This window comes from Lycorma delicatula, chromosome 7 (genome assembly GCF_047948215.1).
Source record: "Lycorma delicatula isolate Av1 chromosome 7, ASM4794821v1, whole genome shotgun sequence".
Classification (NCBI taxonomy): domain Eukaryota; kingdom Metazoa; phylum Arthropoda; class Insecta; order Hemiptera; family Fulgoridae; genus Lycorma; species Lycorma delicatula.
In genome coordinates, this window is record NC_134461.1 from 41,482,713 (window position 1) to 41,586,010 (window position 103,298).

Sequence of the window (103,298 nt, forward strand, 5' to 3'; positions counted from 1 at the left end):
TATTTTGGCTAAATATAATGATTGTATAGTATGTATCACCTTAAGGCTTAAAAATTATTTCTGGATATGACTTTAGGTTTTGTATGAAGAGGCAAGTAAATGTAGTTTAATAAATGTTTTGAAATATGCTGAAACTATAGCAGAGAGAGAATGTAGAACACAATAAATATAGCATTAGTATGATTATAATGAACAACACAAAGTTTAACATACACATGATCATTTTACAATATTTACCGAAGTAAATATTTAATTTTTTGAGTAGTTAAAACTGCGTACTTATTTATATGAGTTAAGTGTTATTTATAGTTTTAATATTTTGCAAATGATATGATTTAGAAATGCTCATTTTTAATTCTTTGAGTAATTAACATTTGAATAACAGTTCAGTAACAATAAAATTTTTCCATGTACTCGGTTATTCAAAGTGCAATATATTTATGATACAATTAATGACAATGAGGAATGAATGTAAATTTTAATTTTTTTATGATAAACTGAACTAAATTTAAACTTAATTAATTTCTTTTTTTTAAAAAAGCTAGATGTTTTAGATATTTATAAATAAAGACCATATGTACAGTTCGAACAGTAGTGTTGTATATTTGTGTTATGATATTGTAATACAAATATACAGCATTGCTGTTCAAACTTTGCAGGCAGAAAATTCAGGTTTAATACAATTCTTAACCACATCTTTAGTATTATGTTTTACATGACTGGAGCGTAATGTTATTTGCATTTATTGTGAACAATTTTTTTCATACACTACATGCAAACTTACCTGCATTTTAAATAAAAATAAAATTCAAAATTTAACTTAAGCTTTTAAAATTAAGCTTTAAAAATTAATAATAAAACTGATTTCAACAATTAAAAATTAAACAATTGTCAGTAAATTAAATATATGTCAGTTTTTAAACAGCAATGATGAAATTCTATTATTAAAAATTGTTAACAATTTGCCGTCAGATTAATGGAATTTCCATTATCTCTGTATTAATCAGTATATTCCTCAGCAGAAACTTCAAAATTCAATTTCAACTGCCATTGTTATTAAAACTATTATGAAACCCTTTAAGAATATAATCAGATAATATCTATGTTGTATTATTTGTTTAATTAATGTATGTAACAACATAAATTGATGTGTGTATTTGTAAATTTCATGTTGTAGTTAGTATCTTTGTAGGTTTCTTTGGTATATATGAAGTGATTTGCAACAGTTGATTTCATTATGTATAATGGTCGTAAACATTCCGTGTAACTGTGAGTGAATCCATTCTGATTTTGTATTACTGCAATCAGTATAGATTAATTTTTATACCCAAAAATAATTTTTATCCCAAAATGCTTGCGTTTATTTGTCTATATTTTATTAGCAGTTTGATTTTTTTGTTCTTTGTTTGTTGTTTTTAAAGGGAAACAGGAGCATCCTTCTTTCCTGAAATGTCTACAGTTAAGAATAAATGTATATAAATTACTCCATTTATTTATTACTTCTGGTTGTTGTATGTTAGCATTATTTATTTCTTCTCTGATTGTTTCTCGTCTTTAATTATTCATCAGCTTAACAATTTTTTAATTTGAAAACAATTTTTTATTTGTAAAAAAACTTTTTGTACCTTTTAATGCATTAAAAAAATTTTTTTTCTATAGTTTTTTTAGATTATCATAATTATTTTATTTATTATTGTTAAGCTTTTCAAAGTAACTTTGTTTCGTTATTGAAGGCAACTCAACATAATTTTTCTAAGCTTAATCCAGAAATTGACAAGCTTTTAATACATCATCAACTGTTCAGTTTTACCATATAAAAATAATTTTTCATATTCATTCTTTTTACTATTGTTTTATTTTAATGTAATCAAGTAATTCTTTTATAATAATTTATAACTCAATAGTGTGAAATCAAACGCTCAGGATTTTTTTTTGATTTCAACAGTCTATAAAAATTGGTTTATTAAATTTGATTTCAGCTACTAGTATTTTTCTTACTTAACATTCTGATTTTCAAATTACTTTTCTTATTTTTGAGATGGACATCATTACTTTGGCCATTTTGCCCTATGAGAATGGAAATCTGTAGCGTATGAAAAATGTCATGCCTGACCAGATTTTGAACCCAGGACCTCCAGATGAAAGACTGAAACACTAAAATTACTACAACATTTTAGATTTTCCTCCATGATTGAGGTTTGCAAAAAAATTCAGTTTAGTAAAAGGATAATATTTAAAAAATCATCTTTCTGTCAGGAAAAAAATGTTGGTTAAAACGAATTATCAATTCAATGTATAACATAATTTCAAAATTTAGACCAGGAGCATTAGACATTCATTGATTATGGAAAAATTTGTGGTACTTTTTTTGTATCTCCCTCTTTAAAAGTTTGCACATTTTTTGCCCGGAAATAACTCAAAGTAGCAGGAAACATTGATATTAACAATAACCAGGTTGGAGAAATAACCTAGTAACCCTAGTAAATAGTAACATAACTATTTATGTTTATTTATTTTATAAATTTATTTTTATAAACTAACCAAACTTAACCTGTACTTGCTTCGCTTGCTAACCTTGACTAATTAACAGTAATGTTTTCAGTGTTTAAATAATAAATTCAGTAATTATTGCAATTATTTATTATTTAAATAATCAAAATATTACTGTTAATTAGTTGAGGTTAGCAAGTGTACGTTAAGTTTGATTAGAATATATCTATAATTATAAGCAATAATGCTTATATTATTAATATGTTAATATAGAGAATGTTTAAAATGTCTGGTATAAAACAGCATGTTAGTGTGTTATTCCATTACTGGGTTATTTCTGCAAACTGGTTATTGTTAACATAAAAATTTCCTGCTATTTTTAGTTATTTCTAGGTGAAAAACTTGAAAACATTTGGGAGGGGAGAGAAAAAAGTACTAAGTACTTTTTCGTTTTATGCCATCCAAAAATTCTTGCCCAAATCTACTCAAAAATAATTATGTTGAATAAAACAATTATTAGGTGAGAAAACAGGAAAAAAATTTATTTTCAATTTTTGAAAAATCTTTTTTTTGTCAAAAACCTTATTGATAAAAAATTTAATAAACATTATTGCTTATAATTATAGATATAAATTAACAAAACTTTATGTATGTTGTCCTGCTTTGTTTTACCTCCCTGTTATCTCTAGACTGAATAGACCAATTTGGATGAAATTTTTCAGTAATTTTTATATATATAAGATATTGATTTCGTTTAATTTTTATCACAATTTATCAAGGGGAAAGGGATACAAATCAAATAACTATCATAACCCAAAATTTTACTCAAACAGTAGATAAATTTTGTCATATAATTAAATGCTTCTTCAATAGCTAAGATAGTTTCTGATTATGTTGGTTGGGTCTTATTCAAATTCCAATAAAGGCGTAGGGGCAGAAAACAGTTTTTGGTTTTTTCTTTTACTTGCTCAAAGTCAAATTTTTGTATTTAGGTTATTCCATTACATTAGTATGTCACTTTGGTTATGTATTATGGCAATGTAATTTATGGATGTGATAGCCTAATTTTTTGCTTTGTTTCATCAGTTATGTTTTGCTTTATCTTCAGACAGGATTCACTGATTTTTATGAAATTTTATTACTTACATAGCATAGTGTTGTACGTTCAAGTGTGGATGTGTAGACATTAACAAATCAGATACCATTTAATTTTGGTTACTACAAGTTAAGGGATGGGGAGATACAGTCCCATATCACAAAATTTTACTTAAAGAGTAGAATAACTTTTATGTATAATTCTTTACTTATACTTTAATGTTCAACCTCATTTGGACAAAACTTCAAATAATTTTCCTGGTGAAGTTGAGTAAGTTATGCAACTCCTTGCCAGCTTTAAATTATTTTATTAATTATCATTTGACAAGGTAATATTTTTTCTGTAAAAGAAATTGCTTTTAATTCTATTTTATAAAAGTTAGCTAGAAGACCTTTTAAATGAATCTGTAATCTAATAAAAATTGTAGTTAGTTTCTGTGCTCAGATTGCTTTAGATTTGATAGAGATGTATATTATTATTTTTTTAAAGAGAGTGACTATTGTTTTTAGCAAAAATAACCAGGTAATTTTACATATTCCTCACATCTATCAATAAATTACAGCCCGGTTTACTTTGCACTGCAAAAGTTGAGCCTGTATTAACGTTTTAATAAATGCCTTGTATATAAAAATAGTTGGTTCAAACCAAAAGAGACACATATTTTGAAAATATGATAAAAAAAGTAACACGTTAGAATTTTAAAATCTATTGAATTATTATGTAATTAAATTAATACAATTCAAAGTATAAAAAATAAGTTAAAAACTTTTTCTTTCATCTGTTGTTTGGCTGGGTTGTTTCTATTCTTAAAACCTTTCTGTTGTGTGCTAATTTTTTAACCTTATTATATTTACTGCATTCTACATTTTCTGATATCTCTTTCAAATATTGCCCTTTTATCTTACTCTACAATTTTAATCTCAATTTATCTTTTATTTATTGAACATTCTTTCCTTTCCTTTCCTATTAATTTTATGTCCTCTTCATTTAAAATTTGAAACATTGTGTAACATAATGTTTCAAAGGTTTCTATCTTTTCTTTATTTCACTCTATACAGTGCTATGATTCATACAAATATTTTAGAGAATTTCTTTCTGATTCATAGATCTCTATTTGATACGAACAGATTTAACTACATTTATAAACTCAAGAAAAATTTTGAACCCAATCACCAGCAGGAAAAATCACGTTGACATTCTTTTGGAATGTAAAAGACCCATTTATTTTTTATACTCCACCATATAGTTCTCATTTGGCCCCATCTGATTTCACTTTAGTCCACTTAAATGATTTAGTTTAGTCCACTTAAGGAGGCAGTCATAAAAAGTTTAATGGCAATGACAATGTCAAGGAAAAATTGGCTCTGACATCAAAACAAAAACTTCTACATGCAGGCATAAATAAGCTGATTTAGAGATGCTTAAAAGTGAAAAAAGTCACATTTTAGCTGCAGAGCAATTTTTATTTATTAAATAACCCTTGTAAAACGACATGAATAATTGAAAACTGTAGAAAAATGGAAAATGAAACAAAATCTTTTTTTTCAGATGTATGAGTTATCATTTATACTATCTATTTTTGTAAAATTTTCTCACTTTAAAAACTTTTGGACTATTGGTAATGTATCATGTACATTATTAATTACATAGTCGTAACGTACAGTTTTTTCAGCATCGTCTGGTGTTCTAACAGTTTATAGTATGATTACTATATACAGTTTATATATGATTACTAGATTTTATTGGATAATAGCCCTACAGTTAAATTAAGTTCAAAAAATTTTCAAATAACCTAAAGGAGTGGAGAATACTGTCAGGCCAATTAAATAAGAAAAAAAAAACTATTGTAAATACTACTTTTATGGCAGTATAAATACTTTCATAAATAGCTCATTTTATCAGTGCACAATTGAAATCTGCAGATAGTACATTTTTAAGTGAATTCTGCATTCATAGATTTTCAACAATACAGTGTAATTGTTGCTTATATATTTAATAGTTCTGGAATATTTATTTTGGAAAAATAATAATTTTCTTTTTATTTGATTAATAAATAGATTTTTGTATTTTTACTCATGATTATAATTTGTAGTAATTGATTATACTTCATTATTTATTATGTTGTGAATGGTGCTGCAGATCTGTCCTTTTTATTAAACTATTAAAAAAATTACAACATATATTTTTTTTAATATCATTCTTTTGTTTTTTGTTACAGGTCCGATACTGGTAATTTACTACATAGGTTAAAGATTGTGGATCATTTGAACAGCATTAACGTGACTTAAATATTTATTTCCGTTAATGTAATACTAACGATTGGAAGGAGGAATACTTACTTTGTAGCTGGTGCTCCTTTTTCCAGTATATTAAACTAATTTTTTTACAGTTTCATCAGCTTTCTTGTTTATATTTATTTTGTTAATATTTGAATATTCAGATAAGTATATGAATGGTATTTTAACAAAAATATCGTGTTCGCCCTGGTAAGTTCCTCTGTAGGTTGTGTTTATTTTTTAGTTATGTGTGTTTTTTCTGGTTTTGTATGCATTTAATTCATTTGGTTAAGTTTAGTTTTAAGTCGGGTTCGTATCCCTCCCAATACACTTATTACTCATGATCATTTCATTCACGGTTTCCGATTTACCCATCGTGTTGTCAGTTTAGTGATGCCCAAAAGAGTTAAATTGGGATGAAACTTAGCACCGTGTAAGTCGATTATAACATTTTTATTGTTTTTATTTTTATGTTATTAGCCAGTAATTGTCACTAAAGTTTTCAATGAAAGACTAAATGTAAAAGATGTAGGAAAGTCTGGGTTCTGTAATCACACAAGTATTTGGTAAGGGTGGTCCTAGCACATCCCTGGGGATGTGCTAGGAAAAGAGAAAAATATTAACATTAAAAATGTTTGCTACTATTTTGAATAGTAACTCAGTGCTTCTATAGTGTGTCTACGCAAACCAGAGAAATTGAATAGTTTTTTCTCTGATCAAACCTAGGCTGCATTAATTGTATTTGAGCAGTTGTGTTGTTTAAAATTAAACTGTACCCGTTAGAGAACTTACATGTTTATAGTTGTTATTGGTAATTGTAGTAGTAAACATCCCATCTATCAATGGACTGCGAGAGCTGCACGGTGTTGCAACCTCGCCCAAGTCTTGAAATTCTTCGGAAACAAAAGGTCAATTGTTGTAAAATGAAGATAAGTGTAAATTTAACCAAGATATGGGACATGCAGTTGTACAACCTTATATGCGGGGTCGATTTTAGGATAACGATAGTAGTAAGCACAATGATAAGATCTTTGTCAATGTGATTTGTATTGGTGAAAATTAACCTGGCAATATGCTTGCAAAGCGTGTGGCAATTGTTGTAAGACAAACTGATAATTTTTTACCTGTTTTTATTTCCTCCATTAAATGTAATAGAAATTATTAATAATAATAGTAAATTAATAAAAATTATCAGTTTGCATTACGGTGTGCAAGTGTACTTCTGGGTTAATTGTCTGTAACTTGATTGTTTGTCAATGGAGTTTTATAAATGAGGCATCATTTTGTTCAAAATAAAATGCTTAATAATTTTATAATAAGAAAAAAATTTGATTTAAAAATAATTACAAAGATATTGAAGATTAAAAAGTAAGATGCTGCCATTTTGACATTTTTTAAGGTGACTTCAAATTATTTTATTTTTTAGAGTAAAGTGTCATAGATTTGCCAAATTTAATTGAAGTAGGTTTATCCATTCCTGAGAAATAATTTCTTTGTTGAAAATCAAAAAATGGTTACCCGATTGGATTGGCAATTTATATGACCTATCAGAAATACTTTTGAAACTTTCATTGGGTAGTAAGAATAATGGAATGTGATACTAATGCTACAGTTGATATGGTTGCTAACTTGATAATTGCTTCAGAATTGCATTTATATAACAGGTGAATTAACATTTGTGTTGTTAACGAAATCAGTTTTTAATTTTAAACTAAACTAGAGGTAAACTTATTGAAATTATGGCCTGGTAATAGACAGGCTACACCAGTATAGCCTGTCTATTACCCTGGTACCTATGTTTTATGGCATAACCCACTATCCTACTATATGGTTTTTTCAGGCAGTATTATAGAAATACCCAAGAAAACTAGTTTATTATTTTCCAGTAAGTTTCATCTTCAGGAGATTTTAAATCTATTCCAGTAGATCCAGTTGTCACTTCAAAAGTATTATATCATCAGAATAAAGTGTTTTGTAGATCAACATAACTATTGTATGCACATCTAGAAATATCAAACATATTTTTAATTAAATACTGTAAAAATTAGATCATTGGGACTGCCTTACTTTATAATTTTGTTTTAAAAAGTTGCACATTATAAAATCAGCACTGCCTATGGAGTCTTTTGCAACCAATCCAATGACAAAGAAACACTATTAAGGTACTAGTAAACATCCGTAATAATTAAATGGTATCCTGAATCAGATATCAAAATAACCCAAATAACAAATAACCTTTAAAACTCTTGATTGGTACTTTCATTTTCTGTATTCTGAGGTAATAATGATTAATAAATTCAAAAATAATCTACTTTAAATCTATGGATCATATTGAATTATACACTTATAATCTGTTCATTTTTTCTGTTGATTTTATCACCCCAAATCTATAAACAGGAATGGTTTATTTTAAAAAGTAGTAGCAGTAGTGTTGAGTACTGCTTACCTTTTTTAGCTTTATTCTTTTATCACTTGTTGATGTGTTTGGAACCATTCCATTAACAAAACTTACTGTATTGGTACTGTTAAATTTCTGTTAATCTTTATATAGCATTTAGTCAATGCCCCTCCTTATATTTGATGTTATGCCTTATCTGGCCTTCTTTTTATTTTTTTGTTATTAATGGTTATACTTATCTTTTATTTTTATTTATCTATTTCCTGTTTCCAATAAATTGAGGTTCTTGAAAAGGACTTCCACTTGTTTGTTGATCTGCTTGTTTATGATAGTTTTATTGTTGTTATTTAATTTAAAGATTTCTAGATTTTGTAAAATGTTCATTCTTCTTTCTTTAATAAGTTGAGAATTAATTTCATTGATTCTTCCATTTTCATTGGAGTATGTCCTTTTATTAAATGAGTTGCATAATTAGAATCTTGTTTTTGATTTTTAAAAGATCTTAAGTGTTTGTTAAAATATAATTTTAATTTTCTTCATGTTTGTCCAATGTATGTTGCACTGAAGAAGTGATAAAAGAATGAAGATAAGAAAGGTAAGCAGTACACAACATAGAAACTATTGTGAGGTTAGCAGAAAAGATAATAGTAATTATTATCTTAATAACAATTATAGTAGCAATAGTTTTACTTAAAAATAGTATTTGTTATTTTTTGAAAGTAAAATTAAAATATGACGTGTGTGATTTTTTTGTACTCATAATGCATCCTTTTCCAGGTAGAAGCCATGAAACATAATGCTTGGAATCTCCAAAACGTTAACAAGCAAGTAGCCACATTGAATCACGATGTATGGACTATTGTGGAGAGCTCACACTAAGGAATAACCGTTGAAAAGGACTAACAGCTCTTCTGTTGTTAGGATCAATAAAATTAACAATTGTTATGACCTTAACAAAATAATTTAAAAGCTAAACTATAACTAATAATTTAACAAAACTATAAGCTAATAACTTAGCAAAACTATAAACTAAAAATCATGATCTTGATAGTGCTGGTTTCACATAAATTCAACAAGATATGACTCAAACAGTTTACTACTGGTGCTCCAGCTAATTTTATTCTGTTGTTTGGCAGACCTCTACATACTTTCTATCATTTGAGTGTGCACTCCTGTTCATGGGTTAACAAAAGTTTTGCTGAGCGATTGACCATTTGATGTTAATATCCATTAAGTTTTGAATGTCACGATTCACACATAACCTTTTTGTTATGATTAATCTCCAGCTCCTCCTGGCAAAACTTAACAGGTTAGCTTCTTTGCCTACCAATAAATGAAAAACATAATTTTGTTGAATGGTAATCTAGACCAGTAAGAAAAGTTTTTGAGATAACTGTTTGTATTTGTACAATCATCACAAGAACACATCCCTTGATCATGTGCAGCCATACACAAAATTGTCTCAAGACCATGTTGATAAATGCAAGGTTTGTGAATATACCATGTTTTTGTAAAATCATGCCACCATTGTTTTCATTTGCAATTTGTTCCACGAGACAAATAACACTCATGACAACTATGAAATAAACATGTGACTGACAATATGTACTTATAAAATTGTTTATAGCCGACATCGATAATTGCATGTTCGAACACACAAAACATCATATGTCATCAAAACATAATGCATGATAAAGAATGTTTATAATATACAATTGGTACATGACTTGTCATGTCTTGTCTGTTTTTTTTAAATCTTTGTATACAATGAAATAAAAAAGAAAAAGATTTGTATATTTTATATTCAAAATAAAATGACAAATAAATCAAAAGAATATAATGAAAAATAATTTCTTTACCTTAACTGAAAAGATCAAACCTTAGGCTAGGATTTAAGCTAGAAGATAATTACAGAATAAAAAGAAACTAAGAGTAGAATCCAACTTACAAACTATGAATTCCCCCCTAAAAAAAAATACAGAAACACAAATGAATTCTTATTCAATATGTTTTACTTAGTACATTAGTATTTTATTAAACAACATTGTTAAATACATTACAGTAATCAAATTTTTTCACTATTATTCATTTCTTTTCATTAGACTTTATAAAATAGTATCTCACATGAAAAAGTTTTAATTGAAATGGTTTGTAAGTTAGCATTTCTTTAGATCAGACATCTGCTGAATCTTACAGAAAGATAATTAAAATAGCAACTACTTATAAAGTCTGATTACTGTATTTCAAGTAGATACGCTGTACATTAAAATCATGCTACGTACATTCAAGTATTTATTAATAAAAATTTGGGTAGAAAAACTAGAATATTCATATTGTTTCATCATGTACTATAAACTGTCCTCCTAAAACAGAAATTATCCATGTTTTTTTTATCTTTGTTATGTATCTTTAAGCATTTTTTAGTGACATACGTTATTAAAACAAGAAATATAATCAGCATAACTATTTTCAGTTTTATTTCATGTTCATTTCTTGAAATTTTGTTGTAGATTATTGAGGTGTTGATGTTGAACCATACTTTATTGTAAATCCAGCAATAAACCATGTTAAGCATCCAATTAAAAGAGCTATAATTGTTAGTGCAGCACAGTATAACCAGAATAACCTAAAAAAGGAAAAGTTTTGAAAATTATTCCATCATTTTTTTATTTAAATTTATGTCATTTATTATTACTATTAATTTCTCCATCAGGAATTCATCATATTTTGATAGTGAATAATAAAAATCTAACTGGCAAGTTTGACTATGTGTAGTTTAGTAGTTTTACATGTATCAAGTTTCAGTATCATATGAATGGAATGAATGATCGATAGAATTTTAAATTCATTCATAGGCTTAGTTGTATAATAAAATTGAAAAATGATTGTATAATAAAATTATACAAAATGATTTTTGTATAATAAAACTGATGGATAACATAGAATGAATATGCACACTTTGTGTTACTCTTATTTCATTTCCGTTACTTCTTTTTTTCCGTCTTTTTTCTTTCCGTTACTCTTTATTTCATTTAAAAAGAAGAGTATTCTGCAATCTTCTCTTTGTATTTTGTTATGATTATATAATCTGAGGTAAATATTTTCAGATAACAAAGTACACATATCAATAGTATCGCAAGAATTGTCAAAAAAAAATCATGATTGCACTAGTGGAAAAGCAAAGAATATAGCTGCACAAATAAATGATTATTATGTTTTATTTATAATAATTTCTTACTAAAGTTTCTCTAGTCCATCTCAAGAATACATTTTAATCTATATAAAACTGCAGTGACTTCAGATTTGAAATTAAAATTTCAAAAGTAAAATTGTTATATTCTGCAATTTCTGTTTCTGTAAGTAATGAGCTACTGAATACCTTTTAACTTATTCTTTAGCTGGAAAGCCAAAGAATGAGGCAAAGTTTTGAATATTGCAAATTCAAAAAATAAATATATTATATGTACTGTATATACTGCAAAATAACCTTTGAACACTTTTCATTCCTTCAGGAATTGTTGACAAATAATCTTTTAACAGATATTGTCTAATTCCATACTTATAAATATTAATATATTCTTCCCATTTAAGGTCTTCTAAATTATTGTAAATGTAATTTATATGTATTGCAAAACTAACCTCTGAAACCTTTTTATTCCTTCTGGAATTGTTGACAAATCATATTTTATTAGATATTGTCTGATTCCACGCATATAAATATTAATATATTTTTCCCATTTAAGATCTTTTGAATTAAATGGACAAATTTCGTTGTCTCTCTCATCTAATGAGTGCCATAAACCTGTGTATTTTTATCAGAAAATTCCCATTGCCTTAAAGAGAAATATGAGATTACATCCATAAATTTGTCAATTTTTCTGAAATTTTTAATAACCTGAAATCAAATAAATAAAAACAAGTTAATCAATTAATTTAGGTATCAGGTTTTTAAATCATATTGTAGCAGAACCAGTATAATAGACCTGGCAATGTCCTGCCAATTAAAAAGAAAGTAGTAGAAAATATAATAATGTGAGGAATCCAGAAAGGGGCTAAAAGAAACCTTTTAGTAAAGCTGACAGGTCCATTTAACAATCGTCCTTTGTAATAACTGCCTGCTGACACACCTAAATAGATGTTGTTCTGTGAGAAGAGCTACTGGACCAGGGTAGGAATTTCATGGGAAAATGTGAGGGCAGTCATTCCCATGCTTCAAGTTGGGTCCTGTCGTGCAGATAAAGAGGATAGGAATATAAATACACCAGGGAAGACCAGTTGACTATCAGTCTGTGAGAGAGTAATACGGTAGAGTTCTGTGATAGAGTTCTAAGCAAGGAGTTATTATGCAAGTCAGTGAAGGAGCGAATTTCTACTGAAATTTTGACACAATTAAGGTGATGTTACAAATAATTCCAGTGTGGACAGTACATGAAAACCAGAAATGGTTCAGTGAGTTACTGTTAGACTAAGTGAAAGAGATAATGTACTAAATTTCATTTTTAAATTGTTGGGGTAGTTTTATTTGTGAACAGCAAAGGTATTTGTAGTGAAAGGACTTTATACTTGTTTCATCTATTGTACTATTGTTAATACAAGACTAGTTGTTAAAAGTGTTAAGATTAGTTGTCATGCTAATGTCTTTGTCAATGGGACTGAATTCTGGCTTTTGATATTTAACTACCTGTAAATAAATCCTGACAATTATTTTAAATTCTGTTTTGTGTGTGATCACTGTTTATTATTATTATTTTTGACATTTAGTATTATTATTAATACTGTTGTGATTACTATTATTTGTTTATTATTACTGTTGCCACTATTATTGTTATTGATTTGTCTTATTTTATTTATGTTCTTAAATTAATAACTTATAATTATAGAATCATTTAAAATTTTTAATCTCTCAATATCTTGATCAAGCTGGGAACATGCAACAATATGTTCATTAGCCCAACGGGCTGGTCTAATGGTTAAATCATTGTCAGAGATCAGCTGTTTAATAGTTGATTTTTGAAGTCGAAGGTTCTGAGGTTCTAATCCTTGTAATAGTTAATCCCTTTTATATTGATTTGAATGCTAGACAGTGAATATGGTATACTTTCGTGGTTGGGGTTCAATTAACCACACGAGTCAGGAAAAGTCAGCCAGATTCTGTACAAGACTAGACCTTATTTACATGATGTCATACATATCACCCTTATTTTAATGGGCCATGAGGGGGGTTGTTTGTTGAAATCCAATAAATTAAAAGTAAAGACCCTGTTTTTTATGTGGAATATACAATAACTTTGTTAAATGGGTAATAAACATAGAAAACTTTTAAACAAAACGTGTAGAGAATTTAATTCTGTATGAAATAGTGTAAGATAAGTTGAAAAAAAGTTAGAACAATTTGAATTTTATTTAGAAACAGTACACTAGATCAAGTTTACTATTGCATTATAAATACCAATATGTAATAAATGTTCAAAAATGAGCCCACCATTTTCAACACATTTTTCAGCATGCTTCTTTCTATACTGTTTTTGTTGCTCTTTTTGTTCTTCAGTTGTCCTTAAGCAACTCAGCTGCATCCATAATGTGGACAATTTATCCCTCATAGAATGTATTTTTGTTTCATACAAAATCTTTTTTAACCATCCCCAGATGCAAAATTCTAAAGGTGTTAGATCAGATGATCTTGATCACCAGGAATGTGGATCTCCACAACCAATCCATTTTTCAGAGAAATGATGATTTAAGTGAGTTGAAACAGCACTAGAAAAGTGGGGAGGTGCGCCATCGTGCTGGAAGTACACTTTGTGTCTCATTGGTAGAGTAACATCTTCGTAGGTACACCTGAGGATGTAAATAGACCTCAGCATTAAGCGGCCAGGTTATATGAACAGTCAAAACAGCTGGTTATGAAAATGGTTGTACCATACACTGATGCTAATTCTGTGTTTGAACATTGTTTTTCATCGTTCCATGAAGATTTACTTTTGCCCATGTAAGCTCATTGCATAAGTTGTTGACACCATCTCAAGTGAAATTTGCCTCGTCAGTAAATAAATCATACTTGTAGAGTTGTCAATTTGTATTCCATCAGTTGTAGAACTGTATGTGAAGCAGACCATCTCCTGGCTGTAGATGTTGAACTGGTTGTTTATTATAAGGATAAAACTTGTTTTTTAAGTGTCCTCCAAACCATCAAATGTGAAGCTCTGATCCGCTTAGAAAGGTGCCATACATGATGCCTGGACTGCACTGAACTGCTTCAATAATAATTTTATCAATAACAGTAATGTGTTGGACAGATCATTTGTAGCTGATACAAATAATAGGTAGTGAACCAGTTTCCTGAAGATTGCAAAAATTCACGCTAATTGTTTTGATATTGCAATCCTGCGATTCAGAAAACGTATTTCATATTCTACAACAGCAGTTGTAGCATTACCATTACATTCACCCCATATCAGCGTATTTCTCTATTGTAAATAAGTATGGCATTACTTCAATGACAGACCAATTACATTCAAAGTGAAATTCATAGAAAGATTTTGATAACGATAGCACAGTTTGCTGTACCCGATATACTTAATGTACCTCAAGAATGATTTAAAATCCAGTGTTGCATAATGTTGAACAGTTATTTTATTGGAAACTTTGAAATAATCTTTTAAATTTATTTTATTTCAACTTTTAATAGTTGTGTAACATCCACTTTTTTTTTAAATTTTTTAACAGCAAATTTTATTTTTACAAATGTTTCACATCCCCAAAAAATAATTTTTCTCTTTTGTTTATATTAAGTAAAAACTTTTCTAAGAAATATAGTAATCTATTATTTATAAATAAAATTAGAACTTTCCGTTGTTTTATTCAACTTATCTTCATCATTTTGTTCAGAATTAAGTTCTTTACAAATTTTTTTTGAAAGTTTTATGTGTTATTACCCATTGAACAAAGTTATTGTATGTCAAATGTAAAAAGCAGGGTGTTTTGCACCAATTTATTAGTTTTCAACAGATCTCTCAAAACCTACCATAGATATGATTCTGGGACCTATTTTATTCAATTTTTCAGGCCTAAAACTTATCATTTAGGAACAGGTCTAAAACTTAACTCTAAGGAGATCATTAATTCTGCTCCTTAATTAACGTCCTAAAATTTTAGTACAACCTCATTTCACTGGGTTAGCTAATCTGCAAGTGAAATCTTTCACTAGCTGTAACTCGCAAATGAAGAATTTTAAGACATATGTTGTTTATATGAACTTTTTCCATTATTTTTATGAGTAAAATAAGTTATGGGAAAGTCACGTAACTTTGTGATGACACTCTGTATTTATATATATATATATATATATATTTATTCTTACCCTGATTGTTTTCGAAAAACATTTGCTATAGCATCAATAATTAATGCTGGTAGTAAAGATAAATAGTGGCAGATAAATTTCAGTATTCTAACTTTTGATTTATTCTTTTCTAATAAGATAAATTACCTCAGCACCATTGTTGAATTTAATTGGACGAATCATCTTAATTAAGTGCAACTGATTGTATAATTTACATCATTGAGGTAACATCATTGTGGGTAATCTATCATCCCAATTAATTTAAGTTGCGTTAAAGATAGCATAAAACATTTATGATAGAAAACAATAGGACCAATAAGACCTAATGGGTCAAATATTCCTGCAATAATAGTGAGAATAATTCTTTTAGTATCAATAGATTGAGTAAATGTGTCTGTAGAATTGTTCCATAAAATGCCTAAGATATGTAACTCATGTTCATGGGCTAAAGGAATAGAACAGTTGTGCTCAGTAGTAGCAATATTATGATTACACTGATAGGCAAAAAAAAACTTTTTAATGTTTCTCCAAGTGTGATACCATTTCTTGAATTTCTTTTTTGCATACATTACAGATCTGTAAATAGAATTTTTCTATCACCCTTAGTTTTAAGTAAATTACGCTTCAAAAAAAAATGAAGGGAAAATATAGTTAAAATCTGTAAAATTTTATAATGCAAAATTTATAATTTTGCATGGCCATGCAAAATTATAAATACCTGTGTTAGAATGATTTCACTGATGTTTTTCTGTTATAAATAGCCTCAGGCACATCCCAAATTAATATCCAACATTAATCGACTACCATGTTAGTATTCCATTTCCCTTTATAGGCGGCTTTCCATCACCAAAATGTCTGTAGAAACATTCACTGTGTTCATCACTTATCTCCAAGGTTGTCCGGGAAAAACTTCAAATATTAGTGGAGGAAATGTATTTTCAGACATATTATATACCATAGCTCTTATGAAGTAAAAGTTGATTAACAATATCATGGTAATTGTTGGATTTTTGTTTGCCGAGAAAAATTTTGCAAATGTCTTTAAATGAAGCCCAAGTTACACGTTCTACGTTATTTAACATTGTGTTAAATACATAATCTTTGACCTCTCTCTTGTTTGAGGACCAACAAATATTCCTTCTTTAAGTTTTCCTTCACTTGCATTCAGAAATTTCTGCCTGATGTACAAAATTCCAGGACTGTCCTTCTTCATTGCTTTTACAAAAGTTTTCATTAGTCCTAGCTTGATATGGGTAGGAGGTAAAAATATTTTTTTGGGTTCAACTAAGGGCTCATGAATAATATTTTTCCCTTTTGGAGTTAAGTTGTCTCATTTCTTCTACTCTTTGGTAACGTAATGTTTATCCCTTGGTTGTCCCAATCGCAAAGAAAACTAGAGTAATAATTAACATTGTTATTTATGAATCTTGTTAACGTTTAAAAGTAGGATGTTTGCGATGAGATTTAAATGCATTGTTGTAATATTGTCCTTCAACATTTCCAATACTGAATTGTGAATTTATAGTACTCAAACTAAGATTTTCCAGGTTGTATCATCTGGTTTCAAGAAATTCTAAGAACTCTTGAAAGTTTGGAGACCACCCTTATTTGATAATCTTTCCTTCCATAATCCAGCCGTGTTGTTAGAAATTGAATTACAACGAATTTGAATATGTTAACTGGAAGTTGTATTGCTTCAAGTGAGTTGAAAAATAAAGAAATATCATTAATGAATTTATACTGAAGAGCTAATGATTCTCTTTTTAAAAAATGTATTTTTAAAATACAATCTGTATTAAAATATACAGTCATAAATTTTTTATCAAATTGTTTTATTAATAAATTTAATGTGATTTTATAATTTTCATTGGTTAATGGAAGCTTTTTAATAATGGCTAAGGCTTCATTTCTTAGTGGCGAATGTAAATAATGTAATTTTTGAACATTTGTTAAATCTTTTCAAGTGTGGATTGAATCATTAAATGTATTAAAAACTTGAGGCTATTCAAGAATGTCACCATTAAACAACGGTAAATTGAAAAGTTGTAATTGTAATTTAGTAGCTGTGTCTACAGAATGTTCTTGATTATTTACTCTATGCTGACTATTTAAAAAATGTTGCAGCTTACATTCTATGTTGCATAAATTTTTCTTGATTTGTTCTTGACCTAAAGACAAACTATCATTATCAACATCCATTTCTAATTGTATCTGAATGAAATCATATTTGCGGTGCAAATCAAGCAGATTTCGTAATTTGAGTACCCAGTAAACAAAATTTTAATGCTAAATATTTATCAGCAGTTTTTGTATTGTTGAAAAAATTTGTACATCCATCACAACACATTGTCAATAAACAATTAAAGCCTTTACTGGAGAGCGAGTGCCTGCAGTTTTACTAATGGTAGCCATTTTGAAAATGTGTTATATAATTGATATTAAAATTCTGTTGCAATTTTTCCTTCTCATAAATAAAAATAAAACCACACTTTTCAAGGTAAAAGTCTTTTAATGTTACCTTTACTTAATTTTCCAATTAACTTAATTTTTGAAATTTGAAAACCAGACACGAATACATTAGGGTTCCATTTCGCAAATGGCCACTACATTTAGTTTTACAATAGTCATACGGGCTGACAATGGCCATCAAAGGTGTAGGATTCGCTCTTCTGAAAACGTCATTAACAGCTTTCAACCATGTGTTTAATGGATGTTGTGCAAAATTTTTAACAATGTAAAAAACAGCTGATAATTATTTAGCATTAAAATTTTATATATCGTTTTTGTGAATTTAAAATTATCAACCCGTAACTCCGTAATGGCCGTGTTTGGAGAAAAATATCTTAAATTACTTTGTACCCAAAAATACAATAATTTCTATTAAAATGCAGTGAGGTTTCTATTTGAAATAATGAAGTTGACCACCACATTAGAAAAAGAGTGAGATTACAAAAATGGTAGTACTATATTTTTAATGTATGGAAATCTAGGGAATGTTTTCTATATAAAGTTTCTTAAAAACTTGTAGTTTCTGAGATCCCAATGGTAGCCAACTTGCATTGATTATTCTATGCATGTATATATATATATATATATATACATAACAGTCTTAAATTTACTAACAGTCTTATAAATGTCGTATTGTAAGTAGTAACTTCCATTAAACGTATAATCACGCTATACACTGCGAATGAATTTTTAAAATTAAAAACGACATTTTGAAAAATTCAAATTGTCGATCATAAAAGAAAAAGGAGAACATTTGTCAGCTAGATATTAATGAAAATGTCCAAAGGTCAGGGCTGTAAGGAATAATGAGGAGGAGCTCCTAATCTGTTTTGCCAATAGTTTTCAGCATCAGTTGTGCCGTATGATGTCGAGTGTTGTCTTGAAGAAGAAGCACGTCTTTTCTCTGCTATCCCGGACATTTCCTCTTCAATATGGGCTTGACTTTGTTCTCAGTCATGGCTGAGTAGTACAGGCTGTTGATAGTGCATTGCTCCTCCAAATAATCACAGAAAATCAGACCATGGGCACTCCAGAAGACAGTTAACATGACCTCACCAGCCAATGGTTGCATTTTGAATTTCTTATGGACAGGTGATTCAGGGTGTTTCCACTGCATGGTTTGATGCTTGGACTCCAGTTCAAAGTGATGTATCCAAGTTTCATCACAGTTTAAAATCCTGTCCAAAAATGCATCACCACCACATTATTGAAACAATTTTTGAGTTTGGTGAAACTCTAGTAATACTGATATTCTGCATTATTTCATTACATTTATCATAAAGTAATAGCCATGTGACACCAGTGTGGACTCCCTATTAACAGGCCAATAACAGTTTCATGACATACTGGCCATGCTCTTTCACTTGCCATGTGTTTTAATAGGAACTGTGAATCCAGAGCGAAGTTACACGGACATACAACTAAACCTAACATGTGGTGACACATTCGACTCACGCGGCCATTAGATCTGTAACTGTGAATTCACGTTGGACTCACGTGGCACTTAAAGTGTAACGAAGAAATGTTAATTAATGTTTGGAGAGAAGTTGAGTATCGTTTGGACATTTGTCGAGCGACTAAGGGCGCACATATTGAAATTGATTAATTATGTAAAAAAATGTTTGAGACGACAAATTTGAAAAATAAAAAACATTAACTCTAAGTAATTCTGTTTTAATTTAAACCATGTTCAAAACCGCACCATTCTTTTTATGATAACCCTGTATTAAACAAGAATTGACAAGACTTGCGGTTGATTGGAAAAAAAAAATGTTTGTTCGTGTAACAAATAATGCAAGGAATATGAAAGCCGCAATACGATTAACTCAATGGGAACATTTCCCTTGTATTGCTTACACTTATAATTTAATTGTTCGTACTAGTTTGGATACAATTTATAGTATTACTCAGAAAGTAAAAATTATTGCGGAACATTTCCATAGAAGTTATCTAGCCACCAACAAACTGATCGCCATGCAGGAACAACTCAGAACCGGAATATAACCAGTAAAACTTAGAATAGATGCTATAACTCGTTGGAATAGAACGGTAGATATATAGAAAGGATTTTAAATTTGCAAGAACCGTTAGAAGCAGCACTTGATTTATTACACAAGCCCGTCGAATATCTGTCAGAAGATGAATGGCTTATAATTCCAGAAATTTCAAAGATTTTAAAGAATTATAAAGCCTTTCAAATTATTAACAGAAGAAATGTCTTAAAATGAAGACACAATATCAAAAGTTTTGAAAGCGGCTCTAGCCGTTTTCGACAAGAATTTGGATCGCTTTGGATTCTAGATTCAAAAGGTAAGCGTTAAGTGATGTGTCTTCATATGAATTTGCCAAAGGCTCTATTAAAGGTCATTTAGAAAAAATGTCACTGACACGAATGATGCTGGAAGACCAGAGAGAAGAGCTAAATCATTCAGATGCAATAGATGAAGATTCCATCTGGATGGAATTCGATATGAGAACAACGATACACTTCTCTGTGTCAACAGTTGCTGCCAGTATTATATCAATGAGGCAATATATTGAAAATAAGCTACTCAGTAGGAAAGAAGATCCACTTCGTTGGTGGCGTACACGGGCGATTTTATCCCGGAACTCGCTAATTTAGCAAAACAAATTTGTCTATTATGGCTACATCTGTGCCAACGGAATGAGTTTTCTCCAAATCAGGACAAATATTATCCGAAAGATGTGCATCATTAAAACCAAAAGAATGGAAATGATATTTAAAAGGTCATCGGAAGATTACTTGATTAAGATAAAAATATCATATTTAAAATTAAAACAAACTAATTAAAAAAAACTCAGTAAGATAAATAAATAAAAAGTTATGTTCTATTAAGTGAAATTTTATTTTTGTATTGTGATCCTGATGTATCAATTCAGTAGTTTCGTGTAGTTGTAATTTTTTTTTAGTGTGTATTCATATTTTTTCTGTAATATTTGTAGTTATAAACAATTTTTTATGAAAATTTTACTGGATTCAAGATTAAAAAATTATCAATTAATCACATAAAATGAGTCAATATCTTTTTTAAATATTTTTCTGCAGAATATAAGTAATAATTAAAAAAATCCCTTTCGGCACGCCGGAAGGGGGAGGTAGATTTCACCGATGCTAAGTAGGGGATAAAAAAGATTTCCACCTTAAAGTTAAGAAAAACGTCAAATTTACTCAATACGACAATACTTGCATGTGAAAAAAAGTTTCACATGTTTACCATTCAACAAGCCCCATTTTCTTACAATTCCAGCAACATTTTGGTCATCCCTTGCCGTAAGGGTTGGTCATATCAAAAATTGTTTCAGACAAAAGTTTTAGATAATGTTTAGAGGACTATCGACTACCTCAAAACCGATTCGATGCTGTGCCTATTGAGGGAGGTATGAATTTTTTGTCTTCAAAAATCTATTTTTTCCACCCCCTGGGACAATGGTTGGTGATATCAAAAAACATTACTCACATAAGTTTTAGGCCCTTATCCAGGGAATAGTAGGAACTTTAAACGAATTTGATATTTTACTTAATAAGAAAGTTATTTTATTTTTTTCGAAAAAGCCCCACCATTTCCACCCCCATGGTCCGATTTTGGCCTTTAACGAACTCAACCGAGATTTTGGGACGAGTTATTTTTAACAAAAAATTTGAATGAGACTGGCGCAAAATTACGGCAGTTATCGTGTTTAAAAGAAAGTGAAATATATATATATATATATATAAAAACTTTTGAGCTGACGGTGGTTTTGGGATCTGGGGGATATGAAACGCAAAAATATGTCGAAATTTTCCGAAAGTCGAATAATGGTATCCATTACAATAGGTAGTTTCTTATGAAATCGACTAAAAATAAAGATATTAAAAAAACAATTGGTGGAGTGAATGAGTCGAGTATCTACTACAATGTAATTTAATTTTTGTTAGAGTAGTCAAAATTGTTTTAAAATGCTGTACGATATAAGTTTTACCGAACGTTATTTGTATAACGGATTGTATAACGTAGTATGATACGGATAAATTGTCATGCAGTATCGAGTACCTTAGTAACGAGTATAAAGTAACTGGTATCCAACTGGAAAATACCGAATACATTTGTGTACTAAATTTATCGTTACTTTTACAGCACTAGTTATGTGTAGGCAGCTCGGCGCCTACACAGCGTACGTGTGTGCTTGTGCCTGCGTGGGCCACTACTTCGAGCCTCATCGCATACAATCGACAAGCCGAGCGTCTCAACCAACCAAATGCTTACGCCGGCCGTCTCGAGAGCCTAATGCTGTTGTCTGTTGAAGTTGACTGTCTGGTATCTTTTGCGCCATTACGATTTTCCCACTATTCTGCTGTTTCAGTGAAAGTTTTTGTTGTGTAGAAAGTTTACAGTATTTTTTTAAAGTATAACTTGCTTCAGTTCAAATCGTATTCCTAATATATAATTGTGCATTTATTTTGTAAGTACTCGTTTCACTTTATTTAGTATAGTTTTGCTTTAAAGTTAAGTTTGGTTATGTTAACAAAAAAAATGGTTGGACGCAAAAGGCTTAGCGTGAAAAATACCGAAAAGTAGTGGGCGAGAGAACAAATAAGGTGAATTAAATAATAAATAAAACTGTAAATTTAGATTATCTTTTAAAAAGCAATTCTAGTATAAAGGAAATTTCATCCCTTTCTTATTCAACACCTTCACAAAGTTCAAGGGTCAATGAAGAAACGCATGAAGTCGAAATGACTTTTGTTGATCCTGTTATGCTTACTGCCGAACAAGAGGCCCAAGTTAACAAGTTAAAGAGACCTAGTCTCGGATCTTTGTTAACTCAGGCAGATAGGGGTCTAAATAAAGTTACATCTGATACTAAAGAAAACAGATACGTTCTTTAAAACCTGATACTTCTACTATTACTTTACTGGTAACTTGAAGCCAATTGAAGATCCAGTATTGTGGAAAATTAAAGGCACTATGAGAAACTATTTTGTTTAAAATGATTTCAATCAAAATAAAGATTGTAACTTGGAACAATCTAAAAGAGTGTACCCTGATAAAAACAGATCATTGAACAAAGTGTTATTTGACAGAAAATTTGCTAATGGAATTGCAGTGAATAGGGATTACCTAGTTTATTCTCCCAGCCAGGGATCTTTTATTTGTGACCCCTGCAAACTGTTTTGTTCAACTTCAGTGACAGTAGATTTAGTTATTGGAAACATGGTTATCAGCAGGGTAAAAAACATGAGAACTCATCAGCTCACCTAGATAGTGTGTTAACCTACAAATGGAGAGCTCTGTAAAATGTAAAATTTGATCCTTTTTTAAAAGTTCACATTGATAAGCATGGAAATCCTGGTCAAGGTAATTCATCTTACCTTTCATCTACAATTTGTGATGATTTGTTTGAGATAATGGGTAGAAGTGTTACTTACAGATAGTATCTCAAAAGAAGTGAAAACCTCAAAATACTTTTCAGTAATCATTGATTCAACTTCTGATGTTATACATAATGACCAGTTATCATTTTTCATCCTAAGGTATGTGAATGTTTCCAGATGTCTTGAAGATTACTTGTTGATTTTTTTAAAAACGAAGGTCATATAGGAAAGGAACTTGTTGATTCAGTTTTTATATTTCTTAAGGCTCATGGCTTATACATTCACAATTGCCCAATAATGCTTCAAATATGTCTGGGTACTCTGATTACAAACTAGACTAAAAGAATCAAATCCATTGATATTTTATGTGCCTTGCTCTGCCCATTCCCATAATTTGGTGGAATCTAGTGTGATTGAATGTTGTATTCTTTCTACTTTGACTTGTTACAACACTTCTATAGTTTTTATCTTCATCGACCTATCAATGGAATGCTCTAGAATCATTTTTCAAGCCTGGTGGTAAGAACCTGAGCATAACAAGATGGTTAGCTAGGGAAGAGGCATGCAAAAGCCTTAGCAGAGATTTTCAGACAACTGCAAAGGCTCTCAAAGGTATGACTAACAGCCAAGATGAAAATGAAAAACAAAGGTAAAGAGGCTTTTAAGGAAACTTGTTTGCATTGAAACTTCATTTATGGCAGGCAGCCTTGTGGGGTAATGTTCTTAATAAATTTAACTCTTTTAGTGAAAAGATTCAATCAGCCATATGAGTGTAGTTAAAAATGGGATTCTACACAAATCTCTGATTGCATTTGCATGTGAATGAACTGAAAGGTTTATTTAACTTCTATAAGATAGCTGGTGAAAAAACTAAAGACTATCTAAACTGTACTTGAAACTGAATTTAATGGTTACTGTGTAGAAGAAATCCCTAAAAGATCAAGAAAAAGAAAGAAGTTCTTTGATGAATTCCTCATCTGAACCAGGAGATGAGGAAGAAAACAGACCATAGTTTCCAAGAAAACTCTGATATGATCCATAATAGTCTTTTTTCTGACTTGAACAAGAGAAGTGCTGTCTAAATTGAGTTTCTGAACAAATTCTCCTTAACAAATTTATGCAGCTTGAATACCAAGATCACCACAACTCTTAGCAGGAAATTTATGCAACTGACATTGAAAAATAATCATTTATTGTTGATTGTCTTCATTTAAAAAAGCATTTAGCTCAAGACAAATTAAACAATACCAATGCTGAAGAAATGTCACTATTGCAACTTAACAGATTTCTAATATCAAGAAATCATCAAGACTTATATCCTAACATAAGTATTTGCCTTAAAGTGTATTTATGTGCACCAGCAAAAATCTGTGCAGCTGGAAGATCAGTTTCCACACTGTCAAGAATCAAAAAGTATTTGAGATCTACTCTTATTCAGAAGAGATTGGTTGATCTAATTGTTCTACTAATCGAAAAAGACGACTGAAACTTGATTTTCAGATGTTATTAATAATTTAATTTTGCTCATATCAAAGCAAGACATAAGCAGTTTTGATTTACTACAGTTTCGCTTGTTTTAGAAATTTCTCATATGTAAGTTAGCTTTTTAGGTAATATATAACCTCTGTATTGAACTTGAAAATTGCCCTTATCTGTTAATACTTTTTCACCATGTTTTGAAAGGTTGATTTTCACCTTTATAATTTTGGTAATGAAGTATAAAAGCTAAAATAGTAAGTTTATAGTAGGCTATAACTGTGTATATATTGTCTGTGTTGTTTCAAAATGTTGAAAGGTAGTGATTACAAACTTTTATCATTTATGAAGGTGATTTAGGAGAATACTTGGAATAGTTTTGGTTAAAAATTGGAGTCATAGAGGATTGATGGGCTAGGTTGTGGGGGGAATGTAGGGATGGCAATTTTACCTGGGCCCATGGACACAAAATATGTAAATCTGGCTTTGTCTACAGGAGTGTATAGTTTAGGTGATGTTTCCAACCGAATATTTACTGCAATAAGCAGACACAACGTAGATCAGTACTATTTGATCAGTCACTAAACAGGTTTTTTAACCAGTTTCAGACAAGCACCATTTATAGGAATACTTATAAATAACACCTAAGAGGGAGGAACTTTTTTTTTAATCTCATATTAATTTATTCTGTACGTATGTTTGAATAAAAAAATAAATAACCTGCTATTTTATTCCAAGATTGTGGTCTTGTGGTCATGAAAAATATCATGTGGATGAATATTTTGTAGGGGTGTAGATGTCATGTAGAATGTAGAAACCCTAGAAAATATGTATGCATAAGACAGACAATTGAGGATGTAGAATGTAATAAATACAGTACAGAAAGGAATGAAAAGAAAAAAACATCAGATCAGTCAATTGCCTAACTGTGACAACAAAAAATATATTTTATTATTTTATAAAAGAGTATCATTTCTATTAGGTCTATTAATAGGCCATAAAAGCCATAAAAACCTCCCAAAAAATCAGAACAGGAAGAAATTTTGCATAGTCGTCTTCTTTCCACAGCCTAGAACCATAAAATAATTAGCTGAACTAAACTGAAAAGGGTTTGCCGTTGTTACTAACAAATTAAAAAAAAGATTTGGTTTTTTCTTATATATTTTTGTTAATTTTGCTCATAGCTTAATTAAGAAACTGGATTATGAAAGCTGAGAAAATTTTACATAAATTTCATACTAAGTATATTTTTTTTTTTTTTTTTTTTTGCAAACATAAGTGCGCTAGCAAATTTTGCAATACAAACACTTTTTAGATCAATTTTCAATCATTAATAACCTACAAGAGGGGGAATAGCACACATCTGCTATTTCCTATCTCTCTACTATCTTTTATCTAAACACATCAATTATTCATGTTCAAATGAGATCAGACTATTATATGACATTTTACCTTGAAATAACTTATTAAATTTCACATTAATTTTAAGTAGGTTTTACAAAAAATTAGCTAAATTTTTATAATTTATTAGATAATTATAAAAAATTGCAATAATAATGTCTGAAAAATGTGTTTTGTAAAACAACTCACTTTACAATCCCTATGTGTGTCTACATAATAAAATTTATTGCTTGATTGATATCATGGTTTGGTAATCAGAATCTAAAGTAGCTAACAATTATTGCAAATTATAGCAAGAAACCCTAATATTTTCAAAAAAATGTATTATACCATTTAAAGTGCTTGATTTAAGCTTTCAAATAAGTCTAAATTGAAGTGTTCCCCATATTGCTAATATAACAATATTCACATTAAAATTAAGTGATTTTTAGCGAGACAATTTTTCCAAAAAATTAATTTTCAAATATTTGGCATTTACAGACTAAATGTCTCACATTATTTATGTTTCTTGCAATAATTAAAAGTAACTAGAAAACGAAATTACACGAAAAAGTCCATTAAAATTATATTTTTTTATTTTATTGCATATTGTTTAAAAAGAAACTTCATTCGTGTATGCAATATGTATGTATTAAAATAATAAAAAAAAATTTGTGACTGTTGGGTGCACAAAAATATTATCTTTTGATTCGTTATTTATTCGGTTCAATTTGTTTAATTTAACCATGAGATATACATGTTTAATGAAACGCGCGCCTGTCGGTGCGGGCTGGCCACGCAGCACTCCCCCCAAATTACAGTCAATATTGTTTTTTGCATTAGCGCGCTTATTTCTGCTCGTAGAATAATGTGCTCAGTAAAATTTCCATAGCTTTCTAATGTCGTTTTTTTAATTGAGCTGTAAGCAAAATTAACAAAGATATGCAAAAACCTAATCTTTTTTCGAATGTGTTAATAACAATGGCCAACCCTTTTCGATTTAATTCAGACGGTTAATTTATGGTTCTAAACTATGAAAAGAATGACTGCAAAATTTCATCCTGATCTGATCTTTTGGAATTAAATCGGTCTACGAATATTACTATTTGTTTACTTATAGGAAGATAAAATGTTAATATCGATCGAAAAGGCAACAACTCATTCGATACTAGTCGTTCAAATAAAAACCGTCACTCGATATGTATTGTTCGATAAAAAAAACAATCGAAATACCGAACGATTTCTTTCGAACTTACCTACCACTCGATTGTTTACCATAAGCACAAATGCATAATGAAGAAAAGTTTGATTGTTCCGTGCCCTTTTAAACCGCCATTAAATTACGTTTGATAGTTGTACTGACTAGTCGTAACCGCTTAGGTTATTACGCGGCTATTAATTTATCATTTAAAAAATGGATAACATAAACGTCGGTATTTTAACTGGTGAGTAAGCTGTCTAACCTGAATCTACTGCACTATTTTTATTGTTACTTAACCCGTAGTGCGTACGTTATATTATTATATGTTTCGTAACTTATGGTAGAATTTGTTAGTATTAAGTTAAGATTTTTTTTTTTAACATTAATGGTGGTTCATCTTGATTATATAACTCTTTGTGATGCTTTTTTACAGAAGGCATATTTAAAAACGGGAGTTTCAGTTTTTTCAAAATTTTGAACCATTTATTGTTGCCCTTTTCGTAACGACACAGCTGTAACAGTTTACGAAGAAAGTTAGTAGTTAGACAAATAGTAGTTTAAGTAATATATTACAATTTTTGACATTCTACTCCTTTATTGCAGTGTTATAGTTAATGTGTTGAATAATTAAATGATGGCAAATGACACAATGAAAAGAAAATTTAAGCTTTTATTATTTTCTTTGTAAGTGTGAAGGGATTTTTTGTGTAAACTTATAAATTGTTCATCATGTTTTAATAGTGAACTAGCGACTTATTTGGTTTGAAGTGATTTTACATTTTTTAACATTTATTAATGTTAAAAATTTATTAATGTAATTTATAATATTCAACTAAAACTGTAATGTAATCAGAATAATTTTCCGGTGTCCAACAAGTATCCAGAAAGTAAGGTTTGCAGAACGAAATTTGGTCTAGTTTATATATGGTAATGATTTCCGTCGCAAATTTTTAAACTATAATCAGTTCTTAACTTTTATTACAATAAAATTTATTTCATTAATGTTTTAATTTCAGTAAGTGACAGTTGTTCGGAAGGTAAAGCTGAAGATGGTAGTGGTGATAATCTTGAGCAGATTATAAATTCAACTGACAAAATGCATGTTGAAAAACGGGAATGTGTGCCTGATGATTGTAGTAGAATAAAGGTATACTCATTAAGTTTTTTTTGTTTATTTAAAAATTATTCGGTAATATTTATTAAGCTGGTGATTGTTGTAAAGATTTAGGATATAAATACAAAAACTCACTTTCTGATCCATAGGTTTCAGGTTTGAATCTATTTCATACTATTACTATAAGCCCACCAGCCTGGGAGTGGATAATTTGTAGCAAATCAGATGTTTTGCTATTTTCAAAGTTCAGAGGTTCAAATCCTAGTAAAAGTTAGTTGCTTTTGTATGGATTTAAATATTAAAAAGTCGATATTGATGGTTGGGGATCAATTAGCTGTACGTCTCAGGAATGGTTGGGCTGAGCTTGTGCAAATCTTACCTCATTTACATGTCATGCCTAACATCCTCATCTCATTGGGCCTGTGTGGGGGGTTGCTTATTGTTCATTAGTTGAACAGATTGCAATGTACACAGGAAAATAAAACAAAAAATTTGTTACTACTAATAATAATAATGATGAAAAACCTATTAGTGGATTACTTCTTAACCCTTTCAGTTTTAATTTAATTTTTTTATGATAAATATTGATGTTGCTTTTTAAGTTTTTCTCAAAAAATAATATTTGTTAAGAAATATCTTTTTCTTTATTATATTTCTGAGGTATATTGGATATAATATTTTACAGATTTAATTATAGTTTTTATAGATTTAGTTATAGTTGTGTTCCCAACTACAGATTTATTTTAAAATGCCTTACACACTTTCTTCAAGGTATCTTTCCATTGATGGAAAAATTTTTTATATTCGCCTTTTGGAATAGCTTTATAGCTTCCATCTGTGCTGTCAAGTTTGTTATTATTATCCTCCCGACTATAAAATTGGGACCTTTCAGCAGCATCTTCAGCTTTAGAAACAATCAGAAATCAATAGGACCCCATGTCTAATGCGTAAGGAGCCTAGTGAACCTGAGGAATTCTGTTTTTGACCAAGAAATCCAGGATTAGGTGTGATAAATGGGCAGGTGCATTATGTTGGCTGTAACTGTCATTTTCCTGATTCCCACAGGTTTGGTTTTTTACACTGAAGTGCACCATGAAGACAACACAAAACCTCCAGTTAGTACAGTTAAGTTGACAGTTTGACATTCTGATGCTTATTCTTGATGAACAACTCTGCAGTAGCCAAAAATCAGCTAGCATCACTCTCTACTCCTTATTTGTTTCGCTTTCTTTGGCTTTGAGGCTGATGTGATTTCCATTTTGACAACTGAAATCTGGCTTCTGGGTGTACCTGCAGACCTAAGATTCATCACAGTTACAACAGCCTTAAGGAAGCTAGGATCATCATTACCACATTCTAGTCATAAAATAAATATTTTTGCTATTTTTTGTATGCCCAAATTGTCCATTAAAATTATGTATATGTAACCAAAGCTAATCCCAATATCATTTGCAATTTCTTGGATGATTTAATGATTTTTTTTTTTTTATCGAACTGAGAATTTTGTTAATGACATTTGGATTTTGGTTTAATGACTGCTTACTAGTACACTGAAGTTCAGCCATTTTGAAAATGGTTCTATTGCTTAATTTGTGTCTCGTACTTAAACTTAGTTGTTTAGTTTTAAACATCACCGAGCTGTTGTATGATAGAAATCATATATTAAAAACAATCATTCCTTCCTGCTAAACAACTTCAAACTCATAACATTGTAAGATTACTGAATGATCCTCTTAGTTGTCTCTGTCTTTTACGCAACACATATATGTCTTAGGTATCAGTTATTAAATCTACCTCATATATGAATAGACTATATGAGTTTCATTCGTACCTCAGATCTAATTATGTTACAATTGAAGGCACGGAAATTATAAATTTGACAGATATGTTTTATGTGTGTTACATAGTGAAATTCATCTTAGTTGTATAGGTTTTTAAATTTAAATTGTTAAAATAGTGTTTTTAGCATATACATTTATATTATTCCTGTTTTTTTTTTTTTAAATGTACTGGTTGTTAAACTAATTCAGCCAGTAGGAATTTTGACTGACGATATTTTTAATCTAGCTCTAATATTAATTAGAAATAAAAATATGAAGTTGAAACCTCTTAAAAATGTATAGGTGTAAAAGCTTATTGATTGGATACAAGTGTGGGTGTAAAATATAATATGTTAAGTTTAAAAAGAGTTTTAAGTAGATTGTAATACAATATGACTTGGGGTTGGTAATTTTAATTTACTGGCAATTTGCTTGTAGGATTATACTTCCTTAGATAACCACGGTTCAATTTCAAAAAATCATGTTGAATTTTTTTCTTTTTTGTAACATAAGAGTTTAAAGAAGGTGGCTTCATCAGAAATCTGACAAATTTACTAAACTATTACATGTAACAATAATTTTTTTTCATTAACGTTAAGAAAATCATTTTGAACATAGCTTTGGCTGCAGTACATTTTAAATCATTTTTATATTAAAGGAAACTTATAAAACATTACATAAATATTTACTTCCTTATATGAAGAACAAGGGGAAGTATTGTAATGGCAAAATATTTTGGTTTTCAGATTTCAATGAAAAAATCCATTTGGACCATCAATGAATCCATTTTGACTAGTTTCAGCGTCTTGCTAAAACTAGTCAAAATGTGTTTTTGGCGTGAAGCCCAAAATCCAAAAAAATTGGATTTTGGGCTTCACTGCAGTAATAAGCCCGAGAGAGCTTTTTAAAGATACATCTTAAGTGGTACTTATTTTCATTGGTTCCAGAGTTATAGCCAAATAAGATTTTAATTAATGAAATATTTGGAACTTAGAAGGGGAAGGCACATCTGTAAGAATCAGACTTCTTTTTTTTTCAGAAATTATTAGTGAGATAAAATTTTATGTACTTTTCATTTTAAAAAAAATTGTGTATATGTGTAATTTAATAGGCGAACAAGGAAGTCATGTATGTGGTGTCCACATCAGATTTTTTATTTAAGATTTTTTCTGTTGTTTTACCACTTGCTTTTTTATTATTGAAGTGGTCTTCTCACTCATTTACCAAAGTGTTATCAAAATAAAGGCTGAACTTACTTTATAATATAAAAATAAATTCATTTGGATTCAGTGTGTGTAGGAGATCTACATTTTAAAGAATTCAGAGATACATGATTAGTTACAACAATTAGTAACAATTTTTTTTTCTTCATTTTAAATATCTAAAGGATATTTTTTTAAAAATTAAAACTTCAGTTTAATTTGCTTTCAAGTGATCATTTAGATAAAGAATTAGAGTTTTTGTTCTTGTACAAGGTTATTGAAAACTGTTTACCTTTAAGTAAATCTTAATTGTCATAACTTAATTAGCAATTTTTAGCTCTAATTTCTTCACAAATCTTTTGCTTTTTTTCTTGTAGTAAATATAATACTTAGTATAGCAAAAATAAAATTATTATGAAAACATAATGTGTGTTTCAAGGTTCTTTAATTATAATGCAAATATATAAATAGCCTTCACGTTATTTTGAGAGTTGAAGATAATGATGAATCTAGTAAGTAGGCGTATTGCAGTCATCTATATCAAAATTAATGTAACCTAATTTATATCATTACCATTTATATCAGATTAGTGTAACCTTGAAATAGGTTAAATCGTAGATTATACTGTAATTTTTTATCATTTATTGTGTGCTATAACTTGTTATAAGTTTTTTTTTTTAATGTTTTTTTTATTTGTTTTTTATTTTATATTTTCTTCTTTATAACTGGTGTGCACAAAAGTTGTTGCTTCTTCTTTATACCATTTTTTGTAGAATCTTGAAGTATTTTCATGAAATTTCAAGATAGAAGCATCCAAAGTGATATGAGAATCAAAAACTTAAAAAAGAATTTTATTAGAAAAGATAATGCAAGCCTTTAATGATAAGTATAAAGTCAAACACCAGATAGTTTTAAAATTCTATTGTTTTTCTGCTAAATGAAAAAGGTGCTATATATGATGTGAATTATAGGAATTAAAATTACAGCTATTATTAACATTAATCTAGCAGATAACTGGAGAAAGATTTACCCTTATTTTGTTATGGCATTTAACACAATAGATAGAAATGTATTATTTGCTTTATCATCTAAAATGCTGAACATTTTAAGAAATCTGAACATAGGCATAACTCCAAGTGTTTGGTGGGAAGAGGGACTAATTAGGTCCTTTTAAACTGCAATCAGTTCACTGTGTTTTTTGAATGATTTATACAATAGGATTGGAGACTGTATGTAATAGGTGGAATAAGAATAGAAGTCCTCCACTTGCTGACAATTTAGTGTTAATTACTGATTTCCTGTAGCATTACGGTGGTTTGGAAAAATGTAGTGCAGTTATAAATGGAACGTAGGATTAATTTGATAAAGTTGAAAATCATTGTCTTTATAAGGGTGGTGTGGTGGGGAAAAAGAAAGATGTTTGGACTTAAAAGATAAATTTTTACCTGGTTTAAGTATGGAAAGCCATATCAGGAATAAGTTATACTGAATCAATCTGGCTTTAAGTGCAGGCTGGGTACCTCTATTCAGAATAAGAATAAAATTTGGACAGCTAAAAAAATATTTAGGTTACATAGTTGAGCGATTGCTTTATTATGCTGCTCAATTTTGGGGCTACAAATCTTTTGATAAGGTGGAACATTTATAACTTTTTATTTAATTATATTATAAAAATACTTTTTTGCTGTCAGAATATATACCTATTATATGCTGAAACTGGTTTAGTTCAATTATATTTTTCTGTGTTAAAATTACATTTTTATTATATTAATAATGTATTAAAAGTGAATTATGGTTGCCAAAGGTTCTTGCTGTGAAATTATCTTTTGTAAATGCTTTTTTTATAAAGAATTGTTAAACATTGGGACACAGTTAGGTTTTATTAGAAATTATTGATTTGTTGAGAGAAAATTAAAGGAAAGTATATCACTGTTTTAAAGTATTAGTAAGTCTGGGAAACCAGTATAAAGAGAAGTATTTAGTGGAGATATGAGGCAGGTTCTTAAAAAGTAAGGTCCATTTTGATATAAAAACAACTCATAATAGTATGAGGTGGAGGGCCACTGCTATAAAATCTGTAATTAAATATAGGGTTATAAGTTGTTTGCTTAATTAATTTTTTTTTGTAATATTGTAATTGATTATTGATTTTATTAATTGTTGATTTTTTGTTTTTGTAATGTGATCCAAAAACAAGTTTTTTATAGTTATTGTTGTATGGCTAATATCATCAAAAGATTTTTTTTTTTTTAAAGTAAAAGATTTTTTACTCATAAGAATTAAAATTTATTAATATTTTTAAAAGTTTAATAATATTAAATTTGTCTTCTCTTTTAATACATTACCTTTGATATATTATTGCTTCATGCTGATATTGAACTAAGGAACAGTTTTTAGGATAAGGTTGCAATTATATCAAGAGTGTTTTCAAGGTCTTTTGTTAGCACAGTAATAATTATAATCTTTTAAACAGACAAGGATATATATATATATTCATTTGTTATATTATTCACTACTATGAAATTGTATTGGCATTTACATCTTAGTATTTTGGAATACTTCGATTTTCTGGCTATCAATAGGATATCAAATTGTATAATCTTTGTTCTTTGTATTACTGTATTTTATGGAAAAAATAAGCAATTTTATTATTTATGTTAGTATCTTTTGAAAAGAAAATTTATTTATACAGTGCAAAGCAGTTTGTATTTCCAAGTTTAATTTAAACTGTTAAATGTACTGTTTTATTACGGTTGAAGTTGTATTCTTATGTAGGTAATTTTTTTCTGGAGTCTTTCTTTACAGTTTAGTTCTTAAACTACTGTACTTTCTCAAAAATGTTTCTTATAAAGATGTAGATGTGATAATTTATAATATTTTAGCAAGTGTAGAATAATAATTTTCAGCTATAAAAAATGCAGAATTTTGATTATTTTCAAATGTACATTAAAAAAAAAAAGAAAAAAAGGCTATTTAAAAAATATTAAAATTTTTTTGTTTATTGTAGTTAATATAACATTACTCGAAATTATACTTTAAAAAAAGTTATGCTTGTTTTCAGTTAACTTAAAAAAATTCCAATCAAGATTGTGAACTGTTTGTTTTTTTATAAAAATAATTATGTGCAATTTTTGTTAAAATAATTTTTCTTATGCGATAATGTATAGCTTCTAAAGTGCTCTAATTGTTTCGTAATTTTCAGGCAGAAAATTCTTGAGAGGCATTTTGGCATTTGGTAACACTTTGGGAGCCAGTGACCATAACCTGTGGTCATAGATGTAGTTCCCCAGTTAGTGCTGTTGACTACACATTAATCCTGGTAGACTCATATCTGTCTTTATTTCCTCTTACTGTTTTGTCTTAAAATTATGAATGTAGTATGTTTTAACATCCTTATAAATCAAAATTTTCAAAAACACAAGGTACTAAATAATAAAAAATTAAACCAGTTAACAGTACAGATTTATGGGTAGAACAGTCTGTTTTGTAGAACAAACTTCTCTCTTCATTCCCGTTGTATCTCCTAAAAAATACATTTAATATAGGGTTTTATAATCTAAGAGGAGCTATGTTCTTTTCTTATATCAATGAATAATAAAAGTTGTGGAGAGTCACAGCAGTTAGATAAGTTTTTTGTTTTTTCAATTAATGAATAGTACAAAAGATTAAATTTTGTTTTTACGTTATTAGATTATTGCTTACTAATTTCATCAGAGTATTATGTAATTCTATTGATAGATAATTTTTTTCTTAGAAAAAAAATAGCATAGTCATTACATACTTAGTTTTTATCAGAGTTAATTCAATGATTTTTGAACATAGTTTACTTTGTATAAATTTATACTGATAAGTGAAATTATCTCCTAATATTTTATCTTTTTCTTAATTTCTATTTTAACATTTTATTTTATTTTTCAATATTACGATTGGTGGTGCACAAAATATGTACAGACAGGATTTGAAAATGTTTTAATTATTTAAAAAAAAGCAATTAGAAAATTAAAAATAATAAGTTACAAGTTTTGGAAGTAGTTAAATAAAATTTAACAAAGTATTCTTGTATATAAAACTTGATTTTTTTTAATATATAATAAAATGGTTTTAAAATCATTATTGTACAAGTATATTTAATAGATAATAATTATTTTGTAAAGTTTAATCTTTTAAAATTTTAAAATAAAACATTGAATTGGAATTTTTCTTTATTCTTCTTAAAAAAAAAAAATCTTACATATAAATACAATGGTTTTTTTAATTTTTTGATGGGCACTGTTGAAATACAAACAGTGGGAACAAAGTAATGTTGAAAAAGAAAACTATGCTTTGGATTTGTGATGTGAGTAGGTTTGGTGTAGTCTGCTGACATTAAAAGGGTTAAGCATGTAGTGTTATTAATTACACAAATCCTAATTAGTACTTGACTTGTACATAGAAGTCAATTTGTGTTAATATGGATGACGGAGGGTTCAATCAGAATAAGTTAATTGTGAAGGTAACATTTCATTTACTTTTGTAAATGTATGAGAAAAAAAATTGATTTCATAGTTTCCATGTTTTTCTCCTAGTGTATTATTAAAAATTTATATTAATTTCTTTTTATGACTGGCTACTTGGTTTGTTAGTGTTGCTGTCTCCCAGCAACAATACCTGAATGTCTGTCTTATCTGTAAGTAGAAGGGTGTGAAAAAAAAAAATTAGTGTAATGCTTATTTATAATGTTTTTGATTAGGATGCATTAATTAAATGGTGTGATGTCACTGATCTGGATATTATACTGACAACTGGTGGGACAGGATTTGCAGACCGTGATGTAACACCTGAAGCCACACGTCAGGTTTTGGATAAAGAAGCTCCTGGAATTATAAATGCCATGCTCATTAAGAGTTTAGATGTCACACCATTTGCTATGTTATCGAGGTAATCTATTATCTTGATAAAATTAATATTGTCTATATAATAACTCTTGACTAATGAAAAAAAAAATCATGACTAATATATGGAGTTTTATATGATTGGAGATTGTAGGATAACTAACTGGAGCTGCATGTTTAGAAACACGACTGGCAGGTTCAGATTAGGATTAAAATTCATCCAAGGAATGGGTGTATGTACCATTACTTTTAAGCCTAGATAATATGTTAAGTGTTTGTTGTTTTTTTAAATAGTTATTTGACAATTATTGTCTTTAGAAAATTTATGTTTGTAGTATTTTGGAAGCACACAAGTTCACAATTAGTTTGAGATACTTTAAAGCATTTAATTAATAAATTTGTATGTTTTCCAGCTGACTGGCTTTGATAAGTACTTTTGAAAATGATGCATCATAACTTATGAGGTAAAGGCAACATTTGTGGTGTGTAAGTCCTTAAGAGTGAGGAAAAAACTGTATTACATGTATTGTTAAAATGTAGTATATTCATCTCTTTTAAACAACAGAAATTTAGATTGAGATAAAATGCTTAATCCAAGGGGTAAAGTCAAATTTTGAATTGCTACAATCCAGTTAAATTACACCTAATGATTGTAAAAGAAAGAAAAGTTTGATTTGTAGTCTTGTTAATTAGTATGACGTATTTAAAATTGTAATATTATATGTATTACACGGCAATATGCTTGCTTTTATCCAGGGGTTCTTAAATCACCGAATGTTTTGTGTTCGTGTGGACGATTCGCTTTCAGACAGTGTCGTCTCGGAAAATGGTGTACCTCAAGGTAGGTGTATTAAGTGTCACCTTGTTTTTTGTGGCCATAAACAGCATTACCAATTGTGTACAGGCTCCTGTCTCTTGTTCTCTTTTCGTTGATGATTTTGTTATTTACGTTGCGAGCCACTCTACACCCATTGCGGAGAGACTGATACAGAACACTATATTTTGCCTTGAGGCTTGGTCAAGAACTACTGGTTTCACATTTTCGCCCAACAAGACGAAATGTGTAGTCTTTTCTCGGCTACAGAACCTTTCTAATCCGCGGGTTTTTCTGGACAGAGAACTTATTGTTGTCTCTCCTTACGTTAAGTTTCTAGGTTTGCTTTTTGATAGCCGTCTTACCTGGATCGAACATATAAAGGAATTGAGGACAAAATGTTTCAAACTTTTAGATATGATGCGGGTCCTTAGTAACACCAACTGGGGGGCCGATCGGTCATATATGTTACGTTTTTACTACTCCCTTGTTCGTTCTCGTTTGGATTATGGTTGTGTCGCTTATTCTTCAGCTCATCAAACCGTACTTAAAATGCTGGACGGTGTGCATCATGCTTTTCTTCGGCATGCCACAGGTGCGTTTAGATCGAGCCCTATCGCAAGCTTACTTGTAGACAGTGGTGAGCCATCAATTTGGGATAGACGAGACCAGCTTTTGTTGTCTTATTTTGCCGAAAATAACTCAACGGGCAGCCGAATCACCCAGCTTTCGACCCAGTTCTTAAGAATCCTAATTTGAGGACGTGTGAGGACCGTCCACGTTGTACTGCGCCTGTGGGTGTCTGTACACAACATCTGCTGCAGCGTATGAGTGTTGACACCCTCTCGTTCTTTCCATCACGTCCGTACCCGAACCCCCATGGAGAATAAACCATTCAGATTTTATGTTTGATCTTTCAACGTATGATAAACGTTCCAAGCCACCTATTGTTTTCTGGCAGATGTCGAACCCAGGCGTGGTGATAATACACTGATGGGTTGAAGCATGACTAACGTTGGTTGTGCTTTTGTTGTCAATGAACAGACTTATGTGTTTGGCCTACCCGGTATTACGAGTGTGTTCACCGCAGAACTACTCGCTGTGGATAGGGCTCTTAAGTATCGTTGGCTCTAAATGTAGGAGCATTCTTATTTGCAGTGACTCGTACAGTGCTCTCCAGGCGTTGGAGAGGCCTTTATTCCAGACATCCTGTCGTCATTGACATTTATGATAAAATCCCTGAGTTAGGTAAACGCAACAGGGAGGTAGGTTTTTGCTGGATCCCTAGCCACGTTGGAGTTCTAGGTAACGAAACAGCAGATCCTGCTGCCAAGGAAGCGTGTATTCAGCCTCCCTTCACCACCCGAGTTGCTACCTTTGATTTTATCAATCATATAAAACAATCACTGCGAGCGAGGTGGCAAAGTGACTGGACGACTACCGTCGATAATAAACTCCGACGGATTAAGGATTCAGTGTTGCCATGGGGCTCCTCTTGCAGGAACTCTCGTCGTGAGGAAGTGGTCCACTGTCGGTTACGGTTGGGACATACGAGGGTCACACACGAATACCTAATGTTGGGAGAAGACCCACCCCTGTGCACACGATGCAACTGCCCCATGACTGTGCTCCACATTCTCGTGGACTGCGTATGTTATGCGGCGTTGCATCGTTAGTTTAATATACCCAGAAACATCCGTGATATCTTGTGCAACGATAGCAGGATTTTGGAACGGGTGTTTCTCATTTTGCATAGTACCGGGTTACTGCAAAGGATTTAATATGCTCATATATGTTTTTCTGTAGAGGGTTTTTTTTTAATTTTAACCTTTATTTTCAATTTGGTTTTTGGTTCTATGTATTTAATTTTACTATCTGGGGAGGGGATTTTTGCACAACCCATCGGAGATATGTAAGTTTTATATACTTTCTTTAATCTATTATTTTAACTTTTATATTTTATCAACTTTGTCTATGGTATTGGTTTTGAGTTTTATTTTGCCTTCTTGGTTTGTTTTTGTAAATTTTTATTATATGATTACTATTACGTTTACACCTTTTATAGTTTATTGTTTCAGAGTTATTTTACCCTTTTACTAATATTTACCGGGCGATGATAACGCCCCAGGTGTTTTTCACCCACAAACAAAAAAAAAAAAAAAATTATATGTGTAGGTAATGATCCCACTGGACAAAAAAGAAAAGATATCCTTATCTATTTTTTGACGTTGCATGCACTTCAAGTAGTCCCAACTTCAGTCTTCCTAACTATAGTAATCTGTGGAATTAGTTTATTGAATGTAGTTTTGGTTTAGAAGTTTGAATTTTGCTTATTGTTCTGCTAATTTCAGTGGTTTCACTGAAACGATCATAATTAGTGTATGGTAAACAGTAAACAAAAAGTTTATAGAAGACAATAAAACAGTTTTATGTGGCAGTAAAAGGCAAGAAGGATCACGTAAAGGATGGACAAAAAATTTGCATATTGACCTCCAGAGAGGAACAAGACAGCAATGTTATAAATATAAAAAATGTGATGTTTTGTTATTTGTCTTGATAGTTAGCTTCTGCCCTTAGAAACAAAGTAAACTAAACTCATTGAAAAATAAGCATCTACAAGGTTGATTTGCTAAGACTATGACTGCAATTTAAGATGCATAGGACAAATGAAAAGATGATTTAAATTATAAAAAAAGAGCACTTGTCAATATAGATTAGACAACTTATTTTATTAACAAGAACTAAGCTTAATTAGGAATTGTTGTGAGTAATTTGATTAATATAATAAATGTTCAGTTCTGGTGACGTAAGTGACATCGATTAGCTTTTTATCTCTTATGTTGATGCCGCAATATAATTAATTCAGTTGTAGCATTTTGTTTTCGACTGTCTAATCTTGTTAGGCTTTCAGTTGTGATTTAATGTATGTTGATGGTATGTGACTTGCAGTATATGATGTTGAATCAGTTATGTTTAGATTAATATTGTGACTGTGATTGTAAATCTAGACCCTTAAATAAATAAATAAATAGAGAGTTAAATGTAAAGAAAACAAAATCAAATAAGAAATAAAATAAATTTTTGTGTTTGAAAGGAACTATTGAACTACATTATGAAAAATGAGGTCACTGTATGGTCAAGAAGATTAGTTACAGCGAGTTGCACTGTGAAAGTGACAATGGAGAGAATGAAAATATTCCTAAAACCTTGAACAGTTAATAATAAATGATGTCCCATTTAAGGAATGTGGGTAAATACATGTTTGTGTGGATCACCGTACTTGAAAACTTGAAAAAATTGAGTCGACGGCAATCTGGCTTTATTATTGGTGATCTCTTTGATTTTTACATGATGCTATATACTAGTAGTGTAGAAAATTGTGTTGCAGCAGCAGATTATAGTTATTTACAAAAAATTAAATTGCTTACTGCTTAATATTCTTATTTTTCTACAAGTAAAATGCTTTCACAGAAGTCTTTCAATCAGAATGTAAAATATATTTTGAAAAAATAAAATATATAAAGGTATTGTTACCAACTGTCACTCATATAAAATGAAGAGTTCACAAACAGTTGATAATTAGCTATTGTAAATAATTATGTACAAATTTTGTTTTGTAATTTGTGGATTTTTGAATTAATTTAAATTCTTATGGACTGTAGGATTTTTGTGCTTGTTATTTTAGTAGTGTAATTTGTGCTTTTAAAACATTTAGTTAATTGGAAAAAGATTCTTTACCTTTTTATACAGTGCAATGCAGTGTTATGTTTTTATTCTGTTATTAGGGCGGTGAGTGGTATCAGAAAAAATACTGTTATAATAAACTTGCCTGGAAGTAAAAATGGCTCAGCTGAATGTCTTGATGTCGTTATAGGATGTTTACCGCATGCTGTATCATTATTAAGGGATAAAACTGATGAAATTAAAGAAACACATTCTTCAATTCATGAAATTTCTGGTGATAGCACTTACGATTGTGAACATACTTTCCATAAACAACATAGCCACCACCACCATCACCACCAGCCCAATCGCCATTCTTTTGTAGGCAAAAGCCAGGTAAGTTAATTTCGGTTAAATTTTTTGCAGCAAACTTTAACTTAAATAAATATTTTAATATTATAGCAAATAACCTTACATTGTGATAATAGTTTGTGGTATTTCTTTTACGCACAGAAATTATACAAGATATTCAGTTTAGTGAATTGTTTTATTCTTTGGAAATGCATTATTCTACGGGAAGTGTAGTTCTCCCACTATATGCTGTTCTCAATATGGTTAATAAACTGGAAAGTGATAAATTGATTTGTTTGTTGTAGATGTTCATATAGTATATTTTATATCATTTAATTTGTATTTTTGTATATTATTTCACAAATAATTTGATGTATTGTTTGATTATTGATATTCCTAAAGCCCTCAGTTTAGCTATTATAGCTTTGTTGATTTAGGGCCCAAAGATAGCTATGGCCCTCTGTTTGTATTGTGAATGCACATCTAACTTATCATGTTCCTAGATTTCCTAAATCTAGGAAGTGGTTTAATTAGAATCCATCTATAAAATGACCAAAATAAAGTATTGAGGGGGAATTAGTGTTGGTGCAGGAGTGTCCACCTCCTGCATAGAAGGGCAAACATCTCTTATATCTTAACTGTTATGCCACTGACACACAGTGTGATTAGATACAAAAATATAAATTGTACAATTCATTCATAAAATTACCCAAAACATATATGTCTAGTATAGTTCATGTTTATATTTATTCTGCATATTTCAGATTAACTGGAAATGAATGGGTGGTTAGTGTTGAGATTAACAAAGGCAGTATGGTAGTAATAAGGGTAAAAATATATTTAAAAATTGTTCTGCCCTAACAGCAATAGCTTTGAAAACTCATTACAGGTTCACTGTTTTAATTAAATAATTGTGCAACTTTGAAAATTCTCATACTGATATTTACTTTATAATTTCTGTATTTTTTCTACCATAACATAATTTTTTCATCTATTCCAAATATGCAGGTGTGGTAACCCTTGGGGTATACATTAGGACATTCAGTGGTTGGGTCTTGTTGTACACATTACGTTGTAAAGGCTGAGTAAGGTTTTGAGTGATTATAGTAATTAAATTAAGTTTTTATAGATACACTTTTTGGCTGAATAAATTTATTTTCAAGCCATATTTTAATTTTATTTTGAGATTGTACAGCCTCACAACATGCTGTAAGTGCAACAATGTGGTTTTCTGTTATGTCCAGGAAAAAAAGATTTTGTTGAATTTTGTTTCTGGAAAGTTGTGTAAAATTTATTTTCAAGCCATATTTTAATTTTATTTTGAGATTGTACAGCCTCACAACATGCTGTAAGTGCAACAATGTGGTTTTCTGTTATGTCCAGGAAAAAAAGATTTTGTTGAATTTTGTTTCTGGAAAGTTGTGTATGTCTGTTTGTATGTCTGCTCCTAAGATGTAACTAATTCCTGGAATGCATCTGTAAAAATATATTGAGATGTTCATCGGTGTCCCTTGAAATACTTTCCTTGTGCATCTTTGTATGCTGATTTAAATGGTTTTCCTATCTATGCAGACAGCCCTGAAATTCTTTTCCTGAAATCATTTTGAGATTAATAATTTTTAGATCACATTATGTGCTGTGATCCGCAATGTCAGAAATTCTTTATCCATTTCTCATTCTTTAATTTTAGGAACAGCCTGAAATTGCAGAAAACTATGTTAGTAAATAAACAGGATAGTCTTAATTCAGAAATCAGTTTTTTGGCCACAAACTGTCATGATCATATCAAGGCTTTGTACATTGTCACGATGGATTATTTGTCACTTTTCAGGCCACAATTTAAATCTTAGACTCTAACCAGAATATCATCTCTTTAGTACCTGTCAGGAGCATTGTTGGTTGACCAACATTGCTCTTTATCAAAAAATTAATTTGTGATTGTCTTCTTTTATTTGAAGAAACACAAACATAATCCAAAACAATGATATGACATCCATTTTTTTGGTATTGATGAATTTGGGACTTTCACTGCATGCTCTTGAATTTTGTTTCAAGATTGGACTGAAAGCATCAGATTTGATCATCTGTAATTTTTCTCAAAAACAAATGCTTTTTTGCTGAAAAGTCTGTTGCAACTTGAAGCCATCATTGTTTCTGTTAGCAGAAAGATCTGAGATACATATTTACAGAAATAATTCTAATTGCCAATTCTTCGAAAATAAGTCTGACTATTCTTAGTACATTTGGAATTAGTCACATTCTTGTCTTTCAGACAAAAATAAATCTTTCATTTTGTTAATATTACATGCCATTTTTGCTTTAGGTACTAATTTTTTTTAGGTCATCATCATTTATTTCTCACCATCTTTGAATCTCTTATGCTATTTAAAAACATTTTAACTTTCTCAGAGCATCTGCATCATATGCTGTTTTCAGCAGTTGTAATGTTTCAGGTGTAGTTAAGCCAATCTTCACATAAAATTTGATGTTAAATTAACCAGTTGAATTAAATTTTGAAAAAGTTTATATGATTTTTATTGCTTTTGCAATAATAAACCAACAGATGGCTCTGTTGATTTGAGGTTTACAAATTCATTAATTTAAACATATACAGACACACTTAATTAAATGATCCCAAACAAATTACCTTGCAAGATTCACTAAATACCTATTTCAGGAATAAAATGTCCCATCTCATTAAGCTAAATTGTGTTTGTTTGTTTGTATAAAGCTTAATAAATCTAGTGTAATCTAGGCCTTCACCCCAGTTTGGGCTTTTTGTAAAGTTATCATTCTTTCTTTTTCCTGTTTAGCCTGTGGGAATTATCGGTTGGGTATTACTTAACAGGATGAATGAGTATGTTATGTATGAATGTAGTCTTGTACAGTCTCAGTTCGACCATTCCTGAGATGCGTGGTTAATTGGAACCCAACCACCAAAGAATGCCGGTATCCACAATCTAGTATTCAAATCCGTATAAAAGTAACTGGGCTTTACTAGGAATTGAACGCTGGCACTCTCAACTTCCAAATCAGCTGATTTGGGAAGACGTGTTTACCGCTAGACCAAACCGGTGGGTTGTAGAGTTATCTGAAATAAGATTACTTTGATAAGTCTATATAAATAGCCACCTTCACAAACCAATCAAATACCCAGAGTGCATTGAATAGACCTTCATGTTGTGAGATACAGTTTGACAAGGATATTGAGAAATTACACATGTAAAAATTTATTATAAATACAATTTATTACTCTCATTATATATTTGAGAGTTGGTCCCCGGCAGCAGTAATTTAAATCTTCTGGCCTGCTGAACCAGTAACGGACCTGTCCTTTAGATTGTTCAGACATAATAAATTTTTTTTTGTTTTTTCTTCTAGGTTCTCTTTCTTTTTTTGAGAAGCTTCTCTATGATATCTACCTGTGTAAATGATATTACAGATGTAATGGGTGTCTATCAAATAAACCTTAGAAAACCACCAGGAAGGAAAGGATTAAAGTTAAAGAGAAGTGGTTGAGAGTATAAATGAATAACTTACCCACAGAGGGACCATGGTATGAGACAGACACACTTAAATGAGTTTTAGGTCCTTTATAGGAAAAGGGCATCTATTGCCCCACAATACCTCAGGAAATTTTGATATCCTAAGTGGTACATTGTTAGTAAATGATTTCACAAAACCAATGAAATGATTTAAAAAGAAATCCAAGGTCTTAGGAAGAAAATCTTACCCACCTTTAGAATTGTGTAGCATCTAAAGTATCAAAGTATATCACGTAACTATTCAACCAAACCTGGACTTGAAGGATTTTGTAGAGGGTAATCCATAATACATTTTTTTTTACATAGATCAGAATGTGGGTCATGAGGTGAGAAGAAAACTCATGTCTGAAGGAAAGGAAGGTGAATGTTGAAAAGAGGACATCCGTGACTAGTTTTTTAGCAAATATATATTATTTCAACCAAGTATATTAATTTATTTTTCTGTTTAATTGTTGAGTGAAACTATAATTTTCCTGGCATTATAGCTCTTGAGTTATGCTAAAAGAAAGAAAGTATGGTAGTAAGTTAAAAAATGAGATATGGGATTTTTTTACATTACTCAATTTTTCATGACCCAGGGACCCCAAGAAAAAAAAAAAAGTGTGGGGTAATGTATTACATAAGTATGTAGTAGTATTGGTGTATTTGAAATTTATGACTGTATAAACAGATTTTGATGAAATTTTGTATAGAAACTGAGTGTATTGAACAACTTTTACGTAAAATTTTAGGGGTCAATATTTCTAGGGGATGTGGTAGATAGTTTTATTTTTTTTAGTTTTCTCAAAATGTTGGCTAACAGCTCCACAATATACGAGGGCTATTATTCAGTAAGTAAGGAACATTTTGGAATTTAAAAAAACCAAATACAAGAAAAACTTTTTATTATATACATGTGAAAGAGGGACTAAAATACTACTTTTCAACATAATCACCATACAAATTCAGGCACTTATCATAGCGGTGGACAAGCTTTGAAATTCCTGTGTCATAGAATTCTGCCGCCTGTGATCTCAACCACTCAGTGACACGTACTTGGAGCTTTGTGATGGTAGCCTAGCTTCTGTGAAACAATTTCAAACAATAAAGTCCGTTAAACTTGTGGGAAACATAGAGAAAGCTCAGTTATTGTGAAACGGCGGTTTTCACGAATCTTTTCGTCAACTTTGGAGACCAAATCGTCAGTAACAATGCTCGGACATCCACTCTTCTCTTTATCGGAACGTTTGTTCGGCCATTTTTAAACTGAATGCACCACTTCCTGACAGAACTTTCACTCATTACGTTGTTCCCGTACACTTCACACAGTTCCCGATGAATTTCTATTGGTTTTAAGTTTTTTGCCAACAAAAAATGAATCGCAGACCGCACCTCACAACTGGCGGGATTTTCGATTGCAGCACACATTTCAAATTTGTATATTAAAAAAAAGGGCAGTGCAGAGATGTTCCCGTTGTCATGGTTGAACGCTGACTGAGGTGCCGAGCACGAGCACACCAATATATACGCGATTGGCGTGCGCCTGGCGGCGTCAGGTGGAAATGTTCCTTACTTTCTGAATAGCCCTCGTATTAAGTTCAGTACATGATGTATGCTTATCATACCATTTTAAAAAAAATTGGCTCCAAAATTCCTTCCTTAAAAATTGTAAAAAGCTACTATCTTTCTATTTATTGCATATTTTTCAACCGAATTTTTTTAAATTTATTCCTAGTTATAGTATTACATGTGATCCCCAAAATATACATTGGGGGTGGGACAGCTGATCACAGCTTAAAAATATATTTTTTGAATTTTTCATGACTTTTGGGTTTATTTAAAATATTAGTAGTAAATATTTTATAGTATTAACTAGCAGACCCAGCAACGCTTTGCTATTGCTAGATTTGAGTATATTTATATATAGGTTAAATGAGCACAATTGAAAGTTTGATAAAACATTAACAAAATGGAACTTATAAAATTTAATCTTTCCCTTTTATCCTTTTTCCTTCCTTTTCCTCCTTTTATTTTTTCCCCTTTCCCAATTTTCCTTTTCTCTTTTCCTATTTTCCTTGTTTTCCTTTTCTTATTTTCCTTTTTCCCATTATTGTCTTACCATATTCCTCAATTTCCCCTTTTATTGCCCTTTCCATTGCCTATTCCCCCATTTCTTTTTTTCTCTTTCCTATTTTTCCTTTTTTCTCCTTTCCCCTTCCCATTTCCTTTTCCTGTTTTAACTTTTACTTGTTTTCCCTTTTTTCCCCATTTCCTTTTACCTTTTTAAATTTTTCCCTTAATTCCTTTTTCCTCACACGTAAATCAGTCCAATTTTTTTAGTCTTTAGTGGACAACATTTTGGAAACATTAAAATGGAATATTAAAATATTTAGTATAACGTGTGTTGCTTTTACATCTAACAGATAGCGCTGTTTTTCATAAAATGTTTTTACCTGTCACAGGTTTGACATCTTAGGTATATAAAAATGCGTGCATATTTGAATGCAACGTTGTGTCAAAATTTTAAAGCAATCTGTGAAGAACTTTTAGAGATTTAAGATTTTGAACAAACTAACCTTTACATTTTTATTTATATAGATAGTATTAAAGTTTAAATATAAACCTTTTGTTAGAATAAAGTTTCATCATAATTCAGTCCCCACCCCCTCAAAAAAAGAGAAATCTTAGGTAACATTTTATTGGTTGTACATTTTTTAGTGGAACATTTAGTTTCTTCCATTTAACTTTAAAAAAATCAGAAAATAGAAAAATCAGAGGATAGGTGATTTTGTTTTGGAAGTGGGAGAGTGTAAAAAATAAAAAAGATAATGATTTTTGAATTAAAAATTTTTTTTGTTTTGAAGAGTGATAATCTTAGAATAAAATTCTGTCATAAATTCCCCCACCCCAAAAAAAGAATCTTAGGCAACTCTATATATAATTATTTTTCTTTATATAAGAATAAATAACCAATGCCAGGAAAGTATTACAACTTTATTGCCAGATGTTTTTCTAAAAACTAGTAACATCACTGCATTGAATGTTTTGATGCATCTGAGGATGCCCTAGATATCTAAAGCCTATTAAAAAATTCCTGGATTTAGTGGCTGTTCATGGTATAATTTTTTTTATTTTGCAGACTTATATTTCTGAAAATACATTTAATATAGTTAATAATCCTTTTTTTTCAGGTTGATGTTAGTAAAGTTGCACGGAGGCCAAGGAAGCAGACTGAATATCCTTTAACAGATTTTGATACTGCTGTTGATAAAGTTTTAAGTCAAGCTAACCTCATTGAAACTGTGAAAATAGATTTAAGGTATGTGTATAAAATTTAATTTTAATTTTTTTTTTCAAAAATTGTTTGTGCTTATAACCTCATTATTGCTATATATAAATTATTTAATATTTGGTTTGATAAATGTAATTTAAGTTTTGATATTGAGTCATCTGTTCTTAGAACAGACGTTAATATGATATATACATAATATATATATATATATATATTTCAGTTGTTAATATGATCTGATTTAAATTCAGTTACTGAAAAATCAATAGAACAGTTGGGTTAAAAATTTAGTACAGCATCCATTATCTGAAAAATTGATCTGTCTTAGAGAAATTCTTCGAAATTAGTGTTCATTTGTAGCATTGATAATGATGTATAGGTATTCTGAAATGGACTAGGGAACTGAAACTTGGACTAAGAAAGTAATTAGAACCAAAAGTACATTATTAATGTGTATATAATACTTGCAGGTTAGCACAATAATGTCCTGACACTATATGCATTATTTTGGTAATAATAGCTAAAACTTGTACTTATCTTAACATCCTATTTAACTGTCATAGGCATCTAATAATCTGACAGTCAAGATACAGCAATTTATTATGGAAGATCAAAAGGTTTGCATAAAATTTATAAAAAAAAGACTGGACTTTAACATAGTGAATTTTTTATAAAAGGCTTTTAGTGAATCTGATATACAGGGATGAACAGTTAATAAAGGTGCAAAAGATGGTCAGAAGTTGTTGAAACTTCTGACCATCTCGAGTAAGTGAATTTAAGAGGGAAAAATTTGCCTGTTGTTAAATCTTTAGTGAGAAGTTATAATGAATATAATAGTTGTACTATTAATTAACTATGTATTTATTGGCTCAAGAGTTACAATTCTGTTATGCTTTAAGGCATTTGAGAGATGTGACATGTGCATTTGAGAGAATTCTTTGTGTCATTACTTATTTTTTTATTTTTTTTTTATACTTACGTAGCTTTTAATAACTTGTTTGTTATAAACATAAATAGGTTTTAAAACAAATGAATTATTTATCAATTATGCATTATTTTATTTATTTGAAGAGCATTTTTCTTTTTTCTATTCAATTTTAAAACATTTTTAGGGATGAAGAATCAAGGATAAAAGCTATTGGCTGTGTTTTAGCTGAAACTGTTTTTGCAAATGAGCCATTTCCTCCTTTTCCTGCTTCTATTAAAGATGGTTATGCAGTTCTTGCTAGTGATGGAACTGGCCCAAGAAAAGTTATAGGAGGTATAACTGCTGGTTCATTGGTAAGTTGTTTTTTTTTTTTAATATAATTTTTCTGCGTTTGATAATATAAGTCTTTTAAATATTTAAATATGTGTACCATCACCTATTTTTGTTTTGTAAATAGCAGGCTTAGTTTCATTGGTGTTATGTTCATGGATAGAGTCAGAAATTAATAGGTTTTATTAACCATTGTAAATCAAACACCATGTAAAAACACTAGATTGTTTTATTTTTTCAATATTGACTGGAGTTAATCGTGTGGAAATTCTCTATATAGAAAGAATTTTTCAAATTTAGCAATAGTTTAATAATTAATTTCTATATTCTTGAGTCCTCCAGTTTTTTAAAATAAAAATTTTAAAAAGAATATGTACATGTGTAAGGATTTGATATGCAAAATAAAAATTGAAACTAATAAGAATTGACAGATGATGATACAAAAAGAGATTTGCTAAAAATGAACAATAATGAAGTACATAACAATAATCAAAATACTAAAGACATTAATCGCAGTTTATTATTGAATGATAAGAAAAAGACATAATGGAAAAGTCAAATGAAAGTAGTAAGGAATCTAATAGCTGCGATAATAAGGTGCTAAATAATAATATAAAAATGTACTAATTATAAATGTTTTAATGATAAGGAAGATTGTACAATGAGTAATTTAGAAAATAAAGACTTAACAAATTTAGTTATAACAATATTCAAAATTTACAAAACAGCAATCATCGTCTAAACATAATGAAAATTATATTGAACAAAAAGTCTAAAATAAAACTTTATAAAAAGAAAGTTAATGATAATGTGTTAACATGTGATAAAAAATTCATTCCAATTGAAAAAGATAAATTATGTCAACAATGTCGCAGTGTGTCAATAATTGTTAGAATGCTAGTTGAAGACAAAGATTATAAAAGTTGTAGAAATATCTGAAGTAGATGCATTAAGAAAATGAATTGAAGTTAATGAATGGGATTAGCCAGGAATGTGTGCAATTGTTATACACAGCCACAGTTTCTTAATAATATTAATACAACTGGTATAGCCGAACACCTAATTTATAAACCAGAGATGTCAAAGCAGCTCATATAAAAGAACGTGATAGATCAAAGAAATGTATTGTAAAAGGTATGAGAGGTCAATGCTACGTCCAAGGAAAGAAAGAATCAGAAATGATGGAACAATTCAATAACATTAAAATAGATGAATCGATGACAACTTTGTCATCTTAAGTCAGATGTAACAAATGAAAACAAAAATAGAAAATTAAATACAAAATAAAAACAAAATAGTAATCAAGAAAATCATGACAGAAGTAATCTAACTCAGACCATTAGAAGATCTGTTACAAATTATGAATTCCATGTGCCTTCTGAAAAACAACAGATTAGTATTGCTAGTATGTAGATTAGTATTGCTAGTATGTATGCATAAAAGGTATCTTCCAACAAATTAAAATATAAAAATTAAAATAATAATTTTTTAAATTAATAATAATTAATTAAAATAATAATATTTATAACAATAATAATAATAATGACAATAATCATAGTATTTCTGAAAACCAGCCGACCATTCTCTACTTGTGTAGTAGGCTATGGCGGTCCAATTATGATTCATCATGGCAGGCAGAGGTTTAAGATTTATATAGCATCTTTCATATGCCTCGCTGCTTAAAGCTATCCATTTAGAATTAGTTTCTGATCTGTCTTTACAGTCGTTTATTGCAGGATTTAAAAGATTTATATCACTTTGGGGTATTCCCACTCATAAAATCTTTTCTCATAATGGTTCAAATTTCCGTTCTCCAAAAATATACTTTATAATTTGCATCAACTTTTAAATTAAAAAAAAATCTAAAATCAGATATTCAACTGTTCAATACTACACAAGGTATTACCTGATCATTTATTCCTACTTCTTCACTCCATTTTGGTGGTTTATGAGAAAGTGCAATCAGAGGTATTAAATTTCATATATGTCATGTAATAGGATAAACAATCCTTAATTTTGAGGAATTATATAGAGTTTTAACAAAACTAGAGAAGACCTGTGCATAAATTAATACCTACTACCAATCTCAAAACAGTTGATTTTAATAATCTTTTTTAATGATTTAATTTTTTCATAATATTCTTCTAATTTCATTTGATATTATATTCATATAATATGACTGTGAACATGCTTGTACGTATAGTTTTAATATTTAAAACGTAAGTTACATATTTATATTAATTTAATTATGATTTCACATTTATATTATACATTATATGATTATGTATAGATTTATATACATTTAGGTGCAATTAGACACCAGTAATAATTGATTGATTTTGAGGATTAGGATTCCTATATTTATTTATTAAATAAGATTTTGAATGTAATTTCAAACTGTTGCTAAATAAATATAGTTGAGTAATTTAATCTGTATTTAATATGCTGATTGTTATTAATCAAAATACTGTTTATGGTTGTTTTTTTTTATTATGAGCTTTTTAATTAATTTATACATTTGTACGAGTAATATTAATATTGTATCACAATGAATGTAATTACCATTTCAACCAATCATAAATATTAACAATTTAGTTATTAATAACTAAATTATGGGTTGTATCATGTATGTAACTTATTTGTAATTGCAAAAATCATATGATTCATATTATTGTTTGTAATAATTTAATTTATAATATATAAAAAAATAATAAACTATATATGATTTTTGGCGAGCAGTTTTTAAGACCCAAGATTTCATTTCATATTATTTAAATTTTATTATTAATAAAGAACTTTAAATTTTATTTAAAGAAGGACTTTAAAATTTTTAAAGACCTTTGGATGGCTGCATACAGCACCGGACAGCTGCACACAGTTTTGGGCAGCTGCACTAGACTCCAACGCTAAAAGCAAAACTTTATGCTGGCTCGCTCCTACCAAAATAAAATAGTCGGTCTTCTGCCAGCTGTCAATGACTCAAATTAATTTACAATATAAAATAAAGACATTTATTTATTGGAACCAGTAAAACAAAAGATTTAGAATAATTAAACCTAACCAAGGTACTTCACCTTTGCGGCAGTTATTCAGACTGCATAATCAGTTTGAAATGACCAGATGTGCTAAGGGAAGAGTATGGGAAACCAAGGATATCTGACGAAAATGTGCTACATGTCAGGGAGTTTTTCCTGCTACTCCTAAAAAATTCTTAAAAAGGCCAGCTGCGAGCTAGCAGTAGCAATAATATAGGTATGCTTTAACCCATATTTTCCCATGCCCTGATGCACTGGTAGTAAAATGATGCTTTTGAATCGTACATATTATTTTTGATTGACCGTAGAATATGTTTATCGATTCATAAAATGTAGCGAAAGTGATTCAGTTTACTACTAAATTGTTAATCAATAAAAGATTTTCGGTAAAATCCAACTTTACACTTATTACACGAAAATATCATTGTACTTGTATTGTCTGCAGCAGATTCTTCTATTATTTACATTTTTTTTCAGGAAGATGCTCGTCAACTGTCTGAGTTGTTGCTGTTGAAAACACAACAGTGTTTTCAATAGCAACAAGTCAATGCAAAGACTTACATGACCTGTTGGTCATCTAAGTCTTTGCATTGATTTTTTCTCCACAATAATATTGTGGAATAGCAATTTTTTTCCATGTTAATTGTCTTTGATGATAATGCAGTAACCACAAATTGTCAAAATTTGAGTTGCTAGATTTGTTCTTTGTGTACATATTGATAAAGCTTCCACGAATTTACTAAAGCTACATCAAGAAAGTTTGAAAACAAAGGTCATCACTATTTTTTCCTTTCATTGTTATTTGATAGTTGTTGTGACAGCATTGTTCAGTGAAATAACCTGAACCATATAGCAAAATTAATATTGAAATTGTAATTTTTTTCCCCTTAGAATATTTTTTACATTATTCAGATGTTCAGTGGACTGAAAATTTGTGATTAGGTAACAAGAGAGTTTTCGTCCCATTTTGTAATAAAAATTGAATCAGTGGTATCAAATTGTGTAGTCCCACAAGGTTCCTTATACAAAGAATGAGAATCTTCTAAAGGATAGTTTTAAACTCTTTTCATTAACTGTTCCAGTTGTAAAAAAGTCTTCCTTCTTCAGTAAACTTAACAAATTATACGAACTAAAAAATTTATCAAAATAAATGCTGTGCTTTCCAGGATTTCTAAAGTGTGCAATAAATTTTGAACAACTGAAGCACCTAATCCAATACTAGAATCTACTTCTCCATCTTTTCCTTGATAGAGAAAAGTTGAAAAGGTGACCTTGTGAAGAACATAAACATAATAATTATTCATAATATTTTACAAGATTGGTCTTGAAAGTAAGGCTGCACTGTGTTTATGTGATGAATAAATGTATCAATAACAATGAATCATTCTGAATTCATTACTGCTTCATTCATTCATTGCTGTTGAAGTTGCAAAACTGTAACATAAATTTTTTTGTCTAGATTTAGATATAATAAGTAATTGAAGATAAGGTAAGTTTACATAGAAAAACTATTGCTATTTTTAAGTGTATAATAATCAGTTAAAATAATATTGTACATCAAAGTTTATTCTTATATTATATTGTCATCTCAGAAGAGGCAAAAAATTATTAAATTTAGTGAATAAACATAAAATACTTATTACAAACAAAAAGGAGTTTTCTATTATTTAATAATATGAAAGTGTGTTATTAAAACAGGCTCTTTAAAAACAGAAAACAGATATTATTTCATGTAATAATAACTCAAAACAAATTGTTGTGTTATCACAACTTCAGCTTGTATATGGGTTAAGGAATTACTTAAAGTATGCATCCATATCATTTTCAGATGTTACAGGCTTTGAATCCTACCTGCTATACTCCAGACATGCTGATTATGGGTTGAAATCTCCTATCATTTGGATGTGTACAGCGTGTGTGAAAAGTGCTCACAATGAACACTTGTAGGGAAAAGCAGTAAAATTTATCCCTTCATTTTATTTATGATTCATTACAAGTCAAAAGTTAAGAGATATTAAATAGCTTTAAAACCTGATATTCCTTTTTGTACAGCCCCCCTGCATAGATATGTTTTTTCTTTTTCTGTAGCCTGATCTTCAGTTAAATGGAGAAAAAGTTTGTGTCAGAGTCAACACAGGTGCTTCAGTTCCACAAAATATGAATGCTGTTGTTCAAGTTGAAGATACAGAATTAATTGAAGAGGCAGACGATGGGCGAACTGAGGTATCAGTTAATATACTTTCTGCACCGGTTGTTGGACAAGATATTAGGTGAGTAATAAAGATTACACTGATAGACAAAAAAAAGTTTTTTAATGTTTCTCGAAGTGTGATACAATTTCTTGAATTACTTTTTTGCTTACATTAGAGATTTGTAAATACGATTTTTCTGTCACCCTTAGTTTTAAATAAATTACTCTTCAAAAAAAAGTTAAGATAAATATAGTTAAAATCTGTGAAATTTATAATTTTGAATGGCCATACCCGTGTTAGAATGATTTCGCTGATGCTTTTCTTTTATAAATAGCCTCAGGCACATCCTGAATTAGTATACAGCAATAATCGGCTAGCATGTTAGTATTCAATTTCCCTTTATAGTGACTTTCCATCACTGAAATGTCTTGGTGGAAACATTCACTGTGTTCATCACTTACGTCTCTGAGGTTGTCCGGGAAAAAATTCAGATGTGAGTGGAGGAAATGTATTTTCAAAGCCATATTACATCCCATAGCTTTGTATGAAGTAAGAAGTTGATTAACAATGTCATGGTAATTGTTGGATTTTTGTTTGTCGAGAAAAGTGTTGCAAATGTCTATAAAAAAGCCCAAGTTGCACTTTTTACATTATTTAACATTGAGTTAAATACATCATTGGGGACCAACTCTCTTATTTGAGGACCAACAAATATTCTGTCTTTAATTTTTCCTTCACTTACATTCGGAAATTTCTGCCTGCTGTACAAAAATCTGGGACTATCCTCTTCATTGCTTTTACAAAATTTTTCATTAGTCCTAGCTTGATATGGTGAGGGGTGTAAATATTTTTTTGGGTTTAATTTAGGGCTCATGAATTATTCCCATATTTTTCCCATTTGGAGTTGTTGTCTTGTTTCTTCCACTCGTTTGGTAACATAATGTTTATCCCTGGCTAGCTCAGGTGTTCCATTCGCAAAAAAAAACAGATGTACTTATTATAGCCTAACTGCATCCCTAACAAATTAGCTATAACTTTCAAATCACCACATATGTTCCAGGTATGTTTTTTATAATATATTTTTTCAAGAACATCTTTCATCACATTGTGTGTCTCTTTCAAATTAATACCATAAGTGATTGGTGTCGAAGGATATTTATTACCGTTGTGTAGTAGAATCACTTTTAAACAACACTTGAATGAATCTATGAAAAGGCGTCCTCAGGTTTATGAACTTGTTCTAAGTGCAACATAAGCTCATCAGTATTTGTGCAATAAACCAAATTATTTTCATCAATAAAGTACTGAGAAAGTTCTTTTTGTCTGCTTCAAAAGCCCAAAATTTTTGTATTTTTTTTGAAGTAAATTCCAACCTTGCAGTCTTGATCCTAACAGTTCATCTTGATTTTTTGATAAATTTAAATCCCTAACAAAGTCATTTAATTCACCTTGTGATATAAGATGTGGCTTATTGGAAGATATTTCAAAACCCAAATCGTTGTTGTCGTCTTTAGTACTGCCTGATTTTCATCACTGCTTTCAAAACACATTCACAAGTGGCTCAGGAACTGGAATAATTTCATTGTGAGGTACAGGCCTGATGGCAGATTGCAATGAAGAATATTTTACAGTATGTTTAAATTTTTTAGAAATTGCAGACACTTGTTAAACAAGTAGGCTACTACGTGATCTTTTGGTTCACGCTAAACCATAGGTATACCAAATGGCAGTCTTCTGTGTACCTTTCAGTCATCCTCTTAAATGTACAGAACAATTAGTCCATACTATATGATGAGCCCATGTCTTATCCAATTTACAGTGAATTTTACATTGAAAGTACAAATGATATGCTTTTTTAATTAAAGGTGTAATGTTTCTTCTATTTGATTTTTATGGTGAACCCACCATATGTATTACAAAAGGCATCCACATCATTTACACAATTTCAAGGCATTATGACATTGTGGTGCTGTTAACAGACAGCAGTAACAAAATTAATTCATTCCTAAATCCAATGCTTAATACAAACAACACAGCTGTGTTTTCAGCTGCATGTTTTGACCTGCATAGACATGATTAATCTTGTCCATGAAGGCTCACTGTTGAATATTAAAAATGATGTCATAATGTGTGACTATGATATGATGTAATTCTTTGTCTAGTATTGTTTATTTATAGCTTACAAATTATGTTAACAAAGTTAAATAATAAAAAGTGAGCTAACAAAATACAATATCTAAAACTATACATTGAAAAATGAAAAAAAAATCCTTTTAATTAAACAAATTTTCAAAATGGTGGAACTATTATGATGAATAATTTAACATTTTAATCATTATTATTATTATTAACCTTTCAATGGTGAAAAGTATGTCTACATATCATTCATTGCCTGTTTTCATACCATTCAGAACATAACATACACATAATATTGATTTTATAGCTTTTAACTGTTCTATTTCTGCTTTGTGTTCATATGTGTAACTACATTTTTTTTAATTCTTAAGTCAGTATGAAAACTTGATATTGTATTTATTTTTTTGTTGCTTATTTGGTATAGTGTAATAGAATTTAAATAATTTATAGCTTTATGATGTGCTATATCAATTATCAATTAACAAATAAATATTACAAAATGATGAGATATTCTTTTTAAATTATGAGGATAATGTATGGTTTATGTATATATTCATGCTGCATTAGGTTTGTGGATTTGTAGTTTTATATAATTTACAGGAGAAAATAGTATTCAGTATGTTAATCTATGTATAATTTAATGTTTATGAAAAAGTTCATAAAGTAGTATTTTGAATATTAATTTAAAAATTAGCAAAAACATACAACTTCTTGATTTGATTTTTTATTGTAAGTTTGTTTTGTACTTAACAGTAAGAGTCTGTTTCATAGTTAGGGAGCATAAGGTTTAACTTCTTACTGTAAACTATTTTTAAATAATGTTACAGATAAATCTTTAGGCATAGTTAAAAAAAGGTATGTGCTAATAATTTAATATACAAGTGTCTGGGGTAAAGGTAACCAAAAATAACAGCCTATATTTTAAACACCAGACTTTGCTTTGGTTAGCAGAGTTTCAATCACTTATGTGTGTTAAATGGCTTGTATGAACAAATTGAATATAAAGAGACTGGAAGCTTGGTTTCACAAAGCTGGAAATCATCGAAAAATTTCTGTTAGTGACAAGACAGTGGATTGTGTTTGTGATTCATTCATTTCCAGTTCTGAAGTCAATCAGTTACAAACTGCAAATTCCTTGTTCCATTGTTCACAACATTTGTTTGTGAGCATACAAGTTACAACTTATTCATTGCATTAATAAGCCAAATGATTGCTGCTAATGATATCAGTTTGCTGCAGAGATAATGCAGTGTGTCAAAAATATCTTTATATGTTGTTTTTCAGTTATGAGGCAATCTGAGTTGCTGTGTTTATTAAAAAAAAAATAAAAAATAAATAAATAAATTTACTGATTCTCCTAAAATAAGCTTTTAATTTTGAATGTCTTTAATCTGGATGCTATGTATATGAGAATTTTGTGATATTAACAAATTTGTAAGTGGTATACTGATAATATAACATTTTGTAAATATAATAAATAAAAGATTTTTAAAAACTTCAAAAAAGTTCTCAATTCTACTAATATATTTTTTTATACTTTATTATTTGTTGTTAAAACATTCAAACCTTATTTGTTAACAAATGACCAACCAATTTTTTATTTTTCTACAAGTTTTGGTTTGTTTTGTTAATAAATCAAATTACAAACTCTTCAGTTGTTCCTTTGTTGATTTTCTCAGGACTAAATTTCTAAATTTGTACACTAACAATTTAATAATTTATTGTATATCAAACCTAAAAAATTGTGTTCAGTGGCATCAATATTTTTGTTTTATAATAATTTTCTTAAAAAATTAGTACAGTTACATTAAACAAGATCTGTTTTATTCAGCTTTTCCAAAGTCATACGAAATCATCAAATTTACCCCTTTCTTTAAACTCCAAGAATCTCGTAGTATGACTTTATTTTTCATTTTACCCTTTGAACAGAAGTCAGTAAAAAAATATTTTGCATGCTGTTACTCAACAACAAGCTATAGAATGAAACATTTTCAGATATCCATGTATTTATCAATGTTTTCTTTATTTTGACCCACAACATGACTTTTTTTATTGTTCCATTTATTTTTCAATTTGTCATTGTTCATATGTATATCTTTCATAAGCACTCTACATATTTTTAAAGTGATTAGTTTAATACTTTTTTTTAATTTTATAAAAGATAAAAACACTACCTTATGCTGATCAAAGTTCCAGAAAATCCTTGTCTATATTAAACTGTATTAGGCTGTATAATTTGACACAAAATAAATATAAATACGTTAATATTTAAAGCCCAAAATTAACATTATATTTAAGGATTGATCTTGTAAATTGTTAAATGAATGGATGATCAGGATGTACGTAAATTTCTGATTAGAGAATGTAACTTTTGATTATACAGTTAATAATATTAAAAAAATTAATTTTTGTAAGTATTTTGCTTTCATGCTCTATTAAATGGAATTTGTAAAAGATATTTTTAATTATTAGAACCTTTTAATTCATTTCTGAATGCAACTAATTTATTTTTTAAACCTTAGGTCTATCGGAAGTGACATTGCTAAAGGTCAGATAGTAGTGGAGAGGGAGACTAAAGTTACAAGTACAGAACTTGGACTATTTGCAACTTTAGGCATTAATGAAATATGTGTTTTTAAGTAAGTAATATATTTTGTATAAATTATATTTTGTTACATTTTTGTAAAATGTACAAAGCACTAAAATTACTATGGAGTATTAATCACATAAACATACCACGTTTCTTTTTTCAGATTTCTCAAGATTTTGGTAATAAAAATGTTTATTGTGCGAGCTTACTTCCAAATTAAAAAAAAAGAAAATTTAATTTGAAAAGCTGATTGTAGAATCAATATAAAATAAAAGCTCGATCACAAAACAATTCAAATTAAGGGGGGAACAACGAAAAAATGTACTGGGGCTATGTAGTCTGATCACATGTATATTATTAAAATTAAAAAAATTATTAACATTAACAATACGAAAAATATTTTTTTAACATAAATTGAACATATTAAGCATATCAAAATTATTTTGAATCATATATATGGAATCACAGAAAACACATTTCCACACTACTCGTCTTGTCATATTTAAAAAAATATAAAATAAAGTAATTAACATTAACAATACAAGAAAATAATTTTTTTTAACATTAGTTAAACATATTATTTATATCAGAATTATATGGAATCATATATCTTTGAATCATATATATGGAATCATAGAAAACACATTTCCACACTACTCGTCGGTCATATTTAATAAATATATAAAATAATGTAATTAACGTTAACAATACAAGTAGATAATTTTTTCTTAACATAAGTTAAACATATTATTTATATAAGAGTTATATGGAATCATATTACTAATTTTTCTCTTCATATACATAAGGATACTTTCCTGCACATATAAAAATAATGATGACCTCGCATCGAATACACATATTTACCCAGTCTCACTGTCCTGTCTCATCGAACAAAGAACACATCATCACATCCGTGCGATCCAACTCAAAACACGTCTCCACTCCATGACTGCTAAATTCACACTAGCCCCGAAAACAAAGAATGTCAGTCTTGCTTCCCCCGCCAGACGTCCGCTCGTACACGTACACACTTTTTTCTCAGTATGTATATGCTCACACCAGTCCACGATGACATCACCGTCTGGCTATCCAGACCATGTCATACATCAAAAAACAAAGTTATGTAATATAATTTCTTATCAAACTAATTACGTTTATTTAACTATTAAAATCATATAATACTATTACCTATTTTCTGTTTTTAATATCAGCTAAGCCAAATGAATATTAACTACCTTTTAAAATATTGAAACTTTTTTCTTTATGACATAATATATATATATCGTTCGTTACCAACAAAATTTAGAATGGTTACAATTGTAAGAATTGTTTTCCATTTTGTTTTATACTTGTATATTCTAAAAGAAGTTTGAAATTATTATAGAATTTAGGAAAATTTGTTCAATAGGTTTGATGGTGGTAACTTTAGCTTTTATTATCAAATCTTATTTCTTATTAATGGAATATTATATTAGCCTTACAAAAAATATTAACTTATCTTTATATTTGGATTGATATTTTAAAATGAAAAATCTATTGAACAGAGTATTATTTGTGTACAAAACTTTGTGTGTTCTGTAAAGCCAATAGTGAGCTTGAAATCTATGAAATTTTAGGAATTTTTGAAATTTTTTAATTGCACTACGGTAATTTTTCTTCATTAAATTCACGTTTATTCATGATATTTTATTTGTGAGAGGTAATTAAACATTACTTGGAATAGCTTCAAATTGCGTAAGATATTACTGACATGAATATTCCTATTGGAATTGTAAAACATTAAGCAAACAGAAAAACATCTCAAAAACAACATGTTATATGGATAATTTTGTTTTACAAAAAGGAGCAATTTGCTTGCTAGTTGAATAATGTGATGTGCTTTTTGAATCTTGAATAAACTTTTATTGTGCTTCTGTGAATATTTATAACTTTTTTTGTTCAATACCTCATCAGCTCACTTAATAACAGATGTAGAAATAAATTCTCTATTAATCATTATACATAATTTGAAAATAATCGGAACACATTTCCAGAAAATCTCTAAAAAACTTACTTGGTGACTGTAAAGTACTTGCTTAGGAAAGGTATTTAAAACAATTGAGTAATTTATTTGAAAATATTTTTGTAGTTCTGTTTATTTTTGTTGTTTAAAATTTTTAACTTGAATTAAAGGTTTTTCTCTTGAATTAAAATTCTAATTGTTCAGAAAATTAACATAAAGTTAATTTTTTTTTTTTTTTACTTTTTAATGATTTTTTAGACGTCCTAGGATTGGAATTCTGTCTACCGGAGATGAAATAAATGATCCATGGAGCGAAGAAGATCTACAGGCTGGTGGTATTCGTGATAGTAACAAAGTTATGCTGCTTTATTTGCTCAAGGAAAAAGGTTTTGATGCTACTGATTTTGGAATTGTCAAAGACAAGTTAGTGAAATATCATTTTTGTAAATTTGAATTATGTGTTTATTAAGACAATTATTGTTTTATACAAATAGATTTTTTTTCACAAACCTCAGGTGTTATTCATAAATCATTACTTGGCAACTTGATACGGCTCTTGTTTTAGATATCAGTTTTTATCTGAAAACATCTTTCATTTTTTTAAATTCAATCGACTTATTTATCGGTATAATGATATCTATTGATAGTTGTCATTAATGCAATTTGTCTTCATTGTGCACAATACATGAGTATTGTTTTTATATATCATAAATAAAAATTTATTTACACATAAGGGAGTATCCAGGAAAAACCAAAATTTTGCTTATTTTGTAAAAGCAAAATTTTATTTTGTAAAGGATACGCATGGTACTGTAATTCAACCCCCAATTGGGATGAATGACACTACTGATTCCATAAAAAGCATCAGCAGCCTTTTTTGCTACATACTGTAGATGTTCTTTGAACCAAAAATTCTCATCAAGGATAACACCCAGGTATTTTTGTGCTATAACGTACTGAATTGGGAGAACAGCCAATCGGCCCTTAAGCAACATCATTGTGGTTTTTTCTGGGCTGAAAATCATCTTATGTTGGAGACGGAGCAGTCGAATTATCTCAGAAGCACAGCAGCTTGGAATTCTACCTCGTTACGTGAATCCCCCTTCCATCAGTAGCAGCGCGTAATCAGCATAAGTGATGCGCAACAATCACATAGCAACCTTAAACGCAATATCGAATTGAATTCTATGATCCAAAGAAGGGGACTCAGAGCACTGCCCTGAAGGCATCCTTTAGTTAAGGTCTTACGAACCTCTGAGCCACCATTACGCAGGGAAATGGTCCAATGGCTGAAATAACTTGAGAACACTTCTAGTTCATTTCGTGTGCACTTATGCTTCTGCATCTGAAATAGGGAAAGAGGGCCACCATAAGTTGTTAAATGCCTCAGATACGTCCAGAAAAATTCCTAATACATATTTACATGGATTAGGGGCAGTATGGCATCCTCAGTGCTCTTGCCCGGTTGGAAACCATGTGATTGTCCATTAGCAAATGATCAGTAGCCAATCTAATATTAATATGCAAATATATAGGACCTTCTTAAAAACCTTACCAATTACGGGCAAGAGCATTAGTGGACGGTAGACCAACCCCCCCGGTGGGTTGAAGGGGCCTTTTAACAATAACTTATGACTAATACACTTCATCTGTGTAAAATGTAGAAAAAACACATAAAAATAGCCAAATTTTTGTTCTGGCCATTGCAATTGTCTAAATCTAATACTATTTCTTCAATTTCTGAATTTGGAATGTTTTGTTTAGCCCATTTTAGAATGCAGGAAGCTATTTCATTCCCACCATGTCCTGCCTTAGTTTCATTCCACATCATACAGAAAGTCAATGATTGGAATCATAAATTTTGAAATTAAACATTACAACTTCCTGCAGTAGAAAATTTTGGTGTTTATTAACAGTGTGGTGTAAACATCTTTGTAAATCAGCAGCTGTCAACACTTTTACTGTTTGGCTGTTCTTTGCATCTTGAGTATCTTCGCTTTCTTTTCATACTACTTCTGTGGGTAAAGTGCAATTTATGATTACTTTGAATAGATTTTTTACCATCTGAAGTTAATTCTCCCTTTTAATTTTGCTAGATATGAATCACTTGTATCTGTTTGTGCTGTTTAAATAACAAGTTGAATTTTTTTTAGATTTATCTATATAAGGCCACTTTTTCTGCTAATTTTTCTTTACCTATTTTATTTTCAGCAAAGAATTCTTGATGCATGAATACAATTACTCTTAAAAACTGTTTATTAGTTTTCAAGCATGAATAGCAGTAGCTCTCATATTTTGGGATAACATTTATATGTTGAATAACATTTTTAATTATTTCTTCGGGTGTTTTCATGACAGGGGTAGCCACATCCTCTTTTGTCTAATTCTATGATCCCTCCAGGTTCTTGTTATTTAATTGTGTTAACTGTATTAGATATAGCTAATGTGTTTAAAAACATCTCTTTACTTACCCTTGTTTTTACATCATTTTTGTTTAAACTATAATGAAAAGCATTTACTTTTGGTTTTGTACCCTCCATATTTCTACATCTTCTTTTGGTCATACTTAATGCAGGATGCAATAAACTGTCTTTTTTAAATTATAACCCTTTCTTCAATTCCAGGAAGCCTTCAAAATTTCATTCTGTTATAAAAAATTCAGTAATTTTTTGATAACATTTTTACACATACACAGAGGCTTAATTTTTTAATAAGGTATTTTAGTAGAAAAGGTTATGATGGAAGGATGATGATTAGCAAAGGAAATTAGAAAAAAGCAAATTTCAAAACTTCAAACTTTGCTTTACTGCAAAATTGTAAAAATAGAGATGCTGTCCTTTACCTCCAGGATACAGAATTGTTCTAAGTATAATATTTATTGTATATGTAATATTGCATACAAAATCTAGTAGTCAATTTAAAAGTAGCTATTTTGTTTATCATTTATAACTGGGGATAGTTATAAATAACTATCCCACTGGAAGGAGTGGAAAAAAATACTATACGATTCATTGATAAACCCATTTTCATTAAAAATGGAGATTGTGTCATTATATTGCTACAGATACATATATATATATATATAAACCACCAAAACAGTAATTAGATAAGTTAAACTTCTGTTAATTTCCAATAAATTGTTTTTGCTGTATTTTTCAGTTGGTATTAAATTCTATATTTATATCATTAAAACATATTATTTTAATTTATCTTTTTTTTAATTATAGTGTTTTCTATTATAAAAGTTTGAATGATATATGTGTACATGTAATTTTGCTGTCCAGTACTGGAACAATTTAATCTTAAAAACTTAGTATTTCCCTAGTTCTATTGTCATTATTGCTGACTGATTGTATTTTTATTATGTTTTTAATTAAATTATCTTAAATGTGATCTGACAGTTCATCTTTTTATATTTTTGTTTATATTTATAAATGTAGTATTTTTTCAGTATTCTGATTTTTTTTCTTATCACGAATCTTCCAAATCTCTAGGTTGTTTTTGCAATTGTAATACTATGTTTGCATTCGAACAGTGTACATCTTCTTTTATTTTTACACATTTTTATCTCTCTCTCTCTCTCTCCTCTCTTGTGTGTGTATGTGTGTGCATGCACGCACACGCGCATGTGCATGCTCATGCACCTCTGCAATTATGTAGTTCTATAAGAAAATAGTGATTATAAAATTGGAATAGGTTTTATCTTTGTTTTAATTTTATGTCCATAGTCCTAATGATGTTCTGAAGAAGATAGTTGATGCTTTGGAAGATGTTGATGTACTAATCACTACTGGAAGTGTGTCTATGGGTGAAAGAGATATCATTAAAAGTATATTAAAAACTGATTTAGAAGCAAACATACATTTTGGTAGAGTGAACATGAAGCCTGGGTAATTATTTTATATCTTTGTATTATTATACATGTACATTTTTAGTTCATGGCTACATAATAATATGATGTTCCATATAATTGAAAATTATATTTATCCAAATTATAAAAACTTAAACAGTAGGTCTGAAAAGTTCCCAACTAAATTTCTGTAGTCTATACAAGTAGCGCCATCTCTCAGACAACCAAGGAACTATGTAGTATGATGTCTGAGGAGTGTGTGTACAAAATTTCATCACTCCAGTCTCGAGTTTTATTTGGCCGCATAGTTGTGTTCATGTGACCTTGTATGAGCTTTCGACGTGGAACATAGAAACGTGATAAAATTCTGTGTTCGACTTCAAAAATAATTTTTTAAAACTTATATGATTCAGCAAGCATGAAACTTATTCTATGATTCAGCAATGTGATGAATTTGCATCTTGTACTACAGCATACATGTGGTGGAAGTAGTTTAAAAACTGTAGAAAGTTGTTGGGTGAAGATGAACGAAGTGGGAGGCCATCAACAGCTGTTCACAATAAAAACGTGAAAGTGAATGCGCTCCTGTTCAAACAACCTCATCTTCTCCTTTGGGCCATAGCAGAAGAGCTAGACATTGGTAAAGATGTGGTACATTCAATTCTAACAGAAAATGAGCCACTGAACGGTGTACTCTCGTTTCATTCCACACTTCTTGATTGAAGAACAAAAACTGGTTTGTCTTTCTTGTGCTCATTTGCCAATAGCGACCCAAATTTTTTGAAACTGGTGCTTCATATATGAACCATAAACGAAGCATCAATCTGCTGCTTGGTTGAGTCCTGGAGCACAAAGATCGGTGAAAGTCAAGCAGCAAAAATCGAGTGAAAATGATGTTGATTGCATTCTTTGACTCAAAGAGCCTGATTCTTCACGAATTTGTCCCAACTGGTCAAACCATGAATTCTAAATTCTATTTGAAAGTAATGAAATGCCTGATATGTCGCGCATTCATTGAATCTGGCCAGAGTACTGGGATCCAGGCAGTTGGACTCTTGCACAACAATGCCCTGGCACACATGGCAATATTTTTGGCCGTAAATCAGATCACCATCTTATCCCACTCACCTATTCATCCAACTTGGCTCCAGCAGACTATTTTCTGTTCCTGAAACTCAAGTTGGAAGATAAAAGGCCACTTTTTTGATGTCATTCCGGCCATCAAAAGGGCTTGCACCAAGCAGTTGAAGGTGAACCCACAAAGTAATTTCTCCTGTGCGTTTGACAGGCTCTACTGGGCTGCAACAAGTGTATAACTAGAGAAGGGTTCTACGTAGAGGGCTGATGTGAGTAAATTAGTTTATCTTTAAATCTGTATTTCTATTTAATTTAGTTCGGGAACTTTTCAGACATAATGTGCATGACAATTTTTAATGTGAATCATAAATCATTCAAGATATGCTATACAGGTGAAAATAAGTAAAAATAAATACTACATATATAAATGCTTGTTTTCCTGTTGCTGAAAAATTTCACCCTGAAATTTGCTGAATGTATGGTAAAATGAGGCTATTTTGTCATCTGTAGGGCAGAGTTGATGGTATATGTGTTTCTTGATCGTAAAACAATAAAAAAATGGATTTTACAATTGTGTCTCTGGTAGTTTATTGGAAAATTGTAAAGCCAAAATACTGGAGTTGAAGAACATACTTTATATATTTAGCTTTGCTTTGAAACTAATTTTGTTGAATTACCAGCAATTGTAAACTTTGTAACAAAATTTGTGGATCATTAAATTGTCAAAAAATTGGTGTAAGTCAACTGAAACAGATATACTAAGGAAATGTAACATATATTTAAAACAAAGCACTTGAGTATAATTATTAAAATAAAAAAAGAAATGTTAAACGTAACCAAAAATCTTTTGCATCATAGAAAAAAATAAACTTGTAAAATCTTTTAAGATATTTACTTTCAGTTGATTTTAATTTACATATTTCCTGAGAATTAAATTTGTTACTAATTTCAATACAAATTTTTATATATTTATTTATTTATTTTTTTTTATTAACTCCAACTCTTATTTAGGCTTTATAACATTTTTTTTTTTTTAGAATATACTGGGGATATTCAGTACTAGGATCCATTTTTTTAAAAATTATGTGTGAACAATACCAATGTAGCCAAAAGATTTTCAGTATAGTTGTTTTTCTATTTTATTGTTGTAGCAGAATTGTGGGTGAAATTTTTTCTAGCAGAAACTGTAGAATGAAGTGATGACCCGTGTTAATATGAAATATTTTTTTATTTTAGTAGTACACTGTGATTGTTTCAATTCTTTTATGAAAATTTTTACGTTTAATTTAATATTTCTAAGGTAAGAAATTGTGATAAACCCTGAAGTAGAAGAGACATATTAGGTAGAAAAAATACAGATTAATAGAGTGGAGACAAAATAAAACTTAAAAGAAAGCGGAGAATTGTAAAGTAAGATAAATTGTTGTAATGTAAAAAAAAATAGTAAATTTTTGGAAAAGTAATTTTTGTGTCCGATTAGAAAATTTTTGTTAGAAACAAAATGGAGCAATAATTTAATGCAGATATATAGAAAAGCTATACAAAGGGAAAATATATTTGGTAAACTGCTAGAGGTGGAAAAATAAATCATGATTTTAAACAAGACTGTACTTTAACATGAATATGTTTAAGCTCTTAAAGATTAATTTATTCCATAATCTTTTTTTTTTTTCTTTAACCTCCAGGACCACTATTAGGTATTGCTTCAAAGGATGAAATGATTGATTTGTAGCTTGTGTGAAAATGTCATGCCTGACCGGGATTTTCGAACCTGGGACTTCTGGCTGAAAGGCCGAGATGCTACCACTTGTGCCACCGAGGCCAGCATAATATCATTTTATAATATCTGGCATTTTTTTCTACTTTTCTATCTGAAATCTGGCAAAAAGTAATGTGTCTAGATCAAAATATACCTTATGCATTGTAATGTTACAGCATTATCTACAGTGGATGAGGTCTGTCAGGCCAAGCATTATTTGTCTTTGCATCTACCTTCACTTTGGTACTTCATGTGATTTTATTTACTGTAGAGTTTTTTGCTTAATTGGTGCGCTAGTCTTTATTCTGGTCCTAAACAATTATAAAATTTAAAAAAAGAGAGATTTTTATCTCTTAGCTTGTGATCATTTATAAAAAGTGTTTGTCTTAATTTTGCTAGTTAGTAGAGCTTCAGATTGTAGAGCTATTATTTCAGTTAAGTGATTTAGAGTTGTGTCTAATAAAAGACATTACAACTGAAAATGGTTTTGCTATAAAATGTAATTAAATTAACAAAGTATTTTAAACATTAATTATTTTATAATTAATAAAAGAAAACAAATGTTACCCTATGTTTTTATTATACCAAAAGTTTTCAAAAATAAATATTGCTTTTAATCTTGAAAACAAAAAATTAAATAAAGTTACAAAAAATTTATTTTTAATATTCGTTATAAAAACATGTGTATAAAATAGTATGCAAGAGAAAAGCTTAAAAATTCTACATAGAAATGACATATAGAAATCTTAAAAAATGTTTTTAAGAACATTTACAAGCAGTTCAAATATTAGGTTGTCTAAAACGTGTTGAACCTTGAAGGCCAAAATTAAGAATACATTTATTAAAAAATAACATTATGAAACCAGATATGCACCATTCTTTTTTGATGATCTGCCATTTTTTTGGCAACACCATAATTCCATTGTTGTAGAATTTCTGTGGTTTCTGGTCAAAAAATTGTCATACATTGTTTTCATAGGCCTCTTTTGAAACTTAACACCATTCAGGGAGTTCTACAAACCAAAACAAATACTCTTGACAGTGCCAGATCCAGTTGCTGGATGCATTAAAACCTCCCAGTCAAGTTCTCTCAATTTCTGACAGGATGTTAAAGATGTATGCAGTCTGGTATTGTCAGCATGGTATACAACATCCTTTCTGTTGACCAGTTCAGGCAGTTTCTTTTAAATTGCTAGGTGCAGTTGCACTAATTGTGGACAGTATGATGTCTGAGTCTATCGTTCTGCCTGGTGGCAGCAGCTCATGATGCACAATGCCCTTCCTGTCCCACCAAATGCACAGGACAACCTTCCTGGAGTCATTGTGGGCTTTGCCACAGACTGTGGAGCTTCTCCTTGCTTCAGCCACGATCTTTTTCGCTCGCTGTTGTCAAAGGTTATCTGCCTTTCATTACTCATGATCAACCATTTCAGAAATGGATCATTTAGTTACATTTCAGTTGAGATTCGTAGATAGAAATTTGATTGTGAAAATTTCTTTGTTGATTACGTAGCACCCAAACATCAAACTTTTTTTGTAGCCAGCTTTCTTCAAATGGTTAACACTGGTGTGAATGTTTAGGTCACTGGCGATGTCGTGCCTGCTTACGTGCCAGTCTTGATTTTTACCAAAATACACTAACGCTATCTTGTACATAAAAGACTATACTTTTTAGACTATTATAATATATATTACAACTAATATGTTTACTACATTAGGGAAATAGACACATTTGAAAATGTGTATTTATTTCCTTTTACTTTTAAACAAATACACAGTATTAAAAAAATAAATGAAAATATAAAAAATCAAAGAGTAAAACATGATGATTGGCATAAGAGAATAATTTTAATAATTAAAAAATGTATAATTTATATTAAAAATGTTTTCAAATATGGTACCAAAAGATTAGTTGAATTTACCATCAACTGATTTAATTGACTTTGGAGTTATTCATTTACTTAATTGACTGATATAATAAGAGTATTATTATTATTATTATGCTTTTACGGCCAACATGGGACCACTTAAGTCAATTTTAGTTAGATCTTTTCTGAGAAAAGCGTGTTATTTTACTCTTTCGAGCTGCCCAGTATTTCTTCATCCGTTCAGATCTTGCTTTCTTTTCTTCATCTGTAAACACCCTCTTCGTTGTATTTTGTCGTTTGTCTGTCTTTTGTTTAAATCTAATGCTTTTATCTTTTAGCTTTGTAATTTTTCCAGTTTTATTCTGTAGGTCAGTCAGGGAAATTCCCAATTCTTTCATATCTTCTCTAATTTCTTTGATCCATCCTACTTCTAGCTTTTGGAACCAGAGCTTTTCAATGATATTTCTTGACAGTCTTGTTTCCGGTGTCCTTATGAGATGACCGAAGAAAGAGATTCTTTTTTTCCGCATAGTATCAGTAACAGGCTCTATTTCTCGATACACCACCTCATTTGGCACAATCCACCATTGGCCTTCTTTTTGGTGTTTTTTATTGATACACGTTCTGACAATTCTCTTCTCTATTTTCAGAATTTTTTCAATTCGGTTTTTCTGAGTGATTTTGAAAAGGGTCTCGCTTCCGTAGGTGACTTCTGGCTGTACTACAGTTTTATAATGTTTAAGTTTTGTTTTAGCAGAAAGGCATTTTTTGTTATATGTTGACCAAGTTAATTTTTGGGCTTTAATCATTTTATTTGTCCTGTTTTGCCATGTCACTTTTTCATTTAAATTATAAGTTATTATTTCCCCTAGATATTTAAATTGTTTTACTATTTTAATTTTCTGATTGTTTACCGTAATGTGCTCTATTACCAGAGGATCTATGGCCATTAGTTCAGTTTTTTCGAAAGAGATATGAAGCCCTATCTTTTGTGCTAGGTTTTGAAGGCTCATGATTTGTGTTTTGGCTTCTTGAATATTATTTGCTAAAAGAGCGAGGTCATCTGCAAATCCTAGGCAATTTAGTGTGATGGAGTTTTTCTTAGTACCCATTTTTATATTTTTGGGATTTATTTCATACCATTTTCTCATGACAAATTCGAGGGCGCAGTTAAAAAGGAGTGGTGAGAGGCCGTCTCCTTGCCTCAATCCAGTTTTTATGTAGAAGGGTTGAGAGAGTTCACCTCTGAATTTCACTCTGGACTGGGTATTGGTTAAAGTTAATTTTATCATGTTTACGAGTTTAGGGTGAAGGTCCAGGTTTCTCAGAATATTCAGCATGGATGGTCGGTGTATACAATCATAGGCCCTTTTAAAGTCGACGAAGGTGATTATTAGTTGTTTTTTCCGTCTTTTATATGTCCATCATAAGTTTTAGGGATATTATTTGCTCCGGGCAACCTCTCCATGGCCTAAATCCCCCTTGGTATTCCCCAAGTTCCAGTTCAAGTTGGTCTTTGCATCGGTTGTATATGATTCTCGACAGGATTTTGTATGTGCAATCCAGGAGAGATATGCCTCTGTAGTTTTCCGGATTAGTTTTATCCCCTTTTTTATGTAATGGATGGATGAGGGCTGTGGTCCAGTGTTCTGGAAGTTTTTCTTCATTCCATATTTTCATGAGGCATAGATGTAGGGAAGTTTTGACTGAATAAACAGATGAGTGTTTCCAGAGTTCTGCAAAAAGCTGGTCTTCTCCACTTGCTTTGTAGTTTTTTATTTCATTTAAGGCTGCGAGAACTTCTTGAATTGTTGGCGGGTTGATATTTACTAGTGAAGTTTTAACTGGAGTTTCAGTGTCAATCTCAAAAAGCTCTGGGGGGTCGTCACAGTTGAGGAGTCTATTGAAGGTTTCTGCCAAAATTTCAGCATTTTCTTTATTGGTGTGGGCCATATTTCCTTTTTTTCCTCTCAGCATAAGGGTGGGTGGTTCATATCTTTGAAGAGCCTGACCAAAAATTTTATAATAGTCTCAGAAATTAGTTTTCTTGGAACTTTCTTCTATTTGCTGAATCAAGTTTTTTTGGGCTTGTCGTTTGGTTCCTCTTATAATTTTCTGAGTTATTTTCCTTTGTTTGGTGAATTCATGGTTAGATTCTTCAGTTTTCTGGGTTTGGTGGTTGATCCAAGCCCGGTATCGGTCTTTGACTGCTTTGTCACATTCTTAATTCCACCATTGGTGTTTTTTTCTTGGGTTTATAGGGGCTAGTTCTTCAGCTATTTCTTTCAGTTGGGATGTCAGTTCTTTTAAATTATTAGTTAATTTGATTTTTTTTTTTGTTTCTTCAAAGATGGCATTGTTTATTAATTTATGTGGATCATAAGCTCTTTTGTTTTTAGGTTGGGATTTTTTCTTTTTATGCGGGGTGAATTTTATTTTAACTTTAATTAAGTAATGGTCCGATCCAGTATCTGTTCCTCTCAAGACTTTTACATTATAAATCTCCTTGTGATAATTTCGGTCCATGCAAACATGATCCAGTTGCCATTCTCCTTTTTTCCAATCTGGGTGTTTCCAAGTCTTCAATTTGTTTGGTTTTCTCATAAAATAGGTGGATTTTGAGATCATATTATGGTTTCTGCAAAATTCGACAAGTCTTTGGCCGTTCTTGTTAGTTTTCTTTTGGGCAGGCCATTTTCCGATAATATCACGATATCTTCGTTCTTTACCAAGTTGGGCATTAAAGTCCCCTATTAAAATCTTCGTGTGGGTCTTATTTATGTTGTTTGCAGTTTGGTCAAGAAGTTCCCAGAATTTGTCCATCTCTTCTCTATCTTTTTTAAGATTGTTTTTGTCATTGGTGGGAGCATGGACATTTATTATGGTGTAGAATTTATTGGCTGATTTTAGGGTTAAGGTTGAATGATTTTAGGGTTCCCGGTGTTCTTTGGTGGTTGGGTTTCAATTAACCACACATCTCAGGAATGGTCGAACTGAGAATGTACAAGACTACACTCATACATATCATCCTCATTCATCCTCTGAAGAATTATCTAAACGGTAGTTACCGGAGGCTAAATAGGAAAAAGAAAGGGTTAAGGTTGAAATCCTGGGGGAGTAAGACTTAAATTCTACGACTGAGTCAATTATTTTAAGATTGATTGCAAATCCTGTTCCGAACTGTGGGCAATTCTTCATCACACGTTTCCCGGGGATTCCTTTGTAAATTCTGTAACCCTGAGATTCAAACGGCTCTCGATCGGTGTTTCTTGTTTCTTGAAGTCCTGCGATTAGGATATTTTGTTTGTCCATTATGTCTGTTAGAGTTTTTAGTTTGCCGGGTTGAGTTAGAGAATTAATGTTGTGAGTGGCAATGTAGTTTATTTGCTTGTGTCTTATCCTCAATTTTGAAGTTGTGTTGTTTTTGGGTGTTTCCAAACGCTCCGATTCATTGTTATCTTTTAAGCAGCTGCCCACCGGATCCGAGTGCAGCCTTCTCTGGTATTTACCAGAAGGTGGATTTTTTCTTAAAAGACCTTCCATATTTGACTTTCAAAGGCAAGTCAGCCTTGGGTGGGAATAAATTCCCGAGTTACAACTCTGGATGTGATCCAGAGAGGTGATTCTAATTTAGTTCACCAGTAGAAATCTCCACGTTTCTAACTGGTTATCCAGACGAACCAACATGGAGGCGCAAACCGATTTTTTTTTTTGAGATTTTAAGTATGGAGAAAGTTTAAATCGGTTCCGGAATCATTTCGTCCTAATAAGAGTATATCTATAATTTTTAATTATTTCTTTTATTTTTATATAAAAAAAACTGAAGCAGCAGAGATCTCTGGGAAAGTGTCTAAAAGAGATAATAAGTTTTAAAAGAAAAATTTTACTTAAATTTAAACCGTAAATCAATGCTCTTTTTTTTTTAATTATATTCATTTTCCAGGAAACCAATGACATTTGCTACTTGTGTTGGAAATGACAAGAGAGAAAAATTAGTGTTTGCATTACCTGGCAATCCCAGTAGTGCTGCTGTTACATGTCATGTTTTTGTATTACCAGCTTTACGCAAGCTTTCAGGATATCCAAACTACAAGAATAGATTTGTTGTTGTCAAGGTAAGTAATTTTAAATACATTAAATTATCCTGGTTATACCTCATACCTGTTACATTTAGTCAATTAACCTTTCTTTTAAGGATAAAACTGTTTTTAATATAGATCATACGATCAGAGAGGCTTATTTTATTTATTAGGTTAAAAATCTAGTAGTTAAAAAAGTTTTTTTCAAAACTTAAAAATATATAAGCATAGTAATACAAAATGGAAAAGTAAATAATGAAAAATATTTTAAATAACGGCAAGAAATGTTTTTAAAAGTACAGAATGTTCTTGTCTTTTAGTAACTAGAAATTTGTAAAAAAAATTTAGTTTACTTAGGTATATTAAAAAATTAATGGTGCTTTGATATGAGGGTGGTAGTAGATTTTCTGTAGGCACAGAATTGCAGGTTGTAAAGAATGGTTAGACAAAAATGTTGACGGACATTTTGTTCTACTAATATTAAAAAATTTGCTACAATTGTTTTTTCATTTGTTCTAGCAAGGTAATAATAATTTTATCTGCTAATATGAAAAATGTAATAAATAAAAAAAGGTTCTATTTTTCACTGTGTCTTGTTAAATCAATAATAACCGATTCATTATAGATTGAAAATATTCAATTCAACTATAATATTGAATACCATTAGTACAAGAATTTTTTTTAAAGAGAAAATTTTTTTCATAAAATATGTATCTCATTAACATAAAAAATATTAAAAATTGTATTGATTTAAGGAAGTAAATCTTACAAAAATATTGACAGAAGTGAATAATTGCCCCTGCAATTCTTTCTTTCAACCGATTTTAATTATATTCTCATGTCTCAGTGTGTCCCTTGCATTTATCTAATTCTTTATTTTAATTTATCCTTCTTAGGAATTTTTTATTTGTTGTCCTTGCTATATAGAGAATAGTAATATTCTCTGACAGCAATACATCCCATTTAGTGTTTAGCAACCCCGTGTTTCATATCCATGTAAAATTTTTAACATTTAGAAAAGTTTTCGTTACTCTTTCAGTCAGTTTTTATTTTACTTAGAAAACTATATTACATTACCTGTAAACACTTAAAGTAATATTAAGATATTAAAGTAATACTACATTACTTCTCCCTCTGTGAATCATGAGACCTTGCCGATGGTGAGGGGGCTTGAGTGCTCAGTGATACAGAGTAACTGGACTGAAGGTGCAACCATATCGGAGAGGTATCTGTTGAGAGCCAGACTAAGAAATGAATCCTGAAAGAGGGCAGCAGCAGCAGCAGCTCTTTCAGTAGTTATTAAGGATGTAGGTAGAGCTGCATCAAACCAGTCAAGGGACTAAAAACAAAAAAAATTAACATTATTAAAAACACTGACCATTACAAAGACCTTAGTGTTTTAGACAGGTGGGCTTTTAGGTAGGTCTTTATTGCTTTAGAAAAGAATAACAAACCCTACCTAGGATCATAAGCAAAGCAGCATCCTTAGTGATTAAGGATCAAGGAAGGTACCAAGGAAGGTAGGTGCTTCCTTGGTGATGCTTATTAGAAAGAAAGCCTTGGAGATCGACTTGGCATGATGGCTTTTTCACTTACTATCATGTCTGTTCTTCATGCAGGAAGAAAGGTTAAAAAATAATGACGCTTATGGTGGAAGGCAGATAAATCTTTCCCTCAATGTGTGTAATAGAAACTTAGTTCCCTGGGGAGACTATGTAAATTATTGTCAGGAGTAATAATACATGACAAGAGGAAAAGTATAGAGTGGAAGAGATATGTAGACTGAATGATGGAACAGATCAGAAAACTATTGCTTGTAATTACTTTTATTACAAATGAAAAAGAATATTGTATTTTTGATATAAATACAATCTAGTGTCCAAAAGAGATAAAAATAATAATAATGAAATAAAAGATAATAAAAGCTATCTACTACTGCTATGAAAAAACATTTTTAAATAACACTAGTAACTCAAACAGTAAGCAAACAAGTACAACCACTATTAAAAAAAATAAATAAATAAAAGTAATAACAAATATTAACCTTAAACAAATATAAACTACCGTTGATACTCTGGTGCTCTCAATATCCCACTTTTGACACCAGTGTCATATGTTTGCGATTAGACAAGGATATTGAGAGACTATCAAATGTAAAAAAAAGTCTTACCAATTTATTTACCCTAATGATTTATAAGCAAAATAAATAATAACAATGAGATAATGATAGTGACAATGCATATATATATATTATATATAAAATAGGAATACAGATAAAAAGACACAATTTGTTTACTGACAGTTAAATTACCAAAACCAGAATACAGAAACCAGAAAAAGAATGAAACAAAAATTATAAGAAAAACTTTAGGTCCTAAATTTCAAAATAATCAGGTACAATTAATTCCAAATAAAAATTATAATTGACTGAACAAATTTTTGATTTCTTCAAAAATAAAAGAAAAAAAAAAAGGTTTTTACAAAACTTTTTTTTTTGGACAGAATACAGTCCAATTTACTAAAAATGTTATAATGAACAACAAGATAACAATAGAACAGTCTAAAGTTCATATAGTTCACTTTCTGCAAATATTATTACCTTTACTGTTTACAATAACTACTCTACACTTTATGTATGAGTAGAATACTGTCATTTTTACTACTGTTTACCAATAACTTGCCAAACAACTTCCTGCATTCATCCACTGTCTGCGCTGAAATACCTGTTGATGTACTCTTCACTCATTGTTATCACATGCTTACTGTTATTGCCATCATTGCAACCACATCGAACTCAGCCTTGCAAAACTACTCTGTTACCACTTATCACAACTGGGCCGAACACGGCCTCGTACAACTACTGACTCTCTGCTGGTCCCTGGCAGTATTTATATTTCCTAGCCTGCAGAACCAGTACCGTCTCACTCCTTTAATTGTTGAAGCGTAATTTTCATTATCCGCACCCTTATGTTTTTCTATAAATTCTTATTCTGGTCTGGTAACCCTTCTGGTCAAACATCAATGTTTGGAGGCACCATTTTATATATTACAAAAAATAAATTATTAAATGAACTTATTACTCTGAGAAAAGAATCCCTTTTAGTTCCTTCTAGATTCTTCTTTTCATTATTATTTTCTCTTTCTTCTTAGTCAGAAGAAATCAGTTACACTGGTCCTGTTACATTACATGCATATCTTGTGTGTTACACACAGATACATATTTAGTTCCTGCTATATCTGGGTATTAATCAAATTTCACCATCTATCAAGCATTGTTTCTTCTCTGCCTTCCATAAAAACATCTGTTCTGTCTGCTTCCTTTTATCGTATTCTTTCCATCTTCCTTCCACTCACATCCTTTCCTTTATGACCTATCATTTTCCATTCACAATATTTGTTGAAACTATCCTTCCTTTCCTGTATATCTTTATATTTATCTTGTATACACTGTTTACATTCAATGCTACTGTTAACAATTCCTCATCCCCTTCTTGTTTTGCCCACTATTAATCTCAGAAACTTCATATCGTTTGCTGAATCCTGTTCCACTCTTTTCTCTCACAGACATAACCCATGTTTTTGCAAAATAAGGAACTACCGGCACATTAGTTGTATACACTAGAATTTGTACTTTCTGTAGGATAGATCCTACAGAATGCTATGAATGAATGCTTTATGCTTTAGAGAATTTTGCTTTCTTTCCCTAACTTATTAGTGACCAGTGACCCACTCTTCCATTTAATCCTTTGTCTGCAGAAAGATAAAAAAGATTTTCTACCAGTTACAAAACTATACCCTTCAAAGTTACATCATTAACAAATCCTTGTCTCTACCCACTACAATCTCATTACTCCTTAGTTATTTTCAGAAAGTGTAATTTTCTTCACACCCAACCAATTTATCATTCATGTATAATATTCCAACTGATCTTGTATACTGTTATATCAACAGAGATCATTATGCAGCCAGTAAAGATCATTCAATTCATTCTCCCCCTCTAACATTCGCTTTAGTGAATGAAGAGCAAATTCCACAACTCCAAATCTTATATGGTTAACCTTCTTTTATATATCAGAAAATATCTAATATTCTGATACTAAAGATATCAGAATTACGTCTGATTTTTTTCATTTTTTGATGGTAAAGAGTAATTTTTTTCTTTTTCCAGTTGAAAGAGAGAGTGATACTTGATAGTAGGCCTGAATTGAAGAGAGCAGTATTAACTCTAAAACTGGTAAGTCTATGCAATAAAACTAAAAACTGTTTCTAACTTTGTACATTCTGGTAAATTAAAATTTTTATTATAATTTTTTTTTTTTGTTTTTAAATGCTGCTAAAGAACCTGCTAAAAAAATTAGCGTATGCAAATGTTTCTAAATCTTACTGTTATAGAATAAAGTGATCTTGTAAACTCATCTGTTGTCGGAGAACCAGATTTTTGCTGGTTATAAAATGTAACCAAATAGTTGCTGAGTATTTAATTCAGTAATGATTAAAAATGTTTAAACACAGGGCATTGTATCAAATTTCATGTAACTTCATTTTATTATTGTGGTTTCTGAAACAGGTGTTTTTCTATACACCTGTTTCTAAACAGAACCTCTGCATTCATTTACTGGAAGTAATTCTGAAGGTAATGCAAAATTATACAGGCATTTTTCCTCGTTTTATTAATAACGCATGATATTTCTATTTTTTGAAATTTGATTAGGTATAATTCAAAAACAAATGCATTTATTGAGAAATTGTTTTCACCATGATTTTTCTTGTAAAGTTTACGAGGGTTGTCTGAAACGTTTTGACCCTCATCACGAAGATGGCAGCACTCGTCAACAAAAGTTAGGGAATGTATTCATGTGCATTGAAACATACTCACTAAAATTTAGCTATTTTGGATGCTCAGTTGTTGTTTGATAATCTTTGTGAGCGTTTTTGTGAAAATGGAAAAAAAATTGAATATTGTGCTGTGATTGAAAGACAATTTGCTTACGCAAATTAAAACCAAGTTGGATGCTGTTTAAGGGGACTCTGTCCCATCATTTGCCACCATGAAAAGATGGGCAGCTGAATCTAAACATGGTCGTACTAACTTGATTGATGATGAATGTTTGGGATGGCCAAAAACTGCAGCCACCACCAATATCATCGAAAAAGTTCACAAAATTGTATTGGATGACCGATGAATTAAGGTTAGAGAGACAGCATAGGCTATAGCAGAGGCATATCGAAAGAATGTATTTGTCATATATTAACTGAAGAATTGTATATGCATAAGCTATCTGTGTGTTGGGAGACGCGTTTGCTCACTTTGGAACAAAAACGCATTCGAATGAACATTTCCAAGACCCTAGTGGAACAATTTAAGCAAAACAAGTCAGATTTTTTGCGTCAATTCATAACTGTAGATGAATCGTGGATCTACTGTTACACTCCTGAGACGAAACAACAGTCAAAACAGTGAACTGCAAAGGGTGAACCTGCTTCAAAAAAGGACTATTTTTTAGGATAGTAACAGAACTTTATTGATTATCCTCAAAAAGGTAAAACAATAACAGGACAGTATTACATATCATTACTTGACAAGCTAAAGGCAGAAATTGCAAAAAAAAATACCACATTTGAAGAAGAAAGTGCTTTTCCATCAGGACAATGCGTTTGCTCACACTTCAACGGTTGCCATGGCTAAAATTCACAATCTGCACTTTGAATTTGTTGACCACTCACCATATTCACCAGATCTGGTCCCAAGTGACTTTTTATTGTTTTCTAACCTTAAAGTTTTGCTTTGAGGAAAGAGATTTTCATTGGATGAGGAGGTTATTATCGCATACGTAAATGCCTGTTTTGTGGAGAAAGATGCCAGTTACTATTTGGAAGGGTTAAAGAGGTTAGAGCACCACTGGAAAAAGTGTATCGACTTGAAAGGAGACCTTGTTAAAAAATAAAACTACTACATTTGACAGAAAAAGTATGTCTTTCTATGTTAGGCTCAAAACTTTTCAGACAACCCTCGTACATTAAAATGTCACATGTCCACCTTTCTATTTAAAAAAAAATGTTGATTCAATGAGGTAGATCCAAGATGGCCGACAAAAATTTCAAACATGCCATAAAATAGTAATTTTGTAACTGTGTAGATTCTCTACCTTCTAGTATCCCTTAGTATTGAAATTGAAGCCACTGAACAAGATTTTTATACCAACAGATATATTATTATTTTTGATACAATGGTTATAATATTTGATAAAAAAAAAAGTTTATTCTATAAAATATAAACCACCAAAACACAGTAATATACTTTCAGTTTTTGTCAAATTGAAATTTTGAGTAACCTAATGAGTGTACAAGTGAATTTTGCTGTCCAGTACTCGAGTGATGTAATCTTGAAAATATGTGTTTTCCATTGTTCTAGTGTCTAATTTGTCAGTGACTTAATGTCTTCATTACAGATTGCAAAAGTATTTTGGAGATTTGTAATAATGATAAAAAAAAAAGCTGACAACACAGTTATAGGACAACTGTGGGGGTTGTTGCTGATGCATGGCTTACACACACAACTTAATTTAAAATATTTATCATTTTTAGTTTTTTGAACATGGCATCATTTGGTATAATAACTATTATATATGATTTTAAAACAGCTTACCAAACTGCAATTTGATTTTCTGTAGCACTTTTGGCTATTCTGTCATCAAGAGGATAATTATGACTAACATGTATAAAACTATAATCTTACATAATAAAATTATCTATATTTAATAATTAATCGTCATTATGTTAAAATTCGTCAAAAGTTAAAGTTTTAAGTCTAAGTGACTACATTTGTATTGTATTAGTTTGACGAATTTTAACAAAATGATAAATTTTTATATATATATGTATATATAATAATGTTGAAGATAGCAGAATAGCCAAAAGCACTTGAAGAAATCAAATTGGAATATGGTAAGCTGTTTTAAATTTTATTTAAGTATAATATTTTGTTGTTTATTTAATTCAGTGATTCTAACTAAAGTGTGATTCAATATTCTAAACTATAGTAGATGACTACAGCAGCATTTTTGGGGATGGGGTGTAATTTTGCAAAAAGGTTTTTTGCAAATATTGTAATTTTTATGTGCTTATGATAAATATGACCTTAATTAGGCAAAGTATTGAGATACTGAGAGTGACCTTGCTCTACAGCCTCACTCCTTGACCTTTTAAGTTAAACATTTAATGTCATCAGTTCTCCATATATAGAAGTAATTTGACCTTGTTTGGTCAAAATCGATTCAGTAGTTCTAGATATATAAGGTAATTTAGAGGCCAACACAACACCAAACACACATACATACGAACATTAACATCTGGAAAATTTCATCTGGTTTTCTGGGTTCCTTAGTTGTTAAAATGTCAAGATCTGGTGAAAACTGTTTATGTCCAGATTGGACAGCTGTAGCTCTGCTGTAGGACTGTCTAGATGGAAAAGTAAAAATGAATATATTCGAGAAATATTACATTCATAAATTTAACAAAAATATAAAATGTATCTATAATACAATATTTTCTGTTTTCTGATCAGGTTTTTCCAGATTCTTGGTCAGAAGCATATTGGTGATTCCTGAACTGAAACCTGGTAAAGATAAAACACCCTCAAGTTAGTGTCATATCTCCTTGACCAGACTCTGTGCAAGGTGATAGAACAAATGGTAAACAGTCATCTAGTGTGGTACCTTGAGAGAAACACTTAAATTGCCCCTGAACAATGCGGTTTCTGCTAAGGTAGATCTATCATGTAGTTTCTCTTGAATCTATCATTCAAAACTCCTTCCTACTCTGTCAACACCTCATTGCAAAAGGCATATGACATGGCTTGTAGGAGAGGAATCCTAAATAAACTGTATGAATGAAGCATACAAGGGAATCTCCTTACATTTATTGGGGTTTCCTAAGTAGTCTGTTCTTTTGAGTTCAATTGGAACGATGGTATCTGAAAATTTCACACCAGAAAACAGAATACCACAGGAAAGTGTCGTAAGTGTTAGCTAGTCATAAATTGTATAAAAAACTGTATGTGAAAACCCATTATGTGTTCTTTATTTGTGGATGACTTTTCAGTAGATAAAACCAAATGATCTGCTCCTATGTAGCTCGCATTAGCGCAACCAAATCATCCTACCTTTGATGCAGTGTTTTCCAACCAGCATGTTAATCAATATGAGGAGCGACCAAGGTCTGCTCGACTAGCCATCTGAGCTCATCTTCTTATCTCAAGATATTCAATTATTTCCAATACCTCCTGTTTTTTACTTAATGTTATTTCCCCCCGGTGGCCTTCGCTCATGAACAATTGCTTCAGTCTTGATCAATGTCAAAAAAAGGACACAAACCCAATTATCATTAATTTTTTAACATTGTAGATAGCTTGAATCCAGATGCTAAAGTTTGTAGACGACTCTAGGCATGATAATTCTGCTAGTTCTGCTTTTGTGTTTGGCAATAGGATATACATGTTTGGCCTTCCCAATATCGCCTGTGTTTTTGTTGTGGAGCTGTTTGCGATTAATAAGGCTTTAAATATACTTAGCCCAACATTCTGACACTTACTTGTCTATTCAGGTTTCAGAAGTGCCTTGCAAGCCATTAGAGTGGTATGTTCTTCTGACACCCTGCCATATTGCCATATTGGAATTTGAGGCAGTGGGAGCAATGATCGTGCGGCCAAAGAGGTTTGTTTGCAGCCTCCTTTCACTAATCGCGTTGTTTTGAACGATCTTATCTGTTTTTTGAAGTGTGGTTTGTGATTAGTAGCAGAGTAAATGGAATGCTACCATCAGTAATAAACTTTATCCAGTTAAGGACACTGTGTAACCCTGGAGCTCTTCATGTAGGAATAACTGTTGTGAGGAGGTTATTATTTATCATAAGCAATTAGGGCACAACACTAGGCTCACTCATAGTTATTTGATAACTCAGACTTATGCATCCACTTGTGTTCACTGTAACTGCCAACTGATGCCACACACTTGTGAACTGTGTTTGTTATGCGACATTGTCTTTAGTTTAAACTACGGGCTGACAAAAATAAATATCTTAGGCAACAATGATTTGTCAGGGAAGGAAGCGGGTGTCAACCGATGATCTCTGTTTTATTTGTAACAATTAGTTGTTACAAATAAAAATTTTTTTATTTTCACTGTGGTTTTAATTTGTGACTGATCGGACGTTGAAAAAAAAATAACCCTCGCATTCAAAAAATAACAACCACCAAAACTCAAACTTTACTTTTGTGTGATCCGGCATCATCAGTTGGTGCATAATTCTACAATTACATCAAAAAACAAAAAAGAAAAACCTAAAAATTAGAAAACATAAACCCTAACAATGACAACAACATTAACAAGCTCAAATTTAGTGAAGTTGTATTTAAGTTTTGTAGTTGTTAGGTTTTGTGTTTTCTAAGTTGTTTTTGTATGTAATTGTAGAATTATGTACCAACTGATGATGCGGGATCCTGTGAAAGTTGACTTTTTTGTATTAGTTTTTTAGGTTTTTCTGTTATTCTGTTGGTTGGTGGTTAATTTGTTGTTTGAGATTAATGGTACAGTGGTCAGTATGTTAATGAATTATTAGAATTTTAGAAAGTTTTATATATATATATATATATATATATATATATATATATTTATGCATGCATAAATGGTATTAAGCATACATTTACTTCTAGTATTGTGTAATTAAAATTTATCATTAACTTTTATTTTGTTAAAAAAATTATACATTATTTGATATCAAATGTTATCTTTTGTGATGTTATGGTTCAGGATTAGAACATTCAACTGCATACTCTACCACAGGTTTCTTTGTATCACGTGTATAAATTTGGCTAAACACAAGTATAATAGCAAGAAAAACTTACAAAATAAGTAATTACAAGAAAATTGATGAGTTAAGAATTTAATATTGTACAGAAATATATAGATAAATATATTGTATAGATATTCATAATGATATATACATAATGATATAGCTTATCATTTAATAAATAGTGTTTCATTTTTGCTTGCATAATTTTTTTCTACTTCAGTAAAGTATATAAATTTAAGAAAGAAGAATTATTATGATTTATGATGATTTTTGATTATGGTTTATGAATATTATAATCCTGCTCTAGGAATTTTGGATAGCAAAGTTTTTTTGTAATTGTTTTATTATTTGTTAGAATTGGGAAAGATTGTCTCTGAACGGGCTATTGCAAATAAAATTGACCATAAAACATTTAATGTGACTATAACTAAACGTAGACATTTTGAATATAGGATGATATTTAGACAATGTAGGATGAATTAGGATGATATTTTTGCTTTTGTAAATGCATTTAGTGCTGAAAAAGTTTTATTCTAATTTTAGTTATATATTGAAAATCACTTATAAATAATGTGATTACTGAATAAAGTGATTGCTACAAAATTGTAATTATTGTAGTGGTAACAACTTGTTCAGAAAATAACCAAACTTTATTTTTTTAATCTTTATTATTAATTTTACAAATTATTGGTTCTTGACCTCTTCAAAGTACTACTCCCCTTCCCTATTTGCAACACTGTTCCCAACGGTGTTTGCACTTCACAAAGCAGTCCTGGATAACTTCATTCGAAATTGCTGTTAAGGTCCATGATGAATTTGCCTTTAATATTATCAATAATCTCAAAATTGCATCCTTTCATCACTGATTTTTAATTTCAGAAGTAAAAAATCGCAAGGTGTCAGGTCTGATAGGTAGGAAGGTTGAGGGAGGACGATCTTTTGATTTTTGGCACAGAACTGACAAATTGACAAAGCTAAGTGTGCAGGCGCATTGTCATGGTGAAGGAACAGTGAGTTGTTTCACCATAACTCTGGTCTCTTTTTGCAGGTTTTTGCACATAACCATTGTAAAACACCTTGATAGTACGCACGGTTCACTGTTTCACCTTGAGGCAAGAATTCAAAATGTACTCTTCCATTAAAATCGAAAAAACAGAGAGCATCACTTTGAAATTGGATCAAGACTGACGCACTTTGTTGGGATGTGGAGATCCTTTGCCAATCCATTGTTGATGATTGAACTTTTGTCTGTGTTGTAGCTGTAAACCCAGCACGGTTCACTGTTTCACCTTGAGGCAAGAATTCAAAATGTACTTTTCCATTAAAATCGAAAAAACAGAGAGCATCACTTTGAAATTGGATCAAGACTGACGCACTTTGTTGGGATGTGGAGATCCTTTGCCAATCCATTGTTGATGATTGAACTTTTGTCTGTGTTGTAGCTGTAAACCCAGCTTTCGTCTTCCTTTATGATCCTTTGCATGAATGTTCCATTGTCATCGGCTTGTTCAAGAAGTTGCCGACAAACTTTGCTGCAACTCTATGAAAGTTCAGTTTTTTAATCAAAATATCATGGCATGATCCAATTGAGATGCTAACCTCTAATGAAAGTTCTCTGACAGCCAATTGGCAATTTGCACGTACCAGGTTGTTGTTTTTCTGAACGTAGGTGTAATCTATCAGTTGAAGTCGAAGGCAAAGGCTTTCCTGGTCAAGGGTCATCTTCAATCGACTAACGACCACTTTTAAAGTGTGAAAACCATTTGTAACATGTGGTTGCAGAGGAGGTTATGCAGAACACAATGCTGCCAACTGCACTTCACTAAATATCTATCTTGTTATCTGAACTGAACTTAACTTTCTTATTTTTAATATTCCTTTTTTAAATATTTTCTAATTATTAATCACTTGTTTTAACAAAACAATGTGTTTTGATAATCACTTTCCAATTTGTACTAATTTTTTGATGTCAATATATATTACATCCTAAATCTTTCATTGTTTGCTTTTTCGTATTCTAGCCTTTTATGTATTTTGTTCATTTTATGTACTACTTTACCTTCTGTTAATAAAATCTCAATTCTGAGTGTCTCAAAACTAAACCTAAAGTTCATTTTCAAATGAGAATTATCACAGGTATTCTTTTCGTGTGTTCTAAAAATGTTCATTTTTTACTGTCAACCAAACTAATGTTTAACATCAGAAGTCTCTGTTTTGCTTTATTGGATTCCCTACTTTCATTGCCATGATAACCTAACTTTTAGCTAACTTCTCATAAAACTTGAAAAATGTATTTCTATTTCTACATTTATGTTTGATATATATTCATTTTTTTGTGTAAAGGCCTCCTGCCTTATTGTAATCTGTTTTTATATCTTTAATTTTCACAATTTGCTACACTTATTATTTACATTTTTATTTTTTGTTTATTAATTTTTAATAAAATCTATATTTATTCTCATAAACGTTTTATTATCCTATTATTTCCATATGATTAAGATAATGATGGAAGTTATTGTTATCTTTTTCAGGACTCTCATTCCAGCAATTCAAAAATTCCATCTCTGGACGATTGCAATTCACAAATTTTTACTCATAAATATGAAATAATTGCACGTACAACTGGTGAGTGTAACTGTTTAGTCCTTAACTACTTTCCGAATACAAATTATTATAGTATAGGATGTTAGTACTTTTAATGTGATGCTTGTGTTAAAACTATTTTTTGGGGTCTTTTCTGTTTTTCCCCACAATGGTTTTTTTTACATTATATATTAGTATTTCATGTCAAAAAGTCAAGTAATGCAAATAATGCTCTACAGGCACAAATTATTGGGTACTTTTTCAGAATTTGACAGCCACTTTTTTCAGTTTTTTCTTCCAAATCTGTGGTTATTTGGATGTATTTGCACAGAAATTATAAATATAATTAACCAAACTTAACCTATGCTCACTTCGCTTGCTAGTCATAATTAGCGAGCCTTCAATCCAATGCCTTTCTCCATTGAATCAATTTCCCCAACTAAACAAAACGACATCTTCACTGCGCAATAACTAGACACAATGTCTAGGAACACCAATGTCTAGTAATACTGTGCAATGTTGTACTAAGTAACCAGACATTTTTAAACATGACCAATAAGTAATACATAACATAAAAATAACCATTGTGGGTGAAAACAGAAAGGCTAGAAATTTTGTCTCGCTAAAAAAATCTTATTATAAAAATGAAAACTTAAAATGAGTACAATATTTATTTACACAAAAAACTTAAAATATTTTTAATTTTCGGTGTTATATTGCTACTAGTATGGAAAGAAAATTTTCTTACCATTTTGAAAATATAATGTTTTGTTAAACTACTATAAAAAAAAAACTGTGGAAGTAAGACTTTGCTTATATAGGTTTATTAGTACAGATTTTTTCTATAGTTTCATTAAAATTTTTTCCAAATATTAACATTTTTTAATTTCAGTTTATGATTGATATAAAACAAAATTGTTTTATTAACATAATCCTGAAGTAATCCAGAATTTATTTTTTAGTGTTTCGACTGAAATATTCACCATATTAAGAGCGGGCAATATATAAATAATTAGTAACATGTAAATAATTAACTGATAAGAAAAGCAATTGTAAAAGACAGGCTGCAGGGACAGTTACATACATATGTGTAATGCCTTTGTATATTCTCAATAAATAAAATTTAGCAATAGTTACTCTATTTATAAAAAATAATGTGTAATGATGACTAATTATGTGATATTTTAAATGTTATTTGTTTGATCATGCTGTTTAAAATTATTTTAATAATTTGGATTTAGCTATGATCATACAGTCACTTTTAACCCTTCATTGTGCGATTATAGACACTCTATATGATCTCTTTTCTCCAGTTAAATCACAGATTTTACATACACTATGTTCTCTTTTTGCAATTTATCTATTCGATTCTCTATATTTTGCTTCAATATAAACTGTATTAAGGGTGACTTGTGATTTAATAATAATTTGTTTCATGGACACAACTTTGTTCACTTTCCGTTAATAACTTAACAATGAATTGCAGGAGAAACATGATTTATAAACAATAGTTAATAAAATAAATTCCTCATACAGACTTCAACAAATGAAGCCACCTAGCAATCGTGCATCTGCTAGCTGGACTGCTTTGGCTGGGTATAATTTATATTTGTCTGTTGAGTTGAAGCAATGTAACACAATTGTTTTATAACAGAAAAGGATGTATTAATTTGTTGCTTTATATTATTTCTGATGGCTGTGATACATGGCTGTTGCACCTGAGGTGCAAAGGCATTAATTAGAGTTGCTGTCTTTGAGAGTAATCATCTTTACTATTCCCCCTTTGTATTGCAGTATTTCTCCTTTGTGAACAAAGTGAATGTCATTTCACTTGCAGACATGAGTATTTTCTGTAATTTGGTGGGTTTGACTCTCTGTTATGCAAATATATGGTTTATGAAGTATTCAAGCCGAACCCATTTTATTCTTCAATTTCCTTATTAAGCTTGTTATAGAGTAATTGATGATAGATATGAAATTTTTTAGGAATTACTAATATCAGATCACTTATAGAAATTATGGTTATGGCATTTAATATACAATATGTTATATAAATAAAATGTTTGCTTAATCTTAGTTAATATCACAAATTCTAGAATGCATGTCCTAGACATTAAGATAGTATAGATGATAAAGGTAATAAACAAAAGCCAATAAGTCTATTGGCACACTATAGACACTTAACTTTAATTTATCCATTTCATTTGCACATAAATGTTAAAAGTAAATAAATATTTTACTTTGATTCTTATAACTTATATTACAAAAATAAGATTTTATTAACTCTATATTCATAGATTCATTAATTAATGAGCAGCCTTTTCTTGTGGTTTGTATTGCATCAGACTGGACATTTAACCTAAGGATATTTTTACTGAAACAGTTTTTAAATACTTGAAAGTGTTTTTTTTTCTTTATATATGATTTTCTTTTTTAATATGTATTATGTATTCCACATGATAGTTCGTGTTTGTTTCTGAAAATTGCATCATTTTCTTGATTATGATTTATTTTTGTTTAATTTCATGTCAAATACTATTATGCTTTTCTTTTTATATTGAATAAGTATTTTCATGGTTTTTTGTGTTTTTTTAATCTAGGTAAACAGGTTAGCAGCAGATTAGCAAGTCTGAAAGGTGCTAATGGCTTACTTTATTTACCTCCACGTAGTTCAGCAAAAGTTATTATTGAACCTGGTACAAGTGTAAATGCTTATATTATCGGTAGCCTTAAATCAGAATTTGATGTTTAAGAACAAGAAAAGTGTAAAGTAGTTGGAGAGGAATGTTGTAGCATTTTAAAACTGTTATTGCATAATAAATTTTGTTACTGCTTGAGATATTTATGTATCACAGTTACAAACTGTGACAATTACAAAGGTCATAAGCATTTGGTAGTTAGGGCTCGTCAAAGCAATCAAAATGTTTATGATGTTTAATATTTTTGCAAAAGTTGATAATGATGCTGTTCTGAAGAGTTTATGATGTTCATTAAAAAGCCCTTTAAAAATTATCAGTTAATGAACAGCATCATAAAACAGTTCAGTAGTCATTTCTTTTTAGTGTTAAATTAATAATAATTTTTCTCAATACTTATCTAGCATGGTATTGTCTGTAAATTTGTGATGAACTCATGTGAATTTAAATATACTTGTACTAATGTAATTTATACTAAAAATAAATTTTGTAAATATATGACATATTATTATTTTTTCATTTAAATATATGTTAAATGTTATTAAACATTTATTTAAATTTGTATATTTTTATAAAATTGTTGAAATAAATTGAGGAATTCTAACATATACTTAACATTAAATTTCTTCTCACATAGCGGTGGTATATAAAATGCATTGTTTTATTACAGAAAAAGTAGTACGTTATCTGTTGCTTTTCAACATCTCACTGATCTTTCTTATGATAGCATTTGAAGAGATAAAAATCCTAGTCAAAATTGATTTCTCTGAAAGTAATTATATTACCTATTATTGTGTTCACTTTTTACTAGTCAGGTTATCTTCAACTATTGGGATAGCAGAGTAATTTATTAGTTATTTTAAAAGAAAGATGTTTCTCTCAAGTTGTCCCAGAAAGTAGGTTGTTGGTGTAGTTTTGAAAATGTTTATAGTAATTTGGAAAAATAAATTTATACAGTTTTTAATTATTATTTTGGATGCTGTTAAGATTTCTTCACTTCCGACATTTTATTCAGATCAGGTATTACATGTATGTCAGATATTACATTACAGTTATTGAAGTAAAATATTTGAACACATTACTTCCGGTTTTGTTATAACGTTTGATAATTTTAAACAAAAATAATAAAGAAGTACATTTTCCTATCAAGAATTGCTTATTTTTTCCTCTTCTTTTTTATTTTATAACCATCCTTCTCAGAAAAAATTGATAGCAACATTGAAATTCGTATAAAAAAATGCAAAATTAAAACGTTTTGTTATTTTATTCGAATTGAACTGCTGAACTATATGTTATACTTAAGGCTTTGAATATTATTAACCCTAAGTATCGTCATATCCTTATTTGTAGCGACTCGTGTAGTGCTCTCCAAGCCTTAGAAAACTTTTATTACAGGTATCCTATCGTCACCGAAATCTACAATGTAATCACCAAATTGAATAATCACAATAGACAAGTGAGTTTCTCCTGGACCTCTAGCCATGTGGGGATTCTGGGTAATGAACGTGCAGATGCCGCTGCTAAAGACATATGTAGTCAACCATCCTTCACTAACCATGTTACTACATCAGACTTTATTAACTGTGTAAAACTCACCCTTCGCATAAAGTGGCAAGATGACTGGATGGCTGTAGCAGATAACAAACCCTGGCACATTAAAGGTTCTGTGTTGCCATGGGACTCCTCATACAGGAAAATTTGTCGTGAAGAAGTAGTCCTCTGCCGATTGCGGACAAGAGCTACTCATGATTATCTGCTGTCAGCAGTAAACGCACACCAGTTTGCATGCAATGCAACTGCTGCTTGACTGTGTCTACATTCTTGGAACGCATATGTTATGCAGCCTTGCATCTTAATTTAAATTTCTCAGGAATTTTCATCAAATCCTGGGCCGTAATAAAGAAGTTATGGACCAGTTGTTTTAGTTTCTCCAGAATACTAATGTTTTACATCATTTTAATAGTGTTTTTTTGGATTTTTTTACAGTAGTTGCATGTTTTATGTCTTAACATGTTAAAAGTTTTTTATTATGTCTTTTTTATTAATATTGTTTTGATTTTGTTTTTTAATTTCTACTTTAGTTTTTATTTTGTTTTAATTTTTGTTATTCTATTAGGTTTTGTTTTTATATTTCATGTTTTGTTTTCTGGGAGTTTTTAATTTTTATAATTTCGTGTTTGAGCGATGTTAACACCAAAGTGTTTTTACCCAGAAAAAACTAATACAAAAAAAATTATTTGAATTGGTTTATGTAACACAATTTCAAATTTTAATTATCCCTAATATAAGTAAATGGCTGTAATCGATATATCAGAATATCTTAAAAAGTTATAGATTCAAATGATCACATACTTGAAATTCTCTTAATTCTTCCACTTTATTCTTATCATTTTTAAATTCATAAATTGTCAATGTTTAAAAATCTCCTTGATCCTTTATTTTTTTTGTATGATTTGATTGCATTTATTTTCACCCTTTGGTTTTTTAATTTTCTTTTATATCATATACAGAAATAAATAAAAAGCCTTCTTTGAAGAGTTATAAATGAGAAACCACTTGGTGGGAAATATGTAAATTTATACTGCAGTTTATTAAATTTTAAATATTTTAGGGAAACTATACTAATTAATTTATAATTAATTTTTACAATTATAGTAAATTGTATGTAAAAACTAGCTAGTACCTTGCTGTCCTGCTAGAAATTTAGCATTGTAGAACTAAGATATATGCTGTTAGATTCTGGGATTTTCATAACATATTCTACTTATGAAAATAATGGAAAAAGTTTGTATAAATATGTCTTCAAAAAATGCTTCTTTGCAAGTTAACAGCTAGTGAAAGATTTCACTTAGATATCAGCTAACCTGGTGAAATGAGGTCCCTACTGAAATTTTAGAACCTTAAATAAACAAAATTAGTGATTTCTTATGGTTTTTGACCTGAAGAATCAAATAAAGTAGGTCCCAGAACCTTGTCTGCATTTTTGAGAAATCTGGGATAAAAACCAATGAATTACCGTTAAAAAACCCCTGTTTTTTATGTTAAGAAAAGTTGGGAAAGATATGAATTTTATTTTGAAACTGTAGACTGTACAAAGACTGTACATTATACTTTCCAGTTACAATAAATGTTCAAAAATGAGCATGCCATTTTCATCATATTTCTTGGCACGCTTCTGTACTGTTTTTGTTGCTCTTTTTAATTTTTCAGGACATCTATAATGCGGACAATTAATACCTCATGGGAATGTATTTTTGTTTTGTATACAATATTTTTCATCCTTCCCCAGACACAAAAATCTAAAGGTATTAGATCAGGCGATCTTTGTGGCCAGGAATGTGGACTACCAGGACCCATCCATTTCTCAAGAGAAATGATGATATAAGTTAGTGGAAACTGCTCAAGAGAAGAGGGGAGGCCCCCATTGTACTGGAAGTAACTTTTTATCTCAACATAAGAAACATCTTCAAGCAGCTGCAGCAATTATTCTTGAAAAAAAGTACAAGTAGATCTTAGCTCTGAAATGGCCAGGTAATATGAACAATCCAAACAGCTGATTTTGAAGAAGTCCACATCTACATTGTTCCTAATTCTGTGTTGAAAATTGCCTAAGTATGCTTATTGTGTAAGTTGACGCATCTTGAGTGAAATTTACCTCATCAGTAAACAAAACATACTTGTAGAGTTGTCGATTTGTATTCCACCAGTCACAGAACTTGGAGCGAAGTAGACAATCTCCTGGGTGTAGATTTTGTACTGGCTTCTTATGATAAAGATAAGCTAATTATAGCAAAATACCGATTCACTTGAAAAACATCATGTACTGGTGCCTGGGCTGCACTGAACTGTATTGATATTCAATTTCATCAATAACAGTGTTGTGTTGTGCAGTGTTTGGTTTGAATATTAGGTACTGAACCTATTTCCCAAAGATTGTGAAAAGTTACACTGTTTTGGGATTTGGAAAAATTATTTAATATTCTACAGCAGCAGCTATATACCTTTACATACATCATAAATGAATATCATACCAGTGTATTTGTCTATTATAAATAAGTACAGCATTACTTCAATGGCACACCGATTATGTTCAAATTAAAATTCACAGAAAACCTTCGTTAACGACACCACAGTTCCCAATATACTTATCTTGCAGAATGATTTAAACACTAATGCAGTATTCGTGCATTGTTAATCAGCTGTTGTTCTATTGTCAACTTTGAAATAATAATTTTTCAAATAATTTATTGTATTTCTGTGACTGATTAATAAAAAAAATTATCTGTTACAATTCTTAAGTCTTTTGTTTTTCATATTTTTCACTTCACCAAAAAAGAATTTCTTATTGTTTACATTAAATAATTACTTCTCTGACAAATGTATTATTAATACACTGTTTCTACATAAAATTTGAATTTTTCTTACTTTTCTTTTTTTTTATTCAGCTTATACCATTTTTTTCAGAATTGAATTCTCTATAAGTTTTATTCATTACCCATTTAACATAGTGTGCGTCTAACAGAAAAAAAACAAGGTTTTTTATCCTAATTTATTTGTTTTCACTCCAGAATGATTCGAAAAAACCTCCTAAAAATTTCAGTACGACCTCATTTCATCAGGGTAGCTGAAATCTGAACAAAATCTTTCATTAGCCGTAACTTGCAAACGAAACATTTTAGCACATGTGTTCCATTACTTCACTAGTAGAATAGACAAAAGTCAGGAGAACTTTGTGACATATACTCTGCATATATATATTTTTTTTTTCATCTTTTATGATTGCATAGGATCACTTTGTCTGTCCATTATCCAAGTTTCTTCGAAGGGACTGTTCAGGCCTTGCAGTTCTCCCACTATGTTTTCATACGTTCCAATCTCCGTGCCCCTTCTGTGCACAGTCAGTCTTTGTGTTTTTAAAGTTGATTGTACTGTTCCAGCTTTTTTAGAAGTCTCAAATCTTGCATCCTCTTAATGTCCAAAGAATCCTAGTCTCCTGTTATGCGTGGTATCAATGATTGGTTCTAACTCCTTGTACATGACTTTCGTACAATCCACTACTTCCTGTCTTTTTGGTACTTTTTGTTGCAGGTTCTTACAATTCTTCTTTTGATTTCCTGGGGTCTTTTGGTCACCGATTGTTCATTCAGGTAGAAGAGTGTTCCTGTTGCATATGTGGCTTTTGGTTTTATAAATGTAGTGTGTTGTTTTTGTATTTATGAATTGACTTTTTTACTGTAGGTGTTCCAGGTTAATTTTTATGCTTCAGCTAGTTTGTTCTTGTTTGAATTGAGGTTTTTTTATTTAGGTTGTTTATTATCTGAGGTACATAAATTGGGTTACTATTTGACTTTATTACCATTTGTTTACTTCTTTTAATTGTGTTGGTTTTTCAGGCAAAATTTCTATCTTTTTGAATGATATTTTGAAGCTAATTTAATTTGCTACGTTTTGAAGTTCTGACATCTTTGTTTTAGCTTTGTCGATGTCATTTGCCTAGCAGTGCCATGTCATCGGTGAAACCAGAGCAGTTTTTTTTTATTCTTTGGCCTTTTTTTTGGAGGGGGGCATGTTTTGAGCCATTCCCTCATTTCCAGAGTGCAGTGGAATAGTAGCAGCGGGAATCCATCACTTTGGAACAATTCTGTTTTGATCTCAGATGGTTCTGATAGTTTGCCTCTGAATTTCATATTTGACTTGTGTTTGTCAGGGTCAGTTTTATCATGTTTGGGATGTAGTCTTAGAATTTTTATTAGGGATTCTCTGTGGATGCAAGCATATGCTTTCTTGAAATCTAAAACATTATCACCATGTCTCTGCTTCTTTTTCTGTTGTAATCTATTATTTGCTTGAGACTTGTGATCTGGTTTGAACAGCTCCTTTTCAGGATTTGAAACCTCAAATGGTATTATTCTCCTAATACTTTCTCGAGTTGTAAACCGATCCTGTTGAGGATGATTCCTCAACATTCAATTTTGTATGTTGTGTCTAGGAGTGAGATTCCCCTGTAGTTAAGAGTTTTGTCTGCTTTTTTGTATAGAGGGTGGATGAGGGCTTTCATTCAGTGTTCTGGTAGAAATTCTTTCTTTGATCCAAATGTTGAGAAGCTCTTAACGAAGTGCGATTTTTGGTGGTCTTCCTGCATGTTTCCAGAGCTCTACAAAGGTTTGAACTTCTCCCTCTGCTTTCTAATTCTTCATCTCATCCACTGCTTGGTAGACTCCTTTTATTGTGGGAGGGTTGATGTTTCCAGGGGTGTTGTTATTTTGATGGAGGTTATCAATGTCTTGCTGTCACTCTGCGATAATGATGTCCTTTATGTAAACATGATGCAGGGATTGGCGACTATCATCAGGGCCAGGACAAAAGAACTGATGGCTGCATCACAAAGATGTAATGCCACATCAGTTCCACCATACATACAGATGGTAATGGGCATGCAGATGCTAGACTCAAACCAGAGGGCAATACCTAAGGTACTGGCACTGGCAGTTTGCAAGAGCTAGTGACTCTGTACTTGTGTTTCATATGGGCTATGTTGCATTATAGTTTACTAGTCCCATTCTGCATATCCGGTACTGGACATTAATCTCGAACAATGGTATTGTATTCTGATTTACCGCTGCTTATGTAATTCTATAATAAAGTATTGTATCTCATATGTATTATTGTTGGGCCCATTACTTGGCACATAATTGAATGGCATGGTATTGAATTTGTTTGTACCGAGAGTTATGAATCTTTTGTTTTATGTAATATTATATATTGTTATTTTGTAATGTAAATATTGAATTATGTGATGTTGTTAAAAGACAAAACTGATATGTGATGGGTGGACTGTCAAGGGTGTGTGGGCGATAAGGCACATAACACTGGATACATCATTGAGGATGATGTGTTTGAGGGCTGAAACGTGGTGATGTTTAGGGCCAGGTAAGTAGCTCGTATGCCTAGGATGTTCTGATCTGCCCACACGCAAGAGTGGGTAGGTCGGGACTCCGTGATGATGACATAAGGGACTCTCGAGGTATGTGAATCTGCTGAGAGAGTGAAGGGTGTGTGAATTGCACACTGGATCCAGTAGGATAGGGTCGGGGTGAGTAGCCCATTAGTGGAAGTTCGCATCAGTTATCCAGAAGTGGGGTCGATGTGTTCTGATGAAATTATTGGGACCCCAATGGGTCCCTTGGAGAGGGATAAGAAAGGAAGGGCAGATACTGCTACCACGGTACGCTAAGGTGACTAGTTTTGCTTAACAGCGAGGGAACAAGCCCCTGGGGGATGCTAAAGTAAAAAAGAAAAAAGGGAGTTTTGTTATTGGGGGTGCTGGTATTGAAGTTTAGGAATTGTCAGTTCTTCACAATTTAGCAGTTTGTTGAGATATTTAGCTAGGATTTCTGTTTTGTTATGGGCCAGATTATGAGTTTCATCTTTGTTAGTCAGGTTGGGGGTTTGTACTTCTGGAGTTGTTTTGTGAATATTTTGTGGTAGTCTCAACTGTGTTTTGCTTAATTTATCTTCTGTTGATTTCGGTGTCTTTATGGTGTATTTTTATTTTCCCAAAGGTTCAGGTGGTTTTACTAGATTTTGGAAGGATGTTTTTGATTTTTGGGATTTGTGTAATAACAATGCTTGATATCTCTTCTTCATTGTTACATTGTATTTACTGTTCCATTATTAATGCTTTTTACAAGATTTTATTGGGGCCAATTATTCTGCGATTTGTTAAAATTATTGTAATTTTGGTAATATTATAGGGTAAAATTTTGTAATTTTCAATCCTGATTAGTTGGGTAGCATCTCTTTTTTTGTTTTACGGGCTTGGTTATGTAGTTTCCTTCAGGGAGTTAATTTAATTTTGACTACATAGTGATCTATGCCTACTCAAAGGACTTTTATGTTGAAGATCTCTTTGTGGTGGTGTTTGTCCATGAAGACATGATCTAGTTGCCATTCTCCTTTATTGTAGTCACGGTGTTAACAGGTTTTGAGGTTTCTTCTTGAAATATGTGGATTTACGTCTTTTGGAGATTGTTTTTATTGTTAGTGTGGGTGTGTACGTCTATTATAGTGTAGATTTTATTAGATGCTTTTAGGGTTTGTTTATATATATGTATAAATAAAAATTAATGTTTTAAAATTAAAAAATAATTAATATCTATCATTTAAGTATCTTAATAGTCAGTTTTTAACATGGCAATAATTAAAAAAATTCTTGCACAAACAAGAAACCAACAAAAGCTGGTTTTCTTGTAACATAAATTAAATGAGAAAACTGAGGTGCAATTTTTTAATAATTTTTTTTATTAAAAAAAATTAATTTTTTTTGTTTATATGAAAATTAAATTATTATTAGTGTAATTTGAAGAAATAATTAGTAAACCCACAAGCATCAAAGTTTAAACTCTCTTATCACTGTGACTTGCTGCATAAGTTCATATGTAAAATATATCAATACAAACACAACATAATATCAATTGAGGTTTTATTGTGATTGAAATTGATCTAGAATTTTGGAGTTATTCAAGTAACAAAATTACATGAATTCTATTTTTGAGCCACGGAATTTTATATATGAATGGTATTTTTGTAATCCTCATAGATCATAACATAGAGAAAATTAATTTTCACCCCCTATCTTACCATTTAATCGAATAAATACCTCAAATTGAGGTTATGTTGTCTTCGCAGACTTGGTTGACTGTAATTGAAGATTGACTCAACCAATTATGATTAAATTTTCACATGCACAACTTTATACTTGAAATGTAGTTTTAGAGATTTTTGAGCCACAAATTTTACACACAGGCTTATATTTAAATTTTATTAATATAAACCAGCTAATGTAGAATATTGAGACAATATACAGAATATTGAATACTCAATTTTCTGGAATAATATGAATCTTAAAGAAAAAGATTATTTATATATAAGGAAAGTACTTTTTAAGTGAATTTTATTTTTATACTCCTTATATCAGCTTAAAGAAAATTCAATTTCATACCCTGCCACCATCACACCATGCAACTGAAAGCAATAACGATATTGCTTTCACCTAAGTACGACCTTAGGTATACCTGCTGCCTTGATTTTATTAAATTAGGAATGTACTTTTTACCAATTTAAGTATTTTAACAATTCTGTTAGGATACATATACAATTTAATATTTAACAACTAGAAGAAAAATGAATTGAAGGAAAGATTCCTACTCAATTAAAATGAGTGGAAACATAAGCTGCCTATTTGCAAAGGGTAAAGTTGCTTCTGAGAAATTCAATAAATTCAGATAATTAGGTAAGTGGAAGGTTTGCATAGTATTCTAAGCTTACTTGTAACAACTGTTATTTTAAAAATAATTATTGTTGAAAAAGTGTTCAGTCTGATAAATTTATCATACTTCATTTTGACACCTTATTAACCCTTTTATTTATATCGTAATTTTTTTTTAATAACAGAAAAAAGTATAATTAAAATTTTGTTTTATTTTAGCAAATTCAGGTTAATCACTGGATTACAGTATGAGAGATGAAGTTTGTAAATGAATGTAAGTTGTATATGTTTGAAAATAAAAGTAACAAGTATTGTTTTTCTTAATGTTATACTTTTTTACTATAAAAATTTATCTAAAGTAAAGACCGCTGGGAAATTTCTCTCCTTAATGTTGGCGAACATTGTTGTTCATGGCCACCCTAGTAATATACATACTACATTGTTGTCTGTAAGTTGTCACATTGTAGTATCTTTGATTTCATGTGAGTTATTACGTTATAAAATGAATAGGAAAATTGATATTGCTACTGTCTGTGAAATACATTGAGTCAAAACGTTTCTTAAACCACTGAAATGTTAAGCTGGCTGAAATCCATAGGTAGTTGGTTGCTATCTACAGTGATAATCTAATGAATGAAAGAATGATCAAAAATAGTGTGAAAGGTTTAGAAATAACAACATTAATGTGCATGATGAATATTTGGGGAGGCCCTCAATAACCACAGAGGACTTGTTGAAACGCGTTGATGATGAAATCAAAAAAGATCGTTGCTCAACGATTTCTGACCTGGCTCTTCTTTTTCCTGATGTTTCATAGCTGTTATCAGTTGCATTGTTCACGACCATTTAGGCTTCAGATAGGTTAGTGTATGTATTAATGGAAAGTCATAGAGAAATCCGAGTGGGATCTGCTTTGGAATTTTTTGTGCGCTACACAGAAAGAGGCTATGAAAAATAATTTAATTAAATTGTTATCGGCCATGAACATGGATTTCATATTACACCCCAGAGAGAAAATGGCAGTCAAATGAATGGCATCATCCTCGATCACCAACTAGACCAACATAGGTCAAGCCACAGCCATTTGGACGCAAGTGATGGCCACTATTTTTTGGGATCAGTTTGGCATTACTGGTGATTGATTTCATGCCGCGTGGAATGACTATAGATGCAGAAGCTTACTGGGAAATTCTATGTAAGTTTACGGTGTGCCATTCAAAATATGTGATGTGGGCGGCTGACTGACAGCATCGTCCTGCTGCATGATAATGCACATCCACATGTTGTAAGTCTGACACGTGGTTTACTGAGAACATTTGGATGGGAAATTTGTGATCAACCACCATATGGACTTAGCTACTTCTGATTGCCATTTGTTTGGTAAATTGAAAGAATTTTTGAGTGGTAAGCAATTTGCAGGTGATTATGAACTTAAAAATGCTGTTAATCAGTGGCCAAATGGACTGGTGGCAGAAGAATATGATGAGGGTATATTGAACCTGGTGTATCACTATGATAAATGTCAATTCATTTGGCGATTGATTATATAGAGAAATAGTATAAGGTATGAAGTTGAGAAATAGAAAAATATAAAGTTTGCAGAATTAATTTGTTATTTTTAGTTGTATACATTTTCTTTTACGATATTTGTATTCAATTTCCTTAAATTTTATTCCTATTTTCATATTTTTCTAGATTTAGAGAAAAGTGTAAAACTATCTCTTGGCCTTTATTAGTCTTTTTCAAAATTGATATTTTTTTAGCGTTAACTTTATTTTGATAAGCTAAAAAATGAGCAAAAATCAGATTTCTGAAATTTCCCAACCTCATCTTCACTTTAGCAGATTAATCCTACAAATATACTCGATACCAAACTGATTTTTGTTTGAACTGTTTCTAAAATATAAAAGTTAGGTAGAGCCGAACATACTTCGTTTATTCCACATTTGTAACTTAATCTTTGAGAAAGAGAGCTATATTTTTACAATGCATACTTTGCTTCTGTTATATCATAAGGAAATTAAAAGTTAAGGTTTGGGACATCTAAACTTTTTGTCATGGTTGTGGTCTTTGACAATAAACAGCGTCATCCAAATCCTCCTACTGTCAAATAGAAAAATCTGTCATGGAGTAGATGAAATTGTCCCCATTCAAATTAACTAATAAATATAATTTTTCTTGACTATTTGTATAGTATTAAACTGTTCTTGTTAAATATTGTTCTGTTTAAATTTCAATAAATATGTAATTCAGTACATCTGAAACTTTGTGGTAATGGAGTTTTTTTACCCCAAAAAATTGACAATATGTTTTAATTCAATTTATTTCTAATGTGGAAACTTGGGCAAGAGCAAATTCTGAATTTATAATTTACCCACTGATTAAAAGTTTTATGTTTTTATAGTGTAGGTCTCGCAAATTTTATATTATAAGAAAATTTTTCATTCATTTATTAGAATTAGGTGAATATTAGAGAAATAGTGAGATCGAATGGATTTGATTAATACATACTGAAAGCCAAAAATTCTTGCAAACACTATATTGCCGCACTAGTTGAAGTCATGAAACTAGTTGTTGAAGATATCATACTAAAAGCTGAAGTGTCAGTGAATGCTGCTCCATTAGCCATTGAATATCCAACAGTATAGGTTAATCCAAGCAAATTGAGCAGACTACTGGGTTAGATTTGTATCATTGAATCACTCGTGCAATTAGCTGATTAGAGTTAATACGAATGAGTTGAGTGCAACTGAGCTAGATAAATGAAATCTTACCTCATAATTTCTCTTTGAAACATTAAATTTCTTATTAGGTTTCTCATTTAGATTTATTGCAAATAGAGATAGAAAATATAATTTTATTTAATGGAGAATTATTTTGTGTAAATATAATTCACGAAGGTTTGGATTCTGCCCTTTCCAAAGTAATCAAACTTAATTACATGGAAGATTTTATTGCAGTCTTTGTTAAAAATTATTTGAGTAAAAAAAGATAAATTTAGTAGTTTTTGTATAATGGCATTTATTGCTAAGGAATGTTTGGCTTCCACTCTCACCGAAGTAATTATTTTATATTTAATCTGTTGAAAATTGTTATTGTAATATTGTTTCAAATAACTAAAATTTAATAAAAAAATTTAGTGTGTTTTTGTTATAAATTTATAATTAAATATGCAGGAAAATTATATTGTAACTATATTATACAGAGTGATTCAAAGAAACGGGAAATTTTAAAAATTAAATAACGTTAATGAAAATTTTTTTTGAAAATGAATTTTATTTCATATAATTGTACAAATGTTGCCATTTTAGGATACATACATTTTAATTTATTTTTTAAAGATGACATCTTCCAGGTGACCTCCTCTTCTACGTAAACACTCACAAAGTCTCTTCGTTAAATTGTTCATGGTTTGACGTAACATCTCAACTGGAATTTCCGCAATTGCTTCTCGGATCTTTGCCTTCAGTTCTTCCGTTGTAGCAGGTCTACTGTGGAATACTTTATTTTTAAGGTGACCACACAAAAAGTAATCGCAAGCTGAGAGATCAGGCGATCTGGGAGGCCATCTAATGTCACCATTTCGTGAAATGACACGTTGTCCAAACAATCGGCGTACAGCTGCCATCGATATTCGTGCAGTATGTGACGATGCTCCGTCTTGTTGAAACCAGGCTGTGTTAAGAATCGGTGGAAATCTCTTTTGTTGTTCTACAACAAAGGTTTCAAGCACTGCTACGTAAGGAGCCGACGTCAATGAAATCGCAAGACCGTTGTCATCCTCCAAAAAGTAAGGGCCTATAACACCGTAAGATGACATAGCACACTACACGGTCGCTTTCTGGCTGTGCAACGGACTCTGGTGTAGCTGCGTAGGATTTTCTTGTGTCCAGTATCTGAAATTTTGCATGTTAACAAATCCACTGAGGTGGAAATGCGCTTCGTCTGACATCCACAGTTTTGAACAAACTCTTCGTTATCATTTGTCTTCTGAAGCATTACATTACAGAATTGAACTATGCAATTGTAAAGATGCTGAGAGACGACGGATTGACCGATGTGGACTTCGTGTGACAGCATCTTGTAAAGCTTGAACATTCTGTGGTGTACGGACGGTTCGCTCACAGCCTGGAGGTTTCTTTTTCATTGCCGAACCACAGTTTCCTCAAAATTAGATATCCATGTTTTAATTGCATGTGCTGATGGAACACGGTCGTGCCGTCCCAGATTAAAATGACGGCGAAATTCTCTACGCGTTCCCTCCACACTGTCATTGTTTTTGTAAAACGCTTTGATAGCAAATGCACGTTGCGCACCACTCCAAGGATCCATGACAACTAAATGGCAGGTTAGGTTACAGAGGCTGGCGCCACTTATCAAGTGGTACCAATCGCCCACGGCTACCAACACAACTTTCAAAATTTCCCTTTTCTTTGAATCACCTGTATATTATCATTGTAACTGATATTCATCGAATAAAATCAGTATTTGATTTATCAGCTCCGATAAGTAAATACTTCATGCTTGATTTTTCTGATATATATATATATATATATATATATATATATTAAACAGTTGACATACTTATGGTTTTATTTTATGACGATTTCCCAAAAAAATATAAATTTTAACTAAAATGATAATTTAGTCTAAAAAGTTTAAAAAATATATACTTTATTGTTGAAAAAAAATTTGTGAGAACTAATTATTTGTCATTTCTGTTTCCTTTAATTTAATTTTTTTATCCATAATGCTCTGTTTATTATATCATTAGTAGATGTGGTTTTGATATACAAGTGATCTAATTTCATATTGAGTTTATAATAATCACAGATCACTTTGGGAGGTATGGATATAAATATTTATGAAG

General features: G+C 30.4%; 1 protein-coding gene across 4 annotated transcripts; it reads left to right on the plus strand.

Annotated features, from left to right (window-relative positions):
* The first annotated feature begins 22,396 nt into the window (after positions 1–22,396).
* On the plus strand, positions 22,397–89,768 carry cin (Molybdenum cofactor synthesis protein cinnamon). Of its 4 annotated transcripts, none has more exons than XM_075370335.1 (14): positions 22,397–22,568; positions 28,555–28,685; positions 36,404–36,591; positions 41,145–41,418; positions 48,089–48,216; positions 49,299–49,467; positions 54,568–54,749; positions 59,330–59,446; positions 61,658–61,822; positions 65,128–65,289; positions 73,897–74,068; positions 78,201–78,266; positions 86,413–86,506; positions 89,065–89,768. In XM_075370335.1, the coding sequence occupies exons 2-14, from the start codon at positions 28,635–28,637 to the stop codon at positions 89,214–89,216; spliced, it is 1,920 nt and encodes a 639-aa protein (XP_075226450.1). In that variant the 5' UTR covers positions 22,397–22,568; positions 28,555–28,634; the 3' UTR covers positions 89,217–89,768. The 4 variants fall into 4 exon arrangements, with proteins under 4 accessions (XP_075226450.1, XP_075226452.1, XP_075226449.1 ...); XM_075370334.1 differs by lacking the exon at positions 22,397–22,568 and adding an exon at positions 27,606–27,782; XM_075370337.1 differs by lacking the exon at positions 28,555–28,685.
* Positions 89,769–103,298: the final 13,530 nt, after the last annotated feature.

Excerpts from the sequence above, each read along its gene's own strand:
- cin (XM_075370334.1), top strand. The coding sequence starts at position 27,752 with ATGGATAACATAAACGTCGGTATTTTAACTG. Across the intron at positions 54,750-59,329 it reads GTTGTTGGACAAGATATTAG|GTCTATCGGAAGTGACATTG; the intron begins GTGAGTAATAAA and ends TTTAAACCTTAG. Across the intron at positions 86,507-89,064 it reads AATAATTGCACGTACAACTG|GTAAACAGGTTAGCAGCAGA; the intron begins GTGAGTGTAACT and ends TTTTTAATCTAG.